General features: G+C 43.4%; 1 protein-coding gene across 13 annotated transcripts; it reads left to right on the forward strand.

Moving 5' to 3' along the window:
* Positions 1-35,475: 35,475 nt before the first annotated feature.
* ZMYND11 (zinc finger MYND-type containing 11) lies at positions 35,476-120,897 on the forward strand. Of its 13 annotated transcripts, none has more exons than XM_084782779.1 (16): positions 36,005-36,142; positions 64,972-65,112; positions 67,536-67,670; positions 85,154-85,313; positions 95,570-95,731; positions 106,465-106,542; positions 107,051-107,143; positions 109,377-109,464; positions 110,021-110,076; positions 110,810-110,887; positions 111,592-111,710; positions 114,464-114,671; positions 115,058-115,294; positions 115,903-116,175; positions 116,357-116,542; positions 118,724-120,897. In XM_084782779.1, exons 3-16 carry the CDS (start codon positions 67,555-67,557, stop codon positions 118,844-118,846), a joined length of 1,977 nt encoding a protein of 658 aa, XP_084638905.1. In that variant the 5' UTR covers positions 36,005-36,142; positions 64,972-65,112; positions 67,536-67,554; the 3' UTR covers positions 118,847-120,897. The 13 variants fall into 13 exon arrangements, with proteins under 13 accessions (XP_084638908.1, XP_084638909.1, XP_084638905.1 ...); XM_084782781.1 differs by lacking the exon at positions 36,005-36,142 and adding an exon at positions 36,429-36,571; XM_084782780.1 differs by lacking the exon at positions 36,005-36,142 and adding an exon at positions 60,870-60,980.
* Positions 120,898-131,211: the final 10,314 nt, after the last annotated feature.

Raw genomic sequence — 131,211 nt, forward strand, 5'->3', positions numbered from 1 at the left:
ACATGACACTCTCCAAGGAAAGTAATCAGATGAAGACCTGGAGTGGTAACCAGACTATCTGTGGGGTCCAGATGGCAACCCCGTGTGGAGGCCAGATGAAGACCCTCACTGACAAACTCTGTTAGGTAGGGTGGGGAGATAGCTCAGTTGATAGAGTGCTTGCCCAGCATGCAATTGCCCTGTGTTCAGTCTCCATCCAATACAGAGTAAACTAGATGTGTTGGCACATGCCTGTAATCTCAGTGAAAGGAACAGGGGTTCAAGGTCATCCTCAGCTACATACGGTAATAAGTAAATCATGATGGTCTTTTTCAGTATGATGTGCAGTTAGAGTTCAAGGAGAAATCCTAGACAGGCTGGAGGAGCCAGGCCACCATCTTTCCTAGCAGGTATGGTGCTTGCCTGTCGCGGCTCTCAGCTCATCCTAGGGTTGAACCGTTACAGGCAAGTCTGCTATGAGGCTGAGCCCAAGTATCAGAAGTGGAGCAGATCCTGAGCCCACGGACATATGTTATTAGATAAAGCCTCACACTTGAATCAATAAGATGGTGATGGGGGCGGAGATGAGGGCCAAGGCCTGGCAGAGTGTACCTCACTGAAGAACTCAACCCATGAGGAGTAGCTTGTGGCATTGAAGTATGTTTAGAATTGTGAACAAAAAGGTCCTGAAAAGAAGCTGTGTCTGGTTGTAAACAAAAAAGCAAAATAAAACCATGGAAAAGAAGCAGGGTGTGGTGGCGCACGCCTTTAATCCCAGCACTCGAAAGGCAGAGGCAGGCAGATAGCTGTGAGTTCGAGGCCAGCCTGGTCTACAAAGTGAGTCCAGGACAGTCAAGGCTACACAGAGAAACCCTGTCTGGAAAAACAAAATAAAACACAACAAAAGAAAAATGGAAAACAGTCTGTGCCTACAGACACTGACGGACAGATAAGAGCTTCAGTACTGTGGAGAGAGTAGAATTTTGTAAGTTCAGAGCCTAGTTACTTTATTTGGGCTAGTTCTAGCCTCTGCAACAGCTAGGCTTTACGCTACTCTATCTGAACTCTAACACCTTGTGGTAATAAAGAAAAAACTCTTAGAAGCTGCTAACTTAGCAGAACACTGGGTTTGTGACAATCAGAGAGCTAAGGATGTCATCAGAGGACACCCTGGGCCTATAGAATAGCTCCCCTGCACCCCCATCATCAGCTGAACCCTCTCTCTGGGGTGCCCACCAGGTGTATCTTAACGGTGCCTTGATTTGTAACTTTCTTTGAATTTGAGGTAACCTAAATCTATGTTGCTGGGCCATGGTCGCTCAAAATGTCTCCAGGACAAACTATCCCTTATTCCCTTTAAGACAAGAACTGTGGCTTTTACATTAGTAGGATTATGAAAACTATTTCTGAGACAAATCAACACATCAGCCTCTTTCTTCCCCCGCCCCCTTTTCTCTAGAGTGAGAGCTTACTTTGAAAGATTGAAAAGATTGCTTTTCACTACTAAGTCGCTGGGACTTTTATTGTGAAGTGAGGGTCACTGTTTCTCACAATAAATGAGTTCAAGGCCAGCCTGAGCTACATGAGACCATGTTAGAAAAAACTGAAAAGCATCCCCAGAGAATTTTTCCCAGGACTACAACCCATGACCACGAGAGATGTGCATAACCAAAACAGTGGCCTTAATATTAGGCTTTTGTTTTCTTGGTACTTGGTGATGTTCTCCACATACACAGCAGATGCTGTCTGGCTTAAAACAAACATTAGGGTTAAAAGAGGAAAGTTGGGAACACTGGGGAAGATAAATAAGGCTTGAAGCTGGATATGAGGTGGCCAAGCAAGCTTGATTAAGTAGGTTGGGCCAACTGTGGTGAGGCAGGCCTCTGACCCCAGCATTTGGGAATCAGAAGGCAGACAGATCTCTGTGAGTTCAAGGCCAGGCTGGTCTACATAGTAAGTTTCAGGACAGCCAGTGCTATGGAGAGAGAGAGAGAGAGAGAGAGAGAGAGAGAGAGAGAGAGAGAGAGAGAGGGAGGGAGGGAGGCGGGAGGGAGGGAGGGAGGGAGGGACCCTGTCTGAAAAGAAAACAAAAAACAAAAAACAGGAGAGAGAGGTCAAGGCTCTGACTTGGTTCCAACAAAGCATCTCTGGGAGGAGTAAACACAAGGTTCTGCTGACCTTTCCCCTGGTAGACTTGCCAGTTTCATGCATAGTTCAACTTTTATACATTTTATTGCACCTAATGCATCTTACTGTAGTCCTTTGAATTGTGGGTAAGGACAGCCCGCACCTATCTGTTCAAGAAGGGCCCCACTCCAGACCACCTAAGGGCTGGCTGAGGGCAGGAAACTCCAGACCAAGACTTAGAAGCCCAGCCCTTTGTTTTTGCTTACTTGCCTGTTAATAATCTTTGGGGCCAGGTGGTGGTAGTGCATGCCTTTAATCCCAGCACTTGGGGGGCAGAGGCAGGAGGATGTCTGTGAGTTCAAGGACAGCCTGGTCTACAGAGCGAGTTCCAGGACAGCTAGAGCTATTATACAGAGAAACCTTGTCTTGGAAAAAACAAAACAAAACAAAAACAAAAACAAACAAAAAACTTTGGCAGCTTGCTTACTCTAGCTGTGGCCGAGTATGAGTTCTCTCCTTCAGGAACACAGAGAGAAAGCTAGAGAGAGTTCTGCCACAGCTGGGACCTAACAATGCTTAACATGATTTACGAATGCTTTTCCAACAAAGAAAGCGTATGCATTTTCACATTAAAACTGGAAAAGATGCTGCTTGTCAGAATCAGAAGCATCTCCCTCCCTTGGGATGTTTATCAAGTGCGAAGCTTCCTAGAGCTGGCTCTGGGCACGCATCTCTGTGTGCACTTACAAAAACGTGCTGGGAAGCAGAAATAAATAAAAACTATTCCCGATTCGATGCTGAATTTTTACCTTTAATATTCCACTTCTCAACTAGATTTTAAGTCCCCCAAGGACAAGAATGCAAGATGGCTCAGTGGGACAAGGCATTCCCCACCAAACCTAAGATGACCTGACTTTAATTCCCAGGATATGCATGGTAGAAGGAAAGAAACAACTCTTACAAGTTGTCCTTTGATCTCCACAAGTATATGATGGTATGTGCCCTCGCGCATGTGTGTGTGTATACACACACACACACAATTTGTAAAATGTAATTTAAATGTTTTAAATTTATTTTATTTATTTAGACATCTGTATACGTAGACATATGTAGTTTATATATAGCACATACATGCAGGAGTCCACAGAGCCCAAAGAGGGCTCTGAATTACAGGTGGCTGTGAGCCTTTAGGTGATGGGAACTGAGTCATCTCCTCAGCCCCCTAAAACCAAAATCTTTTCGAGGATCACGCATTGTATCTTTTAAAACATCTCACACCATTGACACATAACGGCCATTCACATGTGAACATTACAGCTGGCATATGCTTTTTTTTTTTTTCTCCTCAAGACAGGGTTTCTCTGTGTAGCCTTGACTATCCTGGACTTGCTTTGTAGATCAGGCTGGCCTCGAACTCACAGCAATCCACCTGCCTCTGCCTCCCAAGTGCTGGGACTAAAGGGGCATGCCACTACCGCCCAGCTGGCATATGCATTTTGGATGGTGCTGTTTACACTTTGTTAGAGAGTTGTAAATAGAAGATCCATGTCATTACTGTGCAGCTATGCCCTCCCACTTATGCTAATCATTAAGAACAGCATAAACAGTCTGTCTTCAGAATCTAACTTCTTAGACTAACTTCCAAAAAGGTGGATTTCTCAGTGGTGACATAATGATTAATTAATTCTCAGATTGCCTGGGTTAAGAAAGGCCTGGGGGGCTGGAGAGATGGCTCAGAGGTTAAGAGCACCGCCTGCTCTTCCAACGGTCCTGAGTTCAATTCCCAGCAACCACATGGTGGCTCACAACCATCTATAACAAGATCTGGTGCCCTCTTCTGGCATGCAGGTGTACATGCAGACAGAGCACTGTATACATAATAATAAATAAATAAATTTAAAAAAAAAAAAAAGAAAAAGAAAGGCCTGGGGGCAGGGCATGGTGGCGCACACCTTTAATTCCAGCACTCGGGAGGCAGAGGCAGGTGGATCACTGTGAGTTCGAGGCCAGCCTGGTCTACAAAGTGAGTCCAGGACAGCCAAGGCTACACAGAGAAACCCTGTCTCGAAAAACCAAAAAAAAAAGAAAGAAAGAAAGAAAGAAAGAAAGAAAGAAAGAAAGAAAGAAAGAAAGGCCTAGGGGATTGGTACAGCACGCTCCTGGGTGTGTCTCTTTGACTTCTCCAGAGACAGTTAGATCTTGAAGTCACTGACTTGCAGATGAATTCATCTCTAAAGGAGGTAATCAAAGGTAGCAGGTGCCGCCTATTTAGAGGAAGTAGCTCATTGAAGGTGTGTCCTTAGGAGTTGCTTCCTGCCCTGACCCCTCTTTGTATCCACACTTGTCTCTGCCTCTTGTCTGCCAGAAAGTGAAAAAACAGCCTCTGCCACACAGTCTCACCCCCAGGATGCTCTGTAGAGTGCATGAGGCCAAGACACCAGGACTGAATCCTCCAAAACTGTGAGCCAGGTGAAGTCTTTCTTCCCCTGCCTTATTTCTGCTAGGTGTTTTGGTCAGAGGGCTGTAGAAGCAACCACTGCAGGCTCCACGGCATCGCGGCAGTATGGGGAAAGAGGCTGGAATCTTGGGACTCATTGCCCAGGCTGTTCCCACCAAAAGACAGCATGCGAGCCCTCCCTTCCTCACTCAGGACACCTAACCAGCTCAGGGCACTTCCTCCATGTACATGTCTTGCTTTTTGAGAGAAATCCAGGGCTATGAGGAAATAAATACCATCCTAAGGAAAGAAAACCAGCAGGTAAAGGAAGTGGCCACACTAGCCCATGAGGAAGACTTGGGTATATTGAAGGGATCCCAACTCCCAACTCCCGTGAAGGACAGCTGGAAGCAGACAGGCTGTGGAAGTCGGGCAGGTTCTGGTTCTAGACTTGTCTCTTGAGACAAGACACACACCCCATCCAGGCAACTTTACAGTGAATGATCATACGATGAACCCGATTTTTTTGTTTGTTTGGTTTTTGGTTTTTTGAGACAAGGTCTCTCTGTTTTAGCCTTGGCTGTCCTGGACTCACTTTGTAGACCAGGCTGGCCTCGAACTCACAGCGATCCACCTGCCTCTGCCTCCCGAGTACTGGGATTACAGGCGTGCGCCACCACGCCCGGCTGATAAACCCGATTTTTAATTGTTAATCTTTGGCTTGAAATGATATGCTAACCTTGAGAAAAATAGGCACATACATATGGAAGCGCATACAAACACATGCACAGATACCCACACAGTGACTGTTTCAGCATGGTGGCGTCTTGTTCCCATGAGTCCCTCCCTTAATTCACTCATGGCTCATGTCAGACCCAGGCCTGTGCGGGCCCAATGCAGGTGACCATAGCTTCTGTGAGAGCTTTCTTCCTCGTCTTCTGGCACCTACATCTGTTCTTCTTTTCCTCCGTGTTTCCTGAACCTTGGGTGGGCGGTAAAGATGGTACAGATGACTTGCGCAGGGCTTCACCACTCAGCCGTCAGTTCTACTTAGCACCTCGAGCAGTCATGGGTCTGCATCACCGCAGTTCATTGCAAACGGCAGCTTCTCTGGGTGAAGACAGGGTAGCAGTTGTCTTTGTGTATAAACATAAATATTTAGGAAGCAGTTTAACTTCACAACTGCTATGTTTCTGTTTTCCCCCTAGTGCCTAGGACCGCCTCAGCCATGGATTTCCTGACTGGGTTTACAGTACCAGGAATGAAAAGCATTCTGCAGAGCAGGCCTAAAATGCAGTGGCGCATGGGCCTGGAATCCCAGAGCTGAGGTATATAAGGCAGAAAGATATAAGCCGTTTTTGAGACTAACCTGAGCTACATAGTATGATTCTGCCTCAAAATAAAAAATTAAAGCAAAACACAAAAATGAAAAAGAAATGACCTAGATATCTAATATATTTTAAAATATGTTGTAATATCTCTAGACCTGACCCTTGAAAAAATAAGAAAATGAGAGTTTAGTAAAATTAAGGAAGCTTACTACCCTCACACAGTCGATGCTGTTTTGATTCTGCCTATACAAGGACAGAAAGTAAAAGAAATGGTTAATTCAACCTTCAGTGAACTTGAAGCATGTCCTATTTTTAGTCTCATTTCCTATGTCAGCCAAACTGGTTTAACCTGTTCACAATCCATTTGGATCAAAAGTCAAAACTGTTTTGTTGCTGACAAGCATTTGAATACTCAGCTATCTATCCAAATATTCGCCATGAAGCTCAGGAGCAATTTATCCAAGAAGAAAAAGCCAGGGAAACACATTTAGCAACTGAGAACAATGTCTAGTATTGGATAGACTGGGACACACACATACACACACACACACACACACACACACACACACACACACACACACACGTAAATGGCTGGGAGGTGGTTAGGAGCATTTGCTGTTCTCAGAGGATCCAAATTTGGTTTCTAGAACCCAGACAGTGGCTCACACCACCCACCCCTAACTCCAGCTTAGAGACTGTGACGCCCTCTTCTCACCTCCACAGCCACCAGGCAGGCAGACGGTAAACATACATACTTGCAGACAAAACGGTCATAATCATAAAATAAATAAAATAGGGTGGAATGTTAAATGTAACACCAAAAAAAAAAAAAAGTATTTTCAGGAAATACAAGGCCAGCGAAACCAACAACATATGAATGCGTCAAGCCAGCCATGTGTTAGCAATTGCAGAAGCCGGATGGAAGAACATGGCCGTGAATCTTTCCAGCCCCTTCCATCACTTTTATGTTTGAAACTTTCCATACTGAAAAGAAAACAGAGAAAAATGATCCAGCATCAAAAACAAAGCCAGTTTGTTTCTGTTGAATGCTGCCTTCAAACAACTAAACAAAAATATGGAAAAGTACTTACAATGCACACAAACCCCAAACGCATTGTGGTGCAGCAGCTTCCTGACAGCAATACAACACAGAGAGTCAGATGGATGACCAGAAGGATCGCCCATTATCCCTGAAAGTTGTCACTTTTGTTTTGTTTTATTTTATTGGTTTTTCAAGACAGGATTTCTCTCTGTGTGTAGCCTTGTCTGTCCTGGACTCGCTTTTGTAGACCGGGCTGGCCTCGAACCCACAGCAATCTGCCTGCCTCTGCCTCCCGAGTGCTGGGATTAAAGGCATGCGCTGCCACCACCATCCAGCTGAATCCCCCAAATTTATATGAAGCCCTGTGCTCCTATGTAACTGTTAGACATACAGCCTTCATAAAAGTGGGGTTCTGATATAGCCAGTGGGTCATGTCTGTGCAGAAAGAGATGTTTGTGGGCCTTCCCCACCTTTTCTCACCCCATCATGGAAAGAAGTAAGAAGACAGGAGGCCAGAAGGCGACTCCTGAGAAACCCAATTGGCCAGCATGTTCCTCTCTCGTGTCTTAGATTCCCAGGCTATGAGAAAACAGATTTCCTGTGCACGAGTTACTCAGTATATAGGATTTGACTCCAGAATCTAAAGCAGACTAATAACTGAGCACATCCATCCATCTCCCTGCAGGTTCCCCTCGTCTTTACATGTGAACAGATACTATCACACGCAGGGAAAACCCTTTGCGATAGATTGTCCACTCATCTCTTGATAGGCATCCAGCTTGGTTCCAGTCCCTCACTAATTCCCTTGGGAACAGAGCCACAGTAGGTGTGGGTGTGTGAAGTGTCTCTGTGGTAGGGTATGGAGACTTCCGGGTAGTCTCCGGAAGAAGGCCCTCGCCTGTAAAGTAGACCAAGAGTGGGCAATAGTAAGCGACGAGGAAGGATGGGTGGGCAAATGACGCATGAGGAATAAGAGGAAAAGAGTCTGGGGATGAGGCTACAGGAGGAAGGGGGGACTCTCCACGTGATAGGAAAGGAAAAATGACTAAAACACATCCTATTTTAAAATGCCATAGTGACAATAATACCATGTATGGCAGTTTAAAAACTACACATCCTTCATTTCATATGCCTTTTCCTCAAGCACATCTCATGACTCTTTCCAGCATACATGGCAGGGTGGAGGTGTGGGGGAGGGAGGGAGGACAGTGGGGGCAAAGGGGCGCACTGGGCTCGTGCCTACTTAGCGTCTCACTAGTTACCATCCTTACGTGTGTTAGGGTACAATGTTAGGGTACAAATTCATGTTTTATGAAACAAAAGGTGATCTGAATGGAAAAGGGCTCCTTGGCCCAGCCCATCTTTTGTCTATCAAAGCTAGAGAGTTCCAGAGATAAAGCGCAATGGTACAAACAGAGAGGCATACATTGGACTTAGAGAGCCTGGGATATGTGGTCTCAGGAAACCCACTTAGATGTTCTATGTAAAGCAGGCGGTAAACATCTACTTGGGGAGCACCCTGAGCCTTAAGATGCTATAGACACTTCAGCAAATGTCGTTATGGGGCCAGGAAGATGTCTAAGTGGGTAAGCATGGCTGCTGTCAAGCCTAAGGAACTGAGTTCAATTCCCGGAACCCACATGGTAGGAAGGATCAACTCCTGCAAGTGGTCTTTTAACCCACACACAAACTGTCGCATGCACATGCCCCCCCCCCACACTAAAGAAATATAAAAATTTAAGTGTTAACTTGTTATTACTCGGAGGAAGAGTTTAATGCAGAGAATTAATGGTGTTTGATCAGCAATAAAAACTGGCCGTGGTGCAAACCTATATTGTCCCGAGGAACTACATACCCAAACTCTGCATCTATGTACAGAGACCCAGGATACAATCTGAATCCCATTTTTTATCTGGGACTTAGTTTAATGGGTAACACACACACACACACACACACACACACACACACACACACACACACACGAAGCCCCTGACCGCTCCATGGAGGAACAGTTCCTCCCTGTTCCTAGCTCTGTCAATGGCTTTGGATTTGCGTCTTTGTTCTGAGCTCCCAGACAGACTCATCCCTCTGCCGGGCAACTCCTCTCCCAGTAGCCAGGGCTTCTAGACACTTCCGTATGATCCTGACATCTGGAGTAAGCTAGTGGCTTCAAGTTTTATCAAAGCTTTGGGACTTTTCGTTTAACTAATATTTCCCTTTGATTGATCTCCTTTTCACTAACATAAATTTCTAATAATATAATTTTATTAATAGTATTTATTCTTATTATTAAAAAAAATAAATGAGGTATAAACCAGGGGTGGTGGTGCATGCCCATAACTTCGCCACTTGGGAGGCTGAGATGGAAGACGATGTATTCCAAGTCAGCCACCACTGCAGAGTGAGACCCTGTCCCAAACAGACAAACATATAATAACAAGCCAGCTACGATAGGAAAGGAACATTGATTCCATTCTGAAGACTGTTGGATGGTATGAAGAAACTAGGAAGTTGCTGCTTCCTGTGATGTATAAAGTCAGATGCCTGGGGCTAGGGGGTGGCTCAGCCAGTAAGGGCTGGCCTTGGAAGCAGAAGTGCCAGTGTCCAGTCCTCTGTCGAGAAGGCCAGGCATGGGCCTGTGGGGCAGCTCGGTGGCTACAGGCCCTTCCCCGGAACTCGTGTGGAAGTCAGACTGCTGCACATACATATCATACACAAACACACAGAGTAATCAAAATACAGTTTAATCAGTCCACTATTAGGGAGGCAGAATAAGAGGAGCCTATGACTAGCCGACGAGCCAGCCTAGCCTTCTTGGCAAGTTCAGGATAGGGAGAAGACCTTGTCTCAAGAAACAAACAAAATAACTAACAAAGAGCAACAACAGAACTAAGTTGGATTAAGACAGGAATGATGGGTAAGGTTGGTCTTTGGATATTTAAAAATTATTTTATTTATTTTTGATAATTCCACGAATATCCCTCCAACTTCTTCCATGTCCCTTAGCCCCACTCCTCCCTCAAATTCATGATCTCTTATCTTTAATTATTGTTATACACATGTGCACACACACACACACACACACACACACACACACACACACACAGGTATACATATAAACATAAATACAACCAGTTGAGTCCACTGTTGCTCATATGCGTATGTGTTTTGGGCTGACTGCTTGAGCCTGGATAACCTGCAGCAGTCATTAATTACCTACAGCTTTTCATCTGGGGGTGGAGCCTTGAGGGACTTCTTCCCCCCACACTGGCTTGTCAGTTGGCATTGCCATTATTTGGGTCTTGTTTAGGGGCTTCATGAGTGCAGTGTCTCCAGGGGACACTGCCTTACTGCTGAGCTCTGACCCTCTGGCTATTGTAATCTTCCTGCCCGCCTTCAGCAATGTTCTCAGGGCCTCAGCAGTTCTGTTGTAGATGGGTCAACTGGAGTGGGGCACACCAAAAAAAAGGCATTTTTTTCCATTTGCAACTTTCTGTCTGCTGCTTTGATGGGGGGCGGGGGGAGTGGGGTGGGAGGTGAGAGCTTTTTTTTCTGACAAAGGCTGAAATAAAATGAGGAGCTGGATCATTTTCAGATGCTGTATTTTGAATAACAGAAAACTTCTGATAGATGTGAATGGAACGTCACATCATGAAATATTATTACTGCTATTGTTTTCTTGTATTCTTTGTGGTGCTGAGAGTTGAACCTAGGGCTTTGCACTAGCTATAGAGGCCTCTGCCAGTGAGCTGCATCCCTAGCCCCAAGATACCACTTTATTTCCTCCAATTGTCACCTGAGTTAACAATATAATTATATCTAAGACAAAATAGTTATATATAACAAAGTAATTATATCGATGTATATGCATCACATATATGATGCTAATTAAATTACTTCCTTCATTACCCTCTCTATTATGCTCTTTATATGGCTAACTAATTTTTTTTCTTTATTTTGTGTATGTGTAGATAAAATAAATTTCCAAGAAATTTCCCCTTACCACCAAGGTACTTAAATGGGGGGGAAAAGATTGTGAGTTGACATTAATGGGGAAATAAAAGCTATTTAAAATGAATGTGATGACACAGAAGCCCAGAGGATGTAATCCTTGGGGCTTTACTCCTTAAAGTTTCTCCATTGAAATGTTGAAAACAATAGAACCTGTCGCTTCCTCCTCCCCCCCTCTCCCTCCCCCTCCCCCACCACCCCGGAAAAAGATTCAAACAAAACAAAACGAAACAGAAAATCTGAGGGCAAAGCGTGCTGCGCTGAGATTTATGCCCAGGCAGAGGGCCAATTGTCCTCAACCCTTTTCTGGTGAAACAAAGGCTTCTAAAATCTCGGAATGCCGCTGCGGTTATTGCTGAGGTGTTCCGAGCACTGACAACACAGCCCTCTGTGAGCTGCACTGCCCAACAAGTGTGCTGTTTTCAGCGTAGCAGTCATCCATTTGTTGCCAGGGGGACTGCAATGCGGGTTTCAATAGCAAAGACACTGAAGTAGCCCCCCCTGGGGCTCAGCGTTTCCCTCTGGGAAGAGCAGTTACCACAACAAGTAGATTGTCCCTTTACATGCTCCTTTGCTGGCTCAAGCTGCCCCAGGATTTTCCTCTGATCATTTCTCCCTGCTCCCCCCGCCCAACCTCCCCCAAGTCTGTTTATGATTTGGCAGCTGAATTGCTTTTGTAAGAGAAAGAGGTTAACTTGGTGACATCCTGTGAGCCGCACATCCATTCAGAGGATGAGAACAGGACCCAAGTTTTGACAGCCTGAGGTTTTCTTCTCAGCAGAGCCAGGCGGCATCATTTGTGCTAATCCAAAGTGTTTCTCAGCTCTCAGCACTGTATTTAAAAATACTAAAACGCAAATGCAAAACTCAGTGGTTCTGTGTCTCTTTCCAGTGTAGTAAGCCATGGTTTGTTTGTTTGTTTGTTTGTTTTATAGAATAAAGGCTGGAAATAATTGGTAAGATCAACTACTTGGCAAGTTAGGTCTTGGAAAAGAAAAGGTGGGGGAGGGGACCGTTCCTTAGGAAGGATTGGGTGTGGGGGTGCGGGTGGTATCTACCAAATGGCAGTGGTTTGTCTGTCTCACCAAACTGCTGAGCTAACAAATTCTAAAAGTCACATGCAGAACAAATAATGGGAGGTAAGTGAGACAGAAGCCTTTTATGTGCAATAAACAGCAGCTATGTCAGTTCTGTGATTGTGCCATAATAATGTGATCTTAATCCTTTCCACCTCAGACATGTAATATTTTATGTCTAACAGACTATACATTCCATTGAATGGACTTTTTCTTAAGCTCCAACTTGACTTGAGGGTAACTTTCAGGGTTAAATTATTAAACTGAGATAAAATTATTAAACTACGGAATTATGAAATGTAAAAATTTGAGTCATAATAATTGCCGCCAATTAGTCTGCTTTGTTGTGTGGGGGAGGATTACAGCTTTCAGGAACAGCAGCTAAGAACAATTTTTCTTCTCCTCCTCCTGTTTTTCTTCTTTCCTTTGTTGAAACAGGATCTCACTCTGCAGCTCCAGCTGGCCTTAAACTCCTGGTGATGGTCGCCCTGTCTGTCTCCCAGGTGCTGGGGTTACAGCCATTAGCCACGCTGAGTGCCTGGGGACAGATATTTTTGAAGCAGTCCGAGGCATGGAGCAACGAGGCTGTACTATCCAATATGATAGCTAATATGAAATTTAAATTAAGTGAATTTAAATTTTCAGATCATTAGTTTTGTGGACCATGTATAAAGTGCTCAGCAGCCAAGGTGTACAACACTTCCATGATCTCAAAGGAAGCTGGTTGGCATGGTTGTTCTAAAGGACAAGCCTTTTTTTTTTTTTTAAGAAAATAGGAAATGGGCATGGGGGGTGGGGTGGGGGGGGGAGAAGGAAGGAAGGCACTGCTAGCTCTTAATATGGACCTAGGCTTCATCATCTTTCACTTTCAGAGTTTGGGAGAAGCTTCACTGCCCAAATTATCAGCCTCTTAAGCAACTATGGACTCTTTGAGGAAATGCCATCAATAAGCTTCCTGTGAGGCATGGCGCAGTGTGCCCCTTTAATCCCGGCAGTTAGGAGGCAGAGGCAGGCAAATCTCTGAGTTTGAGGCCAGCCTGTCTCAGCTTCCCAAGTGCTGTGGTCGCAGGACTCGGCAATGACCTACAAGTCAAGTTCCAGGACAGGCAGGCCTATGCCATCCGGGCTGTTCATGACAGACAAAGCATAGCTTTTAAAAACCATTGCTGTGCCAGTTCTAACAGGCACAGTGATATTGAGAAATACTATAACAAACACACTTTAGTTAGAGCCCGTATAATAGAGAGGAGGCCAGGATGCTTCCATGAAACAACTAGCATTGGGAAGATGCATGTTTGAAAAGAAATGACATATAATCTGTAATATTTTCACAATAAAACGATTTGGACTTGACACAAACCATTGTATGTCCTTCCCTAGTACTGCCAGATAAAAGTTCTCTCTCTTTCTCTCTCTCTTTTTTTTTTAAGGGGTTTTTTTTGAGGGGGGTGGGGGGCCGGAGGAGTTGGGGGATTTTTTTTTTTTTTTTTTTTTTTAGTTTTTCGAGACAGGTTTCTCTGTGTAGCCTTGGCTGTCCTGGACTCACTTTGTAGATGAGGCTGGCCTCGAACTCATAGAGATCTGCCTGCCTCTGCCTCCCACGGTGCTGGGATTACAGGTGTGTACCCATACCTGGCTTAAGGTTCATATTTATTTGTGTGTCTGTGTGTACACATGAGCACATGAGTACTTGTACCCTTGGAGGCCAGAAGAGGGTGTGAGGCAGCCTGGAGCTGGGCGGTGCAGATGCTTTGTGAGCCTGACTTGGGTTCTGGGAACCAAACTCTGATGCACTGGAAGAGCAGCAAGTACTCCTAACAGCCGAGCTACCTCTTCAACCCCAAATGCACTCCTGGTTTTTTTGTTTTGTTTTTGTTTTTAAGTAATTAAATTTGTTTAAATATAAACTTTTCCACTTTAAGTAATTGATAATATGTGAACAAACCTGGGTGAAAACTTTAAAAAAAAGTCTGTTCTCAAGTTTTTATTTTCATGTGTACGTATATGAGTGTGTGCTGTGTACTCATTCATGTGTGCGCATGTCCATATGTGTGTAGTGTGTGTGTGCATGCGTGTGCCTGTGTGTTTGTGAGCATATATGTGTAGGTGGAGGCTAGAGGCCAACGGGGGTGGGTGGGGTGTCTTTTTCAGTGGCTTTCCACTTTTTAAATTTATATATATGTATATTTATTTATTTATTTATTTATTTATTTATTTAATTTTCCAAAACAGGCTTTCTCTTTGCAACAGCTCTGGCTGTCCAGGAACTCACTCTGTAGACCAGGCTGGCCTAGAACTCACAGTGATCTGCCTGCCTCTGCCTCCTGAGTGCTGGGATTAAAGGTGCGCACCACCACACCTGGCCTCTTTTTCCATTTTCATGTGTTTTTGGCACATATGTATGCAATTTTGCACATGTAGGGGCACACATGCAAAATGTGCCTGAATGTGTGTTGAAATAGCCTTTTGGAGGTCTATAGAGCCTGGGGAATGAGCTGTCGGCAGCTCCTGGACTGGTCCTGACGCACTGCAAACAGTGTTGATATGCTAGGGACCCCTAGCACACCAGTGAAATCTCAAAATGGATTTGAGGCTAGGGCGGTGATGCCTTCCACCTTCTTCACGGAAGTCTCCTGAGGTGACCTTGACATCCCATCCCCCACATTTCCTTATAGTTACACCAACCTGATTGATTGCTATTAGTGCTTGAGGCTAGCATGGGGTGGTCTGACTGGCCCTTCAATTGTACAAAGGCTTTTTTTGCATTGCACAGTGACGTTAGGTCTGCACCCGGAGTCTGGCCTCCCGAGTCTGGTTCCTGGGATTCTGCGTGGGCTCTGTTGCCCCCATCTCCTGTCCCCTGGCTCCTGATCCCCACTAATGTGTGTCCTGAAGCTGATATCATGAATCATATTCCTACGCTATTTATTGAGGCAAGATCTCTGGATCAAAGCCAGAGCTCCCAACAAATATGGCTAGACTCACCAGCCAGCTAGCTCTGGGATCCCCATCTTCTGAGGCGAGATTTGCAGGTGGGTCACCACACTCTCGTGGCTTTTATATGAATTTCTGAACTTTAGTATTCCCACTTGGGGGGAGGGGCAAGCGCTTTAACCATGGAGCCATCCCAGCCTCAGAATTATTTTTTTATTAGAATTGGTGCTGTAGGATTTTTTTTAAATCTAAGCTAGCTAGCTATTTTTATCTTTTTTTTCTCCCCTAGTTGCTCTTCCTAATTTAGTAGACGTACACTTCCTTGAGAAAGATTTCATCTTCAATAATTTTCTTCTTGCAGGAAATGCTTCCAAACCTGTAGAAATGCAGCTCTTAGTCCACAAAGAACACCTATTGCATCATGCCTAGATCTAGGAGCTAGTTTGCTGAGATCCAGGCTGTCTCATTTGAACACCTGGAAGAGCCAACCCCTCCTTGACACTCTCAGAATTTTTATTCCTGGAATCTTATACTGCAAGAAGCCGGCAGAAACAATATGCCCTTTTGTTGCCTAGAAACCTAAACATCAACTGCCCACAAATGTATTCAAACCACCTACTAAGCATTTCTACTAGAGAAAATGAGAGAGAGAGGAGAGAGAGAGAGAGAGAGAGAGAGAGAGAGAGAGAGAGAGAGAGAGAGAGAGAGAGAGAGAGAGAGAGACGGGACATATTGCGGAAAGACTTCCGGCAACTTCTGCATCTGTAAGTAGTGCAATAAGCACAAGACACAGGGTCAGCCCACTCTCCCTGAGGTTGGTAATTTCTGTAATCCGCTGGAAGGGAGAAGACACTGTGAAGGCATGTACTCACGTGCTTCCCTTCTTTCAAAAAGATCAGAGAAAGAAAGGGGAGGTGAAGAGGGAGTAAGGATGAAAATGAGAATGAGGCAGGAAACACGTAGGAACTGTGCTTCTCTCTGTGTAGGTGCGCTATGAGGAAAGGGAGCCTGGACCCCAGGCACCCCAGGGTACCAGTCCACGCAGGCGAGCCACCAGTTCCCTAAGTGTAATGAGCTTGCCACCTAAGGGACTATTTTGGCCACATGGCTTGCTAGGGGGTGTTTTCATTCAAAATCAAAACAAGCATAGCTAATCCACTCTCTCAGCAACCACACAGCAGGCTGAAGCGGCTCTGGGTTATTATTCCCTCCAGCCAGCCATAAAAACACTGGCCTGGTAAAGAGGGGTGTGTTTAATGGTTACAATTGGAGTCCATGTAACCAAGACCCGCAGGGAATCATCAGAGAGAACTCTTTACCTTCCGTGGTACAGGCAGTGCCTTCTGGCAGTGGAAACTGCTGATGGGTGGCCAGCATATGCCAGGATTCGTTAATGAATCTGTTTCCACGGCGAGCCAGATCGAGCGACCTTGCCTTCCATATGGATTTTCTTTCTCACGAAGCACCTAAACTTTACCAAAGTGCATTAACCTAAAAGGCAAGTAGTATATTTGTCATTTCCCTCCTGAAAGACATCATGTGACGAGAATGTACCTTAGGGAAAGCTTTCCAATTCTCGCACATATATGTCACATTCTTAGGGGAAAATGCCCACTGAACCACAGGGTTACAGGTGGCTTCTGAACGGATGTTCTGGATCCTCACTGGAGATGGGCCCCCTCATTTTCCATGAAATTTGAGCTGGGAACTCTCCTAGGATTGCAGTTTATCAACATCTTTAAAAATCAATGAAGGAAAACTGCTGAGGATGACAAAGCAGAGGGCAATTAATAATCACAAATGAAAAAAATCATTTTTAAGATAGGATGTCATGTATCCCAGTCTGGCCTTGAACTCCCGATTCTCCTGTCTCTACCTCCTGAGGACTAGGATGAGTCTTGCCCATGCCTGATATTATAGGGTGCTGAGGATCAAAACTATGGCTTCACACATTCTAGACAATTGTTCTGCCAACTGACCCGTATCTGTGGCCCCATAAATAATTTTTATTGTTTTTGTTTGTTTGTTTGTTTGTTTGAGGACAGGGTTTCTCTGTGAAGTCTTGGCTGTCCTGGACTCACTTTGTAGACCAGGCTGGTCTCGAACCTACAGAGATCCTCCTGCCTCTGCCTCCCGAATGCTGGGATTAAAGGCGTGCGCCACCACGCCTGGTTATAAATAAATTTTAAAAGACAGCAACTTCTCTTATCTTTTCTGGTAAAGAAGAAAAAGCATAGATGAGTAGAGTCAGTTCAAATATAAGAATTTGTTTCTACAAATCATTAAATTGTCAAAATTTTAGGAAAAATTTCCTGAAAAAAAAAAGTGTGTTGATGTACATGGCATATGCAGGTGTGGATGAAAACAGCAGGGGATGCAAACATGTGCACTCAGGTGTGGAAACTAGAGGAGCTCTGGTGCTGTGCACCTTGTTTTCAAGAAAGGCTCTCTTGCTTTGTCTAGAACTCCACTGGCTAGAGCAGCTGCCCCTGAGCCCCAGGATCCTCCTGTTCCCACACTTACGTGTGTAAACTCACATTTACCGCATCTGGCATCCTACAGGAATATTGAGACTAGAACTTAGAGGCTCCTGTGCACACCGCAGAGCCATCACCTCAGTCCCCAGCAACTGAATTAACGAGCTGTGTGGGACTTTAGAGTAACTAAAGTAGATGATAAATATTTCCACATGTTTATGTTTACACTAGGCATGTGCACTTTATTTATGTTTCAGTTTAGACAAAGGAAGGATTTACATATACTGCAAGGATTTTAGCTGATGAAGCGGCTCGCTCTGAAATCTCAGCACTTGAGAGATAGGCAGAAGAACCAGGATTTCAGAGTCATCCTCAGCAGCACACTGAGTTTCAAGGCCTGCTCAGGCTACATGAGATCCTGTCACAGACAGCTAAATAAAACAACAATCATCATCATCATCATCATCATCATCGAAAAAGCTTTCCATTGAAAAGCCAGAAGGCAAAGTATCAAGATGAAAACAGCCCTAGCTCATGTGGTGCCTACGTCTTCTACAATCTGATGGCTTTGTCGCTCACTGTTGGACCGAAGTGCCTTACAGAAGACATGCCATAGCGGAGAGGCGACAGATACCGCCATCTTGTCTTACAAACTTTCATTCAAACAAACCAAAGGACTAGTAATCCCTACTGAGTGTTTGCTTTCTACAAAGAGAAAATGAAAATGAAAAATAAGTGATATAAATGTGTTCTTATACATATATGCATGTGTGTATATATGTATGTTTGTGACAACCATGAAAGTAGAAAGGATACATTTTAGAAAAAGAAGCGACTAGTAGGGAGATAGGGAGATAGTCACAGTACATGCTATAGTTGGGAAAAAAAGCGTCATTATGAAATCCATCAATTCAAGGAAAAATAAAAGCATGTGTGTTGATAAAAAATTTTTTTCTATCATCTTTCCAAAATACAAATCTTTACCAAGCACTTTCTAGATAATCCCAATAATTCTAAACACTGCTTCTGGTTTGGCATCTGGCATGTACCAGGTGTGTACACAAACTTACATATCACAGTACAGATAGGCACCTTGCCCTGGGGTACACAGCAACCAGCAAGACGCCAGGGAAGGCGCTGAGCAGAAACTGGAATTATGGTCAGATTAGTGAGATTAATCAAAGTGACACCTACCCTTCAAGCTGTCTCATCCTGCCACCCCCACCCAGTCTCTGTTTTGGTTTGTCTTTGTTCTTGTGTTGTTGTTTTTATACAGAGTGTGGTTAAGTAGGCCAAGCTGGCCTCAAACTCACAATTCTCTTGCTTCGGCCTCCTACGTACTGGGATTACAGCACGCAATACCACACTTAGCCAACCCACTGTCACCTGGCCAACTCTTTCCTGTGCTTAGTCATATCTAATCTCTGTGAGGCAGGGGCTGAGGGTGGCTCAACAGCTACAGTGCACAATGCGCTTGCGGTGGACACAGTCAAGCTCCCAGCACACTGGGCCACCCACAACCACCTGTAACTTTTAGTTCCAAGTCTGGCACTCTCTTTGGGTGTGCCTGCAATCATGTGGTACATGGACATGTACTCGGGGCTCGTACATACACCTAAAATAAAATGAGTAAATACCTGAGAACCAAGCCTGGTGTGTGTGTGTGTGTGTGTGTGTGTGTGAAGTTCTTGTCAGGCGACATCCTCAGTTGTTGGGTTGTTAGTTCTCTAGGGTTGTTAGTCTCTTGCCAAACCGGAAGTTCAGTGATCTGGCTACACTGCCTGTCCAGCAAATTCCAAGAAGCCTGTATCTGTTCCCCTCCCCATGCTGCAATCATAACCGCCTTCGATCATGCCTGGCGCTTTACATGAGTTCTGGGTATTGAACTCAGACCCTCAGGCTTGTCCACAAGCCCTCTACTCATGAAGCCGTCTGTGGCATATTACGTAGGCAGTCTCTATAAGGGAACACTATCTATTGCTCAACAGGTGCACTGTCCTGGGCGTCCTCTGTGCACACAGACAGACACTACTCTCCATTGACCAAACAAACAGAGGGAGGTAAATAAGGGAAACACAAGCGGATGTTAGGAATGGCACAACTAATGCGATGCTGGTTTCACTGAAATGGGTTACGCACAAAATAACACAATCTTGACTTAAGTGTATGGAACTCAGTCCTGGGTCTCCATTACCAAAACCATTTCTCATAGCCTAGGTTTCCTGCTGACAAAGGTCATTACAAAACAGGAAAATATGTTCAAGTGTCCTTTCTTTCTCCTCCTCTTCCCTCCTTCCCTCCTCCCTCCCTTTCTCCCTTTCTTTCTCTGTTCATTTCTCCCTTTTGCCTTTTTCTTTCTTTTAAGTCTTGCTCTACAGCCCGTACTAGCAGTCTTTTCTCTCCATGAATCTTTAATTAAATCATTACTAATGAAACACCACTTTGGCCACAACTCACTCCAGTAAGCAAACCATTCACCAATAAGCCCCAAAGTTCCCATCTACCTTTATAGATTTACCATGAGCCTTCATATTCTAGATGAAAATGCTATTTCCTTCATGTGCTTCTGTGACGGGCAGCACAGGTTTCCCCTTCACAAACTTGCCCTCCTCCATCACTGAGTTTCTGTTTTACCAGGAGAGCCACGGGGCATGGCTTTGACCCCTGCCCCATGCACTAAAAGCAGCTTTTTCCAGTCTAATCGTTAGACATAACGTTTAATGGCAATTCCCAAATGCGTTTCCTGGTTTCCCCCTTCTTATAAGCTCCGGACTTTAAGACCTCTGCCGGTCTGCTTACCACAGTCTTCTCCTTGCCTGTCTTGATTATAACTCAAACTCAACATAAGGAACCGGGTTTCTGGTTCCACTGTAAAACCCACCCTTCCCCCCAATAACATTTATTCCCTCCCCGGAATGGCAGCAGCAATCTTCCAGTTCCTCAGACCAAAATTAATTAATTAATTAATTATTAAAATTTAGTCCCCCCCCCTTCATTTCGTCATTTAATTAAACAAGACCAGTCAGTGTATGTTTTGGGGGATGGTCTGATGTATTTTGATGCTGGTTACTGCTTGTTGTCTGTGTAAAAACAGTATTTATACTCCTAACTATTTGTGAAACTACCTGTGCAAGAACAACCCAAGCCTAACTGGGAAATCATCTTTCCAAGGCTGGGAAGCAGCGGCTTTAAGAATACATCTGTACTGGATGTGTTGGTGTGCAGTTTAATTCCAGCAGTCTAGAGGCAGAGGAAGGTGGATTTCTACAATTTCAAAGAGAGCCTGGTCTACATAGGGAGTTCCAAGTCAGCCAGCTACAGAGTAAGAACCTATCTCAAACTCACTCCCTCTCTCTCTCTCTCTCTCTCTCTCTCTCTCTCTCTCTCTCTCTCGTAAATTGAGCTTAATAGAATAAGAAAAAACAATTTTAATAAATTTGCTTGTTTAACCATGATGGATGTGTACCAAATGGTTTTTGACTTCACTTTTCTCTTGAAAATCAGCTTATTATGTTCATCCTCAAGTTTGACAAACCTTGATATGTAGAATGTCATGAAAGCCGTTTCTGGCATGAAAGTTAGATTGTCATCTAGTTACACACTCAAAGATGAATGTGATTTTTGTAAAATTAGCACTAACAAAAAAATATTTTTATCCTAATTGTAATTGAAACAAAATGTCACCTAGGAGAAATTCTTTTGATAAAGGAATTCACATCATTGGGCATGGTGGTGCAGGCCTTTAATTCCAGCACTCAGGAGGTAGGGCAGGATCTCTGAGTTCAAAGCCAGCCTGATCTACAGAGCAAGCTCCACAACAGCCAGGGCTACGCAGAGAAACTCTGTCTTAAAAAAACAAAACAAAACAGAACAGGACAGGACAGAACAGACAAACAAACTTTATGTTAAAAGCTGAAGGCCACAAACCTGGGCCCTGCTTTCTGTTCTTCCTTTTTGTCTGCTTCGTCAGCTGACCTCTGATTAGAATCCAGGCCACTCGAGCTCTTTGGAAAACTAACAAATGAAGTAATCAATGCCTATTTGTGAAGTAGGTGATTCTAATAAGTAAATGACTGAAAGAGTTTTTTGGGCTGGGTTTTGCCTTTCATTTTGTTTAATTCATATAAATAGTGTGTATCAACTGATGTTTTAAAGGTTTTTGCTAGGCTGGGTGTAGTGACACACGCCTTTAATCCCAGCACTCTGGAGGCAGAGGCAGGTGGATTGCTGTGAGTTCAAAGGCAACTTGGTCTACAAAGGGAGTCCAGGACAGCCAAGGCTACACAGAGAAACCCTGTCTCAAAAAAAAAAAAGTGTATTCTTACTTTTGTATATAAAGGCCTTTATTTTTATTATATTTTAATTTGTTTATTGGGTTGGGGCATACTTTTCACAATGTATGTGTGGAAGTCAGAGGACAACTTGCGAGAGTTGGTTCTTTCACTCCATGGTGTGGATAGTGGGCGGTGGGGATTGAACTCAGGCTGACAGACTAGGGGCTAGGCACCTTTCCTCGGTGGCCCTATAAAGGCCTTTTAAACCTTTTTAGGCAATTCTAAATGTTTCGTTCTAATGGGCAGACATTTGTTTTGTTTCGTTTTGTTTTGTTTTGTTTTGTTTTGTTTAAAGACAGGGTCCCAAGCTGGCTTCAAATTTGTTGTGTATCCCCAGTTCAACTCTGGGTGCCCCTTCATGACAACGGATGCTCTACTGGGAGCAGCGACCGAGGGGGAAAGTTCCCCACTTCCTGGGATCAAAGAGACAAGTCTGAATTAGGCCATTTGCCACCCCTGAGCCAAGATAAAATATTTCATTTTTCAAATCAGTTTCAAGCCATGTTTGATGGGACAGACTTGGGAGATAAGGCAGGAGGATCAGAAGGTAACAACGTAAGCCAATCTAAGATACATGACCTGAGGTCCTGCCTCACACAAACAAAATAGACTCTCTAAACACCAGCCCTCCCGCCCCCAACACACTATAGTAGAAGTTTTGGTTTCCTTAAAAACTCAGTTATGGTATAGAAACAGGTTTTGTTTTAATCCCGAGAGTAGAATATGAAGTCAGTTTGTCCTCAGTATGGCTCGGGAGAGGGGAGGGCATGGTCTTTGCCAGCTGCAGTTAGTGGAATTCTGAGGATGGGGTCGGGGTGGGGGAAGGAGGGAAGGAGAAGGGGAGAGAGAGGAAGAGAGAGGATGACACTTTGAGGAACCTTTCAAAGGAGGCTTCAAGGAACACTCAGAGAGAGAGAGAGAGAGAGAGAGAGAGAGAGAGAGACAGAGACAGAGAGAGAGAGAGAGAGTGAGAGAAAGAAACAGAGACACAGAGAGAGACAGAGACAGAGAAAGAGAGACAGAGAGTGAGTGAGTAGAGAGAGAGAGAGAGAGAGAGAGAGAGAGAGAGGCAGACAGACAGACAGAGAAAGAAGAGAGAGAGACAGAGAGAGAGAAGCTTTGGAGAGATGGTCAGAGGAAGAAGAAGGCTGCTGCTGTACATCCTGATGACTGAGATTGGTATTGCCCCAAAGAATCCCATGACCCTGGAAGTAGCTAAAGAGAACCCCTCTCCCTTCTAAAGAGAACCTTCTCTTTCTTCTACCTAGTGTTGGGTTGAAAGATATTAGGAAGGACAGGGAGGGGGAGAAGGAAGAAAAGAAGAGACATGAGAAAGCCCTCCCTAGAGTCAAGGGGTCGGAAGGGAGGTATAAGGAACCCCATTAAAATAGATAATACAAAGCAGCACCACCTCAGTCTCTTCATGAGTACAATGAAAGTAAGAGTCTCAGGGACTGAGGTTCAAGTGAGCAGACACAGCATTCAGAATAGTTTACTTTTATGAATGCAGGCCTTAATTGTGCGAGAGATTTAACAAAGCTAACTGACAGAAGAAACAAGCCTTCTTTGTGCAACTCTTCATCAACACATACGGAATGTATCCTCATGGCCTGTGTCCCGTAACACCACTGTATCTGTACATGCCAAACACTGCTCTGACTTTGGCACAGTGCCTATTCATTTATTGGGGGTGGCATGGACATGGCTCAGCATACATGTGTAGGTGACAGGATGAGGGGACACAGGAAGGAGTTGGTTTTCTCCACCCACCACGTGGAACACAGGACCTGAACCCAGGTCATCAGTCTCGGATGCAAGTGCCTTTACTGAGCCAACTCGACTGTCCTGCGAGGTGTGTTTGAGGGAAACTTGTTGGAAACTAACTGTAGGAGAACCCTAAGGTCTCTGGAAGTGGAATTCACAACACAAGCACATAGAGTTCTGGGTGAGTGTCCCACAGGAGTCAGGGGTATTGGGGGACAGCGGGGGTCCACTCAGGTCAGCTGTGCTGACTTGCTGCAGAGCGGTAAAAGTTCCTTCTCAGGGAACTTTAACTGAATGCTGAGAAAGAACAGAGCCAATGTGACAAGGGCTATATGTGACAAATAGAGGACAGAGAAAGGAATGTCTTTAAGCAAAACGATCCTTGAGTCAGGGTTGGATAACCTCTTGACACACACGTCTTATGTCTTGGGCCAATGTACAAAGATCTGGTGGTTCCAGATGCCTGCAGTCAAAGGGCACAGATAGCGAAAGTTGACATTCTCAGACTTCCTCAGCACGTGCATGCACCCTGTTTCCTTCGAGGTGTTCTGTTCTGTGGTAAAAAGCTCATTTGACATCTGCCAGGTGACTTTATTTTTTATTTTCACAGAATTTACATGAAATGCTATTCTGAGAAATTTCTTTTAATAAGGCCCAACATATTCTTAGATTACCATTGTTCTAAAAAAAAAACAGTACTAGCTGGCTTCACGTTTATTTTAATATATTCAGATGTAGGGTCTCATGTAGGCCAGGCTGGTCTTGAACTCACTGTGCCGTGTGGCTAAGAATGGCCTTTAGCGTTGGACTCTCCAGCCTCCTTCTCAAAGTGCCGAGGTTACAGGTGTCCAGGGATCAAACTGGGGGCTTTGGGGCTGTGAGACAAGCACCCTGCCGCTGGAACACAGCCCCTGTCTCTAATCCACACTTACCTTCGCTTCTCTTTTCCTTTCTCCTTACCTTCTTAGATCATGTTCTGGGTATGGTTCAGTATAGAGATAAGAGGAAAGATCAGCCTCTGCACAACACCGTTAGTGAGCACGGGTTTGTTTCTCTGACTTACACAAATGGCTTCAACTTGACTCTGACAACCAGAGCGCTGTTCCTCTTTTAAGGGAGTGAATCTCTTCATAGGAATTTTTATCAGAAATACGTTTTTCCTGGATTATAGGGTTTGGCTGAGGATAACTGAATTACTAAATGAATGTAATTTAGTTACAGAAGAAGTTTTTGATAAGCCAATATTTTTTGTTATGGCTAGTTAGTATAATTATAAACTGAACACAAGTGCAAGAAAAGAAGAAAAACCAAATCACAGAGTCTTGTTTGCCAGAGGTTAATATATTAAATATTTTGTATCATCATCTGTTTTTCTAGTAATTATACATGTTCCTTTCCATATGAAACATAATAATTTTCCAAAAATTTATATTCTAATTTCCATGATATCATAACTTTATAAGAAAACTCCCTAATGGTTACATAAAATGTACTATGTTGACAACTTAGAACTCAAGTGTGTGTATATGTATGCGCATGGATGCCCCTTTGAATCTGAGGAGGTCAGAGGACAAATCAGTGCCCGCCTTGTACCGCCATACTGAGTGGCAAGCACCTTTTACCTGATGAGCTGTTGGGGTGGATGTGGAGTTACTATGTAGTCAAGCGTCAGTTGCTTGTCTCCACAGAACTGTTCTACAAGCAAAATTCTTCAGTATCCAAAATGACATGTAAACTTTGCCTCCCAAATTATCCCTGATTGGCTAAATAAAGTTGCCTACAGCCTGGACTGGACAGAAGAGAGGTAGGCAGCGGCGAGGTTCGAGGGCTTGGGAGCAGCGGAGAAACCATGAGGAGAGAGGAGCAGGTCACCATGAGTTAGCGCGAACTGGAAGCACCTGCCCGGGAGCGGCTTGCTCTGGGATTGGCATGATGGAGAGAAGCAGCCCAAACAGAAAACATGTGCAAGGGCTTATGGGGGTTTGGGCTGTGAAGCAGACAAGATAGCTTAGAAGGTTAATATCTGCCCAGCCCCAGTGCATTAAGGCTCATCAAAACTCTAGAGTTCCCAGGCATGGTGGTGCACGCCTTTAATCCCAGCACTTGGGAGGCAGAGGCAGGCGGATTGCTGTGAGTTCAAGAGCAGCCTGGTCTACAAATCGAGTCCAGGACAGCCAAGGCTAACACAGAGAGGCCCTGTCTCGAAAAACAAAAACAAACAAACAAGAAACAAAACAAACAACAACAACAAAAAACAAAATAGAAAACTCTAGAGTTAAGGAATAACTGCCACCTTAATAATTATATGAATCAATATTAAATATAGATAATAATTCAACAATGAAGCATCTTGCTGGCCCTTTTGCTGTTACACATAAGCATCACCTTGCTGACATCATATACATCTTAATAAAGGATTTCAACTTGTGTTTAACACCTGTCAACTAAGCTCCTAGAATAGAAACCCTTGGCTATGTGGTAGTTAGAAATACACAGAGTTTTGTTTTGGTTTTGGTCTCTGTTTCTGTTGCAGTGCTGACTTGAACTCAGGGCCTTGCACAGGCCACTAAGTTACATCCTCATTTCCTAAAGTGTTTTCATCACTAGCACTTAGAACATTAGTAAGTATACAGGAAGCTGTATAATATGTCCCAATAATTTTAATAATACATACTCAGTGTTTTGCACAGTGGTTCTTTAACTATTATAACTGAGAGTCAGCAGGATAGCTGAGCAGGTAAGGTGCTTTGCCAACACACGTGATTAGCTAGTTTTATTCCTTGGATCCACATTGTAGAAAGATAGATCAGACTCACTAAATTCCTCTGACCCTCACACATGTGCCATGGCATGCAAACACATGCACATATACACACGAACAATGTAAAATAAAATAACACAAATGAGAGAACAGAGCTGGAGAGATGGTTCAAGATGTAAGAAGAGCATTTGCTGCTCTTGCAGAGGACCTAAGTTCAGTTCCTGACACTCATATTTGATGGCTGAAAAGCTGCGTGAGATCTGATGCTCTCTGTTGACTTTTGGAGGCATCCTACATATGTGCACTTACCACCACCACCCCATTACATACACATGCTTATATATTGTTTTTTAAAAAAATAAAAAATATCATTGCTAATTTTAAAAGCCAAAAATGTGCTGTTTCACTTTTACTTTCACTTCTATTCTGGGTGTACTTCCAAACAGAGATACGAAGATAAATCAGTACAAATTAAAAACAAAAAGCAACTAGCCCCTAAGATTAATGTGGCCTCTCTAAGCAAGAAGGGAGAGTAGGAAGTGCTTCAGCTGCCTGAGGTGGCTCTGCAGCTGCCGTGGGCCCAGAAGCATCACGCTTACTGTCTGGCAGTCAAAGACACACAGCTTCCTGTGTTCGAGATTCTTAGAGCAGCTACGTTTAAAATAAGGAAGTAGGGCTGTCTAGCTTTGCTCTGGCGTCAGCTCACTGTGGCACACAGGTGAACTGAGCACTCATTTTGTGAGAGTTAATATCAACTATCCAAGGAAGCATTAGGAGACTGTAATCATTGTTTAAGAAAGCATAATTCAGCTCTACATTTCATTCTATTCTTTTCCTCTAGATTTTTATTTCCTGATATTTTACCTGGGAGATCTAGCATGTTTAATAGATTGTATTTTTAAGTTTTATTTTACTATTTGTGTGTGTTGCTTATGCATGTGTACGTGGCACACGAATGTGGGTGGTGTATGCACATGAGTGTGGGCAGTATATGCACATGAGTGTGGGTGGTGTATGCACATGAGTGTGTGTGGTGTGTGCACATGAGTGTGGGTGGTGTATGCACATGAGTGTGTGTGGTGTATGCACATGAGTGTGTGTGGTGTATGCACATGAGTGTGGGTGGTGTATGCACATGAGTGTGGGTGGTGTGTGCACATGAGTGTGGGTGGTGTATGCACATGAGTGTGGGTGGTGTGTGCACATGAGTGTGTGTGGTGTATGCACATGAGTGTGTGTGGTGTGTGCACATGAGTGTGGGTGGTGTATGCACATGAGTGTGTGTGGTGTGTGCACATGAGTGTGGGTGGTGTATGCACATGAGTGTGTGTGGTGTGTGCACATGAGTGTGGGTGGTGTATGCACATGAGTGTGTGTGGTGTATGCACATGAGTGTGGGCAGTATATGCACATGAGTGTGGGTGGTGTATGCACATGAGTGTGTGTGGTGTATGCACATGAGTGTGTGTGGTGTATGCACATGAGTGTGGGTGGTGTATGCACATGAGTGTGTGTGGTGTGTGCACATGAGTGTGGGTGGTGTATGCACATGAGTGTGGGTGGTGTATGCACATGAGTGTGTGTGGTGTATGCACATGAGTATGGGTGGTGTATGCACATGAGTGTGTGTGGTGTATGCACATGAGTGTGTGTAGTGTGTGCACATGAGTGTGTGTGGTGTATGCACATGAGTGTGGGTGGTGTATGCACATGAGTGTGTGTGGTGTATGCACATGAGTGTGGGTGGTGTATGCACATGAGTGTGGGTGGTGTATGCACATGAGTGTGTGTGGTGTATGCACATGAGTGTGTGTGGTGTATGCACATGAGTGTGGGTGGTGTATGCACATGAGTGTGGGTGGTGTATGCACATGAGTGTGGGTGGTGTATGCACATGAGTGTGTGTGGTGTATGCACATGAGTGTGTGTGGTGTATGCACATGAGTGTGGGTGGTGTATGCACATGAGTGTGGGTGGTGTATGCACATGAGGGTGGGTGGTGTGTGCACATGAGTGTGTGTGGTGTATGCACATGAGTGTGGGTGGTGTATGCACATGAGGGTGGGTGGTGTGTGCACATGAGTGTGTGTGGTGTATGCACATGAGTGTGGGTGGTATATTCATATAAATGTGTAGGTGATGCATGCATCCTAGGCCAGAAGAAGATTCTGTGAGTCTTCTATTGCTCTCTGCCTTATTGCCTTGAGACAGGGTAGATCACTGAACTGTATGATTGTTGTTTAAGCATGGCTGCTAGTCAAGGAGCTCTCAGGATCAGTCTCTGCTCCAGATTCCTAAAGCTGTACATACACAGCAATGGCTAACTATTTTTTACATCGGCTCTGGGGATTTGAACTCAGGTCCTCAGGATCACACAGGAAACACTCTTACCCATGGAGATATCGCTCCAGCCCCAGTAGATTTTATTCTTCATATTTTATTTATTTCTTAAAGATTTATTTATTATTTATTATTATATATACAGCTCTGCCTGTATGTACACCTGCAGGCCAGAGAAGGGCATCAGATCACATTATAGATGGTTGTGATGCGGGGAATTAAACTTGGGACCCTTGGAAGAGCAGGCTGCACTCTTAACCACTTAGCCATCTCTCCAACCCCATTCTTCAGCTTTTAAGGAATTAACCATGAGGCATAAATCTCTTTCAAATAATAAAAGAGGAAGCAGAAATGCAAATGTATATCATATGTTTGGTTATTTCTAGAGGATAATTAAATAAAATAAACTATCTTGTTACCTTCAATGTCCCTATCCCAGGATTTAAATTTTTTCTCTCCATACTTTGGAATTACAAATCCAAACCATGTTCACTGGTGGCATCAGTTCTAATTTTCTGTCAAGTATCTGAATATAAAAGAAAGAGTGCATGAGTAGTTTAAAAAGGGAGGGAGAAGATCCTTTAAAACAAGAACCAATTCCAAAGACATGGGAAGAACGTTCACTGGCTGATGTTGTCGTAGACAGGAAGTTCTACAGGACTGTAACTAACAGCTAATTGCCAAATCGCAACTGTAGATTTGCTGCTCTTTCAAAGGACCCAGGTTTGATTTTCAGCACCCAAGGTGGTTCACAAACAACTGTGACTTCAGTCCTAGGAGGAATCTAACTCCCTCTTCTGTCCTCTGAGGCAGGCAAGTAGCGCACAGAAATGCATACAGGCAAAACCCTCACAGACATTAGGGAAAAGCTAAATCTCAACTATCACCAAGCTTGAGGAGAATAAAAAATGAAATATTAAATACTGTAACAATAGTCACAATAGCATGTGGTTTTGTTAGTAGTGGTGAGATTTGAACCCACAGCTTGTGCATAATAGGCAAGCACTCTGCTACTGAGTTATACCCATAGTGCACTGTATTGGTTCAGATTTGTTTGTGTGTTTTACTTACATACATGTCTTTGTACCATATATGTGTCTGGTGGCAGAGGGTACCAGAAGAGGGTGTAAGATCCCCTGGAACTGGAGTTACAGACAGCTGTAAGCAACCATGTGGATGCTGGATATTGAACCCCCAGATCATTTGGAAGAGTAGCCACTGCTCTTAACCACGGAGCCACCTCTCCAGCCCCTGTAGGGATTTTAAAGGTACAGGTTTTCATTTGCTCCCCAGACAATGATAGTCTAGACTGCTAACTTGCTATGTAACCAATTTCTATAAAATATTACACTCAGAAAGGCTCCACATGGTCAGATAGCAATATTGGCTGAGTGCAGGTGTCCTTCCTTTGTTCCTTCGTTCCTTCCCCCAGAGTCTAGAGGAGGGCATCAAATCCCCTGGAAGATGAGTCATGGGCAGTTGGGAGTCACCCTACGTGAGTGCCAGGAAACAAACTTGTGTCCTCTGGAAGAGCAGCACACACTCTTACCCACTCAGCAGCCATCTCCCCAGTTTTGGTCTTTATTGTAATGCCTACCCAGTACACGCAGTCCTTCAGAGAAGAACTGTCAGACTGCAAACTTTTCTCCTCCTCAAACTTGAATAAATGTTGACATGATATCCTGAAAAGAGGTCAAAGGAAGCATAGAAGAAAAGCAAATAAAATAGACTGCACAGTGAAAGCACAGGGGTATAAAGATAGGTGTGCTTAAATAGAGCCTCATGTCATAGGAATGTGGGCTTATGAGCTGAAGGGAGGTGGCCCACACTAGAAAGTTCCAGGAAGATGTGCCCAGTAAGGCAGGCCTGTCTTGTCTTCCAGGTAGTCACCACCTGTGACTTAGCTAGGTTAGATATAAAACCCAATCTCTCCTTGTGGAAAGATCATTCTAGAAGGCATAAGCCCAAGACTCCTTTCTAACATAATGTGTAACTAAGAATCATCCAAAGAGCACAGGCAGTAAGCTGTTTTCTGAGAATGGAGCTCTAAGAACAGGGATTGACTGGCAAAACTTCAGACTTCATTCTGTGTGTGTGTATGTGGAGAACAGAGTCCAAGACAACCTCCTCTGTCACCCTCCATTTGATCTGTTTTTCACACAAGGGCTCTCACTTAAGCCGGTGCTTAGTGATTGGGAGGACCGGCTGGCTAGGAGCTCTGGGGCTCTTCTTGTCTTTGTCTCTCTTGGTGCTGGGATTACAAAGTCACACTCCCATACCAGACTTTGTATGTGGACTCTAGGGATCAAATCTCAAGTTCTCTTGCTTGAGTGGCATTCAGGTTACCACCTGAGTCATCTCTCCAGCTCCTAATGGAGCTCTCCTTCTTAGGAGTCTCTGAAAGACTTTGGTGACTCAACATTTTGGACACCCAGGGAAAAGGCATCTTGCCCTTTTGTCTACCTTGGGTAGACTCAGAAGTCTGTCTTCCTCCATCGTAAATGTTTACATGAAAAAGACAAAATTTCCTGGGACATGGCAGTGATGTCCACATGAAATCTATTCTAGTTTTGGCTGTTGACAGGAAGGGAACAAAAAGGAACAGGAAAGCAAGAATGAGTCTCTCCATGAGCCATCTACTGTCACACCAGGTGACAGGCTTGGCACCACAGTCTCGCCAGCGTAGCAGCTGTACAGAGGTTGAGCATCACCACACATGATGAGAGTTCTCAACTCAACCATCAAGACTAGGGGCAGAAAGACAGAAGGCAGCCAGCCAAGGCAGAGAGAGAAATAAGAGTGCATGGAACAAGCTATTGCAGAGAATAGCATTTTACAAAGGACCTTAGAAGAGTTTAGGGGCGCAGAGCAGGTGGCTGGGGAGATTGCTCAGTTGGTAAAGCGCTGGCCATACAAGCAGGAGGATGTAAGTTTGCTCCTCAGAACTAACATTTTTGTTTTCTTTTGTTCTGTTTCTTTGAAAATAAAATGAGTGTGGTGGCACATGCTTGTGATCATAGCTCTGGGTATGTGGAGACAGGCAGATCCCTGGGGCTTGCTGCTTGCTAGCCAGCCAGCAGAGCCCACTTGTTGAATTCCGGGCCAGCAAGAGTCATTGTCTTAAAACACAAGGTGGACTGTGTCAGAGGAATGGCACCCAAGATTAAGTGCTGGCTTCCACATGTGCCTTTGTGCATGTGTGTGATCAAGTATCCACACCCACATCCACCTACCAAAAATCAGAGCAGGCAGCCAGAGCTGGAGGACCAATGCTTGTGGAACCCCGAAGTTCATAAAAGTCTGTGCTAATGGGAACATAACACGCAATTAGTAAGCTCCCTTCAATTACAGAGGGAGCTGTCATGGGGAGAAGTTGCTACTTGCCAAAAGTTATGTAACTAGCCCTAGTGAAGTCTGCTGAGGATGGAGTCTTGACTAGCATCCCTACAGGTGTACATGAGGGCTGCAATGGTTCAAGTTCTTCTCCCGTAGCGATTAGCCTGGAGTTAGGGGGATCAGAAATCTGCTCTATACTTGGCTGTTAAGACAGGATGGGAGTAACAGGAGTTGGAAATACACCTGTGACATTCAGGGAGCAGCCAGTGTCCTCAAGTGTCCTGCCTTTTTGATTCTAGGAGGTGATAGGGCAGAACTTGCTTGGTGTTACATAGTTAACATAGTTACATAGTTAACATAAATCCTTAGTTCATTTACTATCCCTGGCTACTGTTTTACAAATAATAGTCACAGCAGTTACACATAGCAGAATCCCTTTATTATGGAATGTTAATTAGTATACATTAAAAAACAAAAAACAAAAAAAACCCTACCAGCAGGGAAGATGGCTCAGTGGGTGAAGCACTACTCTTTGTTAAGCAATGAGGACCTGATTTCAGATTCCCAGCACCCAGGTAATAATGGCTGGATGTAGCAGGATGTCTTTAAGTCCAGTACTAGGGGTGGAGGGGTGGCAGGGACAAGGATGCCAGGAGCTAATGGTCAGCCTCTCTGTGGGAAAGTGAGCTCCAGGTTCATTGAGAGACCTTGTTTCGAAAGACACGGAGAAGCAATTGAGTGCACCTTCATACACACATGCAGGCATGCATGCATGCACCACACACATATACACTCAATGAAGAAAAAAAAACCTGTAATACTTACATGACAGAGCCTCTGGCATTATGTTATTAAAATTAGGTCTTACCAGCACTTTGCTTTTTCACATGAGACCACCAACTTTCCCTGCAGCACTTTTCATTTAACTGGTACTGTGTACCTAGACGTGTGTAAATGTAGCATGATAAACTAGCTTGTGGTTTGGGGAGAGATACAGGGAGGGTCTCGTCAGACTGAGCTCTGGGAACGTTTCTTTGTAGGCACATTCTACATTAGTAACGTTACAACAACCAGATGCTTTCTGTTCATTTATTTCTCTACAATGTACTTTTCTTCTGAGTTCCTGGAGCTAAACACAGAGGTGCCTGAAGTCTATGCTATTGGCGGAGAGATATCTAAATGACTCTGCTTACACCATTCACTCCCCAGCCCCCCAGAGACAGGGTTTCTTCGTGCAGCCCTGGCTGTTTTGGAGTTCCTTTGTAGACCAGGCTGGCCTCAAAATCACAGAGATCCATATGCCTCTGCCTCCCAAGTACTGGGGTTAAAGGCTTGCACCACCATGCCCGGGGTCATTCACCTTTTAATACAAAACAGAGATCCAAAGCTAAGGAATAACAATAAAAGGAAAACAGAGAACACTGCATTTCAGAGACAGGGGCGCCTGAGCTAGTAAGACAAGCAGCAGTTAGCAAGCCAGCAACCCTCAGGACTCCACAAGAGGCTTCAACTGTCTGCAGCAGTAAGTATGATTCTTCTTGGGTCCCAAGAAATAGCCGCTGGATTTTATTAAGAAAAAAACAGGACAAAACAGGTGAAAATGCACAAGAAGTAACTACTCATAAACATATTTTAGAGTGAGGCCACACTTGCTTTTGATGTGATTTACATACCTTTACAAATTTATTAGTCTCTTTGTGCGTGCGTGATTTCCTTTTATTACCCCTCTCCCGCCCATTCCTGAAGAATTTTGGATATTTTTTTTCCTACTCCAAATCTCATAAATATTCACCTATATGTTTTTCCTAACTTTGGAACTATTTCAGTTTTTGTTATGACTTAAGTTTTTCTAAGGCTGAAGCTCTTTTCATTTAGACTCTATTTTTAAAAAGTATATAATGTAAGAATATAATTCATTTCCTTAACACTCTTAATTGCTTGAATAGTCTCTGCCTTCTGTATTCCTATGATTTTTATCAACTCAGAATGTAAAAACAAAAAACAATCTGTTTAATAGAAATTATGAAGCACAGAGTGCATTGGTTGGGGCCAAGGAAGAAGAGGAGGGGGGCTGTGTGGGAGTCTGTGAAACACACCTGGATGGATGCAAACCAGGCCTCGTGTCCATCATTCCTCCTGTCTCCAGTTTCTCCCGCAGAACCTCGACCTTTTGCCTTCTTTTCACAACCTAGTACATAAATCCAGGGTCTGTCACATGTTGCATGGAAGCAACTAAATTATTTTGGTTTTCCAGACCTCCCAACCTCTAGCCACTGGCCTTCTGACCCACTCTCGTGTACTCACTCGGTTGACAGACAAATGCAGTTAATAAAGCTGTTGGGCGGAGGAACTAGAGCAAAGGAATAGGAAATCGTATGGTTAAGTTATCTAAGAGAGGTGTATATAAGAGTAGAAGTTATTTCTGTATTTCTATTCAGTATAACTGGGGGTGGGGGGATTAATTATGCAGTTTTCTTTCCTAAAAGGACTCTCTCTGACACACACACACACACACACACACACACACACACACACACACACACCTGTCATACTTGAGTGCCCTCTGTAAAATACATAGAAATAGAAATATAGAAGTAGACATTCCTCCGTAGCTGAAAGTAAGATCTTTTTAAAAGGTGATTCACTTAAATAGGTGCCTCTCAGCCCAGCATATCCAATCAGATATGGGTGGGTGGGGTCTGGGGATTGAACTCCTTAGGCTTGGTGGTGAGTCCCTTTAGTTGCTGAACAATCTTGCTGGCCTCTCATGATGTATTTTATTATTTAAATGAATTATAAATATTTCATGATCCTTGAAGTGGAAAAAAAAAGCCAGAAACAAACACAAGCAACAAAAGATCTAGACACTACTCTCTGAGATTCGGATATCAGTGGCAGGGCTGTTGACTGTTCAAAAGACCATGTTTTTTTGTTTTTTGAGACAGGGTTTCTCTGTGTAGCCTTGGAGGTCCTGGACTTGCTTTGTAGACCATGCTGGCCTCAGACTCACAGCAATCCACCTGCCTCTGCCTCCCGAGCGCTAGGATTAAAAGCATGCGCCACCACGCCTGGGCAGAACCCTAGATTTCTAGGGGAGTCTCCAAAGATTTTCAGGCACATATATCCAATGAGAGTAGGGGCAGACAATTTTGGCTAACAGGGTTTCCTTTGAAAACGCCTAGCAGGCAAAGGTTATTAGGGCAATGCATGACATCTGTATGTGCTTTTATCTCTGCAAATTTTCCCCGAAGACGTTTTAAGCCATATAGCTTAAGGGATCTTCTCTGATTAGATCTAGAATTACTCACTGAAAGGATAACCCACGTCTCGCAGCAATTTGTAATGTTCTAACCAGATTGATAATGGGTGGTCCATTCTTTCTAAATGTCTCTTTAGTGCATAGACGGGATGAGGAACTTGGGTGTTTCTGCAACTCTTTTTTTTTTTTTTTTAAAGCACACGGCTGGAAAGAGGCGGGGCGGGGGGGGAATACTATCTTACCCACTCGGGTCAAGTGCACGGGCGAGTGCCTGTCCAACAACAGAGCCATTGAGAGCCAAGCCCAAGTGTGGAGCGGGTCCACCCCGCGAGCCGCGTCGCAGCCCGCGGGGCTTGGCTGGATCCTAACAATGCTAGTACCCCTCGCGCCTCGGTGCTCGGCTGCAGCGCGCGCCGGCACGTACGCAAGCCTGCACGCGTGTGTTGGTAATGGAGCTCGCGTGCGGGCCCTTTAGAACATGCTGAAGCCGATTTCTCCAGGACAGGCGCGGAAGGCCGGCCGCCCGGGAAAGGTAGGAGCCGGGTGCGGATGCGGCGCGCTCCCCGGGAGCCTTCGGGGCGGGGGAGGCAGCGCCGGCGGCCGGCCGTGCGAGTCCCGCGCCTGCCGCTAGAGCAACCCCCCCCCCCACCGCCCCACGGTGCGCGGCTCGGCCCAGGGCCCACGCGGGGGGGGGGACACTCGAGCGCACACAATGAACCCCGAGGAGGAGGAGGAGGAGGAGGAGGCGGAGGCCGCGAGCCGCCGAGCCGCACCGAGTGAACCGCCGCTTTGTGGTGGTGGTGGTGGCGGCGGCGGTGCGGGGGGGGGGGAGGATGCCAACTCTTCCTCCCACTCCCCCCCTCCAACCTCTCCACCACGGGCGTCCTCTGCAGCCCCGCAGGCCCCGCGCCGCCGTCGGGCTGAGGAAGACGCGGTGAGCGGGCGGGCGGGCGCGCGCGGTGGCCCCGGGGCCTCCAGCCGGCGCGCGACGCCCCGGCAGCCCGGGCAGCGCCTTCCTCCGGCTTCGTCCCGGCGCGCGCCGAGGCTTTTTTTTTTTTTTCCCTGTGGCAGAAAGCCGCCGCCAACATGGCGCCCCTCGAGCCCCGAGCCCTCCGCGCTGAGCCAGCGAGCTGGTGGGGCGGGGGGGGGGGGAGGGAAGAGCCGGGGAGGAGGGAGGAGGAGGAGGAGGAGGAGGCGGCGGCCTGCGTCCCCCCCCCCCCCAGCTCCCGCCCGCCCCCCAGCGCCCGTCGCCGGCTGAGGCCCGAGAGGCGCCGGGCGGCGGGAAGGAGGCGGCTCCGGAGGGAGGGGGCCGGGCGCGGCGGCGGCGGCGGCGGCGGCGGCGGCGGCGGAGCGGAGCATAATGGTGGGGAAAGCTCGGCGGCGTTGGCGGCGGCGGGGCGGGCGGAGGCGTCCGTGGCCGTGGCGCGGCCTGTGCAGTGGCTGCTGCCGGGGCCGCGGCCTCCCGGGCGGGCGAGCGGCTGGCGGTGGCCTCGGGGGGACCTGCCCCGGGCCGGGAAGGCCTGCGAGGTGGGCGCGCTCCCTCGGCCCCGCACATTTTTTTCCTTCCCTACTCGGGCTGCGGCGTGGAGCGCAGGCTCAGGTGAAGGCCGCGGAGGGACCCGCGAGCGCGCGCGGCCTGCTCGGCGCCGGCAAGCCGCGGAGTCTTGTGAGCTCCTCCCGCCGGCTCCCCGCGCCTGCCGCCCGGCCAGGCCCGAGGGCCCTTTGCGCGGAACCCGTGGCGGGGGACGGAGGGGGGAGCGATGGAAGCGAGCGAATCGTTCTCGAGACCCGAGGCCGGTGTCCGTCGCTCTCCGAGGGGGCTGGCGGGCGGGCGCGTTGCGAGGCCTCAGCTGCCTCAACAGGTCCTTCTCGGCAGTCCTGCGGGATCAGCCGCCTTGTGCCCACGCAGAACTCGCGGGGGGAAGGGGGAGAAGCTCATGGGGATGCTGCCTGTGGCCCGAACTTTGAATTGCACTGTCTCCCCCTCATGCGGTGTTCCCCGGGCCGAGCCGAGGGGGCTTTTGCGGTGTGCCCGCGGAACTTTGTCGTTGGTGGTGTGTGTCCGTGGAACTGACTGCCCTGTGTGGTTTGTGTGTAGCAACTCGGTGTCATGGGCAGTATGCACGCAGTAGTACCCGTGTGTCCTTTAATCCGTATCCACGCCGGCCTGTGCCACCGCACCGCTGCACTGTGCAAGGTATCGCGGGGGCGATGAGATGTGTACACATAGTATCTAGCATTGTGTGTGGCTGTGTTTGCAGGATCTTTGTATACAGAGTATCCAGTGTCATAAAGTGTTACAGAGTATCTGGTGTTAATGTCCTTTGCCCGACCAGTGTCTTCTACTGTGTACACACGCAGTACCTGGTTTCCTGTAGAGTTGTAGGCGCAGTAGGGTCTAAGGTGGCATGTATTCAGTGGCCGGTTTCATTTGGTGTGTACATTAGGACTGGAGTCATGTGTGTGTGTTTGAGCCTAGAGGAAGTGGCCAGGTGGCCTAATCAGGGACAGGTCACCCCAAAGGCAGTAAGCAGTTTGGGGAGGTTGTGAGGCTGTCTTCCTCAGGTCCTCTCTGCATCACCTGGGAGGGAGTTAAGTTTCCCATAAATTGCTTTTTATGCCGGCAAAAATATTTTAAAAAATAATCACTGTGAAAGGAAGAGAGTAAATGCCTTATAAACAGAAAACAGGAAACGTAACACTTTTGAATTTAATTACTACGGGATACATAACCTCAAATGATTGGGGGTTGGGGAACGATGCCATTGATTCCAAGCCGTACCTAGAAATTATTAGAGCGTATCTCGTTGTACTCTAAAAGTTTGAGTGTTTTATGGTAGGCAGGATGGTCCGTGTACTTTCAAAAATCTCTAATGTGTTCGACTAGAAGAAGAAAGTGAATTTCTCAACAGGCTATTATTTTTCCTGTTCTTTGTTTATACTGTAGTAAGCACTAGTTACATTGTAGTCAGTATTTTGGCAGACCTTATAAGATGAAGAGGCCAGAGAATCAAAGGTCAGAAGACGGGAGATGCGAGTATGATCAAGTCAAAAATAAGTTTCTTGTTGAACTCTGAAGAGAACTGTTGTTCCTTCACACCATCTTTCCGTAGAGACCTCATGTGAAGGCTGCATCTCTTATAGTATTCTCCAAGGTGAACAGTTTAGTTTTTGCAGTTACCATTTGCAAGGCATTTAAATAAGTATGCATTATAAAGAAAAATCGATTAAAATGTTAGAACTGCACTCTGGTTCTATTTAGGTGTTCTTCAGCTAACCTAAAGTTGGTGCGCTGGGTAGATGTCCATTTGCATGTTCCCGTGAATGGCATGGATTTATTTGAACTTTTACCCTTTTGTAACCCTCCCTCTATTTCTCTTTAGGATGGTTCTGATAGCGTTTAATAGAGGCGTTCAAATCCCAGCATAACTTAATTGAGATGCTAATTGGAGCAAAGATTTTTGACATTTGTAACTGAACAGTCACATGCTGTTAGGACAGTGGTTGCTTAAAGCCCAACCCAGCCGCTGGGAGATTTTTATTCCTCTCTTTAGCCTTCAGTTGATTGACTTTTCTTTTTAAATAAAAAGCCAGCATTAAATCTAAGCAAAGAGAATGAATGTAGCATGAAGAGATGGGGGGGGCGCCTAACAAATGTGCAGTGAACCTTAGTCTGCTCTGCTTGCAAACCCTCAATTGAACTTAACATTTTCCCCCCAGGGTGATTAATTTTGTTGTTGTTTTGATTTGGGTCATGGCATAATGATTAAGACCACAGACTCAGGGTCCCAGTGACTTAAGTCTGAATCTCTCATGGGTCACTTAGTAGGCTGTTGGCAAATGCCTTAACTTTTGGCAGGTTAGGCTATGAGGACCAGGCATTAACTGAACCAGCCTCACAGTTGTGGTGAGGATCAGGCCAATACTGAAGCGGTGCCAGGCTCAGCAGAAGAACTGTGAGGACAGGTGTGCACAGTTGAGGTCCGCGCTGCTGCAGCGCATTGCTTCCTCCTTGATGTAGCGTAGTCGGGGCTACAACCAAAGCCCAGCTTGCGTCTAGGTTGTCTTGTTGCCACTTCAAGCCTAACCTCTACTTACCTGGCACAGAAGAAGATGTTATTTTCTGTCCCTTTATTTAATCACTTTTGTCGATTCTGATACAAGAAAGACTGGGAATGATGTACCTATCAATCATTTGTAAAGTCGCCTATATGCAGGCTGCTTCCAAGAAGTGGTCATTTTGGCACAGATCGAGACATAGCCCAGCTGAGAAAGCCCATTACCCAAGAGCCTGGCTCAAAGAAATTTGAGACCTTACTCTTCTTCTTTTTGAATTTCAGTTTTCTGTGGTGGAAATTATGTGTAAAAACTTCCTAGATTTGTTGTTATTCTATGTGTTTATGCATAATGTATATGGGTATGCATGCTGTGACATGAGTGTGGCAGTCAGAAGACCACTCACAGGCAGACATGGGTTCTCTGTGACCTGGAAAATCAACAGGCTTTTGTGGCCAGTGCCTATAGGGACTGAGCCATCTCACTGGCTCAGAACTTTCTGGTTTTAGTTTTCATTTTGATATATTGCTAATTTGCTTCTCTCAGTGTGCCCTTGATGTTGCTGTTTTTCTCCTTCCTTTTTTTGGTTTTGTTTACAAATCATATAAAGACTAGAGGGATGGGTAAAAGGATCTGTCATCTCCAGGTCCCTGAAGCAATTTTAACAATGGTGGTGTTTTGGTTTTTAACTCATTACTTCCTAACCCCTGGTATTTATTATCCCTGACCAATAATAAATAGCTGAAACGTAGCATCTGAGAGTTATTTTTAACCATTAGCTCTAGTTTGGTACTTTCGCTCACCTGCATTACCCTGCCTGTACAGCTTCAGGTTGTGTACTTTATATTACTTAAGTAGATAATCTACAAAGAACAACTATGGCCATCCTTTAATCAGTTCATTCTGGAAACGAATTCCATTCTTCGCTTATATTTTTTCTAAGAATTGACAAGAGATGAAAGGCATCTAGTTTACATCTGCACATGGCTCTCTACAGTGACCATGAGCTATTTGCAGTGCCTGTGTCATATTGTCCCAAGAAATGTGTCTGGGTTGTGCTGCAGTGACTGGGGGTGTTAGGGACCTGTGGCTTCCTATGGTCGGTCCCCTGTTGAAGTGTTTGGGCCCTGCAGTGTAACCACAGACATGAGTACCGTGACAGTGACACAATGTCTGCTGTATCTCTACCACTGTGCAGTGTTAAACTACACTCATCCACTTAAAAATTTACAAATTGTCATCATATAAGTATAGAAGTCTTTAAATATGGGAAATTCAGTTCCTGTGGTAGTGTATTCCTCACCCTACTGTTGCAGTGCACAGGTGTTCATGTGCGTGCCTGTGCACTGGGACACTTGCAGGGATCTGTGTAACATGAGAGTTCAGGAATCCCTGGGTGAGCAGCAGGAATGGAAGCTGCAGAACACAGAGAATTTACATATAAATTTCTTCCTGAGTATTTTTTTTTTTAGTCTAACTGATAAACGTGTACATGAAATTGGTGACCATTTTAAGTTTTAAGGAGAGGTAGGGGAGAGGGAGGAAGACATACAGATATAAGCCTGCTGTTATTGACTTTTCTGCACTTAGAAAAATCTAGTTAGATTCTACTGTGAAAATGTTATGTAAGAATCAGAATCAAAGTTACTTGTAATACAAAGCAATAATCTGTAAAGCAAAACATATATTTGAACATTTAAAATACTTACATAGTCCATTGTGTATTTGAGCAATTAAGCAAATTGTTAGAGTTGGATACTTAACATAGTTTTACTATTAATAGTAGGCTAGTCATATGTTTAATCTTTAATTTTTGTGTGATACGTCTATGAGATAATAGTCTTCTGATTCTTAAGTCAGGTGTTCTGAAAGGAAGCTTAGCCTTTGGGACACTGTTTTCACAGTGAGGTGCAGGTAAGGCCTTTGCCTTGTTAGATAAGAGGAGAAGTCCCTTGTGTTTAGGTGTTCAAGTCATTTATTTGCTGTGCCGTTGTAACGATGTGGCTCCTTTGGCTGTGTGGCAAGCTTTGTGAAGTTGGTAACCTTTGCTACCCCGTGAAGTATTTGCTTTATGAATGGCTAAAACATGCCTGGCTTTATGTAAAACTGGGGGAAAAAAGTAGACACTAGTGAATACTGTTAGGTCAGAGTTTTTAGACACTCAAAAGATAGGCCTGTAAGCAGACATGGTGTGGTGCACACTAAGCACATGAGGCAGAGGCAGGTGGATCTCTGAGTTTAAAGCTAGCCTGGTCTACAGACAGAGAGAGAGTTCCGGGACTGCTAGGGCTACACAAAGAAGCCCGGTCTCAAAAAACCGTAAATGGATGACAGACCAGTGTCTGTTTGTTCCTCGGATATGGGAAGGATTGATTTATGAATAGGCCACAGGTGAACTAGAAAGGGCCTGTTGCTAAAATCTTGCACAATTTTTTTGAAAACTGAATAATGTTTTAGAAGCAAATTAGTGTTGTTTTAAGGCATACTTTGAGGCCATAGTTAAGCTTCACTTTTAAGATCACACTGAAATGTTATATTGTATTTTGTATAAATAAAATGTATAATTTTGGTATGTTTAAAATACATTATTATTTATGAAACTTTGCTGGGTGTCAGATACTTGCTAGATACCCGGGGAAATAAGATAAGGAGGGTCCTGTTTGAAAAGGTAGAGTACCAGTTATCAAGCCAGTGAAATACAATGTAATGGAGAAGACAGTAAGCCAGAGTGCTACAATGTAGATGAGTCGAGATAGATTCCGTTTGAGTTGGGATTCCTTGTGAGGTGGTAACATTGTCATTTTTTCTAGTCTGTAACCTTGAAGTAGATTACACTAATCACTTGTGGTTTCTAAAAGCTACTTTTTTATGACTAGTGAGACTATGGTGAAAGGAAGAGCCCGTGTCAACACCCAGCTCATGTTTGCCCAGATACTATCAGAGCAGGTAAAGAAAGGTACACTCATTGAAAACTTAGTGCTTTCCCCAGTGACTTTAGTTTGTGAAGTAAATTTAAAATACAGCTTAACGAATGGTTTTGTTTTGTTTTTAAGCATTTATCATGTCAACATGAAAGAACATGCAGATTTTAAAATGGGTATATGCTGAGAATTTGTAACATAATATTTTCATTATAGCATTTGAAACAGTTTTAAAACCAGGAAGGCACTAATTTACAGCAAGAAAACTGGACACTTTTTACCTTGCATATTAAGTTGATTTAGAAGTCTGCTTTGAAAGCAGTTCTTAGGAAGCTGTCTTTCCTCATACATATGGCCTGTGGCAGCACCTTCTTATACTACCATTATTTTCTACAGTGTTAGTAACTGAGCATTTCTTGAGAGAAGTAGTGCAGTGGCCCTGAATGGTGGCTCCAGGGTCACATAGCACCAGACAGTCCTTTCTTCTCAGGCCCTCGAAGTCCCAGGAACCTTCTGGGTTTTTGTAATGATTTGCCGATCTCCCTGGAACACTTTTATAAAGCTGTAAAAGAAAGAGAGAAAGAAAGAAAGACTGTGAGACTGTGCTTATTTGAAAAAGCAGGAGTTGGAAAGAAAAGAATATTAGAAAATTGATAACCAGAACATTCCATAAATAAAGTTCGGGTTAGTTCCAATTTCTTTGTTAATGACAGCTAGTAATCTAAGAACAAGCATAGATAATTGGTTCATTTTCTTCCCGTTGCCATAGCAGCTCATATTATGGAGATACAACTTGGCTCAGGCTCAGGAGTAGTGAGTGGGGATACTTAAATCTTTATTTTAGTGTTTATAGTAGGAGAAGCATGCTTGAAAAATACTTGGCATGATCTCTAGTGCTAAAGTCTTCCTGCTGTCTTAGGAGGGGCAGCCTTTGTCTTGGATCTCAGCCGTCTCAATTGGGTAAGTTAATTTGGACTGAAATCCTAAGTTCTGGAAGGCTTCTCTGCATGCTAAGCCTTCCGATGTGTGGAGGGTGTGTTCTGTTGTGCACAGTGAAAGGGTGTGATTCCACAAGAAGCATATGCTTTGAGGAGGGCGAGCAGCACTGCAGCACCCAGAATCACAGTCTTTGGGCAGCTAGCAGTGATGCTGCAGTGGGATAGTAAATATGATTTTCCCATTTAGTAGCTATGCAGAAGTTTTCAGAAAGAAGCAGTCCCTTAATTATGGGCTAATTATGGTGAAGCTTTCTCAACATGAAAGCTATTTGTTTTTGTTTGTTTGTTTGTCTTTTAGTTTTATTTTTGTCACTTGGTTTATCTGCTTAGTATTTTTCTGTGTCAAACTATATGTGAAAAGCTATATTGAGATAACAAGCCCTTAACTTTTTTCTTGAGTCAGAGTCTCTCTGTGTAACCTTGGCTGTCCTGGACTTGATTTGTTGAGGACCAGCAGGCTGGCCTCGAACTCAGATCCACTTGCCTCTGCTTCCCTGAGTGCTGGGATTACAGGCATGCACTGTTGTGCCCAGCTAAGTCCTTAATTTTTAATCAGATTTTTACATGGAGCCCTTTCTCAATAAGCATAAAGTTTATCTATTTTAACTGCTTGGGTATTACAGTTGGGAAAATGAGGCTAACCTATTGAGGAGAAGAAATATATCATTAGGGATGTATTTTAAGTTACAAAGGAAAAGTGTAAGGTAGCTTGTTTCCTATTATGTTTATAAATTAACATTTCTTTTTATGTGCAGCAATATCAAACTAAATATCATTACCAAGATGCCTGAATTTTATTTTGAAATTCCTACATATTCTACCACGTGTGGGCATACACACACACAGACACAGACACACACACATACAGATACACACACACCCTTTCTACACAAAATCTTAAAAAGCTTCTGATTCACATTTCAGGAGAGAAACTATCATTTGAAAGTGAAGATTTATTAGAATTTTAAAAATAAAATTAGTTTTCTTTCACTCATGTTAATTAAAAACTAAGTAGACATCAGTTCAACTCAAAGTCAGGCTTTTTCTTTGTTTATCTGTATATTTTAAATGCTAATGAGAAATACACTGTATAAGTCTTGCTTACAGTAGGAGTGGGCTCCATTTTGAGGGGAATTTTAGATGGCAGGACTATAGGATTCACATTAGGAACCAAGAGTAGTTTAACATTGGGTCTCAACTGTGCTGAGCATCTGAACTATTATTACTATTATTTAAAAAAATGTTGACTCTGAATCTTTGAAGGTGGGGCAGGTCTCTAATTCACAAAAGCCCCATATTAGTTTTTTTAACCTCTCTCCCTCCCCCCTTACCCCCTTCTCTCTCTCTCTCTCTCTCTCTCTCTCTCTCTATCTCTATCTCTATCTCTATCTCTATCTCTCTCTCTCCCTTTGGAAAACACTTTAGGGGATAGCTTACAGAAAATGCTGTATCCTGGGACCTTTAGCTCTACTGCTCAAAAATTGTTATTGACGAATCAGACCTTCTAGAGACGCAGCTCAGTGCCTTACATGTTTATCATGATGAGCCCCAGCTTCTGTCTTCGGCAGCAAAAATCAATGAATCCAAAGCAACTATCAAAAGGAACACAATAGTCAAGTAGCCTGGTAAAGAAATGCATCTCTACAGAAAGCCCGTGTCTTTCCATATTTCTTAGGAATGTAACTGTATTGCTGCTGTACTAGGTCTGGGAAGATGATCATCCAAGGGAATTTCAAGCTCCTGGTGGCCTCAGATGCAATGTAGGTACCAGTTACTGGCGTCACAATTGGAGATAAAGGAGGCTCAGAAAATGGACTCCATGCAGCTTGGATTGTCCCTTAATAGGACTGTAAAGCAGCAGCATTCCTGCTGTATGTGAACTCTCCAGGACTCCTCGTTGCTTGGGTCAAGGGCTTGGTTTCCCTAGGGCAGCATGTGAGCTGCCTCGGGTGTGCAGCTCTCAGTAGTGCGGGATCTGAGGAAGTGCTCCAGCTTTCACGCTCCCCTTTCTCCCTCTGCCTTTCCATACGCTTGAGTGATTCCTGTTACTCCATTGACCCCAGGTCCCTTCCAGCAGCTTGTTCTACCTACATGGGCTATAGCAGTAGTTTCTTCTTTGAGTATCTGAAATGTCTGGCTTACTTTCTTTGCTCTGGAAGAAGTCCATGAGTTGTAAGTCTTACTGTTGCAGCAGCCACAGTGGCCCATGTCTGCCGGTTCTCCTCCACTGCTGTACTGTCACAGTGTCTTGAGGTTTCAGAGAAATCCCAGCAACTAGGCAGTACCTGGTAATTTATACCAGCATCTCTGCTCCATCTTGAATACAGTGTTCACACTTTTCCTTCAGCTCCAGACGGGCTTCAAAGGAGCGAGACAAGGAATTTAGGACCAGTGTGACTGATGAGGGCAGCACCCAGTACAGTGTAGGTAACCCTGTCCTCTGCCTACTGTATGCTGCGGTGCAGTCAGCTGTCTGTAGTGATCACACACCAAGTCTTGCCTCTTCTTTTAGAGGGCAACAAGTCTTTTTTTTTTTTTTTTTTTTTTGAGACAGGGTTTCTCTGTGTAGTTTTGGCTGTCCTGGGCTCACTTTGTAGACCAGGCTGGCCTTGAACTCATAGAGATCCACCTGCCTCTGCTCCCCTTAGTGCTGTGATTATAGATGTGTGCTACCCTTCCCAGCTCCAAGTCAAATTTTCATGTATAAAAATACTTCTGCATTCTAGGCCAGATTCATTGAAGAATTATATTTTTACTGTTAGAATTTTATTTAAATGAAAATATTCTTATGAAAGAGTATTTTTACAACAACATTTTTTCTTCATTTTACAAAGTTTGAGCTTGAAGAATGGATTATTTTAGATAGCAGTACTGCCCAGCGTTGTATTTGTCTCTAAGTCTAGGCTCTGTTTCCTGGGTGGCACAGAGTACTGTAAAGAGAGAAGGGGCCTAACCTTGGGCTCATAGACTGTGACTTACTTGGCAGAGTTGGTGTTCTGTGAAAAGAAAGGCCACACCAATCTGATGCCTGTCACCCTGGTGAAGAGGGACCACAGGCTACTTTTGGCGTTTTTGTCACTGCTCTGTGGTACGGGAAGTGCTGCTAGACAGTAGACTGCACTTTCCACATTCATTTCCCTTCCCTTGGAGAGGCTAATCCTATTGGGACTTTGTAGGGTATACCTTCATATTCCATCTTCCCCTTTTAAGTTTTTTATTAAAATTTTCAGTTCTCCCCTAAGCACCAGCCAAGTCATTCTGTTTATTCATTCAATAAATTCTTCCCCCAGGTACAATTAACACTGCTTGTTGAATAAAAAGTTAAGCTAGAGAGATGGCTCAGAGGTTGTTGACACTGACTGCTCCTCCAAAGGTCCTGAGTTCAAGTCCCATCAACCAAATGATGCCTCACAACCATCTATAATGTGATCTGATGCCCTCTCCTGGCGTCCAGGTGCACATTCAGGCAAAGCTCTGTATACATAATAATAAATAAACAAATCTTTTAAAAAATCAAAAGTTAATGATTGGATTTAAACTTTGTGAGTGGGCTGAAGGTGTAGTGTAGCTCAGCATTGTCCTTCATTTGCAAGGCACTAGGTTCAGTCCCCATTGCTTCAAGAAAGTGCACAAATGCATCAGGTTTGCATGTATTTGATGTCTCTGTTAAGTTCATCTTCCTCTTACCACCATGAGCCCAGTGATTTGATTTTCTGTTTTACTATTACGAAATGCTTACCTCCATATTACTCTCACTAAGGTTTCTCTCTGTCACTAAGTTTCTTAACTTGAGAACGCCAACTTTTAAACTTTCTTAAATATACCCAAAGTGCTGTTTGTAGAGTAGGAGGGTTGCATGAATGTAGAGGGTTGCCAAAAGAGTCAGTTCTTCATCTTTGCAGTGTCTCTTCTGTGTGTGCAAAACTCTTGGTTCTGTTGTTCTGCCCACAACCCACGGGAAACACTACGGAGTGAGTAATTCAACACCCAGCTGTGGGATGTTGGACATCTGCCTGTGCGCTCACCTGGGTTGTCCCAGGCCTACCTTGCTTCCTGATTGAAATAGTACTTCCACTTCCACCGTGACTTAAACTTGGTATTCTCCTGCCCCCGTCCCCACTTCTCAGGTGGCCATTGGGAAGTAACACGCTTTACTGCAATCTGCAAACCTACCTCCATCTGGGAGAGGCCTCACTTGTGTTCTGGGTAGCATCCCTTCCACAAATCCCGGCCTGTGCTGTGAACATGCTGTCTCCCTTCCACTTGGTTCCAGATATTCCAGCACACTTCCCACCATTACCGAATAAAGCAAAGCAAGCAAACAAAAATGAACAACAACAAAAATCTTTACTGAATTCTATGCCTGTTTCTAGGGGTTTTTTTTCTTGCCTTTCTAAGTCTCTGTTATCTGTAAGCACTTGTCTAAAGAGTATCTTTATTTTCTCTACTTTCCTGCCCCAGCCTCTCCCGTTTATAGACTAGGTGGGTGATCTTTGGGTTGTGAAGCCCAGCATCACTGCTTTCGCTCAGTGCAAGGGGACCCCTGGCTACTCCCTCCCTGCAGCCCTCCTTTCCATTGTTCTTTATAACCTTCGTGACTGTTCTTAGAACCCTTCTTCTGCAGCCTGAAATTGCACATGACTGGCATCCATCCTCTGCACTGAGTTTCCCTGGCTTTCTCTCTGGTTGTGGGTTCAGGCAACTAGCCGCATGTCCTCTTGAGCAGACAGAGCCGGCACTAAGCACTGCATCCGCATGTACTGTCTCGCAGTACTTGAAATCCAAGAGTTTGGGCTCTTAGGTGATGCCTTCAGCAGCTCCCCGTGCAGCACTCTTCTGTTGTTTCTTCTGCTACTCTCAGCATGGCTTTATTCTATGGCTGGTCGTGGTGGTAACAGCCCAGGGGCATTGCATTCAGACCCAGCACCATTTAGAGAACAAAAGGACCCTTTTTAAAGTAACACTAACACACATCTGCCCTGACTGACGTGGCAGGGGCTGAGATTCTCAGGAGAGAGGGACAGTGGCATCCAGGATGGCCATGGACTAACTGTGTGAGACCAGTGGCTGAGGATGGCTTCATCACTTCCCTAAAAACCCTTCAATGGTTCCCTCTTCCTTCTGACTCTCAACAGCTTTATAATGAATGGCAAAATTTCAATAAGTGGGCTCCTTATGCACACATTCTTTCTGTGGCTTACAGGCTTATCTCATTCGCTTACAGGAAGCATCCTGGGGGAGGGGTCTCTTAGTGCACCTTCCTCGGGGAAGCTCGCACTGATCCTGAGGTGAGGGCACAGAACATGACCACTTTCCAGCATAGTTAGCTCCCAAAACACCCAAAATTGTAATTTTTGTATGAACATAGGTTGATCAGTTTGATTGACTGGGCATTGTATTCTTGAGTAGGTAAAAGACATGATAGTATAGCACTATAAAGTGTCCTTCCCAGACCAAGCAGGGAGGAAGCCAGATAGCACTTGCTACTTTATTGGGTTACTGTTTCTAACATGTCAGTGTCTATAGTTTAATTTTGAAAGAATGAAATTACAATGAAGCATAATTCAGTGCAGTGTTTCTTACTGTTTCGGTATTTGTGCCTTAAATTTGGGGACTGTCTTCATTTATATTTTTGACTGTGAGCTAGGCTTTAACAAAAGCTGAGCCATCTCTCCAGTCCATGACTCAGTTCTATGGGAACTAATTTAATCTTTTTACCAAGTCTTACACTTACAATGCACCTGATATCTCTTAGGAGAGGCGGAAAGACTGTGATGGTCTAATAAAACAACACATTTCTCAGATAGTATCATGTTTATTCGTTACCTTGCCCTGTACAGCTTCAAAAATAGTGCAGGAGAACATTGGGGTAGCGTAGTCCCAAGTGCAGGGAACTTCCTCCAGGCGTCCCCAGGTGTTGCTGAAAGTGGCGTGTGAGCTAGACCAGTGCCTTAGTCTGTGGCTGTGGACCCTTTCAGACAGAAATGTTTTAGAAAACAGTATCTCTCATAAGGCACAGTAGTTAGACATATTTAGTTTCTTGGAGACTGATTCTTTTCTCCTCATCTTCCAAACTTACACATTCTCCCACACCAGCCTCAGTGTCCTCCCTAATACAGCAGCCAGCCATTGCAGACGAGCTAGAAATGCAAGATGGGGCCAGGTCTAGTGGATGCCTTTTTCAAGATGAGAGGAAACACATTTTAACCAAACCACAACCCAGAGTGTTTTAAAACCCAATGGCAGGACAGCGGTAGTTGGCAGCCAAGCCTTCAGTATTGTCAGTGTCTGCTGGTGCTGTGTCCACTGTTACCTGATACTTCAGATCTCAGATCATATTTAATATTTCCAAAGATGCTATACATTTTGAGATAATTCAAAAAGACAATACCAAAGCTAAAATAAGATGGGAACTTGTGTTCTCCAGACCTGTTCAGGAGGTGACTGTCAGAGAGCATGCTTTGTGACTCTGGGTGATGTTGCTCTTGGTGCAGCAGCCAAGAGCCCCGATGCCATGCCCCTCACCCCTGCATGTGTGAGCCCCAATGCCATGGCCCTCACCCCTGCACGTGTGAGCCCTGATGCCATGCCCCTCACCCCTGCACGAATGAGCCCTGATGCCATGCCCCTCACCCCTGCACGTGTGAGCCCCGATGCCATGCCCCTCACCTCTGCGCATGTGAGCCCCGATGCCATGCCCCTCACCCCTGCACGTGTGAGCCCCGATGCCATGCCCCTCACCCCTGCATGTGTTTGCTGCTTGGTATCATGTCGTAGCACTTCGTTCTCTTGCTTATTCGTATTCTCTGCAGTAAAATGAAACACTGTCAACCTCATTACAGTGAATCTACTACATAGAATGGTAATTGAGTATAAATTATGGTAATTTCCATGTAGTTAAAGTTAATAAAAAGTTCATTTATAAACTTTTTGGTCTAATTTGTGAATTAAATAAAATAATTTATTAAATTTATTAAATAATTTAAAATTGTAATTTAATTTAATAAAGGATGGTTTTGAATAAAAGGTCAGTCCAAGTCTGCAAAAATAACTCACCCAGACATTTCTTAAGTTAGTGACAGCTGTTTGCATCTGACCGTTGACTCGCTCCTCGTGGCTTCTCCCCTCCAGCGTGCTCATCGTGGTACTGACGTGTGCCCCAGTGAGTCACAGTTCTGAAGCACGAAGTTGTTGCTGCCGTCTTTAGCTTTGAAATTAAATGTTATGCAATCAGCAAATTATGAAAGATCCTTTTTGAAAAACTGTTTGAGAAATGAATAATTTGGTGTAGACTGGAGTAGTTACCAAGTAGCCCACGAGTGCTCAGTTAACTAGACTTGAAGAACATGTCGCCATGCTCTTCCACCTTGCAGATGTTTATGTTCCTGGGAGCTAGGGGTCATTTCTTCTCCACTAACTTGTTATGAATCCTGTTGAGATTTTTAGGGTCAGAGTGATCCCTGGTTTAGAGAGGGGGACTGCCCAGAACTGGCTGTGGCTGGCTGGGAAAAGTTCATAAAAATTTCATTTCCTTCATCCACCGCTTCAGTGTGGTTTCAGAGTGTTGATGCTGTTAAACTACAGTTGTTCAGCATGTTTTTTGCTGTCCCGCAACTTACCACCACCGTGGGTATGCTCTGTGGTGTAGGCCAGGCTGCTCCACTCCAGGGATGTTGAGACCCCAGGGCAGGCACAAGAAGCCCCTGGGAAACTCAGGGCTTTGGTTGAGTCCTCTTGTTTGAGACGGTCCTGGGTATTAAAAAGTGCACTAACAGTACACATTTGTAAGCCAGAATGCAAATTCTCAGTATACCATGTGGCCCTGGATGCCCCAGAACTCCCTATGTAAACCAGACTGGACAACAACTCACAACAACCCTTGCCTGTGCCTCTCAAGTGTTGGGATTGAAAGCAAGTGCCACCACCACCTGGCTGAGTTATTTAATTCTTAAAGAAATCATTTATTTGGAAAGTCTAATTTTTAAAACATCATACTTGTAAAATAGGTTAAAACAAGTATTACCATAGTTTAGTGTCTTATTTACACAAGTCATGTACCTGTAACTTGTTAACCTTAAGCCTTTATTTCTGTTTATTAGTTTTGCATAAATATGCCACACGCTTAAGTTTAATTCTGTCTTTTATTAATTTTCTTAGTTTAGCAGAGAAAATGATGGGTTCCATTCTGGCTTCTTCTTATAGGTGTGCACACTTTGTTGTCCCCCGCGCCCTGCTCAGTCCTCTTACAGGTGTGCACACTTTACTGTCCCCCGCACCCTGCTCAGTCCTCTTACAGGTGTCCACAGTCTTTCAGGTATGTCCTCTCCTATTTCCCACCCCCCTGTCTAGTGTGTTCACTGGTTTACACAAGCATTTAAATATATCCATCATGTGTAATTTTAGGACTAGGTTCTGCATATAAGACACCAGATATTTATCGTTTTGAGACTGACTTACTTTGCTTAACATGATTTTAGCTTAATTTCTAATGATAAGTGATATTTCTGCTTTAGCTTAAAAGCCTCTGGTAAGCAAAACAACTACTGCCTATTTTCAGATGATAAGAAATGGTCAGTTTGGAAGCGAATTCTGTGTGCTTGAGAGGCTGCATGCTTCAGAGTGGAGCTCAAGATTGTGATTCTGAGTACTTACTGAAAAAAAGCAAAAGATAATTTAAGAGCTAAATTAAAAATCAGGCATGAATTACGTTCTGTTAGTTGTTTTGAATGGTATGGGGGTGATTTTCTTGCAGGTCTTTCAGAGCTGTCTAGTCACTGATTTCTTGACATTGGTGGCAGCACTGAGAGTTTGGGATTAAATTTGTTTTTAAACTGAAAATTATAATTTATGACATGCATTGCTAGTTTCTGTTATTAAGATTCAGTTATTATGAACATTTGCTACCTAGATCTTAGAATTCAAGGAAAATTATGAGATTTAAAATATATTACAAAGGGCTGGAGAGGTGGCTCTTCCAGAGAGCACTCTTCCAAGAGGACTGAAATTGAGTCCTGAGTGGCTCACAGCTCTTCTTACTCTACCTTCAGGACATCTGATGTCCTCCTCTGGTCTCTGAGAGCACCTGCATTCATGTGCACACACTCTCTCCAACAGACACAGACAAATGAAAAAAAAAAAAAATAAAAGGGAAAAACTAGGAAAACCATATACAGCAAAAATATTATTATATCACAAAAGGTTCACATAATTCTCCCCCTTTGTATGCTTGGAAATTATAGTGTGTGTGTGTGCATGCGCGCGTGCATATTCATTTGTGTGCATTTTTACCTTTCTTCCCCTGCCCCCTCTCTCTTTTTTCTTGGATCATTCACTGTCCTGGAACTAGAGTTTGGTTAGCTTGCCATAGGGATCCACCTGTCCACAACCCACTAGTGTTGGGATTGCAAGTGTGTACCGCTGTGCCCAACCTTTTACCTGAGTTCTGGGAATCAAACTCAGGTCTTCAAGCTGTGTGGCAAAGGCGTTGGTAACTGAGCTGTTCCCCAACCCCATTTCTGTAGTTTCTTTACGTTGTAAGTTAATAACAAAGCAGATAGCAGCTACTGTTGTGTGTGTGTTTAGGGCTTCACTATAGAGCTCTGACCATCCTGGAACTCACTATGTAGACCAACCAGGCTGTCCTCAAACTCAGAGAAATCCACCTGCCTCTGCCTCCCAAGTGCTGGGATTAAAGGTGTGGGCCACCGTACCAGCTAATAGCAAAGTGTCAGAGCAAGGAAGGAAAAACACATCTAATCATCTTTTCAAAGTACTTTGTTGATCATTTCTAATAGCTTTGATCAAGTGAGATAGCAAAGATTGCATTTTGATGACACCTCTTGTTGTTTATAGCTGGTTTTATTCCACTGTTGGCTGCCCAAAAGTGTCCAGCCAGTGCGGTACCAGTGGCAGCATAGATGGTTTTACCTGTGAGAATTCTAGGGCAGAGTAGGTGTGAGTTTACTTTGCTAGTCACTGCCACATCCCCTCTACTCATGTGGTGATTTTTGTTTCCCCACCAGTAATGTGGAGAAGGCTTGTTTCTCTACATTCTTGACAAGAGTGCACTCACTGCCAGATACCAGTTTCACTAATGTAGAAATGCTACATTAAATATAGGTTAGTTTTCATTTCTCTAATTACAGGGAAATTAAATGTCTTTCCAAATGTTTATGAGACTTTTGCAGGGTTTTTTTTTTCTATCTTTCCTTATGTTTTGCTTATTTTTCTCCTTTTCTTGTTCTTCTTTTTGGCTTTAAGAAAAGTGTAGTGTTTCATTAAATGTTAGAGATCTTAGCCATGCGTTGTGTGAGTGGCATTGTCTCTTATCTGTTTACTTATCCAGCTTGCCTTTTAACTCTTACTTTGTGTATAGTGTACTTTGAACACGTCAGATCTTGTATCCTACTTTTAAAAAACTTGTACATTTTATGCTTTGTTTATGGTGCTGGTGGCTTGCAGGTTTATGGTGGTTGGTGGTGCAGGTTTATCTAGTTGCTCTGCTTCAGGGATTGAGTGACAGGAACACCCCACCCCGACCACCAGCACATTTTGAAATTAATGGGTTTTATTTACCTTGTGCTATTGGTTTTTTTTTTTTTTTTTTTTTTTTTTTTTTTTTTGGTTTTTCGAGACAGGGTCTCTCTGTGTAGCCTTGGCTGTCCTGGACTTGCTTTTTAGACCAGGCTGGCCTCGAACTCACAGCGATCCGCCTGCCTCTGCCTCCCCAGTGCTGGGATTAAAGGCGTGCACCACCACGCCCGGCTTTTGTGCTATTGTTTGACAGTTCCATTTTTCTGACTCTTGGTTGGATTTTTCATTCATTCTTTTGAGTTTTAATATTATTTATAATTACATCGCTTGTATCCTTTGCAAGAAATAACTTTAGTTCTTTTTCAGTTCTTGTTCTTTTGATTAAAACCTCCATGTCCTTAGCATGTCTTGGAGCCGTGAGCCACTGCCCTGCCTGATAGTTAGATGACAGTGGGCTTTCTGCATATTAGAGAATTTCCAGCATTTTAACCATCACGTATAGCTGATGGCTTTGAGGCCAGTTTGTGTATATCAGACAGTTATCCCTCAATTCTTATCTCTGAGTGATTGTTACATAAATTTGCGCTGAATCCTGTCTTTTTCAGTGTCTGTAGAGATGATGATATTCTTAGTTTCTCTGGTACTGGGCTAGATTTTCTAATATTGAATATATTGCATTTTTAGAATGAAACTTCCTTTTATTTTTTTATTGTTGTGTTTGCTAACATTTTAGTTAGACTTTTTCATAGAATTTGCTAACATGTTTGATTTTCTTCATAAGCTATCTGTATATTTATTGATGTAAGAATTTGTTTAATGAGTCTAAAGTGACTCTCTGCTTCCTGGTACCTATTACTCTTGCTCTTCTGTGGATAGGAATTTTCTAGTTCTACTCCCAAAGCTGATTTCCCATGTGGAGTCCTGTTTCCTGGACAAGATGTGGTCTCAGGTTTTCTTTTTCATGGTTTATTAGCTTAGCTTTGCTACTCCCTGAGAATAATTACGTAGGTCATAAAGTTGTGTGATATCAGAACACAACTGAAAGTGTCCCTTGTCAGCCTCCAGTTGTTTGGGTGGCTCAGACAGGTAGGTAGAACACAGCTTCTCAGAATCAGAAAGCAGGCCTGGGAAGTGTGGCCAGCCCTCTGAGTCTGCTTGGCTAACCCTGTGCCACATGTCAGGAGCCTTTCCTGTCTGCTTGCACCTCTGACTTGTCACATGGGCTTTGCTTTCCGAGTGTGGTGCTTCTGAAACTCTTGTCATTCAGAAACTATGCCTCAGTTCCTTCTTTGTTTCTCTGTTTTGTTTTTATTTATTTATTAATTATAATTTATTCCTCTTACACTCCGATTGTTACCCTCTCGCCTGTATCTTCCCATTCCCACCTTCTCCCTCTTCTGCCCTATTCCCCTCCTATAGACCTTTGAGAGGGGGAGCCCTGCTCCCCCCTATCTGACCACAGACTATCAGGTCTCATCTGGAGAGCCTGCATCCCTTTCCTCAGTGTGCCTACACGGCCGGCCTGCCAAGGGGCAGTGATCACATCCTGGGCACCAGGGTTCATGTCATAGGCAGCCCCACTACCTCCACAAGCGTGGAGACTGAGCTGTCCATTTGCCACATCTGAACAGGAGGTCTAGATTCTCTGTATGCGTTGTCCTTGGTTGATGCTACAGTGTGTGCAGCGCTGTGCCTCCCCCACTCCCCAGTCCAGATCTGTAGGCCTCATTGTCCCTCTGTGGAGCCCCTGAGCTTCTGGGTCCTTCCATTCCCTCTACTCTTCCATACAACTCTCAGTGCTCTGCCCAGAGTCCTGCTGGGTGGAGTCTCTCAGAGGACATCTATGTCGGGCTAATATCCACTTATAAGTGAGATTATACCATGCGTGTCTTTGTGGGTCTTGAGTTACCTCACTCAGGATGATCATTTCTAGTTCTATCCATTTGCCTGCAAATTTCAAGATTTCCTTGTTCCTTTTTTTTTTTTTTTTGGTTTGTTTTTTGTTTTGGGGGGGAGTGTTTGTTTGTTTGTTTTGGTTTTTTTGTGACAGGGTTTCTCTGTGTTAGTCTTGGCTGTCCTGGACTCGCTTTGTAGACCAGGCTGACCTCAAATTCACAGCGATCCTCCTGCCTGTGCCTCCCAAGTGTTGGGATTAAAGGTGTGTGCTCAGCAGATCTCCTTGTTTTTAATAGCTGAGTAGTATTTCATTGTGTATTGTGTAAATGTGCCAGAGTTTCTCTATCCATTCTTTGGTTGAGGGACATCTAGGTTGTTTCCAGATTCTCGCTATTGCAAATGAAGCTGCTGTGGACGTAGCTGAGCAAATGTCCCTGTGTGGTGGAGCATCTTTCCAGTACATGCCCAGCAATGGTATAACGGAGTCCTGAGGTAGCTCTATTCCCAATTTTCTGAGAAAGGGACAGATTGATTTCCAAACTGGTTGTACAAGTTTGCACTCCCACCAGCAATCGAGGAGTGTTCCCCTTTCTCCACATCCTTGCCAACATGTGCTGTCACTTGAATTTTTGATCTTAGCCATTCTGGTAGGTGTTTCTCCTTGTTTTTTAACTTTGTTGATAATTACATCAACTTTAACTCCAAAACCTTTAAATTTAGCATTAGTTTTAATATTTCATTAGCATTTTTGTTTGTATTATCCTATTTACAGCTTATAGATACAATTCTCTCTTTTTTGTTTATAAAGATTTATTTATTATTTATACAGTAGTCTGTCTGTATGTGAGCCAGCAGGCCAGAAGAGGGCACCAGATCTCACTACAGATGGTTGTGAGCCACCATGTGGTTGCTGGGAATTGAACTCAGGACCTTTGGAAGAACAGCCAGCTTAACCTCTGAACCATCTCTCCAGCTCTTATAGATATAATTCTATTCCTTCCTTATCCATAACACTAACTTATATTCTAAAAATCTTTACTGTGCTAGGATTTTCTGATTGAGTTCCCACTAATATTTGCTTTGCTTGATGTGACCCTTTTTGTTGTTGTTGTTGAGCCCTTTTGAACATCTGGTGATCCTTGTCTGCCTTTCATGCTTAAGTCTGAGGTACTAGAGAACTCACTGCAGGCCTTGTTTAGGGACACTGTAAGGCTGTCGGACATTTCCCTCAGTGTCCCTCGGATATCAGTGTCTGAAGGTCCTTTTTTGGGACCATTTGGTTTTCCAGTAAAGAGAGTATTTGGATATTTTTGGTTTCTTATCAGGGCATGAGTTCAGGCATCTAGAGTTGGTGTTAGACAGGAACTGCCAGCCACTCACATATAAATCTTGTCTTCGGTTCTGGTTAGCACCCTAGCCTGCCCCAGTGTGGAGGTTTCTCAGTTCCTATGTATGGAAATCAAACTGCTTGATGCATGGGTCCTGCCTGTCTGTTCTCAGACTGCTCCGTCCCATGTCCACTCTGCTTTTCCTTACTGCATCCCTCCCAGTCTTTCTGTGCCTCTGCCATGCTGAGTTCTTTTCCAGATACACTTTTCCCTAACACTCAACCACTGCCTCACACAGCATATGGCATTCCTAAGCCACAGTGGAAAACCCCACATCTGCCTTTATGTAATGGGCTAATGGCAAAAGCCCTATATTACCTTTAGAGTGTTTTAAAAGTGCATGAAACCTTCATGGATTCCATGCCTAGAATGGAGCCCCAGCTCTGAGATATCTCATGATTATATGTATGCAGACCCCCCAAATCTGAAGACATCTGAAATGTCTCTGGCCCCAAGTGTCCAGGACAAGGGACACATCTCTTTAAGGTTTTATGATAGTTTTTATAAGCAACTTCAGAAATCTCAATGGCCTCAAACAGCAATTCTTGCTCATTTTAGATGTCACAGATTGGCTAGAACTCGGCTGTGCTTTGTCTTGTTTTTGGATTCAGGCTGAGAATGCAGCTACCACCAGACATCACCCTCATCTATACATGGTGTTAATGATATAAAAATAATAAAAACTTATATTGAGACTCTTAAATCTAAGAGTCTACTTAAATCTAAGTAGAAGGGACACATATCACTTTTACTTCTCTTTGCAGTGGCCCAGGTGGCCTGTCCTAATTCAGCCTACATGGCCTCTCTAATACAGAACACATAGCACACCTAATTTCACTGCAACAGTAGGGAAATAGAGTCTTACTGATACTTGAGACAGGTAGAACTGTTTGGTGAATATCACTGTTGATTACTGTAGCAGCTTGACCACCAGTCTAAGGTAACTCTCCTGCATATCCACGGACAAAGTTGCCAAGTCAACTCAGTTACGAAAAAAAATAGTCTTATTAGCAGATGGTTCTTGATGACCACACTTTGTGGTGCACACCTGTAATCCCAGCACATAGAAAGTTGAGGCAGGAAGATTAAAATCCTAAGGCCAAGCCTAGGCTACATCTTAGAGGGGAAGAGAGAGAGAAAAAAAAATCATAATGGATAAAAATAAATAGTAAATACAGCATACAGAAAGGATAAAATTGTAAAGCTTGCACCTCTGGAGAGAGGTTAATACCCAGAAAATATAAAGCTCCCCATGCACCGACTAAATAACAGTTAAAATAGACAAAGAATTTGGGGGATAATTCTCCCGAGAAAACGATAAGCAAAAGGCCAATAACACATGAAAAGATGCTCAGATCACGGCTCATTATGGAAATCTATAAAGCACAGCTGTAGTTACGATGGGCTATTTTGCACCTATCCAAATGGTTGTGATTTAAAAAATAAGAAAAAAAAATCATTAAAAAAATAGTGTTTGTGACAATGTAGAGATATTGGGCTGCTTATGTTGCTGGCCAGGGTATAATAGTCAGGCTACTATAGAGAGTAGCTTTCTGATTGTTGCCAAGATTAAACAGATTAACAGTGAGATTTGGCAGTTCCTTTTCTGGGTACATGCCCAAAGGAATTGAAAACATACACTTAACTGCCCATGTTGATGATAGGTAGACGTTAGTGGCCGCTGGTGTCTGTCAGTGGGTGGATGGATGAACAAAGTGTCACACCTGTATTCAAGGAGTCTGTGCAGGAGTGAAAAGAACGGAAGATTTGACATCGTGTACCAGATGAGCTGGGAAGCATGATAATGAGTGAAGTGAGCCAGATGCCACAGGACACACTGAGATCCCGTCTGTACAACCCTCTGTTACATACGTTCCCAGCTCTCTAAGCCCACCACTTTACATTTGTGAGTTGAGTGGTCTATGGTTTACAGCTCAGTAAATATGTTTTCAAAAAACCCACAAAGGTTAGTTTTTGAATTTGTCATTTCATTTTACAAACTAGTCATTTAGTCTGGACATTCTTTGGACACACAAATTGCTGTGATTTGAATATCAGATATGGACTTTGTCTTCAGAAACTCATTTTGGAACTTGATACTTATCTTAAAAAAGGAGAAACTTAGTTCTTTAGAAGTGGAGTTTTTGGTAAACCTCAGAGTTGGCCCCCTTAATTAAATACTGGTAGCTTTATAAGAAAGACTTGACATGCATTTGTGTGGTCACTAACTGACTCACTCGTGTCCTGTGATGCTCAGCACTGCTGAGGAACTCTGCTACCGAAAAGGCAATCATAGGTACAAGTCCTCTATTTGGGCCAGGACAGTGAACCAAAACAAATTTCCAAAACTTGTGGTGCTGTGCTACTAGCAATGGAGAACAAACATAAGCTAGTATAGTTAGTTAAAAAGTGGAACATTTGCCGGGCTGGTGGTGCACACCTTTAATCCCAGCACTTGGGAGGCAGAGGCAGGTGGATCTCTGAGTTTGAGGAAAGCCTGGTCTACAGAGAATTTCAGGACAGCCAGAGCTCCATGGAGAAACCCTGTCTCAACCCACCCCCCCCCCCCAAAAGTGAAACATTTAGCTGGGCAGTGGTGGCAAATGCCTTTAATCCTAGCACTTGGGAGGCAGAGGCAGGTGAACCTCTTGAGTTTGAGGCCAGCCTGGTCTACAGAGCAAGTTCCAGGACAGCAAGAGCTACATCAAAAAAAGAAACAAACAAAAACCAACTTTGAAACACTTGTATGGCCTGTTTTGCTGTCAGGAGTCTTGATTCAAATGTTGCATAGTGTTTGTAGTTTTCAATCTAATGTGCAGACAAAGAACAGCAGGGCACCACTCTTTGCATCCTTCCACATCGGGTCCTCGCACACATGGGATGATGCTGTCTGATTGTTTTGGAAGTTCTTGGTGGAGTATTTGTGACTTACTCCTTAAGACCTAATAACCAACCTTTATTATTATTATTATTTATTATTATTATTATTATTATTATTATTATTATTATTGACTAACTTTATTCTTTCTCTGTCCTTTTTATTTTTTCAATTTAAAAAATAGAGGTAAAATATACTTAACATAAAGTTTTCCATCTTAACCATATTAAGCACATAGTTCATTGTAAAGGTATTTATAGTACTGCACAACTGGCCTTGCCACTGACCCCACAATTCAGTAAGTATTATCCAGCATCCTTTCATACCTAGCTCCTGGCAGCAGCATGCTCATCAAAATATAGTAAAGTTAATTAACTGGGGAGGACTGTCCATTCAGGAAGCATTTATTCATATCTAGTTTATGGTAAAGGTTATCAGATACATAGTGAAAGCTTAAAATAGGTGTGCTTTAGAATCTGATAAGCTGGGGTTATAGCACACACCTGTCACCCCACCATGTGGGAGGCTGAGGCAAGAGATCACAAGTTCTAGGGCCCTCAAGCCTGTTTAGCAAGAACCCCAGCTCAAATAAGAAACTCAAAACTAATATTATATGTAAAATTATTACATAGGAATTGACAGTGGCCTTAAATTTTATTTGATATATGTAGCTTGCATATAAGATTTGATAATGACAGTTGTGAGGCACTAACACTAGGCTAAATAAACTCAAGAAACTAATTCCACTATTCCTAACAATTGAACACATATTTAGAAATATATCACATTTGTTGTAGAACAGAGAAAAATTTCAGCAAATCATGCTAATTCGTTTGGGTCCTCTGTGGAAAAACATCATATTGTCTCTTCTACCATCATAATCAGAAAGAAATTCCACTGCTCCCGGTTGGCATTGACATTCTTCTATGTTGATAAGAACAAAAAGAAATCTATCTTTTTTTTTTCTTTTTTAGATCTTTGAGAGAAGTGAGGCCACAGGGCCAGACTACTCCATAGAGAACTGAGATGGGCAGGTAGAAAGAGCTAGGCTTCCCAGAGCTCAAGCCCACGAGCAGGACTCTGGCTGGGAACAAAAGCCAAGGTAGGCCTGGTGAACTGCCAGAGTTTTAAGTCTGGGCAGCTAGGAGAGGTGAAAACTACAGGGAAACCCAGAAAATGGAGTCCTGTGTGCTTGAATTTATCTCAACCAGGCTCTCACGGTGAGTATCAGAGAGAAATTCCCTGTGCTCAGGCCAAGAGGAAAGAGAGATGATCAAGTGCGCCAGGGAGCACCGTTCCTTTCCATCATTATTCACTTAGCCTCATCTATTACATCCCACCGCACTTCCCCACCTCTTTCCTTGTAGAGCTTTTAGGCTCCTTTGTGTGAGCCTTACGAGCTGTGTTTTACCAGAGCCTACCCAATCTGGAGGAAGGGAATAGCCAGCTATTTTCCTTCTCACACCTTGTGTCATGTGAGGGAGAGAAAACCTATAGTATGGCGACACTGACAGTCCAGTGGCAGATTTACCAAAAGTCCCCGGACTGAAAGTGCTCCCCTCCCTGTCCCTTCAACTACATGATTAAAGGTTCTATTTGTTCATTATACTAGGCCCATTTTTCTGCAAAAACAAACAACAGGCTTATCAAAAAGCAGAAGTATATTTTGAAGAGACTAAGCAAACATCAGAGCCAGAGTCAATGTAACAAGAATATGGGATAATAATCAATGGATAGTTAAAAACGATTGTTTAACAGTGGCTAAAATGCTGAGGGCAAAAAAGCATGCAGCATGTAGTAATGAGTGGATGATGTAAGCAGTCAAAAGCCCTAAGGAAGAATAAAAAGTGCTAGAGATACGCAGTGTAACAGCAGTGAAGCATACCTTTGCAGAGCTTTTCAGTACAGTGGGCTGGGCTGAGGATATGGAAAAATTTCTGAACTGAAAAGCCAAATGGAGCATTCAGGATGCATGGGCACCTCCAAAAGGTGTAGTTTATGTGAGATGGTAATATAGAAAAGAAAAAGAACTGGAAACAGCATTTGAGGCAACAGTGCCTGGGGAATTGTGCCAAGTGTCTGACACTGAAGTATAAGGACAGTAAGAGGGCGTGTGCACAAGTCCCACCCCAGGAATGAAGCTCTGAAGCGCAGCGTCTCAGGTGCCATGGAGACGCCTTAGCATTCCAGGATAGAAAGTTAATGTGTAAACAGTGCTTAGGTCCCAGCAGTGAACAAGTATAATTTAATATAAAGACATATTTAAGTTTTCATTAATGTGCCAAAAATGAAATGTTTAGATAGAATATAGCAATAACTGGGTGTGGTGACATACACCTTTAATCCTCAGGAGGCAGATGCAGATGAATCTATTGAATTTGAGGCCAGCCTGGTCTACAAAGCGAGTTCCAGGACCACCACAGCTACACAGAGAAACCCTGTCTTAAAAGAACCCAAAAGAAATCTAACAGTCTATGTTCAGGGTCTGTATGAGGAAGACCACAAAGCTCTGACAATAGATAAAATGTAAAGACAGCACACTGGGAAGGCTAGTGTCAGGACACCCTTTTCTCCCAGTTTGCTCTGTGGATCTGATGCAGTATCAGCTGAACCTGAGCCAGTTATTACATGCTGACAAACTGATTCTGAAATTTATGTGGAAAGACAAAAAATCCAGAAGAACAAAGTTAAAAAAAAAAAAGAATGATGTTGCTAACTTGAATCTTAGTGTGAAATGTTGCAGTCACTTATGAAGATGTAGCATTGGCAAGAGGACCGACAGTGAAAAAGACCAGAGACCCAGACACAGGTGTGCACATCCACCAAGGAGCAACACCATGCTGGACTAGATGGACATTTGATTGTAAAAGTGAATTTATATGACATTAATTAAAATTAATTGAAAATGGATCATAGAACTCAAAACAGTCTAGAACGACTAAACTTCGCAGGACAACAGACCTCCATGCTTCTGCTGAGTTGATTCTACTGTAGCCACAGTACCGAAGGCGTTGTCAACAGAGGGGAGAATTGATGAGCAGGACTTGGTTAAATCGCCAGACACTTGTCTTTGAGTGACATATAGAGAATAAGACTCAGAGAAAATGTTTTCAAAAGTTGCCTTTGATGATCCTAGTCAGAAGTGCTCCAGAGTGTGAGTTCGATCCCCAGCACCCAGCTGTTGTGGCGTGTACTAGGAGGTGGAGACCGGCGGTTCCCCCGGGGCTCACAGGCCAGCCAGCCTAACCCTGCTGAGTTCCAAGTCAGTAAGAGACGCTGTCTTAGAAAATGGTGGATAGTGCTCCTGAGGAGTGGTATCAAGGTTGCTCTTTGGCATTCACATGCACATGCATCTGCACCCCTCAGCAATACAAAAATAAAGCCTAAAGTCAACAATAAGTTAACCAGGTTAAGAAGTGGGCAACCCCCCTGGATGGACACCTTGCTAAAGCAGGCACAAATGGTACAAAATGAGAAGTGAACACATGTTCAACAAATGCTCTCAGGAAATAGCAAGTCAAAGTGTCAGCAATCACTACATGCCTGTTGTCTAAATCCACAGTCCTGGCTCTGGCTGTGGACAGGTTTGTGGACCACAGGAGCTTCCAGGCATTGCTGGGAAAAACGCAAGATGGCTGTTACTTTGGAGGACAATTTAGCAGAGCTTTTGATGTTTTACCAAACTAAAACTACTTTTTACTGTACAATTCAGCCTGCATGTCCTTTTCTATTTACCCAAATGAGTCAAAAATTTATCTATATACAAAATCTGCATGTAGATTTTTATCCACAGCGAAACTTGTATGTAGGTAGCCATGGTAGCTCTTAGTAGGTGAGTGGTGGATAGACTGTGTAGCCACTGGAGCAGTCGTGAGTGTTGGCAGAAGCCATCAGGCTGTGTCCCACTGCATGTTATTCTGTAAGAGATAGAATAAAATGAATTAATTATTCTCTCCATATCAATTTAATACAAGAAATTATTATGGCAGCAGTTATTCATAATCCAGGTATTTCCTAAATAAAAGACTTATAATAAGCCTCCTTAAAGCACTAGAGCTGGGCAGATGTCAACCCTCTAAGCTGTCTTGTCTGCTTCCCACCCAAAGTCCCAAGTGCTTGCACATGCTCTCTTTGGCACAGTTGGCTTCTCCTGGTCCTTCCCTCCCAGGCAGCCTTATCATCTTCAAATATGGGGACAAAGCAGAAGTGCATGGATTTCAGCTTTATCACATATTAAGAAAGGTCCCAAAGCACTGTCTAAGTCAGCTTTTATAAATCATTTTCTTTTAGTTTTTAGACATCATCTAACAAATGTATGGCGGGATAAGAATAAAGAAATTTTATTTAAATTAACAAAAAATCATGTAAGCTTTTAAAAATGTAATATTAGCTTTATTTTTAAAAACATCCAGAGAAATAAATAAAACAAAATCAAATTCCTAGCTGTCTTCATAGTACAAGAGTGGCTAGTATACAGGCAGAACACAGAGGGTGAGTGAGTGAGTGAGCGCAGGTCTCCTAAGAAAGGGCAGTTGATGGGTAGATAGGGCTGTAGCCAGTGGTAGAGCGCTTGCTGAGGATTTCTGAGGTTCTGGCTTAGTCCCACTACTACATTAGCTTTACTCGGGAATAATTAAATAGTTGTACTTTAATGAACTATTGTCTTAATAGGTGTCACTATTTTGGCACTTTGACACTGTACCACATAGTTTACCACTGACTCTATCGGCAGTGTTCTGCGTTGACTACCATAACCAGTGCTTATTCCCAGGTGTGGTGTGACTTGAATGGCAGTGCTCCTGCTGCCTGTCACATGGTTCATGCAGCTCTCAGAAGACCTTGGTTTTATCTTTGCATCTGCTTTCCTGAGGTGTAGCTTGCTTCATTCTTTAGTCTTGATTTTAATAATTTCTGGGAATGGGTGACATATCTTTTTAGCATTTCTGCTGCTTAGTTCCTTCCCACTATATTTGTGTGGTTAATATGTAATAATTATATTTATTATCTTTTATTCTCAAAAGTTAGCTTTCTGTTAAATTGTTTATAGATCTAAATAAATTACTCTTGATTAGTTACTGAGACTGTCTCTCTAGGTTGCCTGCGCTGCCTTTAATTCTGTGGCCCAGACAGGCTTTGAGCTTGTGCTGCCCCGGCTCCAGGCCTGAGAGGCTGGGAACACAGGGCCGGGCTGCAGGTCCAGCTCATACTGTGCCTTTTGAAAGAATGATTTGCACGTAAGTTATATGCTAACTATATCTGCCTTATTATTCTATATAACTATTCATAGAACATGCATCCTAATTTTACCAAAACCCTACTTAATTTAGTGTGGTGCTGTTTCACACTTGTCCTTCCCCATGCTTTGTGTTATGGTCATGATGCACCTCACTCCTTCGCATATTATAAACATAGTGACATCTATTAACTGTTTTTCTTTTTGCTCTAAACAGCTACTTTTAAAATGAGAGAAGGAATATTGTTATTTATATTTTCTCATATTTGTATATTTTTTGTTTTTTTCATTTGCTTCTACCTGAATTTTACGTAGTCTAGAAACAGCATGACCTCTTTTTAATTCTCACAGGAAATTCTGGACTATTTGTATATTTGTCCTATATGACCTTACACTGTCCATGTTAGATTCCTCTGTCGGTTTTGTTTCCTGGCCAGGATCACCATTCATGGTTTTTTAAATGTCTCCTGCTGCCACAGCAGTGTGAACAAGGCAGGCACTGTCCGTGCTGTAAACAGTTGAGGTGGCATGTGACCTGTGTGTCTAAGTAACACAGAAGAACTGGGGGGAGCTGGCCTGTTGCGTTCACCGCAGTTCCGGAGGTTTCTTTCCATGGCTTGTCACATCTTGTTGGCACTCCTCAGTGGGCACAGTGGAACTGAGTTATCTGCACTCTAAAGCAGGAGCGTCTTAAGTCACAGTTGTCATTTTTATTATCATTTAGTTACGAGTCTGAGTGCACTTAAAATGAAATGATTTCCCTTTAGAACTTGAACACCAGCATCTTTTGAGTGTGTACTTGTATGTGCAGGCAGGCCATGTGTGTAGTGTGTTGAATGTGTGCAGGGAGGCTGGAGGATGACAGTGCTCAGCCCTCCCTCCTTGAAACAACAGCCTCTTACTGAACCTGCAGCTAGGCAGCAAGTCCCGGCCATCTGCACCTCCGTCCTCCCTCCTCCTGCCCGCTGCGAGGGTTCACAGGCGCACAGGGCTACGCCTGCCTTTTCCATGGGTGCTGAGAATTTAAACTCAGGGCCTCGTGTGTGCACAAAGAGTTCTAGCCCAGCAGTGTTTTAGAAGTAGCCATGAAGAAAGTAGTCCATGCAGAAATCCCTTCAATCCTTTTCACAGTGCACTCACTCTCTGTTGGCTAGATAATGCTGGAGGCCGCCATATCTGCGCTTGGGCAGGATCCAGGCTCCCTAGAAGTGAGGCTGCTTAGGATGAACTCTGGTGGCAGCTGCAGGTCTCAGGTTGGCCAAAGAAGGAAGGAAGCTGTGAAAAAAGATGGAGAAGAGAGAAATGAGATTCTAGCAACTTCTCTGGTCAGTCAGGGAGTACAGTGAAGTTACATAATGAGCTCCGCACTTGCTGTCTCCTTGAAGGGAGCAGCCAGCTGGAGATGCTACAGTGCATGCTTTTCTGCCTTGCACTAAGGACCTAGCATGCTGATGTGCAGGGTGTATGTTTCATTGGATCCCTGAGGCTGCGCTCACCAAGAAGATGAAGTAAAGAGTCAGTGGCCCTCTTTAATACTGTTACCCCCTGGACACTGGACTGCGGTCCATTTGTTCTTTCTTGGCTGGAGACAGCTGAGAGAGTATCTGGAGGCTTGGCAGCTGTTTCCCTTAGCTCATCCAGAATACTAACATTTGAATAAAATAACAGGGTTATTTCCTAATAGTATAATTATTAGCTCTGAAATGAGTCCCTATTCTGGCATCCAGATCATTACTGACAATGTGTGACCTGGTACCCTAGCTCTTGGCCATTCCTACGTTACCTCAGAACAATTTGGATCCTCTGTTCATTGTTATTTTGTTTGTTTCTTGCTATGAAGTTCTGACGGGCATGGAACTCACTGTGGATCAGGTTGACCTTGCACTTGTGCTGATCCTCCTGCTTACCTCCTGAGTGCTGAGATTGCAGGTGTGCAGCACCTTACACCATGACCATGTCTGGCTAATGTTTGCTTGTTTTTAAACATTGTTTTCAGATGTATATAACACTGGAATATCTAAAACTATGACCATAAAAACCTGAAATATCAAACAATTAGGACATATAAATTTAATTTTCTATTTCTTGAATTTCATACAGCATAATACCTAAAATTGAAATTTTATCATATAATATTAGTGTGTTTTAGAATAAATGATAGTCTTTTTTGACATTAGTGTAATGTTGACTCCTTGGGAATACCTTTTTAGGTGACTTGGTTTTGGAATGTCATTCTTTATGAGGTAGCCAGGTGAGCGCTTTCCTTCAGTAGATGTGCAGTGTGAACGGTGGAGCATGGGAGGCCGCAACGCCACCGGTCCCTTCAGAGCGGCTGTGTCCGCAGTGCTGTGACCGGTGCCCGTGTGTTGGAAGTTCCCTCTGTAATCCATGTTTTCTGCCTTCTGTTTTTGTATATTGCTGCAGCTAAAGAAGTAAACAGGTCATGGCACGTTTAACAAAAAGACGACAGGCGGACACAAAAGCTATCCAGCATCTTTGGGCAGCCATTGAAATTATAAGGAACCAGAAGCAGATTGCCAACATTGACCGTATTACAAAGTAAGTAATGTAAACAAAAGCACCACTGTCGTGTCCTACTTGCCTGTCTCCTGTACTGTCCATACGTTACTAGCAACTAAAGTGACTGCCTTGCAGAAGAGTACAGAAAAGGGAAATGAACAGAAACACATGTAGACAGCTTGTATTTAGAAAACTTGTAAATAAATGCTAGATAAATAAAACATCAATATATTCTGTTTATAGTAGTTTTTCAATTATAATTTTTTGGCTCTTAAAAGCTTTTATTAAAAAGGCTTATTAGTCACTTGTTTTATTGCATGAAGCTATCTAAACAAAATCTATTGCTCATGCTTATTTCAATGAAGATAAACATGTTTTGTGTAGTAAACAATATTTTTTGAGTACTTTTAGCCCACTAGGAGAAATTAGGTTGAATACACATTACGTTTAAAAAGAAGATTCCTTTTTCCTTTTCTCCCCAGTTTCTAATGCTATTTGTTTTAGTAGACAAAGATTCAGTATGGACTCCCCCCGCCCCCAAACAAAACGAAACAAACTACCTAATGGATCTTCTTTCTTACTTATTTTGTACTAGGAAGGCAGCTAGAAATTTGATTCTGTTTTTACTTATTTCTCTGCATGCTTTTCTTTTCCTTTTTTCTTTTCCCCCTGAGACAGGGATTCTCCATGAAGCCTTGGCTGTCCTGTACTCGATTTGTAGACCAGGCTGGCCTCTAATTTAACTCCTAGAGATCCGCCAGCTTCTGCCTCCCTGAGTGCTGGGATCACAGGTGTGCACCACCACGCCCGGCTCTCTGGATGCTTTAAAAAAAAAAAGCTAGTATTACATTTTAAAAAGCTTACTTGATTTTTTTTTTGTTAATTTAAGTAGGACTTCTTTATTCTTATCCTGTCATACATTTGTTAGATGGTGTCGAAAAATTAAAAGCAAGCAATTTATAAAAGCTGATTTAGACAGTGCTTTGGGACCTTTATTAATATGCAGGAAAGCTGAAATCCATGCACTTCTGCTTTGTCCCTGTATTTGAAGAGGCGGCTGCATGAGAGGGAAGGACCAGGAGATAGACAAGAAGCCGACTGCAGCCCCGCCTGGTGTGGACTAAACACAATGATGCCCAAAAATGTGGAGAAGGAGACTAAAATAAATAGCACATTGCTTTATTTATTACTTAATGGCTATTTATTTTTAAAAAGCAAGCATTTTGAGATATGGTAATTAAGTACAGAAAGGGAGAGGGACACTGATATATATCTTTTCAAAGATCTCAGGCTGGGTATGTAACACGGGTCAGTGGTAAAGCTCACATGTTTCACAGGTGAGGCCCTAGGTTTACTTCACTTCACTGGGGGGAAAAAAAATCTCAAAACAGTAAAAAGATACTAAGTGTGCTCTAGAGATTCGTAAGAGCCATAGCTGAAATGGTTGTAGCAGAACACTGAAATTGTTTGGGTTGAAATTTTAAAGCATGTTTAAGCATGTAAGTTAGAACAGTTTCCATTTCTCAGGTGATTGCTTTTTTCCCCTGTGGGGTCTTTCTTGAGCAGATTAGGGTACCCACCAAGACCCCAGGAGTCTCACGCATGCTGCTGTTAGGGTAGCAGGCAATGGCGCATGCATCTGTTGACTACTTAACACCTGTGTGTTTATTTGGCATAAGTGAAACTAGAGAAAGACACACTGGGCAGCACACATCTCCCTTTCATTATGGATCATTATGCGATTTCACTTTTCTCCTTTCTTCATCAGTAGAACTTTGAATATGTGCCCATGCTATATTTTTCTTTATTTCCTAAGCTCTATAGTTGTTAAATATAGATACACTTGTTCACCTACCAAGTGGTCATGGTTTTACAAGTCTCCCTGAAGGTGAAGCAGAGGACAGTCTAGGAACTGCAAGCCTAGTGCCGATGCCCATTCCCTTGGGGTCCCTCCTGCCTGAGGTTGGCACTGGCAGTGATGGAAAGTAGGTCTGCTATGCAATCTGCGAGTCTTGCTCTGCACTGTGAGAAGGTCAGATATTCTCATAATTTCCACAAATTTTAAATCAAGGTCCTCCTCTTCAATCATGTCAGAATACACAGGTATCTTTTAAACTTTGAAAATACCTGATGGTGCCCAAACCCATAGGTGAGTTTTTGTCAAGACCTTGTTTGCCATCTCTGCTGACTGGTGAGCAGCCCCATTATTAAAAGTTATATAAAATCCAGTTTTATTGGCTGGGTGTGGTGGCACACGCTTTAATCCCAGCACTCAGGAGGCAGAGGCAGGTCGATCTTCATGAGTTTGAGGCCAGTCTGGTCTACAAAATAAGTCCAGGACAGGCAGGGCTGTTACACAGAGAAACCTTGTCTTGAAAAACAAAACAAAATAAAACAACAAATTGCAGTTTTAGCCATGTATCGAGTCTTACGGCCTTTGAGGTTACTGCTCATGGCTGTAGGTGTCGTGTCTAACTAACACTGTGGAATGTTGTGGTTCTGCCTGTATCTTACTTTATTATTTTGATCTATAAGCTCCTCAGCCGCCTCTTTATTGTTGTTCTCCTTTGGGACTTGTATAAGGAAATTGGGATATTTGTTCTGCAGATCCCACGCTCTAGTCTTTCTGGTTGTACTGTTTTGCTCTAGTGGCTCAGTGTGACTCCAGCCCTGGATGTCACTATACATGATGGTTGGCTCTCAGAGGCGTGGGCCGTGGGCAGGCTGGGCAGGTGGCACTGCCCTCTACCTTGGGAAGCACATCTTAGCTGTGTCTCCTTTGAATATTAGGAGCCATTCATGCTAGGTCTGAGAGGTTAGGATGGTGAGAGCAGTGGGAGTGGTCTGTTCCATCTGTGTGCTTCTAGCTAGAGTGCTTTCCTACGGATCAGCGTCTCTGCACCTCATGTGGCTGCTACATGGTGCACAGCAGAAAAGGGTGTTTGCCTTTCCCAGTTTTAAAAATGGCTTTGTTAGTTGATGACTGTGGACTTCCTAAGTGTCATTTGGAATTCATACGCCAAATGTTTGACATGTTTCCATCCATACCTCTTATGACCTCATGTTATCACACACACTATTGCTTATTTTTATTTAGTATGCTGAATTTTTGTTTCCCTGTAGTGCATATGTAATTTTCTGTTGTTGTTGGGTTTTTTGTTTTTTTGTTTTTAGTGTGTGTGTATGTGTGTGTGTTGTTGTTGTTGGGTTTTAGTTTTGACACTTGTCTGCTTTGCAGCTTTGTTCAGCAATGGTGTGGTCTGCTCTGTGCTCCTGGCCCAGACTTTGTGTCTCAGGTTCCCTCTTGTTCTTGTTCTGTTTTGACTTCTCTTCGCAGTGCAGGCTCTTGAACTTGGCCCTGACTTGTGAAGTGCTTTGCTTCACTTACTTTACATTTGGGTTTGACTTTAACTACTTCTGATGTACACTTCTGTAGTCATTGACTTCCTGCCTTACCTTGCATTTGAAATAGTAGACTATGGCTTCTCTGCTTTGAAGGTATATCCTGAGTGTGCTCGCCTTTGGTGCTTCGTTTGGATTTGAAATCACTTCTTGAATTTGCATTAGATTTATGTCTCTGAAGTTCCTGTTTGTGCCATTTTTTAATTGACAGAAATGTGGCTTTATGTTTTCTTAAGTTTAGCCCTCACCCCCATACCACAGATCATCATGCAGATAGCCTTTTTTTTTTTTTTTTAAAGAAGTACAGTGTTTATTTATTTATTTATTTTGGTTTTTCGAGACAGGGTTTCTCTGTGTAACCTTGGCCATCCTGGACTCACTTTGTAGACCAGGCTGGCCTCGAACTCACAGCGATCCGCCTGCCTCTGCCTCCCAAGTGCTGGGATTAAAGACATGCGCCACCACGCCCGGCTGCTAGAAAGCCTTTTTTTATTTAAATAATTTATTCAGATTACGTCTCAGTTGTTATCCCCTCACTTGTATCTTCCTATTCCCCTTCCCTCCCTCTTTCACCCTCCCCTAGGTCTGTGACAGAGGGGAACCTCCTCCCCCACCATATGGTCATAACCTATCAGGTTTCATCCTGGTAGCTGCTTACCCTTCCTCTATGTGCCACCAGGCATCCCCACCAAAGGGAAGTGGTCAAATAGGGGACACTAGAGTTCATGTCAGGGTCAGTCCCTGCTCTCCACACAGCTGTGGAGAATACACTGTCCATTGCCTAGATCTGCAGAAAGTCTTTTTACCTGATTCCATCAGTATTGGTGTGTTTTTTTTGTTTGTTTGGTTTTTCAAGAGTGATCCCCCTGTCTCTGCTGGTATTAAAGGTGTGCACCACAACACCTGGCCAGTGTTGGTGTTTTAATTCCCAGAATTCCACTAAACATGCAGCTTTTTCCTGGAAGGGAGCTTTAGCTACTTAATTTGAGCATCTACAGGGTATACTATTCTCCTTTTTTTGTGAGTGTATGAAATTCCACGTGGTTGTTATTACTCTTCTGAGATTGTCCAGGGCTTTGTACTGAGAAGCTGTTGGCTTATATCATGTACTATTTATTTATCTTTATTTATTTATGTGAGTTTTTGCCTGTGGTGTACATGTACACTGTGTGCATGCCTTTGGAGGTCAGAGGAGGGCGCAGGTCCCCTGAACTAGAGTTAAAGTGGCCTGTGAATGCTGAGACCTTGGCCCATGCGTCTAAAGGGGCTCTTAACCACTGAGCCATCCTTCCAGTCCCTCTCCCGTGTGCCCTGAGACATCCTCTTGGGCAGGCCTCCACGGCTGTCAGTGCCAAGTGGGGCTGTAACTGGGAAGCTTGTCCTCGCCTGCCTAAAGGAAGGACAGTATCCACCTAAGAAACAGAATGGAGCTCCTTAAGAAAGATCCTCAAGGTATAATCTCAAGTCAGTTTTGGTCTGTCAATAAAACCATTTTGCTCTTGTAGTAACTGATGTTTAATTATCATAAAGTTCATATGAATCATTATTTTATTATAAAGGCTAGTCAGTTTAGGGTCATCATCTGTGAGTATGACTAGAAAAGCAGCTGTCTTTGACTGCAGTGCCTGTAAGTGTGAGGGGCAGTGGGTGCGTGTGTAGCACCTCTTCTGTGTGGTTTGAATAGATGTTTTTATGACAAAGCTTGGAAACATTTGGCCTCAAGTGACCCCCGTGTTCAGGGTATTAGTCCTCGTGCTTTAGAAGTGAGTTGAGGTACAAAGGATGAAGAGTGCTGTGAATAGAATCTGCCACAGAAGTGAAACTCACACTTTGAGTTTCTGGATCCTGGTGGTCCCTCCCTCATTGTTTCTGGATCTTTAAATGGTCTGGGCATTAAAACAACTGCAGGAAAAATAAGGTGCAAGGTCACCTCCTTTTTCTCCTTAATCTAGACAGAGTACTCACATCGGCCATGGATAGTTATAACACAGTGTTAGAGGGTCAGGTCACTCTCAGGGTTACTAGAGGACAGTCTAAGCCCGTGCTGATGCAGTTTGTATGGATCACACTTGGCTCTCCTGGCCAAGCAGAGTGTTTAAAACAGGAACACTACCTCAGCTGCCTGCTGGAGCTGCTAGAGAGACAGTTAAAGAAGTCACTGGCCAGGTTTCCTCCTTGCCCTGAGCACTCGGCTCTGCATTTCTAGTGCCGTTTGGATGATAGCATCGTCTCACTTGAGTTCACAATTAATTATACGTATTGCTTACTTTTAGGGTCAAATCCAAATTAGAAAGTGTAGTTTCTGACCTCTTGTGACATATTTGGCATTGACATTTCTGAGTTCTCCTGGACTTCCTGTTGCTACAAACATACCTAGACCTAAATGGTAAGTCCTGTTTGTGCTTAGCCTTCCTGTGAAGGTACAAGTAGGCACACATGGCTCACTTTCTAGGATTCTGTGACAGCCAGTTTCTAGGAATTACTTGAAATGTTGTCCTGTCTCTCTTTGTGAGATTTTATTCACTCAGGATCATCAGAGAAGGGGAGGATGACCGCTGCCTAAGTAGCCCTTTAGAAGTGGCCGTCTACCCTCACTGTCCTGCTCATGTCCTCACCGTGTCACTTCTGCATCCATTCAGGTTCCACTGACTTTTGTATCTGAGAGATTTGTAGACTTTATCACTGTTATCATTATGACTTCACGTTGGGCAGATGTATAGGGTGACTGGGGTGCTGTGGTCATGTTGCTTCTTCTGGAGGGTAGATTTTAAGACACTCATCTTGCCTTAGAAACGTGTTTGTTTGCATACGTTTGACGTTTCTTCCAGTCTGTGAATTTAAAGGCAGGGGACCTGAGAGCATAATTAACCATGAATGAAACAGCAGCATCAAATGCGGAGAGAGGTGTGGCACAGAGTTCGGCTCACCCCGGGGGGTTAGAGGATAGTGACTTACAACCCTGCAGACTTCACCTGAGAGAAAGTCACAGAGAGTTTGGAGGGCCTTGAGGAGGGAGAGATCCAAACACAGATGGACTGGATCCTGTGAAGTGTCTGTGGGAGACGGCAGAAAGGTCAGGGCAGGAGTGTGTTCAGTGCCTTCACTGACGCACTTAACCGCTAGCTAGAGAGAAATAAATAGCTGGGATTTTAAAATACAGACACAGTTAAAATGAAGCACACTCATCATCTCCTTTTGAGCTAGGCTAAAAGTTTCCTACGTATTGGGCATCTGCTTTCTTGTGTGGTGCTCTGGAGCTGCCTGGCATCCTCCTGCCTGTGTTGTGGTACTCCCATCCCTTCTCACCTCAGGAAGGTGGCACTAACCACCAGTGTGCCTTGCTCTTGCCAGCCTTTCTCTGGTTGCACACAGAGTCTACACGCAGAGCTCCTTACTCAGCTGAAGACTTTGTCTTCGGTACAGGAATTACATTTGCCATCTCTGCGTGGCCTGATGGAGGGCCAGCGCGCACTGCCGGGTGGCATTCGCAGGCTTTCCTTTCTGTCCTCCTCCTCAGCCCCATGCTCACCAGTGACCTCTCTCATTTTCACGTGTGACTGTGTTCTTAGAATCCTCTTGGCTCCCATTGTGCATGAAGCCCAGGCCCCTTCTCAGTTAGATCCATCGTGTCTTCTTTTACGTGCAGCCTCTTCCCACGTGTTGTGTGAGAACTTCACAGATGCTGGATTTTGTATTTTTCCCATTGAAGATCAAAGTCATCCGATACACCCTTTTAAGACCTACCGCACAGTCTTCAAGATACTGGTTTTGGTATAACTAGCCCTAAGTCTGCTCTGTTTTCATAGTAATGTGCTTAAGTTCGTTTTTTTCATTCTTAAAGTTTCTTAGACGCCTTTGAAGATGTTTGCTGACTGTGAGTATCTTAGAACACATGGCTCATATTGACGTGAGTGGGAAACAGCAGCAGCTGGGACAGTGACACTAGTGAGTGTTTAGGTTGCAGCTGGAGCTCCGTGGTAGGGTGCCTGCCTAGCATGTGTGAAGCCCTGGGTTTTGTCTCCAGCATTGCATGTGTGCACACACATGTGCACACCTGCACACTCACAGAATACTAGCAGCTGGTTAGCCGCATTAACGGAGGAAGTAATTTCAGGAGGGCTGCTGTCGAGGATAGCATGGAGCCATCATTTGGTGGCACTTAATTTTCACAACTCTGGCGTTGGCGTCACTCCCTCTTCCTCCCTGCTTATTGTTGGTGATACAGCAAAGCTTAGAGTGCAGCATTGGGTAAGATCATGCCAGCTGTTGGGGACAAGCACAGCTCTGGGTGTTCTCTGCTCATTACATTGGTGTTGCTGATGTCTCCACTGACTGTAGATCGCCTTGTGTTAGATACTATTTCCTTCATAAATTCTGTGTTCTCTGAATATGTCTTCAGTTTTGAGCTTGGTTATTTCTTCAACTTTTTACCAGAATGGCTTCAAACTCACAGAGATTCACATGGTTCTGCCTCCCACATTTTAGAATGAAAGGTGTATACCAGTATACCAAGCTGTCCCATAGAGTTCTTTATGAGTATGATTGGATCCAGTCCTTTCCCAGACATTCTATGCTTTTTAATTCTTTAAGAGTTTCTTTTATTCACCAAGAATGACAACTCAAGCCACTGAGGTTTGCCTTAAGTGTGAGATCAGCCTTGGCCACAGAGTGAGATTCTGTCTCAAAAAACCAACCAAATAAGTAAGTAAATAAAATAAATAAGAAAAATAATTTTTCTGTTTAAAAAAAGATTTATTTTACTTTTAATTATGAGTGTATAGGTTTGTGCACATGAGTGCAGATGCCTGCAGAGGCCAGACGGGGACATCAGATCTCTTGGAACTGGAGTCATAGGCAGTTGTTTCTACCTAGTGTGGGCGCTGGGATTTGAACTCATGTCCTCTGGAAGAACATTGCATGCTCCTAACCATCAAGCCATCTCTTCAGCTCAGAATTTCTTTTTCTCAAGACATCTACATTTTGTTTTACTGCCATAACAGCTATACCTCCCACAGATCAGTTTTTAGTCCATCTGTTTTCTGTGGCCAGTCAGTGAGTCTCCTTTCTTTAGAATCTAGACACAACTGTTAAAAAATGAAGAAAAAACCCTTTTGTAAAAAGAAAAACTGTAAAACTGCTGAAGAGGGAGAGAAAGGATTGTAGGAGCCAGAGTGGTCAAGACTACCACAAGAAAACCCACAGAATCAACAAACCTGCATCAAACAAACAGGGGCTCCCTGAGACTGAGCCGACAGTCGGGGAGCTCATATGCACTGTCACAGGCCTCTGTATATAAGCTACAGCTGAGTAGCTTGGTATTCTTGGGAGACTCCTAACAAAGGAGGAGCAGCCGCTGTTGCTAATGCTTCTGCCTGCTTTTGGGACCGTGGTCCTCCTACTGGGATGCCTCTTCTGGCCTTAATATGGGGGGAGGTGTCTAATCTCACAGCAACTTGATGTGCCATGTTTGGTTGACATCCCTGGGAACCCTGCCCTTTTCTGAAGGAGGAAGAAGAAGAGGAGGAGGAGGAGGAGGAGATAGGAGGGAGGAGGTGAGAGTAGGAGGATTGGAAGGGAGAGGAGAGAAGGAGAATAAATATGAGAGAATAAATTTTTTAAAAACTGTAAACAAAAAAAAAAAACAAAAAAAAAAACCAAGACCTATGACAACCCTTACTGTGTGGTGGTTTTTATTAGCAGTGCGGCCTTCCTTCCCCATCTTTGTGCGTGTGAGACTTTTCTATTGGTTTGGGTTAATCCCATACCCAGAGTTCATAACGGACACACAACATACTCAACAGTCTTCAATGGCATTTGCTAAATGCTGAGGGCATGTAGACTCTTTCTATTCATTGATTTGGCTTTAGGAACTGAAAACCTAAGATCTCTGATAAACCAGGCAGTTTGTCCTCCCACCTTTGCTGTTAACTAGTTTGGTTTTATTGAAAAGGTCATCCCCTTCCTTTGAGAAACCAAGACCCTTTGCCCTAGTATCTTCGTAGAGACCAGGAGGTTTTCATGATAGGCAATGCTCCCTGTCCTCCTTACCACCCCAGCCAGCTGGCACCTTCGTGCTGGGGATTGCCTCGCTGGTTCTAGGTCAAACGAACTTGAGCATCCCTAGTCTGAAGATGTGAATCGAAGACACTTTTCAGTCTGCAGCCTCAAAGTGGTACTCAACAGGTTTGCATTTCAGAATTGAAGCCTCCCAAATGCTCAGCTGAGAAACTTTATGCAGAGACCCCAGATCTAAAGCACTTGTAGCTACCAGCATTTTGATTAAGAATGTTTAATGAAAAGAATATTCTTTTTCATTGTTCACTTTTTTTGGTCAGCATGGTTTAAGGTCAGTTTGCTGAAGATATTGGTAGTGGATTCCGATGAGATATCCACATTTAACACATGATAACAGTAGTATTTTCTAAAGGGAAGTAGAAAAACAAGATGCCACCTCCACCGTGGGTGCTCCCGGCCAAGCCTTTACCTGAAGTCCAAGTATGGAAACAACCAGGCCTAGGGCTGCTTAAGGGACAAAGAGTTTTGGGTGTAGCTCAGTGTTAGAGTGCATGTTTGGCTTAAATTCCTCATATGCGTGCATGCGTGCATGTGTGTAATTGGGAGCACACACACTCAATTAAAACAACGTTTAAAAGAAGTAAATGGGAAGTAAGAGTCTGGGAACTAAGTGATAAAGGAAGGTGGTCAGAGAGGGCAGCTTCATGTCTCTGCCTGTCTTGCCCCTCGCTGTCGTGTCTTTTTGTTCCCAGCCTGCTCAGGTACAGGCCACTGCACTCTGATGTACAGATCCAGATCACTTAGCATTAGTTGTCATTGATAGTTCTCTTCTTTCCACTGAAGTCTTTTCTGTGCTAAATTATCCAACTGAAGACAATGCCTTGGTTGCATGGGAATTGTGCTGTTTTAGTGCTTTATTCTGAACATCCCTGCCTCTGGTAGAAAGTGCACTCGGCTAGGTCCCGTGAATGGAAATGTACTAAATGAGATCAGAGGGATTTGAAAGATAATTTAGACACAAGGCCTAGTGAATTTGCTTCTTTCTTTCACCAATAGTCTGAATGAAGTGTATGATTTTCCTGTGAACATTTTTTATAAATGAGATTAAAACAAATTGTCAAATTATATATAATTTTAAAAGAATACATTTTAATTTTAAAATGAAAAAAATACCTATTTTGTGTATGTGCACGCAAGCATGTGTGCATCTGTATGCTGTGTGAAAGTCGTATGAAGGTCAGAGGACAGCCTGAGGGAGTTGATTCACGTCTTTTTGAGCAAGCCCTGCCAGCTGGACGTGGGTGGCGTTGAACTAAGGTGTTGATCCAGATTGCTCAGCATACTCTTGGAATAAAGTGGCTTCTGACCGACCACCAGAATGGCAGCTATTCTCAAGCCTGAGAACCTGTGATTAAGTGTGGTGCTCTTCACCAAGAGTGGGAGGGCCTGTAGCCATGAATTAGTGTTTCGGTGGGCAGGAATATGTGCAGCACTTCCTGGTAGCCATTCTCCCTTAAGTGAAGTCATTTTTTTAAAAAAACTCTGTGCTAGGTTCTCAGTTCTTCATTTAAATGTGGTGCAGTTTCTGAGATTGAGTCATCACTGGGTTCATAGGTAGATGATAAGTCTCAGGGGAAATGGCTCATACAGCTCCTTACTTTTCTAAAAGTGATAATCATTTTCTGTTACAGTTAACTGTATATGTTTGCTTGTCTTGTGGGGGTGGAAGGTTTTCAACAAGCAGGGGAGATAAACATCTTAACATTTTCTCAGCTTGTTTGAATGCATTGCCACCGTTGTAAAGCAGTATTCTGGGGCTCCAGACAGTGGGAGGAAGACTGCAGGAATGGAAGTGAATGGGAAAGGTGAAGAGACCGAGTGTCCAAAGAAATCGAATATGTCATTTAATAATTATACATTTCTACTCTGGTGACTTTTTACACTGAATCAAATTGCAATAGAAGACTAGAAGGTCTTTGTAACTGTTCCTCAAATGAACTGACACATCACTCCTCATAGTTACTAAGTGTTTATGCCATTTCCTTTAACTTTAAGAGAAGTGAGAACCAGTTCTTGAGTTAGTTTTCACAGAGCAGAAAGAAAAGGGTAAGGCTAGAGAGTTGGTAAGCAAAGATGCTGCAGTTACTGAGGCAAAAGTAAAACTCTTAGGTGTTTTAGCCCAGTGCTCCAAAGCAGCCTGAGAGCACAGCAGCTCAGAAAACCCATTTTCGTGGCGGAAGTCCACGGATACAAATGTGTCAAGGAATAACCAGATGCAACAATGTTCTTCACTTGGCTGCCCAGGACCGGAAACAGAAAGTCCTGAGGAAAACTTGCTCTAGCCTGCACCGTACAGCCACTTTGCTAGTAGCCATCTTCAAGTGTCTTGTGGGGTGGTGGCTAGTTTAAGAATTCCCTGAGAAAGCTAAAATAAGGCACTATTGCTACCTGAGATGTATATTTTACCGAAGTCCTAAATGAAACCGCCCAGGCAGATAAATTTAGGAAGGATACACCTGGTTAGTAAGGCTCAGCGTGGACCATAAACACTAGCCAAACCCTACATAGCATGTAAAGTCAAGCCCTCTTTACGTCACTCTCACACTCTCTGATTGCCAATGATGACACAAGTGGCGACCTCCATGTGTGACCCCATGAGATGGGTGGCCCTGTGCAGAACACAGTTGTGTTAGTTGGAAATAGTAAGTAGTGCATGCGTTACCTTCAGACCACAAATGTGTAGAAGAAGCACTTCTGTTCAGGCTGGGTCCCATCCCCAAGGACTCTCATGTATGTGCAAATATTTCAAAGTCTAAAACAATTTACAAATCTGAATGACTTCTGGTCCCAGGCATTTTGTAAAGGGAGATGACGTTTGTGCAGGGGTTCTTAGAGCTATGTAGGACTAGCCAGCTCCTTAGCAGGTGCAGTGCTTCCCAGCTCGTCAGCTGCATTTAAATTAGTTACTGTGTTCCCTATCCTGTCCGTGTTGAAATGGCTAGCTTCTGTAAATCTGACCATTGGTTGCGTCGTTTCTGTTTGTTCTCTGCTTAGAAGGTAGTCTCACACCAGAATAAGAAAGTCTCCAGTGTTTCCCTTCGAATGCTTAGTGGTTTTATTTTTGACATTTAAACCTTATCTGTTTAGGATTTGCTTATAGGCACAGATGACCACAGGGCTCAATCCTCCCTAGCCCCATCCCTGGCAGCCTGGACGGTGTCACAGAGCTGTGCAGTAACTGCCAGTGACACGCTGCTCCTTTGCACAGCCTGCAGCCCCTGTGTGCTGTCTGTGGTATCCATGAATGTCAGAATTGTCCGGATTCAGACTTCTCCGTTTCCATTTATCATGGTTTTGTTCATCTTCCTGAGCGGTATTTGAGGTGCCGGTCATGTCGATGAGCCTCTCTTTTATACCGCAGTCTGGGACTTGGGCTTTGGATTAGTGACTGCGTATGGGCTTGGCATGGAGTCCTTAGCACCTGACCCTATTAACTAACTAATGAGTGAAAAGAATCATTTGGCTTTGTTATATAAATTGTTCTAATTTTACTATCTTCATTTGTATTCCAAAAGAATTTATAAAAATATTTAAAAGTAGTATGTCAGCTGACTTTTAAGGTTTCTGAATATGTGGTTTGCAAATACAGATTCCATTGACTCCTTGTTGGGTTTTTGCGCCTTTTCTGCTCACTGTTTTCAGCGTGTTAAAGAGGAACAGCAGCAATAGGCGCTCTGCGCACCCCCGTCACATACATAGACCTGCTCATTGCTGGTAACTTATGGCTCTGGGTGCTGAAGTCCATTAAGTAGCTTCCAGCCTGGCTTACGTCTTTAAATTGGATGTCTGTATCTGTGTCTGTGTGTAGGATTTATACAGGAACACAGGTGCCGTAGATAACAGAAAAGACTCGGATCTCCTGGAGCATAGTGGCAGGTGGCTGTGAGCCAGTGTGTGGTGCTGAGAACGAAACCGAGTCCTCGGAGAGCAGCATGAGCTCTTAAACACGGCACCATCTTTCCAGACCCTAAATTATATTTTTAATGGTTTCTTTAGTTTTGGTCTATTAGTGAGGTGAATTTTATAAATTTACAAGTTCTTGATATTAAATTGGTATTTGAATTATGTAATGTATTATCATGTACAAGCCTATTTAATGTTAGACTGTATATTCAGATACCTTGTGAAAATTGTGCATGAACTTTCCTTTGATACACTGGCTTTTATTCATGTTGTTTTGTAAGTTTATATATCTATGTTATATATAAATACATAAATTATATATATGTGTGTGTGTACACACACACACACACACAAACACACACATTACCCTTGCCTTATGGGCTAGAGAAGAATCTGATCACCACCACAAGAAGACCTACAGAGTCAACTAGCCTGGACCCAGGGCACGTAGAGACTGAACCACCAACCAAAGAGCATGCATGGGCTGGACCTCGACCCCCTACAAATGCATCAGATATGCAGCTTGGTCAACATGTGGTTTCCCTAACAATGGGAGCAGGGGCTGCCCTGTCTGGCCTAAGTGGGAGAGGATGCTCGTAGTCCTGCTGTGACTTGAGGTGCCAGGGTGGGTTGGTGTCCCTTGGGGGCCTCCCCTTCTCTGAGAAGAAGAAGTTAAGCGGGTGGGGGGAGGGAGTGTGAGGGTGGGAGCCTGGGATCAGACTGTAATGTGATTAAACAAATAAACAAATGAAGTAGGCTAAGCAAGACATATTGAGCAAGCCTCCGTGGCCTCTGCATCAGCTCCTGTCTCCAGCCCCACTGTAGTGACTGTCCTGACATCCTTTGATGGTGAGCTGTGATGCTGAACCAAAAGCTGAAAAAGCCGTCCCTCCCCCACTGGCAGTGTGGTAAAGCCAACTTCCAACCATGTCCTCAGTTGCTGTATTACTAAGCAAGGTTTTGCTCACCTTTTCTTTTTATCTTCGGAAATTGAAAAAAAAGGTTTTAGGATTTATTTTATGTGCTTTTTATAAATTTTAGGTTTTTCAAGACAATTTCTTTGTGTAGCCCTGGCTGTCCTAGAACTTGCTCTGTAGACCATGTTGGCTGTGACCTCACAAAGATCATCTGCCTCTCTCTGCCTTCCAGAGTGCTGGGAGTACAGGTGTGTGCCACCATACCCGGCTGAAATTGAAAAATTTAATTGATCAAATAACCAAATTTTTGTCACTTATGCTGTCTTAGAAAACTATAAAATCTGTATTTTATGCAGACTTGAATAAAGTATCAGCATAGAACCATTGTGGCTTCCTTTTTGCATGTGTCTGTGTCCTCTAGATAGGTCTGGTTTGCATGGATCTATTTCAAGTCTTTACTGTGGATTAGATTCACTAATGATACATCTTTGTATTTATTTTTTCCAAGAAAGAGCTCCTACGTTAATACTCCCAGGGCTCTGTGTTTTGGACTCAGTAGCCTCAGCGTTGTTGTCTTACGTGGATCTTTGTGGTGATCTAGTTGCCTCATCGTCTGTTTCAGTTACATGACCAACAAAGTCTGTCTTGCTTTTAGAAATCTACCTGGAACTTCTCTGTGGCCGTTTCGTAGTCAGCCCTGTACACCCCGTTGCTAGTATTTAGTTCAAGTCAGCTAGATCTCTGAGTTAAGGCTGTAGATCCGTGGTGTGTTGTTTCCCATAGATATTTTTCACTTCAGAGAAGTGAATTGGTATCTCCCTATTGTACATCTTTGCAACACTTCGTTTATTTCTCACAGTGTTTGCATTATGACTATCTAGGTTTTGGTTGTCTCTAATGACTAATTTCAGTGGCAGCTGCTCTGGGTTCCAAATGCTGTTCACTGAGACCCTGATCCTGCTCATGTGTATGGCTTTGTTTTGTTTTTTTCCTTTTAGCTGTGGTTTGTTTTTTCTCATTGTCTGGCATACCAGACAATGTATTAATATCCTGCATTTAAGTTTTAAAGTGTTTTTATTTTTTGAGAATTTCATATATTATATTTGATCACACTCAGCCCTCTTCTGTATCCCCCAGAGCTTCTGGTTGACTTTGCATGTTCACGTTCTGCCTTCTGCACTGTGTGTTTTTCACCTCGCCACATTAATGTGCATTCCATATTTGATACTTTTGTTTTTGTGTTTCACTATATATGGTGTTTTACGATAATTAAAAGCTTTTGAGTGAGAATGTAGCAGAATCAGTATGCTTCCATGTCACCTTCCTCCCCGACACATTCCTGCTTTTAATTACAGTGCCTTGATTGTCAGAGCTAATGTTCTGTTCTGTTCTCTAATCACAATCTCTGGGTTTCTTTCTGTCTGAGCCCTTCAGGGAATTGTGTGACAGGAAGAGGGCATCTGTGAAAGCAAGCTGTCTCCTAAGCAGCGATCGCCATCCCAGCTGGGTACAGGGCTCAGCAGGGCCCTTTCCTGAGCTCCTCCAGGCTTTTTCTAGAAAAACAACAAAAACTCCTTCTTCTGAATAAGAAAATCCTTAAGTGCTGGGGTTTCCCCCATTTTCAAAATCATGATAGAAAATTCTTATGTTCTATTTCCTTGAAGACATTACTCTTTCTTTCTTTTTCTTTTCTTTCTTTCACATGGGTAATCTCCCAGGAAGAGTCTTAGGCCAGTCTGATTTGTCTCATAATTTGATTTTTGTTGTTGCTGTTGTCTTGAAGCAAAGTATCTCTTGTTACCCTAGGCTAGCCTCAAACTTGCTATGGAGGTGTTGTAGTCCAACCTTGCCTTCTGAGTGTTGAGGTTATAGGCGAGCATCCCCATGCCTGACTTCATGGTCTGTTTTTATCTGCATTGGCAAAGGGCTCTTTGAAGATGACTAGTTTACAGAAAACAAGATGTTGAGATTTTCTGGTTTTTTTCTTAAATGATTAGAAGTAGAAGAAATATAAAGTTTGTTTAAAATAAAATCAATAATAAAGCTTAAACTAAATGAGGTACAGATGGACTTGAGCAAATTGTGAAATGCAGTGAGTGTAGCTGGTAAAAGCAGGATTTACTATATTTCTGTGGTTCAGGGAGGTTTGAAGTGTTTCACTTTTTTTTGTTTTTGTTTTTGTTTTTCGAGACAGAGTCTCTCTGTGTAGCCTTGGCTGTCCTGAACTCACTTTGTAGACCAGGCTGGCCTCGAACTCACAGCGATCCGCCTGCCTCTGCCTCCCAAGTGCTGGGATTAAAGGCGTGCGCCACCACCGCCCGGCTCACTTATTTTTTTAAAATATCATAAATATGTAATCAGTAGACAGTAGTGTTTTGCCTTTCTGATGATGGCATCTGTCCGTATTCTCTTTGTTTAATAACCATTCATATAACTCCATACATTTATTAGTACAATTTCCTGAATTTTCAGTGCAAGTAGTTTTTCAAAATATTAAGACTATTTTAAAGTCCTTGATTGAGGACTATAAAAGTTTACCTTTGGAGTCTTCAGAGTCAAGGGAGTAACAGTAAAATTAAATTGCTTATTTGACTTAAAGTCCATCTAGTGATTTGTATTTGTTAGTTGGGACTATGTTGAAGCAGTGTTGCTCCAAACATACAGGTTTAAAATAGCACCATATGTTCCTCAGTGAACATGTCTGAATGAAGTAATGTGTTGTTAGATTGCCCCATTTTGTGTGAAACTGATTTGCTCTTTTACTTTTTTCTTTCTTTCTTAGTTTCCTTACTTTACTATTGTGTTTGTAGCTTTAAAAATTTGCTTATGTCTTTAAAAATGTTTAAAATGTGAACCTACATTCAGAGCATTGCAAATGACTAAAAACAAAATGTTATAATGGTACAGCATAAAGAGCTTATGCCACAAGTACTTTATGCCTTCAGTTTAATTTGGGATAGTTTTAGAAGGAAACTTTGTGTTGTAATAATCTTTGAAGAGTTTGGAAACAAAATGTTTGTCTAATTCATCATTTTCCATGAAATTAAACAAAACAAAAAAGCCAAACTAGCATCGTGGTGGAGTTGAGGGCTTGGACACTTGTTTCCCTCCCTCCCTTTTCCCCTTCCTTTCTTCCTTCCTTCATTCCTTCCATAAATGCAGGTCATAATGAAAGAAGAGCAAATGGGCCTTCCTTCTCTAACTCTGTGTTTCCTCTGTGCTCAGGTATATGTCCCGAGTCCACGGTATGCATCCCAAAGAGACCACCCGGCAGCTGAGCTTAGCTGTGAAAGATGGTCTTATTGTCGAAACGCTAACAGTGGGCTGCAAAGGCTCAAAAGCTGGTATTGAACAGGAAGGATATTGGTTACCAGGAGATGAGATTGTAAGTATATTTTATTTGACAAATTTAGAAATTTGTACTTTTGGATTCTCTTAATATTAATACAACCTGTAGAAATTTATTGTCAGAAATTTGATTCTTAACATTTTTATTAACATTAAGGCTCTATATTGATCCCTTTCTTGTGATTCCTTAGGCAAAAACTAACTTTTATAAATATCTCACTTTTCTGTCTGTTATCTTTCATCTAAAAAATAAAATTAAGCCTGATGGTGATGTCGCACACCTTTAAATCCAAGCACTCAGGAGGCAGAGGCAGGTGGAGCTCTCTGAGGTTGAGCTAGCCTGGTCTACAGAGCAAGTTTCAGGACCCCAGGGCTACACGGCGAACCCTTTCTTGAAAACAAAAACAACAACAAAATTAAATGTTCATATTAATCATGGCCTTTCCAGTACTTACTTTAACTAACATTAGTTTAAAAATGTTTCAATGCAGGTCATGGAAAGGGACATACTGTTCTTCAGGAAAGCTGTCTCACTTGGGTGGCTTGAGGCCGAGTTTTTATGCACAGTACACAGGTCCCAATGCCTAGAGTGACTGGCCATGGTCCACGCTGGCCAGTGAGTTCAGACAGGCTTTGATTCCTGAGCACAAGTCCAGCAGGATGAGTAGATAGCTCCTTCTCTCCGACCTTTGTCTGTCGCCAGCTGTGGCTTCTCTTCAGGGAGGCATTCACTCTGCTGCTGCCTTTCAGGACATGGTTTTATGCTGAGAGGCACATGGAGAGGCATGCTCTTCCTACACAAAGACTGATTTCATGTGTAGTATTCTATCTTTCCATAATATTTTTGGTATTTTAACCAACTAATTAGGAATGCTTTCATTATTATAATAAACATCTTTTAAGATTATAGGTTTCAAATGTTTAATTCTCTAAAATCTAAAATTTGGAAAATCTCATAAAATTTTAAATTGGTTCATTGTGGGAAAATTTCCTGAAATAATTTGCTTAATTTTGTTTTCTGGTGACAGACAAGTCCATAGATTAAGTGAGACTGACTATAGAACCACCATCATGTATGGTAATTCTAAACATAGGGAGTTGGTCAGGCCTAACAGTTCTACCAGTGTTATTTATATGTCAAAACCTCAGAAAAGAAAATTCATGTTTTCTGCCAACAGAAAACATGGAAGAAAAATCATTCCTCATGTCAATGCACTTTAATTTGTGAACTGCAGATACTCTTGAGAACAGATGTGACTGTTGCCACTAGAGCAGTTTTCTGTCAAATTCCTGCTGCAGCTGGAAGCTCTGTGGTTGTAGTAGCTTATACAACTAGCCGAGGTAGAGCAAAGGTGGAGACTGGGAGTCCAGTGTGACTCAGGACAGTCCAGACGGCGTGGTGTATTTTGTCCCAAGTACTTGGACCCTGATAGATTCAGAAGTTGGCGCAGAGAATGTGTGAGATGAGGACGTAACTGAGAGCTGGGCTTCCATTCAGGACTTGGACTTATGGGTCATGTGCGCATGTTTCTTAGAGTTGAGGGTTTATTTTCTCCTTCAGGATTTGTGTGAGATATATATATATCTTCCTCAGACTGAAATTTCTTTAATTCATCAAGCAATTAATTAGTTTATTATACATTTTCCATAGCATTAGGTTCTAAATTTCCTTTTTATTTTTACATGTTTTCTTTGCACATTTTTGTAGTCCTCTTTCCTTCTCTTTATTACATGAAATCTTAAAATATATTAAACAGCAGCTTTACAGGTTTAATGTTAATTCATTCTTATTCACAAGCAGTTTTATACTAAATATACATGTATAATGTAGCTGGGTATATCAAATTTGTGCTAATAGAATATATAACTAAAGACTCAAGGTAAAGTCGTATATGGGATGAGGTAATGTCTATCTTAAACATTCCTTGCTTATATGTCTGGAATTGTTTAAACTTCATAGGATCAGTGCTCAGCTGCATTCTGGGCTAACATTTATTTCATGTGATTAAGGATTGTCTTAGTTATTGTCCTGAAACTGTGTAGGGACACCATGATGAAGATGATACTTATGAGAGAAGGCATTAATTGGGGGCTTGCTTATATTTCAGTGGGAGTACTGTGCACACAGCAGGCAGGCAAGGGGCTGAGAGAGAGAGACACTGGGCCTGCTGTGGCCTTTTTAAACCTCAACGCCCACCCTAGTAACATACTTCCAACAGGACCCCACCTTCTAATCCTTTCTAAACAGTTTTACTGGGAACCAAGCATGCAAATGTATGTGCCTGTGGTGGCCTTTCTCATTCAAACCACACAAAGATTAAATAAAAATGTATCCATGAAGCCTACACAAATATACCTAAAGCAAGTGTTTGACCAGTAAATAAGTATATGTAGTAACAGTCTCTTGTACAGAAAGGCAGTAGAGTTAACAATAATGTATTGTGTATTTCCATACAGGCGAAAGAATAGACTTTGAATAGATATGTTTATTAGTCTGGTTTGGTCTTTTCATAAAATATATATGTGTCAAAACATCATACTGTGCTCTATAAATTTATAGTTACTTACAAATTAAAACTTTAAAATGCTTAAAATAAGTGTTTATAGACAGTATAGTATAAGCATCAATTTAAAAAATTAATTTACTTTTATTTCATGTACACCGGTGTTCTGCCTGCATATATATCTGTGTGAGGGTGTCAGATCCCTTGGAACTGGATTTACACACAGTTGTGAGCTCTCATGTAGGTGCCAGGAATTTAACCTGGGTCCTTTGGAAGAACAGCCAGTGTGTTCTTAACTGCTGACCCATCTCTCCATCCGAGAAGCATCAATTTTTTATTAACCATATAAACAGAGTCTTTTTAGATAAGTAATCTAAAAAGTGTTCTTCAATATAAATCCTGTACAGAGCTTGCCCTTGAGGAGACTAGATCTTGTTGAAGTTGTAGATGATGAAGCTGACTGAATATATGATGCTCTCACCACCTGAGCCAGTGCACACTTGCCTGACAGTGCGGGTCCTCACGCCTTAGGACACCCACACGTTTATGTGGTTAACCATGTCACTGTAGCACAATGTGAGATTCCACACTGCCCAGGCTTTGTGCAATTGTATTAACTCTGTCGTTTGTACACAGATGGAGGTCGAAAGTGAACTGCCAAGTTAGTAAATGTTCCTCACACCACACACACTATGTCAAGAAGGTTTGATGGAAGGGAGGGCCCCCTTGTCTAACTTGCATAAAGTTCTGTGGTCCAGGGCTCTGCACACCAGCATTTTGGACTCTGCAAATTCATACTTTGTGTGTGATTTCAATTGCTTTGGTGTCGTAAAAACTTGAGTTTTAAACTGTAGTTTGTATGTTGAGCACTTGATTCAGAATTGTGATAGGCTTCAGTGAGGCGGTTCTATTACTTTAAGACTCAGTGATACTATTCTTCTTACACCTGAAGAGAGCAGCTGTGCAATCGGAAATGGATACATAAGATTGCTTCTTGAGTCTTGCAGGCTGAGTCTCCTGAGTTACTTTATGTAGCAGAGGTTGGAGGGTGCCTGGCTTCATTTCCATCAGTGAGTGGAGAAAGAAAAGACCATGAGCATAGTTTTCCTTCCTCCCAGCGGCGGGGGTGAACAGAGCTTCAAAGTCAGCTGATGGCATCACATTGTTAATGCACTCCTAATACCTCCTGTTCTCTAATGCTTATTTTTAGAACTTGAAACAATAAAAAAAGAAGTATGTCTGGACCATTATTTTTATTAAGTACAGTTTCCTATATGAAACTTTATCTGTCTTTGAGGAAGCTAGCATATTATAATACAAAGACAGAGGCCCTTATATCACTAAAATTCCTTCTTCTCGCCCCATAATATTCTCAGACATTGCTCAGTGGTGATCTCATACACAAATTGCAGCCCCCTGTGTCAGCGTCAGTTCTATTGGAGAAACTATGGTAAATGGAGCAGTGCATCTTCATGGCGACTTCCATATGTGTGTGAGATGGTGAATGCAAAGAGCATCATTCACAACAAGACTACTCGTGTAAATGGTCTGCTTACACCATAGTCAGTAAATAAGTAAAACTGCGCACACCAGTCTGTCTTCTAAATGACATACATGCAGTACTGAGAAACACTCAAGAATTTTTGGTCATCTGAAAAACTAGACTGGTATTAACTGATAGAGTCCAAATAGTGCCAAAACCATGGCTTTCGTAGCTAGTGGAGTTCTGCAGCTAAGAGGGCATGGACGTGCATTTTGTTACCTGAGCATTTAATACTTTGCTATATCAGTGTCTTTTCTCTTTTGAGGTTGTAAAGCTAGCAGCATTTTTCTGGCACTCTGTGCAAGACCAGCGCAGTATTGCAAAATAATTAATGAATAAGTAGCTGACATGCTACACACAGATACTTGAATGTGTACATCCCATGCAAGCATGTGTCCCTGCTCATGTTCATAGAGTGTTTTATCATCTACTTACTCCAAAATACACATGATTGGGGTAATATTTAGTCCATATTTCTAGCATTTTATCCTCTTTATTCTTAAATTTTGAGAACTGTATATCTTGGGCAAAGTTTTACCATTTGCTAGGGGAGTGAAGTTTATGGTTTAGCAGTTATCTTTGTAATCAATATAGGATAATGTCTCACAAATTAACCTCTTGGTTTATAAAGTGCTCACCAAGGTTAAAAAGGTGTTTCCAAGACATGTAACATAGGAAACACGTAACCATAGTTTTGGATCATTTGCAGATAAAATGTATACAACATGTATATTGACACCAGGCAGTTACCATGACCTGTTGGTGATTTCCAACTTTGTTGACAGTCCCAGGACAAGGCTGCACTTTGATTTGTTAAGTGATTTTGATCTGACAGTGAACAATTTGGTTGCCAGTGTTCAATATGACTTAAAAATCTTTTATAAAAATGATGTTCCTTTAAAAGCGTCTTCTCCTCCCATAGACCTGCTGGGTTAGGACTCAGGACCTCATTTCTCTCCTAGTTCATGTCAGTATAGAAACAGGGGCTCCACCGAGAGCCTCGGATTACAGGCTTATGTACAGTCAGTCCTTATTTTCTTGTCTTGCCACTGCTGAGTCCAGACTAATTGCAGTCCTGACTAGATTTTTTCTGTTTTTTCTGTTATTTTTTGCTTCTCCATTATTTTAGGTTTTTGATACACTCTTTTTTAAAGGGCATGATTAATGGAAATATATATTTCATGGTTTCCTAAAGAAATGAGTATATTATTTTAGTAATGAGTGGGCTGAAATTACACACCCTAGTAGGGCACAATTGACACATTGAAGAAATGTCATTATTGGTTATTTTCAACTCAAATGGCCAGCTTATTAGAAGTATTGATTTATATTTATCTTGAAATTCAGCTAAGCTCACACCTCTTAGGTAAGACATTGATTAGAATTGATGGCCTTGTCCCTCACAGACCTTACTGCGTACAGCCACAGCAACAGGAGCTTTTCTTTTGCTTTATGCTTTTTGTTTTTGTTTGTTTGTTTTTTTCAAAACAGGGTTTCTCTGTGTAGCCTTGGCTTTTCCAGACTCACTTTGTAGACCAGGCTGCCCTGCAACTCTCAGTGATTCACCTGCCTCTGCCTCCTGAGTGCTGGGATTAAAGGCGTGCGCCACTATCCCTGGCTTGCATGCCTTCACTCTTGAGGAAACATGTTGAAAGGCTGATGAATTCAGGCTGAACTGGACGTTCCAGTATATTGTATATCCCATGTAAATTTAAGAATTTTTTTTTTTTAAAAAGCAATTTAGTTTTTTGCTCTTTTTGTTACATTTGCTGTTAGCTTGTTGCCTTAAATACCTTAAACATAAATTTTGATGTACTTTTGATGCTATTGCTGTTCTAAAATATGAAATGTTTTAGTCTCTTTAGGTTATTTATGTATGGAATTAATTATATATTCTTTGAATATTCATTCCCAACCTCAGTTACAAAGAAGAGTAAACAGTCCTTTATTTACTGAGTATTAAGTAAATGCTGGTGAGTACTAGTTAACTAGAAACCATGTCCACTAGAGCTCCCTGTGATGTTAGACCATGACTTACTGAGAAGTGACAAGGGAAGGAGGGAGGGAGGAAGGGGGAGGGAGAAGGAGAGACTATTTGCTTAACAGTATTTTGAGTGGTTCTATCTTTAAAGTGTGTTGGTGGGCCGTGTGTGCATGAATTCCTGCTTTTGGGTACTTTCTCCTTCTCTGAATTCTGTTTCACTGGACAATATTGTAATTTATTTTCAATATTTAAAATCATTTAAAAAAAACCCTCACATGTAGATGACTATACCTGGATTTGTTAACAGAGTTAAACAAATCCTGGAATGGTACAGAACTTATTTTTACAGTGTATCTTCACTATAATGTAATGCACACTGTTATATACATGCTTAGTGGTGTAGTGTGTGTCTATCTTGAAGACATTGGGCGGAAAAAGTTAAAATTGCCTTTGGATGATTGAAGAGCCTTGACCAGATTTGAAATGCCCTCTTCCCACAGTTCTCCAGATGCCCTCCTTGGTACATGGCCACAAATATTTCTGAGCTTCCTCTTCATCCCTGAGTTGGAGCTAATTATATTTCCTGTTCTACCTTGCTCAGAGAAATATTGTGAAAATAAGATATGATAATGAATTCTAAGTGCTTGAAAAGAAATGCACTCATGTGGTTAGAAGCGTGTTCTCCACTTGGGGTATAGTTCCTGTTTTGTGCAATGCATAGCTAATAACACTGGCTGCCATCTCCTGAGCGCTCAGGCTGTGCCAGACACTCTTCTGTGCACTGGGCACATGGGAACTCGTCTGCATCTTTCCAGGACACAATAAGCTAGGAGGTCTCATTCCGTTCATTTTACAGATAGAAGAGGACACGCAGGGAAGCTAAGTACTCTGCCAAGTTTATACAGCGTGAGAGTCAGGGCCGGGATTTGAACCAGTCTGTCTCCAGAGTGTTAGCCAAACAGTAGATCATAGGCTGCTGCTAGCTGAAGGATCTGAGGACAGCCTGGAGAAGTTAGTTACACTACTCAGCATGTATATAGTAGTATGCTTTAGTGCAAATACAGCTCTAAAATGAGTTCTCTACTAATCCAGGGTTAGTTTAATTCTGTTAACAAATTCAGTTAGTCATTTACACGTAAGGATTTGATGGTTACATAGTTACATGGTTACATTTTAATGATTTTAAATATTGAGAATTAATGGGTGAGGTATTTTGAGTTTACCGTGTTCACATTCATTGTTATGATAAAAAAAAAAGTCCAGTGTACTTCAGTTTCAAATCAGACGTGCATTTGTGCCATGTTCTGGTATGTGTGGCTAGTAAGACATTCTTCTGACATGACTGGGTCTCATGGAGAGATTTCTGTGTCTATCCGTAGCCTTCCTGTACAGTTAGTGACAGCTCTTCAGTTTGCTACTGTCTTTTCATTAATGATCAGCTCAGTAATAGAGTGTTCTGTGAACATTGTCTGACAAATAGTATAAATCGTACGTCAAGTAATAAACCATGTGTGAAACCCCTTTAGCCCTGTGTTACCTGATATGAGCAAAATTGTGGTAGAGACCAAGATTATCTTGTTTTTATTTTGAAAGGCCTACAGTGCGCAGCCTTTCTCCAGGACAGCTGCCCCAGACAAGGTGAACTAATTTTGCACTACGTTATTTTACTTTTAATTTTGCCTTTTTTTAAGACTAGAGTTCTGTCTTGTTAGGTTAGCACAGTTAACTCTTGCTAGACTTGTTTGTGGCGACTGTACTATCTTTACCTTTGTGTTAGTAGGTTCGCGCTCTATAAAGTCATTCTTGTTCTGATGTGGCGTTTTACGCATGCTGCTGAACAGGCTGTATCCTGTGGCATCCACTGCAAATGTAAACTCAGCATATTGTCAGATGTGACTGGTGTGTGTGAGCCTCACTGCTGAAATGATTTCTGTTTACTAAAGACAAACTGGAGGCAGCTTGGCCTGTGGTCCACATGACTCATTTATAACTCAGACAGTTTTTAATAGATTTGGAATCCAGTGACTTTTGTGCTTCACTTTTGCATGTTTTCTATATTATGAATAGCTTTTGCCATGATTAAAATAACAAGAAGCATTGTCTTCTTAAACTCATGATGAAGTTAGTAATAGCCATTTTAAAAACATACCCAAGCCAGGCACGGAGACGCAAGCCTGTAATTCAGGATTGAAAAGGCAGGTCTCTCTGAGTTGCAGGCCAGGCCTGTTAGTGAGACCTTGTGCTTAAAAGAAAAGAATCAAATAAGTTAACTTGAAAAGTTTCTGCACATTGTTTCATTGACCTTATGGTTGCATTCCTGCAATTATTTTTAAAAGTAGAACTAAGTACCCCAACAAGGACAGATCCGTTATCTCAGTGTCTGCTTCATAGTTAGGGGAAATGGTGGCGGGGGGGGGGGGGGAGAGGGAGGCGGTGAAGTGGGAGGGCTGGAGTGGTGGTTTCCTGCCCAGTGGTGACCGCACTGTGGGGAGTTAAACCGCGAAGGACGGCAGTTTCTTTTGTTAACAAGTCACTATGGTCGGTGATGTTCTTTAAGATACTTCCAAACCGCTGGAGAGTAAAATACTTTGTTTTGTTTGAACTTAGAATAAGCTTTTAAATAAAATATAGAATTCTGAAGCTTATTTATATTAAAATTTTTTGAATGTGAAAATGAAATAGCTAATACTATCCTATCCTGTATGTTTGCGCTGGCCACCTGAAGCGGACCCAGCAGTGAGTAGCTGTGGTCCATCTGAGCGCCACGCGCAGGGCTGGGTGTTGCCCAGCAGTGAGCAGCTGTGGTCCACCTGAGCGCCACGCGCAGGGCTGGGTGTTGCCCAGCAGTGAGCAGCTGTGGTCCACCTGAGCGCCACGTGCAGGGCTGGGTGTTGCCCCGGAGCCGCAGTGGCAGTGCAGGTGCCTTTTCTCATTCTTTTGTTTTGTTTTGGGGTTGTTTTGTAAAATTAGTACTTTGTGATTGCAGTCCAAGTGGATCACTCCGGCAGATAGGTTCGCAAGGAGCATACAACTCCAGCGAGGAGCTAAATGTCCTAGTTTTCTTTACTGTTCTGGTCAGTGAAGACTGTGAGTTTTGCACTGAAATGTAGACCCACAAAGTTTACTTCTTTGTCTATAGCATTGACTGCTCTGCCCGAGTCACGGCTCTGTGCTCCCTGTGAGTGCATGGTAGCATTCCGTTGTGCCTGCAGTAGTCAGTGTTTACTGAGTGCTAGCGTGAATCCCACTTGCTGGGGTAATATTAGCATCTGAGAAGATGAGGAAGCCACTCAACCTTGGAAAGAGTGTGGATATACACAAAAATAACTGATAGCTGAACTCTACTGGAAGTAGCCTTGGTGGTGTTAACTTCAGTTTCCTTTTGTTCGTTTGGCTTCCACACCTGCAGAAGAGAGTCAAGAGTTACCCTTCAGTCTGAAGTGTTACTTTAGGAAAAGCAAAGAACGACATTTGTAAAGAATGGATTGTAAGCACACGGCGATGTGACAGTCTTCTGTCTGTACTCAGCTTGTCCTGGCTGTACAGAGGCCTGGCAGGCCACCTTGTAAGGAACGCTCATGTAGCTGCTTGTGTTCTTGGACTGCTAGGACAAGCCACAGCGAGACGCAGCCTGCGTCCCTTCGTTTTATATGGTAACCAGTCTCTTTAGATAGGGACTAAACCTTGAATTTCACAGTTTCAATTTGTCTTTCTAAATTCAACCACCCCGACTCTTGGTGACCTGCTAGGACATGGGCGTTAGGTTAGTTGTTATTTTCAGTTCAGGAGACAAGCATAGTGCGTGCCACCACTTGTGACTGTGGACCTTGTCCCCGCAGTGTGTCGGCAGTCACGGCACTCACTTGTGATTTGTAAAAAGCAGGACAAAGCACAGGTTTGTCTGTTGGAAATATAAAGCTGCTGGTTGCCGTGGGCACTCAGCTTACAAACGACGTTATTCCTTAGGTCCTAGTTTTAAATGAAAGAGACTATTAGAGCTGGGATTGGCTCTGGACATAACTCACTTCGGAGTTGTTTGCTATCAGATCACCTGACGGTATTTCTGAGTATTGCTACTACATAGGAGAGAATCCAAGTTTTAAAGAAGTATATTTCTAGGTATTTTCTCTCTTGTTTTATCACATTGAATGTCTTAAATTGTTTATAATGCCTAACTTGTGATGGACTTTAGTTTCAATTTTGTTCTTAGTTATGAAGATATTGACAAAATGTCATACGAAATTATTTTGTATTTTTTGTAGGACTGGGAAACAGAAACTCATGACTGGTATTGTTTTGAATGCCATTTGCCTGGAGAGGTGTTGATATGTGACCTGTGTTTTCGTGTGTATCATTCCAAGTGTTTGTCTGATGAGTTCAGGCTTAGAGACAGCAGTAGTCACTGGCAGTGCCCAGTTTGCAGGGTGAGTACCTATGAGCTTTCACGTGCTGGTCAGGGGGTTGGAACATGAACAACAGTGTCACCAGGAACCCAGGTGGGCTCGCTAGGTCAATGATGGATCCTGGGGGTGGGGGTACCTGCTGAAATGACTGTGACCAATGAACACAACTCTCATAAATGGGCCTCGCAGAGCACACCCCATGTTTCAGGATGTACATTTTAGAACATTTTAATCATATAAAATATCTTCACATATTTTACACCCATTTCTAGATTATATGACTGCTTTAAAGGCTAGCATTTCAAATTATGAACTGCTTGCCAAATTGAGGTGTGTTCAGTAGTGATTTTGTAATACATGCCAGAGTCGATGCTGCTGAGAACACACCCCAGCAAAAGGCCCAGTGTTGGGAGTGTTCCTGGTCAGCTTCCTGTCTTACAGCTGTGGAAGCTGCTTTTTTTTTTTTTCCTGTCGTCGTGACTTAGTTTATTTTTTTGCTTATATTTTTTGTGGAGGGGGGACATATTTTATGTGGAGGGTGGAGGGACAGTTGCACATTAAAATTTCTGATTACTTAAAGTGCATTGTGCAGTTGGTAAAATACGTATTTTGCACAATAATTTTCACTAATTTTCCTCACTGAAGAATATGCATGCTGTGCGATTGTAGTGTGTCTGTATATGAGTGATGTGTGGTGACTAAATACTGCATTTCACAGGGCATTGATGGTGCTGGTATGAACTTGCTTGGTAGCTTTATAACTTGTGTTACTCAACTACATAGTGAGAGTCATCACATTGTCTCAGCTAAGCATAAGTTCGGGTTCTTAGTATGCCTTAAATCATACTTCAGCAGTTTGAATGATTATTTAATTTCTCAAAAATTCTATTTTTTACAGTTTTCTTAGCTTTAATCTTGGTCAAAGACTTCATCTGGGCATGATCAGCGAATGTCCAGACCCATCTTAGTGTGTCCTCCATGGTAACTGAGTCTTGCTTACCTCAGCCCACTTCATGCAGGGTGTCCTTACTAACTGAGGTCTTGGCTACCTGAACCCAATTAGCTTAAAATGTACACAAAAGACAAATAGAATAGCATTAATAACCCTGTTTCATAGTCATTTATTGGGAAATATGAGACGGTATCAACAAATGAATCTGGAAGTATCAGTATCAAGGCTGAGGTGGTAGATTTCTTCTAGATCTTCAAAAGCATGTGATGTCCAACATGAAATCAGTGCAGGCTTGGCCTCAGGCACTATTCTGAGCAGAGGGCTGGTGTCACTTGTGTTCTGTTGTCATGGGTTTGCATCATGCCTCTTAAAAGCCAAATACATATCGCTTATCTTCTAGGAAGTAAAAACTTGGCCTCTTATGAGGAAGAGCTGGGCCTGGTGGGCCAGTTACACAGGACTGCTGGGCCTACAGAGTAAGTTCAGGGCCAGCACAGAGAAACCAGTGAGGCCATGTCCATTAAAAAAAAAAAAAAAAAGCAAGCCAGCAAGCAAACAAAATCTAAAGAGGACTTTTACATAGAGCTCAGTGGGAGATTCCTGATCAGCTTTCCTAGCATGTGTGGGAACCTGGATTCAATCCTTTGTATGCCTTCCCCCAAAGAGAAAAACGTGCAAGTATTAAAGTAGTAAGGACCCGGGGAGGGGACACCCCTGCACCATCAGGTCTTTATACTTAATCATCAGTTTTCACTTTCATAGTAAGAGTTTAAGTAAAAGCACTGAGAGTTTATATAAGAGACAGAAGTGGACTCATACTTTGAAGAAAATAGTGTGTATAAAGTTCTGTTTCTTTTTCTTGTCCATGGTAGTTCTGTTTGGTTCTGATTAGGTCTTTTTTCTTTGTTTGTTTGTTTGGTTGGTTGTTGGTTGTTTTTTTTTTTTTTTAAATTTCATTGTTAACTGGCTCAGAAATACATGGCCATTTCATCCTATTCTGTTGTTCAGTTTGGATGCTTTTATTATACAAGGATATAATTGTCTTACATCAGTCTGTCTGTCTGCCTGCCTGCCCCCCCCCCCTCTCTCTCTCTCTCACACACACACACACACACACACACACACACACACACACACACACACAGAGTAAATTACGTATTTATGACATAGTCTGTGAACTGTCCCCAACGAGACACCGGAAGCTTGTGTTTGATGCTGAATTTGGGGAATTTCACCTTCAGCTCTGAAAACTCCAAAGAAACCATCATTTCTAAGTTAGGTCTGTTCTGTTGTTTTAATAGTTATGTTCAAGAAAATGATAACTGCTAAATAATTCTTTTTAAAAACAAAACAAAAATTATAATAAAAGCCATCTTTATTATTAAGAAATGAGGGAGTGTCCAGATTGAAATATTCTTGCACTAAAGGAGCTTGGGGTTCACAGACTGAAAATCTCTAGAATTTTGGTTCCAATCAGAATCAATGTTCCAATCTTTCTGGAATGTTTGGTAAATTTGGATAATCACATATACAACCAAGGAAATCTGTAGAGAAGAACCTCAGTCCTAGACAGGCAAGCACAGAGAACAGAAGGAAGCCAAACATTACTACTGAGACGTAAGTTTAAAGCAAATGTGCCTGTAATCACTGGTAGAGACCCAGGACACCTTGTTGTGCCTTCGGGCCCAGGCAGCTTGAAGCATCAGCAGGAGCAGGCTGTCTCCCAGCTGAGTCAAGCCCGAAGGCTGTGAAGACAAGGGCTCCTTTCTCAGTCCAAGTAATTTGACTTTAGGGAGCTTACATCTCCAAGAATGTTCCTTTGGAATGCCTGCTGCCTTTTAAAAGTAGCTCATGAGTATCTAATTAGATTTTACTTTGAGAAAAATACACCCATCTAGTTATATACTCTTGTTCCTGTGAACTTACTAACTTAGAAGAGATTTTAAATCATTTTAACAACAATGTGGTAAAGTATTTAAGTAACAGAGAGATAAGAAAAGCAAAAGTCACAGAATTCCTTTTCTGTAGGTAGATATTCTTCAGACTTATGTTATGTGTGTGTGCGTGTGTGTGTGCACACGCGTGCGTGTGTGCATACATGTGTTAAGTGCTTTACTGGATACAGTCAGCTTGTGTCCAAGACATCCTATCTGTACATCTTATATAGAAAAGCCAGAGGTCCCTTGGCCGACCAGGTCTTATAAACGTGCTTTCGTGTGTCCACCATCATTTTGCACTGACAGCTTGTCAGCAATGCATGTCCGCATTTGTGTCTGAAATCCTGCTCACGGTCAGCGCCTGAGGACTCCGCTCACTAGTCTCTGTGAAGCTGGCTAACATTTGATTTTCATGAAATAATCATGAATTTACCAAGCAAAACTGAGTAAAAACAAAACTTTTTTTAAAAGCCCCCTTTGCTCTTGCTTCTCTCTCTTGTCTGGTCGCTCTCCATGTGTCTGTGTTGCTCTTTCTCTATGGGGTGTCCCTCCCTGCTCTCCCCTGCTCCTATAATAAACTTCTCCATATCATTAAAAAAAAAAAAAACCTCCTTTGACGTTTTTAGTTACATAAAGGAAGTACGTTTAGAACACAGCATAGCCGTGGTGCTTTAACAGCATTTGCATGTGTGTTGTGTGTGCGAGATCCTCTCTGGTCACTGGCTGGAGGTGAGCTCACCTTTCAAAGCACGCGCCCGTTTACACCGCAGCACATGGCAACTTTGTCAGTTTTGTCCTTGGCCATTTGTTTTTTTTCTCAGATGTCTCATATTTTTGCTTCTCTTTCTTTTCATATGTTGTTTCCTCTTTGGTGCCGTGGTTTGTGGTTGGCCTGTCTGTGTGTCTGTGTCTGTCTGTGTACTTCATTCTTATTAGACTATAAGCCTTTGGGGGGAAATCACAGGACTGATTGAGTGACACCTGTGAACATTATTTTTGGACTAAGAGAATTTGGAATCATCAGAATAAAATCAGGAACTATCCTATCAGAATCAACTCTACAATCTACTTTTTCCTATGAATGTTTGGGAAGACTATAGAATAATTAAATATACCAATAAGGAACTTTTGAGCATATTTGAAATATATAGGTCAGGGGGCCTGTCATTAAAAACCCTACAAGTACCTGTCAGTCTGTGGTGGTGGAAGTGGTCTCTGGTGCTGTCCAGTGTGAGCCTCTGGCCACGTATGACTGTGGCTACCAGAGCAGACAGTGTTGTTTTTAAGCATTCATTTTCTTGGCCCTGTACAGCACTAAGAAAAGCATCTTCCAATATGAAATGTCACCTTGTCTGGCCTTGGCCTCCCCATCAAACCTTTCTCTTACTTTAAGAGGAGACCTGTGCATGGCGCACACGCCTTTCATCTCAGCACTTGGGAGGCAGAGGCAGGTGGATCTTTGAGTTTGACGCTAGCTTTGTCTACAGAGTAAGTTCCTCAACAGTGTACAGATTCTGTAGCAAGCCTTGACTGTGAGAGCAATGATCTTAATGCTCAAGAGTATGACATTTGCTCTCTGTTTAGTCCCTCATAAAGCAGCAGAAGATTAATGAGGAGAACAGGACACTAAAGCAAGTAAAATGTCTTCTTTCTTCCCCAGACAATTGGTGCTGCCCAGTGAGTGATAGTGCTGGGGTTTTGGAGTGAGCCCTGCGTTCTTCTGTCTCCTTTTGAAATATGTTCATTCTCTTCTATGGTGTATTTTTGTTTTGTTTTGTTTTGTTTTTGATAAGGAATTGTAGATTCATGTTAGTGCCATGGTTTAAATTCATAAACACAGTTTTCCTCTGTGAACTGTAATGTGCATCGGCAGCAGTCAGGGCGCCGAGGTGTTACATGCTTGCATCAGTGGATCTCAGAAAGGTAGTGGTGAGCTCCTTGCTCCTTTCTCTGTTTCTGGGGCTCAGATGGAATATTGCTCAGAGATTTTGCCCACAAAGAATAATAAAATACTACTTGACTGTCCATCTCCTCATCTGACTAAACTTTGTGTCACTTTACATCTCATATAGTGTGTGGGCACACATACACAAACAAACAACACACCAGACACACCACACAAACATCCCATGTATCACACTTACCGTACACATACTGTATACCAGACATATCAGACACAACACAGGCTACACCAGATGTACTATACACACAAATACTAGCTGTCCCTCCTCACACACATACAAACCACATACTGACTACACATCACACACCAGACACTAGTCACTGTATACACATATTACACATATCACACACTACTTTAGAACAAAAGGATCTGCTCAGGGCAGGAAAGACAAGATTGTTCCAGTTATGTCCTTTAAAAAACTGAAAAATACTCATCTCTTCTCGGATATTTACATGGCATTTTTCTCTGTGAAAATTTTATTATTTTTTTTTATGAATTGCATGGTGATTAATGTAGCCCAGTAGTAAAATATGGAAGCATAGGAAGCACAGATAAGAAACAAAACAAAAAAATGTTGGAGAGGCTGATGCTGATGCTGATGATGATGATGATGATGATGGTGGTGGTGATGATGATTTCAGAACGTGTCCTGTTCTTTCAGAGGACCCAGGTTCAAGTGCCAGCACTTCACAGCAGGCAGATTTTAACTCCAGCTCCAGGGCACCCGGGTGTCTTTGGCCTTCTCAGACACTGGCCTTTTAAAGTTAACTCTTAAGTCCTCTGTCAAGCCCCTGGTACCTTTCCTGTCCTACGTGGATTGTAGTGTGCCCGTTAGGCAGATGGAAATGAAAGAAACAGAACTTGTCCACTATTACGGCTAACCAGAGTGTGTACACGGAGGAGCAGTCAGGTCCAGTGACTGCTCAGAGAGGCCGGTGTGGGAGGGAGTAAGCCACACCGACTGCCACGCTGCGGCACTTGGAAGCTGTCTCATGGACGCAGAGCTGGGGCTGCGTCTGCACCCCGTGTGCTGTGGGAGCATGGGCCGTGCAGTGCTTCCTGACTCCCGGAGCACAGTGCTTTGAAGCCAGTGCTCAGGGTGAAACAGGGCCACGTGACAAATGAAAGTGGCTTGGGTGCAGATTCCTTTTTATGTATCTGCTTTGAAGCAGCTACTCCTATTCTTTGGTCAGTTCACTTTTATGAATGTGGGAAATGTATTAATATTTTCACCTCAGAGTAAAACCTTTGCTTTCAAGGTCCACATTAAAAATGTAGAATGGAGATTTGGCCTTTAAGTGAAATAGAAGTAGAAGCTGTTAATTTTAAATGGTGAGTAACAGTGAGGATAATGACCATTGGTCACATTGGTGTTATTTTTAAAGACACTTGCATCCTACAAACTTTATTAAAACAGAAGTAGAAAATTGCTTTTAATATGATGCTGCCTAAGCCATGTGCTGTCCTCTGGTAGCTCTGTTGCTCATTGAGGGCTTAGCCAGGCAGCGGAGCAGTAGGACCTCTGCAAGGAGAAACTATTCAAATGGAGCCAAGACAGACACTGCCAAACCCTGGGCATAGTTATCCAGTCACTGTTGAAGCTGCCTACAGCTGCCCTGGTAAGGAAAGGAGCTGCCTGGCTTGTACACTGCACTTCCATGGTAAACGTAGCAGTGCCACAGTGGACGGCAGGCTTGGAAATGAGTGCTGACCACTGTGCGATAGGATTTGGGCAACAACATACTAGAGTCTTGTGGGTTCTCTTTTAGAGGCCGGTTAGCACTTAACTGAACTTTACTATAGTTTTTTTTTTAATCTTATGCAATGTGTATAGGTGTTTTGCCAGCATGTAAGTCTGTATAGCACATGCATGCCTGGTAGCCACAGATCCTTGGAATCAAAGCCAGGTCCTCTGCAGGGACAAGTGCTCTTAATAAATAAAATCACTGAGTCCCCATAAAGTTTATTATAATGCTCAGGATCTGAGAAGATGACACTTAAGCTAATGCCTGCAGTGGATGGGTAAGATCTTAGGAGCTATGTAGGCAGGGTGCTCCCTGTCTGCATGCCTTTCTTCTTAAAATCAGAACAAGCCTTGGCACAAAATAGAAAAGGAGAGATGGCAAGAGGGCTCAGTAGGGAAGGTGCTTGCTGCCAAGCTTAGGGACCTGAGTGCCATCGGCAGGACTTAACAGGGGGAAGGAGAGAACGTACTCCCTCCAGCTACCCTGACCTCCTGTGCGTCAGTGCTGTGTTTGGTAATTTTGTAGGCCTGACGCAGTCAGGGAGGGCTGTTCCAATGGAGGCCTAGTCACTTAGATGGAAGGTGAGGCTGCCAGTGGAGAGCAAGCACACTCTTGAGAGCCAGTGAAGGGACTGGGGGTGGGGTGGGCGTGTGCAGCTCTCTGTTCAGTGTTTCTGACAGTCATGCTTACTTTAAAAGCTATATATTTAAAAGCTCCATAGGTTGGAGTAGCTTTCCCTCCAACTACTCAGATTCCTCGGTAGCCTAGTGGTCACACACTGCAACACGGTGTCAGTGCCTTAGTGGGCAGCCCTGTCTTTGTTTCCTAAAGGTAACCCAGAAGTCTTGATCTGCGGATTTTTTTTCCTCTACGGGTTTTTGAGACAAGGTCTTTCTATATAGTCATGGCTATCTTTCTGGAACTCCCTACATAGACCAGGCTTTTTTCAAACTCACAAAGATTTCCTGCCTCTGTCTCCCAAGTGCTGGCATACACGGCTTCTGTGGGTTTCTTTTATGAACTAAGTAATAACCCTGAAATACTCATGGTAATGGGAGAATACCTACAAGCCCCTCAGGGGTCAAAGCATCTGGTAGCACACATTTTGTTCCCATACATCCCTGGAGAAGCGCCCCTTTTGGGAGGGAGAGCCCATCATCATACCATGGGTCCAGGCACAGCTGCCATCACTGCCACCAGTCAGTAACCAGTAGAAATGCCTGTGCTTGGCAGCACCTTAAGTATCTGGAGAATTTCTTACTTGTTGGCAGAAAAGAGGAATTAGGTTTCCTGTTAAAAATATGTTCTTCACACACTGATCTGGTCTGCCTCTGGGATTCCTTTGGGTCAGACCCATGTCACCAAGCACACTGAGGCTGCTGCTGTAGTAGCTAAAACGAAGCCACAGATGCTTAAATCGGAACCAGTCTTCACAGTGTACTTACGCATACAGTGAGGGAAGGGCTTTTCCTTTTATGAAGCAGAGCAAAACTGTGTAAGGATTGATCTGACAGACTCAAGTGGACCATGGTGGACCTTCAGGAGGTCCACCACCTCACTCAGTAGGGCAACAAAAGGTGAAATTTCAACTGCTGCCAGTATGTGCCTACAGTTTTGGTTTTTTGTTTGTTTTGTTTTTTTAATGACCTTGACAGTAGGTCACACTAAAGACAGTGTGTAGATTATGAATGTCTACTTCTCTCCCTTCAGTCAGCTTGATCAGAACCCAAGGAGTGGCTCATAGACACTGGGAGTTCTCCTTCAAGGAAAGATGTATATTAGGAGGTCACACACTGGTCCCTGTGTGGCATCTGAGTACCACACAGGGCATGTTTCCTCACAGCTGGCTCTTGTCCCTCCCCATCCTCGGTCACAGGAGAGTTTACTTGTTCTAGGATGCCATATAAATGGACACTGATGTTTCTTGCTGGTTTAGTGTCTAAACCCGAGGAGAACTTGTAAGGCTAGGGGGAGAGGCCTTAAATTAGCATATGAAGGTCGTATTTGAAAGCGCCTGGCCAGTTTCCGCTGGATATAGCTAAGGGGGTACGCCCTGTCCAGTTAACTGTTTTCTGTCCGCATCTAGGGTTATTAGATCTTCACTTCTCATTGCACTTAAGTATTCCAGCCACCCGGCTGCAGGCAAATCTAAACAGTGTAAGAACTAGTGTCCTCCTCTGTCCTGCCGTGTGTGCCAGTGAAGCGAAAGCTTTCCCCAAGTAACGCTGCCACACACCGCAACCAGCTAAGAGGCCCTGAGTGTACAGATAGAGGCAGGAGGAACCGAGCCCGGGTTCTGCCTAAGCAGGTGACGATGGGAGCAAGTGGGAGGAAGCCTCGGTGTAGTTTCCTTGCTGTTACAACATCTTTTAAAGACAGTAGAAGCTAGTGAAAATGTTTAGGCTATAGTGATATTGAGCCCAGTTTCATCTGACTTTTGCACATAGGAAAACTTTGTGTTGCTTTATTTTGTATGGCACTGCATCAGAAGAAAGTAGATTAAGTCAACAGAGTGAAATATTCCCCAGGTTTATGTTTAGAGCAAGGGTGCATAGATGCAGTTCAAAGAGCCAAGGCCATTCTCGCCAGCCAGGCCGCTGTAGACAGCCCAGCTGGGCTCGAGCAACTCAAAGGAGGGCTCAGAGAGATAGGTGTTCCTGTCCTGTTTAATTCCTGCAGGGTAGCGTTGGTGTTTATGGAGCGTATTTTAGTATTTTGTGGAGGGTTGATTGTGTATTCCCTTGAAATGAGTTACCTACCTACAGACAACCCAGGCAATAGTATTTCAAGACGTCTTGCTATGGTAGATGACGGTATGGGTGTTTGTCATTTAGCAAGGATGCTCATTTGAGTTCAGCAGTACTAGCGGTGTGTCCTGGTAGGGCTCCTGGCTAGGAGCATGTGTTCCATGCTCCCTTCTATTTAAAGGATGTAGACTTTTTTTCCTGAACACTGAGAAAAAGTACTTGTCCCACCCTTTTCATCCCACATCTAACCACTTACCATCTGGCACGTGCAGTGTGTCCAGGTGAGAAACATAAGTGGAAGGAAAGCTAGGACTTAAGTGGTAAAGGTGTGAGCACAGGGTGGCACATGCCTATAATGCCAGCCTTCAGCCAGACGAGCTCATAGCAAGTTTCAGGGCAACCGTGTTTACATAATGAGACCCTAATGCAAGAAATGAAAGAAGTAGCTGAGATTGTTTCTCGATAGTAAAATAGTCAACTTTTTTTCCCTAAAGATTTGTTTATTAATGTACATGAGTGCTTTATACCTGGAGGCCAGAAAAGAGCACCAAATCTCATTATAGATGCTTGTGAGCCACCATGTGGTTGCTGGAAATTGAACTCAGGACCTCTGGAAGAGCAGGTGGTGCTCTTAACCTCTGAGCCATCTCTCCAGCCCAAATAGTCAACTTTTTATTAGTTGCTTTAATATGCATATGTAATGGACCTGGAAGTATTTGTTTTCCTCTCCATGCTAAGTGTATTAAAATTATTTTCTGTGTGTAAATAACTCCCTGTATATATAGCTTTCTGGTAGAAAGTATATTAACAGTGGAAAATCATAATCTAGTGGCTAAAAGTTGTGAATCCATTAAAACAATCGCTCAGATGTGTGATATAATATGTTGCCTTTGTTCTGAAATTTACATGAAATCTGAAATCCAATTTTCCTGAGAGATAAATAATCTAATTAGTTTTCCACTAGTCTGGTGTATGAGCTAATCATGTTTATAGCATGAAAAACAAACATGCTATTGTACCCACCATGCACAGTTCATCAACAGATTAGTTTTTACTGTTTTTACAAGGTATGCTATATTGAAATTGTTTGGTAGTATCAATTTATGGTGTTCCCTAAAAGACTCTCCTGTTGCACATATTATTTCTCTGCATTAGAGAATGTGTTGAAGTTTGAAAATACCAAGAAAAGGGAAAGTTTTCATTTCTTAGGCATTACGTTAAGTGCAACATAGTTTTCAATTCCTATCTTTTTGAGGGAAATAATACTCATGCTATGTAAACACCACAGACTTAACAAACGTTGAAATCTAACAAAGTATTTGCATGCTCTAGTCCTTTGTGTCTTCTTCCTTTTACATGTCTATGGGCATATAAATGACAGGCCTGTGTGGTCTCCTCTGTCTTCCTCAGAGCATTAAGAAGAAGCATTCTAACAAACAGGAGATGGGCACCTACCTGAGGTTCATCGTCTCCCGCATGAAGGAGCGGGTGAGTGTTTGCTCTGGCTCCTCCCACTGTGGCTCTTGCTGTGGGAACCATGGTAACTTGTGCTGCCATATTTGGCTATAATCTAATTTGCTTTTAAAGACAAAGTCTCAGTATGTAGCCCAGACTGGACTTGAATGTGACACTCTCGCCTCTGCTTCCTGAGTGCCTATTCTATCAAATTTGACTCCTGCTTTATCCATTTTCTACAACAAATGTGTTTGTGTTGGACTGGACTGTGCCTTTTGTTTGACATAAGCGTTTCATTGTCTGCATTTAATGAAAACATTTTAAAAATTATTTTATCACAGCATTTGCATTGGTTACTGCTTTTCAAAATGAGACGGTATCTCTCAAATAGCTATTCCGTCAAACCTTGAAGAGGGCCACATTACATTAACTGCACACATTCTCCATTAGTTATAAAGCACATCTTGTAAGACTACAAAGTATATTGAGTTTTAGGAATTGATGTCTTACATGTCGCTTTGTGTATTTAATGACCTTTTAGGCTATAGACCTTAATAAGAAAGGAAAGGACAGCAAGCACCCGATGTACCGCAGGCTGGTGCACTCCGCTGTGGACGTCCCTACCATACAGGAGGTAACTTGGCTCCTTTATTTCCACTTCCACGTGTCTTTAACTACCAGGTAGAGTGTAGGTAGCAGTATACTCAACAGTGGTGGCTGTGGTGTCATAGGGTACCTTGTATTTTGCCACTGTTCCTGCTAATTGACACATTCCTGCTTATAAATGTCACATACTCTAATGCAAATTTTGAAAGGCCTGGATTTCAACCACGGACAGCTTCTGTTATTTGTTGACTACAGGAAGCACATTCTAGCCTGGCAGTTTGACGTTTTGTATGTAAAATACTGATTGCTGAGCATGACTTTCTACTTTAACAGTGTACTTGGGACCTTTAGTTAAAACTTAGGGTGTAGAATGGATTTAGCGTCTTGGGAAAACATAAAAGAAACAAAATCAGGGTTAAAGCTAGAAGAAGTAATTCTTAGATCTTTGAGAATCACAAACAGTGAGTGTTGACCATCATCACTTTCTCCCCAACTCTTCCCAGATCCAACCCTTTTCCACTCACCCACCAAGTCCAGTGGTGCTGCCCATATATCCCAGAATTTGGTCTTGTCTTTGTGCTACATTATAGGGCTTCAGGATCTAAAGGCACGGCCTCTCTTCACCCTCCCCCCCTCCCCCATGCTTGGCCTCCCAAATCCTCTAGACCTCACGGCTGCCACACTTCCCACAAAGGCTTCTAGACTCTGTTAGGCTCTCTGTGAAATAGGCTGACGCTATCTGGGTTAATGCTCTGGCCTAGTGTAATACGAGCAGAGTCCTGTAAGGAAAATTATTAGAAAGACGAGATTTTTATGATCTTCCCAGTTTGCATTCCAGTTTAAAATCCAAAATATGACTTCAGAGCAGAACTCAACAGGAGGCACTTTGGGGTAACTGTGGCTAGGTACTTAGCTGGGCAGCCACCGAACAGGTCCAGTGCCTGGTGTACCCCAGCTCTACAGAGGCAGGAATGCAGGGAGGACAGGTAAGCATCAAAGCTGGCTGGTACCACATGGCCTGCAATCCTATGTAGGCTGTGTAGGTAAGAACCTAGGAGACATGGCAATTTTCATTGAAGAAAGGACATTTGAACTAGACCTATATGGGAAAGAAGCTTCATGAGCGAAGAGGTGGGACACACTGGAGGGCATGGGGTGTGAGCATTCCTTAGAGGTGGGACACACTGGAGGGCATGGGGGTGAGCATTCCTTAGAGGTGGGACACACTGGAGGGCATGGGGTGTGAGCATTCCTTAGAGGTGGGACACACTGGAGGGCATGGGGGTGAGCATTCCTTAGAGGTGGGACACACTGGAGGGCATGGGGTGTGAGCATTCCTTAGAGGTGGGACACACTGGAGGGCATGGGGGTGAGCATTCCTTAGAGGTGGGACACACTGGAGGGCATGGGGTGTGAGCATTCCTTAGAGGTGGGACACACTGGAGGGCATGGGGGTGAGCATTCCTTAGAGGTGGGACACACTGGAGGGCATGGGGGTGAGCATTCCTTAGAGGTGGGACACACTGGAGGGCATGGGGTGTGAGCATTCCTTAGAGGTGGGACACACTGGAGGGCATGGGGTGTGAGCATTCCTTAGAGGTGGGACACACTGGAGGGCATGGGGGTGAGCATTCCTTAGAGGTGGGACACACTGGAGGGCATGGGGTGTGAGCATTCCTTAGAGGTGGGACACACTGGAGGGCATGGGGGTGAGCATTCCTTAGAGGTGGGACACACTGGAGGGCATGGGGGTGAGCATTCCTTAGAGGCCACTTTTATGCCAACATTACTGGGATTCAGAAATGCTTTTTTGCTATTTCCAGGTAGCTTAGTTTGATATATTCTACTTGAAAAGGTTTGGGCTCCTTTCTTCAAGGGGTGAGGGACAGAATCCTGAAGTCCTTCTATAAACTACACCTTAGAGGTCTGGTGACTGTCATGAGGGCTACAGGCTCCTTTTTCAGTCTCCATCCAGCTGTTAGGAAGATGGCAGGCATGTGTGGCCCTACTCTCATCTGAGCATTTCCTGTCAGCACAGCCCAGTAGCTGCTACCACTGCTGCAGACAAGGCGTGGCAGCTGTGAAGTCCACTGTGGGAAGTTAACACAGTAGCCACAGTGCTACCCGTGGCCCTGTCACTTGTGGTGCTGGTGGTGTGGCAGCAGCAGGAGTTCCTGATGTCCTCTGGGCAGACTCTGCTGTGTCCCCTTTTCAAGTCCTGTGGTTCACAGCACATTTGTCCTTCTGTCTTTTACTCCCAGAAGGTGAATGAGGGGAAGTACCGGAGTTACGAGGAATTCAAGGCTGACGCACAGCTGCTTCTCCACAACACAGTCATCTTCTATGGAGGTTCCGTCCTTTTTCTCTTTGTGTTCAGTTTGAAAATGTTAAACTCCACATTGAGTAATCCATATATGAGTAATGGTGTTGGGATTTAAACTGATGGTTACTTGCTGGTGTGGCATACAGAGGGGATGGCCAGTGCCTTGTGTGGGGAAAGCACACTGTTGACTATTTTTCTCTGGTGCTGAGGCTCTAGCCCTGGGACTTGTACATGACAATTAAGCACTGGACACTGAGCTGCCTCAGTGGATGCCGTCCTTCCATCTACACACTTTGTCTTATTCTAGAAAGTTTCCCAGCACTCCTGATAATTCCAGTGCTTTCCCACTAAGATCTCATTCTCAGAGACGAGATCATGTTCCACCCAGAGAATTAGTGGTTGTGTTAAATGCGAAATGAAAGTTGCCTATAGAAAGTATTTTGCCACCAGAATATTCTTTAAAATGTGTCTTGAGATGAACGTGTCTCCATTTGGTTAACTGAAATGGCAATAGAGTTACTTGACTTGATGGTGGTAATTTCTGAAGTATTGATGATAGGTTGTGTTTATCTTCCATTACAGCAGACAGTGAGCAAGCAGACATTGCAAGGATGTTATATAAAGACACGTGTCATGAGGTACCTACCATTCACACCTAATAATTAAACTTCTGCTAGAATCAAAACCTTAAGGTTTCTGCCCTTCATTGCTCCATTTTAATTATGGCATTTCCTCTGAATGTAATTGGATTTTCATGTTTGGCATACATGGGAAGTGAGTAAATAATGTAGCAACTTCCAAGCATTGCTAGTTGCTGACACGAGTGTTGGTGAGCCAGTGAAATGCAGATGAGCTGTGCTCTGCAGCCAGAGCCACATCTTGGAATGCTGGTTCACATGTGCCTCCTCCCGGCCACATGGGCACAGCCAGTTAACATGCAAACCTAAGTCAAAAACTGAAACTGCTATTTTTGAAAAAAAATTCTCACTTAAGGAGTTTGATTTCTTCAGTTCAATTTCAAACTTCACTTTTCCTTTTTAGTTATTAAACAAAAATCATATTGACTCTCCACAACGTAGGAAGGAATGAGATGGTGCTGTGGGTATAGACTTCCAGAGTGTGGACAGCTGTCTTCTGAGGAGAGTTGACAGCAGGGAAAAAGAGAAGTAGTCTGTACACTTAAGAAGAAAGCTCTGCAAGCGAGGGTGGCAGTGGGCACAGCAAGGGCAGGGTGCTGTCAGCCTGTGTGTGAGTGGCAGAGCCCAGTTGTCACACCGAAGGATTTGTGAATTGGCGTGTACTAGGTTAGGGGCCTGAGAGTGCATGTGTCTGCCGTGCAGCTGCGGCTCACACCGTTGCTTTGCTTTCCAGCTGGATGAGCTGCAGCTTTGCAAGAACTGCTTCTACCTATCCAACGCGCGGCCCGACAACTGGTTCTGCTACCCTTGCGTATGTGCAATTTTGTGATTTTCTTTTATAGAAAACTGTTTGAACTGCATTTATTTCCTGTTTACTTGGGGATGATAATACCTGTGAAATGTTTCTTTATATTATATAGTATATGTGATCTTCATGAATATGTACTACTCAAACATGAGAAAATAACAAAAATCATTTTTCAGTTCTGAATCTCAAGCAAAGCACTTAGTGAGCCCACACAGTGGTCCCTTGGTAAACAGGAGAGTGAGTCTCTGCTCTTCCTCTCACTTTCAACAAAACCCTGTGGCTCTGCCTCTATCTGTAGCTCAGCCACTTCCTGTGAATGGCACAGAACCTCTGGGAATTTGAGGGCAGGAACCCAGGTAGCACTGACATCAGGCAGACTCAAGGGGCTCACAATCCTAAAATTCCTCCTTTTCTAAGCAACGCCCAGGTGACGCTGGACACAGGAACAAAGTCAGTGCGCTCTGCTACCACTGTCATACACAGGGCTTTTGGCTCTGGAGGCAACCTTATCCTAATTTCTGCCTCATCTGGAAAATAAGTCTATAATTCTACTTTCTCTTAAGCATATGACTTGTGTATACTTTTTCTTACATTTGTGTGTGTTTCATAGTTAAAGGCAATGTTGTCCAAATGGATTATGTCCGACTCAGTCCACGCTTCTCTACCTCAGGAGTTCAAAGTTAAAAGCAACAACATTTCATTTTCAGATACCTAATCATGAACTGGTTTGGGCTAAAATGAAAGGTTTTGGGTTTTGGCCAGCCAAAGTCATGCAGAAAGAAGACAATCAAGTTGATGTTCGTTTCTTTGGCCATCACCACCAGAGGTAATTCCCAAACTCATGCAATAGCCAAAGCTGCATTCCTGAGTGTGTGGGTGACTGCTGTTAGAGACAGGGGCACTGTGTTGTTTTAAATTCAGCACATGCTTGTAGCTAGTAATAATTTGTGTGAGTTTTCCAGTATCATTGTAAACAGAACATGTTAGCAGGATGCTTGTTCCTTAGGCGCAGAGCAAACTGACCGTACCCATCACGCGGGGCAGGGACAGCGGCTCACACTGTAAAGATGCTCCGGCATCTGAGTCGGCTCTGTGACCCTAATAACAGGCAAAAGCAATCAAGTTGGGATTGTAGCATCAGTCTAAGAATGTGGAGGAGAGGGACAGCACACATCATCTCCCCTCCCAGGCGTGAGTTTGTAAAGCTTAGAAACTTACATATGTGGACACATAAAACATATGTATTCTAAACAAAGAAGCTGACTATAAAATTACTTCACATATTTTCATGGACAGATACCAACCTGTAGGATGACACACAGTACTGTTCTCACTCTGAGTTAAGGCCCCAACAACATTGAACATTAAAACTTAGGACGTTGACGGTATTATCCTAAGTCTTGTCACCATTACTTTAGATCAGAAAAGTGAACTCAACTTTTGAGAATTCCTACTGGACTCAGATTAAATAGTCCAGTGATAAAGCCAGAAACGGTTCCTCTAACCCAGGTATTAAAAGAATGGAGTCGTGCTAAAAGTCAGCCGTGTGTGTACGAGAAGCCTCAAAACAAAGGATTGTTTTCCCACCTGGTTTATCATTTATCTTATATAGACTGTGAGCACTTCAAATGTTTTCTCAAACTCATGTAGACGCACTTAGCAGACTTCAACTAATGACACAATGAACAGTTTTACTGCGCAGTGAACATTTGGCTTTGATGAGGATGTAGGGTTAGCATTGCAGCTTTACATATGATATCTCACTGTGCACATGCCAGTGAGGTCAGTCAGGGTCTGTCAGTGTGTCCAAGTCTCCGCACTGACTTCCAGTGGCTTCTATCCAGACACACTGGCGAGGCTCTCTGAGCTTTAGGAAAGCTGAGGCTGCAGCCCTCGTGCAAGCAGGATACAAATGGAAGCACAGCACCTAGTTTTGGTGGCAGTAAACACAGCGGTGAGTTATAACACAAATACAACTTTAAGATAGATAGGCCTCTCACTGAATCTGCTTGTCTATCATGTAATGCAGAAGCATTGATCTATATAGAATATACACAACAGTAAAAATTCCATCTTATTAAGAGTGATAGCCAGGTGTGGTTGGTGCATGCCTGTAATACCAACACTCAGGAGGCAGAGGCAGACTGATCTACAGAGTGAGTTCAGGACAGCCAGGGCTATTACATACTCAGAACACACACACACACACACACACACACACACACACACACACACACAGAGAGAGAGAGAGAGAGAGAGAGAGAGAGAGAGAGAGAGACAGAGAGAGACAGAGAGAGACAGAGAGAGAGACAGAGAGACAGAGAGAGACAGAGAGAGACAGAGACAGAGAGAGAAGTATTTAATGTATTGAAATCATGAATTAAGCACCAAAAGAATATGGCTCATGAGGAGGCACTAGTTGCTAATTTTGAGGAGTGTGGTTTTGATAATATATTGTGCTATTTGTAGGCAGCAGAAAAAGTAAGCCACAAACTCCCTTCTCCTGCACTGTGAGGCTGATCTGCCTGACACATGGGGCCTGCTGTAGTGGGTCTCTCTAGGATCTGTGAGGCAGTCAGCTTCCTGAGGGTAGCCAGACCTTTTTGATATAAATTGCTGGCGATGGCATAAGTGCGGTTGGGAGCCAGCAGAGAAGACGTTAGATCCTTTGGGGTCACAGAGTCTGTTTATACATCTGCATATTGTACGACTGTAAGTTGTGGGATGTCTGTACTTTTTAAACATGTTATTTTATTTGTAGCACAGGATACCCAATGTCAGATTAAATAGAAACTTATGTGTGGAAATGTTTTAAATTATTTTGAGAATGTAAGGGCAGGAGCATCCATCCTGGGGGGTGACCCGTACACTTTGTCACAGACTCCTCACTGCAGCAACTCCCTTTTACACTTGTACAACAGGAGAGCACGACTTCCGTGTTCTAGGTCACCTTTACCTCCTGTCCCCTCTCATCTTTAGCTCAGTTACAAAGGCAGAGACACCATGTATCAAGAACATGCATCACATGCGTCCAGTTGCCAGGCTGTGTGTGTGTGTGTGTGCGTGTGCATGGGTACACAGACATGCTTGTGTGCCCATTTTGAAATTTTTTGTGCTTTTGGTTTTTTGAGACAAGGTTTCTCTGTGTAGCCCTGGCTGTCGTGGACTCCCTTTGTAGACCAGGCTGGCCCCGAGTTCACAGAGATCCCCCTGCCTCTGCCTCCTGAATGCTGGGATTACAGGTGTGCGCCAACCACGTCCAGCTGAAATTCTGTGCATTTTGAAATGGTTTCATAAAGCTGGCCGGCATATAACTGGATGGGCCCTGGTAGCTTTACACTGTCTAAGACAGTAAATATTTTTTAAAAGACTGTTGTATGAATAGCAGCAAGCAGAGCTGGCTAAAGAGGGCAGTGAGTGAGCCACTGTGTCCTGGGGACTGGCTCCGAGTTTGCCGAGCCCTGAGTGTCAGCCTCGGTCAAGTTGTTGCAGATACTCTTCACAGTCGCAGAGTCCACACCACGCTGTTAAGCCTCCGGGCACTGTGGCTGTCTGCCTACATCCCACATGCACCCGCAGGGCCTGGATCCCGTCCGAGAACATTCAGGACATCACGGTCAATGTTCACCGGCTGCACGTGAAGCGCAGCATGGGCTGGAAAAAGGCCTGTGACGAGCTGGAGCTGCATCAGCGGTTCCTCCGTGAAGGAAGGTTCTGGAAGTCTAAGAACGAGGACCGAGGTGAGGAGGAGGCAGAGTCCAGTATCTCCTCCACCAGTAATGAGCAGGTGAGTCTCCGCGTCTCGGTAAGGTCTCTCCATGCAGAAGTCTCCACGTACGCTCCTCACGGTCATAAACAGGTTTTGACATCGTCTTTCCCTTTTCTACAAACATCTGTAAAGTTCTCTGCACAAGTAACCAAACCAGTGCAAAGACGTGAGTGGGTACAAGCGACTTGGAGCCTGACCCGGCCGGTGGGAGGAGAGCAAGTGCGCTGCTCGGCTCTGCAGGTCCACTGGCTCTCACCAGCAATCCACAGCAGGAACGACGCGAGTGGCTCCTGAGTGGATGGAAGGACTCCCTTCTCTCCTGCGGGTCCACTACAAGTATTCTCAGCACAGAGGTATTTCCTAGTGTGCCAAATAATAAGATATTACTTTTATAATGCCCACAGCTGAAGGTCACTCAAGAACCAAGAGCAAAGAAAGGACGGCGTAATCAGAGTGTGGAGCCCAAAAAGGAAGTAAGTTGCCCACCTCACAGTGTCCAGGTGGCAATCGAAAGAGGGAAGAGCCTCAAAGTACGGTCAAGACAGTCAAGTAATGTCCGTCACGTTAAGGCCCAGTCTCCCGACTCCTGTCGTTGTGGACTGCTGCTCGACCAGCACGCGAGTGCACAGTCTCCGTCCCCAGTAAGCAGCCGTGGAGCAGAGGCCGGGGAGCGAGCAGGGTGCTGCTGCGTTTCCCGAGAACCTGGTGTTTTTCATGGCGTTGTGTAAAACAGAGCAGTTATCTGATAAACAAGTTCGGCCAGGACTAAAACAAGGAGACCGTGGTCAAGCTTTCTTTTTTTTTGTATGAACCAAGCATGTTTTAAAATTGTAAATCTGGGTACATGCCAGACACATTTCATTGAGGTATGATTTAGGACTTGAGGAAATGACTATGTAAGATGTTAATGATTTTATATTTTACAAACCAAAAACTTTTGTCTTTAGTTACAAGCCAAAAACTTAGTTTACTTTAAAAGTTAAGATCCATCGTGTTAACATATAATGAATTTATAAATGAAACATTTGTTTATACAATTAATAGCTTAAGAAAATTCTAATTTTTTAAATTTACTAGTTGGATATAAGGAGGATTTACTTAATTGTGATAAAATAGAACACAAGACCAGCTTAATTACCTGCTTGGCAACACCTGTATGTGAGAGAGAAAGAGAGAGAGAGGGAGGGAGTGTACACTGAATTTTTATCTTAGCTGGGGTGAGTTATATTCCCCTGTTTTGCTTCTTTAGGAACCAGAGCCAGAAACAGAAGCAGTAAGTTCCAGCCAGGAAATCCCCACAATGCCTCAGCCAATTGAGAAAGTGTCGGTGTCAACCCAGACCAAGAAGTTAAGTGCCTCTTCCCCAAGAATGCTGCATCGAAGCACCCAGACGACTAGCGATGGCGTCTGTCAGAGCATGTGCCACGACAAATACACCAAAATTTTTAATGACTTTAAAGACAGGATGAAGTCGGACCACAAGCGTGAAACAGAGAGAGTGGTCCGGGAAGCGTTGGAAAAGGTGGGGCTGTGCATTGCTGGGGGGTGGAGAGTGGAACAGCTTCTCACAGGAGCGGTTGTTACAGTGTCCCCATTAGTGATGCTTTCTTGCTGCTGTCTTGTATGTGTGTGAAACAGGGAACAGAGCCTGACCCAGCAATGAGGCGTTGCTTACTTGTTGTCTGTCGCTGTCTTCATTTCAGTTGCGTTCTGAAATGGAAGAAGAAAAAAGACAAGCTGTAAATAAAGCTGTAGCCAACATGCAGGGTGAGATGGACAGAAAGTGTAAGCAGGTGAAGGAAAAATGTAAGGAAGAATTTGTAGAGGAGATCAAGAAGCTAGCGACGCAGCACAAGCAGCTCATTTCTCAGACCAAGAAGAAGCAGTGGGTGAGTAGCATTCTGTCCGCACTGCTCCTGCGGATGTTATCTGCTGTGGTGAGGTCACCGCAGAAAGAGAGGTGCGGTGCACACAGACGGGGCCCCCAGAAAAGTAAGTTAGCTTCAAAGCATTCAGGGGGTGTGCAGGAACCCTCCTGGGCGAGCAGCTTCTGCAGCAGTGCAGACACTGCTGTCCCAGGGGGTCTCAGTCGGCTTTGACCTAGAGGCAGCCGAGACCGTCCAAGCAGAAAAGCTGCAGATGCTTCCCCACGGTGGGCGGTGTCCCTGTCCCAGGCACTCAGTTATGGTACTTTACAGAAATTGCTTCCTCTTACAGTAAGCGCACCTCAATGCTTGGTAAGCACTCTCCCTTCAACCTGACTGCACGAGTCAGGAGGCCTGTTTGTGCGCCTTTCCTCCCTGTGGGATAAAGGCTCCTGCACTGCTCTCTCAGCTCCAGAGCTGTGAGGGAACTACCTGCTGGGACCAGTTATCCTTTAAGCTCCTTAGTTTCAATTTAGATGATATTCTGTATAGCATTTCATAATAAGTCTTCCTTTTACCCAGCTTCTGTTATGAAGATTCTGTAAATATATTTAAAGTTTTCATGAAGTATGTGGTAAGAAAAACTGTTATAAAGATTTAGCAAGACTGACTAGGGTGCCTGGGTAGACATTTGGTGACAACTGCTGGCTAAGGACGCAGGTCTCACTAGCCAGGCTGAGGTGTGCTCAGGCAAGCCTCAGCAGACCCAGACACCACACGGTAATTCTGTCTTACAGAAGATACTTGATTTATTGAGAACATGACTATAAATTCATAAAAAGTCAAAAGGAACTGAGAAGAGGGGCCACTGCAGGACCGCAGCTTTGCTGTTAGCCCTGTCAGGCAGGAGGGCTGTGTGTTCTGACTTGTTTGGACAAGGCATTTGAAGGCTTCTGTCACTGAACATTGATTAAAGCTCCCATGAGAGGTGGGGTCATCCTAAGCCAGGATCCAACCCCCGCTTTCTGCCCAAAATGTTATCTCCCACCATTACTGTAAGATATTGTACAGAGCGACAGGGACAGAGCATACCCAGATGCCAGAGGCCATGAGACACATGTGGGAAGCCTGGGTCCTCCCAGAGTATCTGTGGAGAATGGGAGGAAGGCAGGCGTCAAGGAGACCAGGGAGTGAAATAAGCGTAGTCTGCAGCCACATAGCCCAAGATTTAAATTCTGGCTGCAGTGGTTAACCCGTGTGCCCCTACCCTCACTCTCTCTACCGTCCCAGAAGCAATATGGCAGGAGCTGCCATTGTTGTTGTAGCAAACCACAAAACTCATAACACTAATTTTGACAGGAAATAAATATGCAGCCAAGAAGAGAACCGGAAGGCGGATGTCTGGCACCCTGGTGTAGGAGTGCTTGGTCCTCCTGTGAGACTCTCGCCCACGCTCAGGGCCACTGGGGTCTTGTGGGTGATAGGCACAGCAGTCGCTCTTGCTCTGCTGCTCATCTGCCTTGTAGGCATCCACAGCAGTGCAGCCATTAGCGCCCCAGCCCTGCCTGCTTAAAACTCAAGCATGAGCCTCCCCTCGTTCCATCTCCCGTGTCTGACAGTCTGGCCTCAACGCCAGGTACCTTTAGACCCAGCTCTCCATGCTAGGAACTCTTAGTAGCAAGAGTGAGTGCTCCCTGAAAGATAGGGCAAGGGAAGGCCTCTCCAGCCTGGGGCGCGGGGGAAGTGGCTCTACACTGCTCTGCTTCCCTAGAACATAGGAGGTCCTGCATTTAATCCCAAGCACCCACACGCCAAATGAAAGTCCAAGTCAGGTAGGGATGGAGACCAGAGCACTATGGCGTCAGTCATCTCTGTGCAGTAGAGGGGTGTGATGTGTGGGAGAACAGAGCTGCAAATGCCCTTCCACAGGGAGTCACATCTGGTCAAGAATGTGAGGGAAGAGCTGTGTGAGGGGAGGAAACAGCTGCTGCCTGAGCTGTGGAATGAGCCTATGGCAAGCCAGGCTGATGCAGTGTTGGGAGGACGCCTGAGCCCTCACCATGGGTTCAGTCCTTCCACACAAGCTACTGCAGTGCACATGTGCCTGTGGGTTAGCCTGAGCCAGAGCAGAGCTTTGCAAGCCTTAGAAACATAGTGGGCCCTGAGCTGTCCCTGCTGGTCTCACGCGTGCCCCCTGCCCTGCAGTGCTACAACTGTGAGGAGGAGGCCATGTACCACTGCTGCTGGAACACGTCCTACTGCTCCATCAAGTGCCAGCAGGAGCACTGGCACGCAGAGCACAAGCGCACCTGCCGCCGGAAGAGATGAGCCCGCGCCACCTCACATGCAGCGGTTTTTGTTTCCAAGAAGCCAAAATTGTTTAGAATTTGCTTCCCATTTTGCACCAGCCTTTAAACACTTTTCGTGGTGAAATTTTGCACAGTAGTTTAAATCTTTTGTTAGTGCTCCTCCGGCATTTTTCGGGGGCTGAAGTAACACCAATGGAGGGCATTATTCAAATTCTAATTGAGGATTTGTTGCATTTTCAGCAAATTTTAAAACGTTTTTAGGTTTTACAGAGATTTTAACCTTTAAACAACAGATCTTAAAAAAAACAAAAACAAAAAAACCAACAACAGGTGAATACGAGTTGAGTCTAACACAGACAGAAGAGAGCTGAATGTAAGAGCGGCAGGCACTGCAGAGGAGAAGTACTACCTGGCCGGCCGTGCTGAACTGGCGTGCTGCAGCTGGCTCACTGTTGGCAGGCGCTGCCTGTGGCCGTGATTGAATATAGGGAACAGGGTTGACACAGCAGGGCTAGCCCTGCATATTTTTTCTTAAATATTTCCCAATTGTGTTTTCATTATTTCTTTTCAATATATAACTTTTATAACAAATTATTAGCTTTGATCTTGTAGTTTAAAATTGCAGGGAAACTGGGGTAATCTTTTACTGAGCTGGATCTTAGAGAAAAAAAATGAATATTTAAAATTTAAAGTTTGCACATTTCATCCTTGTCCTGACATGAGTGCTTGTAACAAAATCAGCAGCAAAAACAAAAATCAAAAGCCAAAAACTACCTGTACTCAGAACGTGGAATTACAGCTGAGGCCCATGAGTTTCTTAACTGAGGCCCTCCCTCCCCGGTGCCACCTGAACCTCCCCTGTGTCTCCTTGCGTGGAGTTACTACTCAGAGAGACAGCACTTACGTGCCACAGCAGCCGCTGTGTTGTAGGGAAGGGGCATTGCTACTAATGAACTCCATCACTGTACACAGTGAATAATGCATGTTACTTTTCTTGTATTAAAGATATGTGATTTGTACAAAGTCTGTATTTTGCGGGATGTCTGGTTAAGAAGAATCACTGGTAGGAATGGATCGACAGTTGAATAACATTTTTTATACATAGATATATAAAAGACAACCAGGAAAATTAAATTTCTTCAAAACTATCTCACAATTTGGTTTTTTTTTTCTCCAAGACTGATCATAGACCAAATCAAATTCCCACTTTATCCTTTAGTTATTTTTTTGAGGTTAGAGAGATAATTTGTAAATATTTATTTAGACCTTTGATATTTATTAAAGCAATTACTTACAACAGAAGTGAAAGAGTCGGGAGAAAAGCCTTTAAGACAGTTTTCTCCGGTCCATCAGGGTCACTCTAAAGATGAAAGTAAGGAGTTGTCTGTGACTTCTCCACCTGGCACCGATGCTACTGCAGACGGTGGTAACTACTGCCAAACGGAGCTCGCTCTTTTGTACAGACCACCAGTAGCCGTCAACTCCTCCAGGTTATGCAGGACGTGCAATAGCTCAGCACCCCCGCTCCCTCCTCGCTGCCACGTAACCGTCATTGCTGCTGCGCTGCCCTAGCAAGGACACCTGACAGTCTTTGATTGTTTTCAGGTTTTCAGACTTCGATCCACCCCTGTGAAAGCAAGTTATTGTGGGAATATTTTTGGTGTAAAATCATTCCAGAGTATGTACTATTTACCTGATAGCTGCATGAAAGTGAGGTTCCTGTTACTTTGGCTTCTTGTCTCTGTCGACACGGCTGCACATTTCCAAGTTACTACAGTGTGAAAACTGTGTGTTTAAAAAAAAAACAAAATTAAAAAAAGAGATTGTGGCCTGGTTTTGTAAAAGTTTTAGGTAAAATTCCAATTGATTGTTTTAGGAATCCTTAAAAATTTCTGCAATCATAAAGCTACATCAAAGTGTTGAGCTTAGCCACTCTGCACATTGTAAGTACCCATCGTGGCTGTCCAGTCCTATGATGCATTCTGGCGTTTTGTAAGCTGCTCTGACTAGCAATATATAGATTTCATTTACTGTGTTAACATTGGTTAATAAATGTATTTAAAAAAACAACTCTTGTCAGTAACCTGCTTTAGTCCAGTGTCCTGTCATAGACATGATACAACTGCACCTAAGGCCAAGGCAGGAGCTGTGCACTGCTCATGGTGACTGGAACCAGTGTGGGGAGCTGGTAAAGAGCACTGGCTGCTCTTGCAGAGGACCAGAGTTTGCTCCCATGAGGCAGCTCACAAGCATCTCCAGTTCCAGGGGACCCAGTGTCCTCTTCTGACCGTTGCGGGCACCAGGCACACTCATGGGGCGTATACTACGCAGGCAGCACATTCACACACACAAAATGTAAAAAGAATCAAGTGTACTCTGTGCAGTTCTTCACTTCAGCACGTATCCTGGATTACACGTGTCATGTCTCAGACGAGCATGGGAACGTGTCTGTGCCTGCTCCTGACTGGAATGCTGAGCAGGCAGGGTCATCCTGCTGCCACTTAGCATGGCGGGTGGTGCTATTTCACTGGTCTGTGGTGTCATCACTGATGTTTGTAGTGGGATGGGTGAGGCGGGTTAAGCGTGAACTTAGGATTCTGAAGCTTCCAACAGTCGTTACAAATGTCCTGTTTACCTCATTTTGTCTCTGTCTCTGAGCCAACAAGCTGACCTGTCATCCACTAAAACAAACATGAAAAGCTCAACCCTCAGACGCCAACTGTGATTCTGGACCTCAGGCCTGAAAGTTGTGCTTCTAAAGGTTTCCAGCTAAGAAATCCTTAAGTAACAGTGCAGACAAAGTGACTGGCCCAGACCAGCGTCCAGGCAGTGAGATCAGCGTGCCTGGAAACAGATGAGCCACTTGCACCTTTTCAGTGCTTTAAACAGAAGCCTGTGAGAATACGGACATTGCCCTGCAATGTCCCCTAACACATTAGAAGGAAGCTTTTCACTTAGTCTAGCAACCAATAGCCTTGGTCTGGCCATCAGGACCAGGAACGCAGAGACAGGCCAGTTGAAAGTGATTGGATAGTGTAACTACATGTGCTGACCTGGTGAGTCACAGAGCTCAGTCTCACTCAGGTTGCTTTAATTGCCAAGTCCATTTTTTAACTCATCTGCTATGCCAGACTTGGATACAAGTGACAGTTGCCAGTGTCAGCATCCTGAGCAAGACTGGTCATCTTCCCCACCTCAGTTGGCATCTCCACTCCATCCGCACGGCTCTCCCAGTTCAGGACAGCCACACCCCCTCATTGACTAAGGGGGCCCAGCCAGCAGCCCTACCTTCATCAGAGTCTCCAATTTAGAGGTGCACAGACCTGACGTCAGGAGGCCTTTTTGCGTACTGCTAGGTCCTACCTCAGCACAGGAGGTATCGTTAACAAGTTCCTAAGTGCTGCCACTCTGAGGACCACAGCTGTATTATGAGGAAAATAAAAGCGATGGGCCCATCTACTAATGTGAGGAACAAACTGTATAAAAGTTTATAGGTGCCTCATGTCCACACTTACCTTGACCCAATTGAATGAATGAACCATTAATATTTAGAGAGACAAATGGAGTTACTGCAATCTAGTTCAAACCCACATAAATGCAGCTCCCCTGGGCTGCTGACTAGAGACCTATCACTCTTGAGAGACCAGTTTTGAAGGTGTGAAAACTCACAGTGTAACTGCATTAAACCATAAACTCCATGAAGCAAAACTATAAGAGAGAAATAGAATGCTACAGAACTATGGATTTTATAGTAGCCATATTGTTAAAAAAAATCATCACCATTAGGTAAAATTAATGTTATATCGCAAACACTGTTTAATTTGTGATATAAACTTACTATTATTACTATTGAGACAGGATCTCACATATTCCAAACTAGCCTCAAATTATATAGCCAAGGATGGCCTTGAACTCCTAATCCTTTTGCCTGTACCACCAGAGTGCTGAGATCACAGGTGTGTACTACTATATCAGCCTTATGAAGCTCTGGGCATGGAACCCAGGGCTTCGTGCATGCCAGGCAAGCTCTCTACCCAAGTGGTAATAGAAAAATTATGTGTGAGGCCCTTTGTGTTCTTAGCTTGTACCAAGCTTTTAAAATCTAGTCTTTTATTGCTTTGCCCATGTCTCCGTTAAGACTAGCCGCACTGTCCCTGGTGGCCAGTGGCTTGTCGTAAACAAGTACTTGTCTGTTCTGACTCACTGTGGCATTCACCAGCATACATGTGTTAAGAGTGTCTAGGAGCTGCAGGAAAAGCCAGACTTAATTCTTGCTGGAATTTGAGCATCTTTGAAGCTGTTGAAATCTCAATTCAAAAGCTTGGGACTTGTCTGGTTACCACATTCTAAAGAAAAGCTGGAAAAAAAGGAAAAGAAGTTGGGCTCCCAACAGAAATCCTGCAGTGGGACAAGGATTAACCTTGAGGGGGTAGGCAAGGCAAAGCTTTACCTGCATCTTCTAAGGCTCAGTAAGACAGACCCACAGGGAGATGAGCACACACAGACTTCATGAAGGGCCTCACCGAAATCACAGCACTCAAAAAACTGGCAAGACCCAAGGATGACGTGGAACAACAGGTAGTATAGAAGGGGGCTGTTGATGGAAACTGGCAGAAGATGAGAGCTTCTGGGGAAAGATCCAGACCTCATGTAGTTATTGGCTGTCCCCTGGCTGAAGAATGTTTCTTCTTGGGGTGGGGGTGGGGCATCATTCTCAAGGGAGGTTCATTCTCCTGTCTTTACGAGGAAAGGGGTGATGAGAACATCCTTTTTTGCACCCAACCCTTACGCAGAAGGGCATTTCACACAGCATATTTTGCTACCCTTTGGGGCTGTGGTAAGTTAAGAAATCCAGGGGAAGACCAACACTGACCCAACAAGGATGGGATTCTAAAGGAGTCAAGAACAGCGATTCAGCGAGAGCTGTGCTCGGCAGGGGTTGGCCGGGAATTACTAGTGAAGAGCCAGAAACTCAGTCATGCAAGATGAATAAGATCTAGAGACCAACAGCAACTCTATGTGGCTCCTGAAAGTGTGTTCTTTTGTGGATCTCAGACCCGGATATCCTTACCAGTATAGAAAGGATTAAAACTAAAGGCAAAGAAGACACAGAAAGAATGCAAAAGCCCTCAAAAGTGCACTTCACACTGAGACCCTACTTCACACCCACCCGGACTGCTATTCACTCATCACCCCCTACGTTGTCCTGTGTCTTCCTCCACACAGCAGCATTGCTACTCTTCTGGCCACTGTGAGAAAATATGTGACAAAGCACCTTAAGGAAGGCCGGGTTTGTTTTAGCTCACTGTTGAAGGTTTTGGGCCCTCATGACACAGGGAAGGCACAATGGCAGTACGAGGCTTCTGGTCAGATGGTTCCACCCACATTCAAGTGAACCCTCCCTTTTCTCCATACCTTCTAAAGCAATGAACCAAGTCCAGTTAACAATGAAGATAAGCCATCATATAGACATACCTAGGATAAAAACCTAACAATCTACTGTGCCGAATTTATGTGAGCATGGCGTGCTCACCCTCCCCATCATCAAGGAACTTACAATGCCTGCATGAAGAGATGGAGGGAGGATGAGGGCAGATGCTGTGAGACACTCGAGGGTGACAGGTGCTGCACGTACTTGAAATCATAGGAACCAAAACCACAGACAACTGATAGGCACAGCCAGGCTCTAAGCAGTACTGTCAAGAATGTAAAGAAGCCAACGTCCTCACATACTGCTGGCAGGAATGTAAGAGGAGGTTCAGGAGATGGCTCAGTTGACAAAGTGCTTCCTGTGAAAGTTTGAGGACCTGAACTTGGTCTCCAGAACCCATGTCAAAAAGGCCAAGCGTGGCCTTCTGCACTTGTAGTTCCAGTGCTGGGAATGCAGAGACAATTGGATTCTGGGAGCTTTCTGGCTACTGAGCCTTGGTTTTTAGGCAAAGTTCAGCCATTAAAACAAAACAAAACAAAATCCTGTCTTTAAAAATATGAAAGATAGGAGGAGGGTGGGGCTGGGAGGTAAGGAAGAATGAGGCTATAACCAGGATGTAAAATAAATGAATGATGGAAAGAGGGAGGAAGGGAGGAGTAGGGGTGGGCAGTGCCTGAGGAATGACACCCAAGATTGTCCTTAGGACATATATGCATGTGTGCGTGCACACACACAGACAGAGAGAAGAGAGAGACAGAGATGGAGAGAGACACAGAATTCAGTCAGTCACTTCAGGAAAGTTTAGTTACTTGCATGTACCATACAGCATGATCACATGGTTCAGCCTTTTTACTTCTGGGTTGTATCTCTGGGTATGCAAACTATGTGCACATGTTCACAGCAGTGTCACTCATCAAAGTTGCAGTGTGTTCCAGACACATAAAAAAGGTAATGTATACTCTCTACAATGGGCCAAAAGCAAGTGCTGCATTGCAGATGAACACCAGGAACATTCTGCTTTGAAAAGAGACAGTCACAGTAGTTTATATGTTGCATGGGTCCAGTCTTAGGATGTTTCCAGAATAAGCAAATCTGTAGAAAATGACATAGGGGTATGGGATGAGGCAAAAGTTTGGGAATGCTGCAACTGCCAACAGAAAGAGCATCTGTTCCTGGAGTGACAGTGTTCTGAAGTAGGTTGTGGTGGTGGCTGCTTTCCTGTAGGAGGTGCAAAAGCCATTTACGTTCAGGTTTTATTTGGCCATGATATGTGACTTTTGTTTCAACAAAGCCTTTTAAACTGAAAGCATTCTTGATCATAACTGTAAAGAAGTTTTCAACTTTTTTTTTTTAAACTTATTCATTGAGAGTTTGTCAAAGCAGAAAGAGTAGTTAGAACCATCTGTTCCATAACGGTTCCTTGGTCACATTGCAGTGGACAACAGGCTTAACAGTGCTTCTAATAGAATACAAAGCAAATAGTTGAGCAAGTTCATTTCACTGAGTGTACTGTGGCAGGTCCTGCCATGCCTTGTCTGAGAGCAGAGACAACAAGCTTTCATGTACCAAGCATCCAGGGCTGATATTTCAGACATGATTTTGGTCTTCAAATACACACTGGTTTGATTAAACTAGAAAGGGGTGAGGAGGAACAGAGATTTGAAGGTGTGCAGCATTCTGTTTTAAACACTGTGTTTGCCTAGCCTGATTGAAACCTGCATTCAGTTACTAGCACCCCAAACCCACACATGGTGGTACTCACCTGTAATCCTAGCAATGAGGAAATGAAGACAGTGGGATCAGAAATCAATATTACCCTCAGCTCTACAGCCTGAAGCACACGAGTCCTTGATTTTTAAAAAGTGGCTTTTGAAAACATGAAGCAAAAGCAGAAAGAAAACATTTCATGTCAAAACAGGGCCATATGATGTGTCTCTGAGTAACGTTTTGTTTTATTTTTTAACAAATTCTTTTTTATTATTAATTCATTCATATTATATTTCAATTGTTATCCCATCCCTTGAATCCTCCCATTCCTCCCTCTCTCCTGCTTACTCCCCACTTCCTTCCCCTATGACTGTGACTGGGGGGGACCTCCTCCCCTGTATATGCTCATAGGGTATCAAAAAAGTGGGACAGAGGGGAAGACAGCCCATTGGGATTCTCGGTGAGAGAAGTATGGGAGAATGGGGATATAGAAGGATCCAGAGAGTCCTAGAAACCTACAAGAAGAACATGATGATGGGCAGATTTGGGCCCAGGGGTTCTGTTCAAACTATGGCACCAGCCAGGTACAATATGTACAGTAAATTTCGAACCCCAAAGCAGATCTAAGCAATGTGCAGGACATTCTCCACAGTTGAGTGGAGAATGGAGAGTGGGGACTGACTTTCATATGAACTCATGTGCACCACATTTGACCATGTACCCTGGATGGGGAGGCCTGGGGGCACTCAGAGGAAGGATAGCAGGCTACCAAGAAGAGACTTGATACCTGGAGTAATGTTTTAAACAACAGCATGAAGTAGAGAGACGCCACATTCCCAGCTCCATACACAGAGAATGCACTTCACCAGTTAATTGAGCTTGAAATACTGGAGAAGCAAAGGCCTCAGCAACAACTGAGACAGAGATGCAACCATGTGTTTAAAAAAATGAGGTGCCATGTGGTGGTGGTGCACGCCTTTAATCCCAGCACTGGGGAGACAGAAGCAGGTGGATCTCTGAGTTTGAGGCCAGCCTGATCTACAGAGTGAGTTCCAGGACAGCTAAAGCTACATAGAGGGAAAAAAAACCTGTCTCAAAAAACTAAAAACAACAACAACAATAATAATAATGCAGGATGAACTTGTATTCAAGATCTCATTTAGCTCAGTGATGGAGAAACAAGACACAAAACTGGCTCAGATTCTCAAAGCCACCAAGAACAGATTTCTAAAATGACACTATAAAAGGAGAATGAAGCCTATCACTGGGTAATAATCAATACATCCATAGAATGGAATTTGCTTTTCTCTAGGCTAGACTAATAATTTTCTAAAATTCATAGTCTTAAGTAACTCAGAGACAACAAGAGGCAGAGATAAGCTGGTGGCTGAGTACAGCACTGCAGCAGTCCTTATCCACCCATTTAAAAGCCATTCTTTGCCTTTCAGTTAGTTTGGCTAAGGGTTTGTCTATCTTGTTGATTTTCTCAAAGAAACAGCGCTTGGTTTCCTTGATTCTTTGCATTGTTCTCTTTGTTTCTATTTGAGTTCAGCCCTGAGTTTGATTACTTCCTGCCATCTCCCATCTTCCCCTTTGGGGTGTATTTCCCCTCACTCCTGCTTCTGCCCCTCCTCCTCCCCCTGCTCTTCTCCTTTTTCTTTTCTAAAGCTTTCATATGAATTGTTAAGGTGCTAGTATGAGATCTCTCCAATTTCTTTATGAGGAAACCTAGTGCTATGAACTCTCCTCTTAGGCTTTCATTGTACCCACACATTTGAGTATGTTGTGCCTTCGTTTTCATTGAATTCTAGAAAGTCTTTAAGTTTTTTATTTTGTCTCTGAGCCAATGGTCATTGAGTAGAGTGTTGTTCAGTTTTCATGAATTTGCAGTCTTTCTGTTGTTTCTGTTGAAGTCCAGCTTTAATCCATGATGGTCAGATAAAATTCAAGATGTTACTTCAAGTTTCTTGGATTTATTGAGGCCTGCTCTGTGACCAACTATGACTAGGACCTCTTGAAACTGAAAGCTTCTTTCTATAAGGCAAAGGACACTGTCAATAGGACAAAAAGACAGCGTACAGATGGGGAAAAGATCCTCATCAACCCTACATCCAGCAGAGGGATAATATCCAAAATATATAAAGAGCTCAAGAAATTAAACACAAACAAACCAAATAACCCAATTTGCACAATGGGGTACAGAGTTAGGGAGATGGCTTGGCAGTTAAGAGCACCACTAGCTGCTCTTCCAGAGGCCCTGAGTTCAACTCCCAGGAACCATATGATTGCTCACAATCATCTGTAATATGATCTGATGTTCTCTTCTGGCATGCAGGTTTACATGCAGAATATTTTACAACAAAATTTAAATAAACAAATCTTTTTTAAAATTAGGGTACAGAGCTACACTGGGAATTCTCAACAGAGGAATCTCTAATGGCCAAGCAACCTTACAAAAATGTTCAATGTCCTTAGTCATCCAATCAAAATGACTCTGAAATTCTATCTTACACCTTTCAGAATAGCTAAGGTCAAAAACTCAAGTGATAGCTCATGCTAATGAGGATGTGGAGCAAGGGGAGCAGTCCTCCATTGCTGGTGGGAGTGCAAACTTATACAACCACTTTAGAAATCAATGTGGTGTTTTCTCAGAAAACTGGGAATTGTGCTACCTAAAGACCCAGCTAATCCACTCCTGCGCATGTACCCGAAAGATGCTCCACAACAAGGACACTTGCTCAACTATGTTCCTAGCAGTTTTATTCATAATAGCCAGAAACTGGGACAACCTAGATGTCACACAATGAAAGAGTGGATAAAGAAACTGTGGTACATTTACACAATGGAATATTAATCAGCTATTAAAAACAAGGGAATCTTGAAATCTGCAGGCAAATGGATGGAACTAGAAAAGATCATCCTGAGTGAGGTAACCTAGACCCAGAAAAATACACATGGTATGTACTCAATTAGCCATAAAGTACAGGATAACCATTATTATTATTATTATTATTATTATTATTATTATTATTATTATTATTATGTTTTGTAGCCCTACAGAAGAGACTAAAGGAAGTTAACTACACCCCAAAAAACAAAGTATATAAATAACTTCACTACAACAAAACCAAAAAATACAAGCACACAAACACACTTCTACAACCAACACCAAAATAAAAGGTCCTAACAGTCACTGGTCATTAATATCTCTCAACATCAATGGACTCAACTGTCCAATAAAAAGACACAGACTAATAGAATGGATGCATAAACAGGACCCATCATTCTGCTGCATACAAGAAACACACCTCAGCCACAAAGACATTACCTGAGAGTAAAGGGCTAGAAAAAGTTCTTCCAAGCAAATGGACCCAAGATAAAAGCTGGAGTAGCCATTCTAATATCTAATAAGCTAGATTTTCAACCAAAATTAATCAAAAGAGATAAAGAAGGACACTTCATACTCAAAGGAAAATTCAACCAAGATGACATCACAATTCTGACCATCTATGCCCCAAATACAAGAGCATACACATTTGTAAAAGAACATTAATAAAGCTTAAACCAAACATTGATCCATACATATTAATAGTGGAAGAGTTCAACACTCCATTCTTGCCAAAGGACAGGTCAACAAAACAGAAACTAAACAGAAATAATGGCACCAAAGGATATCATGAACCAAATGGACCTAACAGACATCTACAGAACTTTTCACCCAAACACAAAAGAATATATCTTCTCAGCACCTTATGGAACTTTCTTCAAAATTGACCATATATTCGGTCACAAAGAAAGTCTCAAAAGATAGAAGAAGATTAAATAATCCCTTGTATCTTAGACCATCATGGACTAAAGATGAACTTCAACAATAACAGAAATAACAGAAAGCCTACACACACATGGAAACTGAACAACTCTCTACTCAATGACAACTGAGTCAGAGAAGAAATAAAGCAGAAATTAAATACTTCCTAAAATTTAATGAAAATAAAGACACAGCCTACCCAAACTTATGGGATACTATGAGAGCAGTGCTAAGAGGAAAGTTTATAGCACTAAGCACCTTCATAAAGAAATTGGAGACATTTCATTCAAGTGACTTAAGGGCACACCTGAAAGCCCTAGGAAAAAAAAGCAGCAGCCACACCCACAAGGAGCAGACAGCTGGAAATAATCAAGATCAGGGCTGAAATCAACAAAGTAGAAACAAAGAGAATAATTCAAACAATCAACAAAACTAAGATCTAGTTCTTTGAGAAAATCAACAAGATAAACAAATCCTTAGCCAAACTAATTAAAAGGCAGAAAGATACTATCCAAATCAACAAAATCAGAGACACTAAATCTATTAGAAGAGAAAGTGGAGAAGAGCCTTGAACTCATTGGCACAGGAGACAACTCCCTGAACAGAACATCAACAGTTCAGGCTCTAAGATCAACAATTAATAAATGTGACCTTATGAAACTGAAAGCTTCTGTAAGGCAAAGGACACTATCATAGGACACAACAGCAGCCTACAGAGTGGGAGAAAATTTTCAACAACTCTACATCCAACAGAGGGATAAAATCATATATATCCAGATATTAAACACCACCAAACCAAATAATCAAATTAAAAATGGATACAGAGCTAATCTGAGATTTCTCAATAGAAGAATATCGAATGGCTGAGAAGCACTTAAATAAATGCTCAACATTCTTAGTCATCAAGGAAATGCAAATCAAACAACCCTGAGATTACATCTTACACCTATCAGCATGGCTAAGGTCAAATAGCTAAGACAGCCCATGCTGGTGAGTATGTGGAGAAAGAGGAATACCATTGCCAATGGGAGTGCAAGCCTTTGGAAATCAATCTGGTGCTTTCTCAGAAAACTGGGAATAGTTCTACCGCCAGACCCTGCTATACTCCTCCTGGACATATATTTGAAAGATGCTCCACCAAACAACAAGGATATTTGCTCAACTATGTTCATAGTGGCATTATTCATAATAACCAGAAACTGGAAACAACTCAAATGTCCCTCAATTGAAGAATGGATAAGGAAATTGTGGTACATTTACACAATGGAATACTATTTAGCTATTAAAAACAAGAACATAATGTTATTTGCAGGTAAATAGATGGAGCTTGAAAAGATTGTCCTGACTGAGGTAACCCAGACCCAAAAGGACATGCATGGTATATACTTACTTAAAAGCAGATATTAGCCATATAACACAGGATAAGCACACTACAATC

The sequence above is a fragment of the Acomys minous genome (genome assembly GCF_964271855.1).
Source record: "Acomys minous genome assembly, chromosome: 5".
NCBI classification, from domain to species: Eukaryota; Metazoa; Chordata; class Mammalia; order Rodentia; family Muridae; genus Acomys; species Acomys minous.

Coding starts and splice junctions, on each gene's coding strand:
- ZMYND11 (XM_084782782.1), top strand. CDS start 67,555: ATGGCACGTTTAACAAAAAGACGACAGGCGGACACAAAAGCTATCCAG. Junction 106,543..107,050: donor TCTCCCGCATGAAGGAGCGG/GTGAGTGTTTGC, acceptor ATGACCTTTTAG/GCTATAGACCTTAATAAGAA. Junction 110,888..111,591: donor ACTGGTTCTGCTACCCTTGC/GTATGTGCAATT, acceptor TTTCATTTTCAG/ATACCTAATCATGAACTGGT.